We start from the raw sequence: 144,179 nt of genomic DNA on the forward strand, positions 1-144,179 counted from the left end.
AGTCTGAGTATTTTAGGGAAAGCCCCAGGTGCCAAATAATTCCATGAGCATCCTGTACAAAAAAAAACAGACATTTGGAAACATTATGACAAATGTAGATAAAGCCTTGTCCAGTTTAGAGTTAGGAAGCCAAGTAAATGGGCAGACAGGAGAACTTTCATCGTTACTAATTTAACTTTTCTAACTGCAAATACCAAACATTCATTGTGCTGTCTTCACACTACAATCCCTAAAAATATCATAATTGCATAGAATGTCCTATGCAGCCCCATGATCATTAACAGAGTTGCTCTAGGATCACTATGCTGGCATAGACCACCATAGTTCATTAATAGGGTTAATGTAGTACAGGGCCCAATGAAAGGTAGAAAATGAAGGTCCCTCTCACTGTGCAGATTCTAAACTTTAAGGGACACTATAGGCACCCAGGCCACTTCATCTAATTGACGTGGGCTGGATGCAGTGTCCTTGTCCCCTTAACCCTGCAATGTAAAACATAGCAGTTTTAGAGAAACTGCAATGTTTATATTGCAGGGTAAAACTGCCCCTAGTGGCTGTTTTCCAGACATCCCCCCTCCACTCCCACCACTCTACTTTAATACACTGCCTCCCTCCCCCAAAATTTAACACACTGCCCCCACCACTCTAATGCACTGGCCTCCTGCCTCAAATAAATACACTGCCCTCCCTCCCCCAATTTAACACAATGACCCCCTGACTTCCCTAATTTAATACACTGGCCCCTCCCTCCCCAGGTTAATACACTGCCCTTTCCCTCTCTTAAATTAATACACTGCCCCCCCCCCTCCTCCACCCCTCCAACATCCACTATGCACTGCCCTCCCCCCCAATTTAACACACTGACCCCTCCCTTCCTCAAATTAATACAATGGCCCCCTTCCTCCCCCAAAATAATAGTGCCTCCTACCACCCTCAAAGTAATACAGTGACCCTTCCTTCAAATTAATACATTGCCCTCCCTTAAAATAATAGACTGGCCCCCCTACCTCCCTCAAATTAATACTGTGCCACCTCCCTCCCCCAAATTAATACAGTGTCCCTTCCCTCCCTCAAATTAATACATTGGCCCCCTCACTCCCTTAAATTAACACTGTGCCACCTCCCTCTCCCAAATTAATACAGTGTCCCCTCCTTCAAATTAATACACTGGCCCCCTCCCTCCCTCAAATTAATACAGTACCCCACCTCCCCCAGGCCCCTCTTCTGCTACCTTACAATTTGCTATCCGTCCTCCAGTTCCAGTTCCAGCCCTGCTGAAGCAGGCCAGACGCTCATCTGGCACTGCGAGCAGGAGGGAATGGGGAGTGTCTGGTCTGGTCTGCTCAGACACACAGCCACTCTGCCCTCTTGTGGCTGGGGGAGCAAGAATCAGGAAAGATTTTTCCTGTCTTGTTGGTCGCAGCCACAGCTGAAAGCAGCCCCAGGGCAGGTGGGCCACAAATATGTTCATGTTTAACATGCTTGCACTACAGTGTTCCTTTAAAGGGACACTTTAGTCACCAGAACAACTACAGCTTAATGTAGTTGTTGTAGTAAATATAATCATTATATGCAGGCATTTTCATAAGAAAAGGCAGTGTTTACATTGCCCCTAGGGACACCTCCAAGTGGCCACTCCTCAGATGGCCACTGGAGGTGCTTCCTTGCCCAGTGCTGTACAGTTGGCAGCTCCGCCGTTCAGCGTCCCCATGCAGAGAATTTTCCTCATAGAGATGCATTATTCGATGAATCTCTATGAGGAGGTGCTGATTGGCCAAAACTTGCCAATTTCAGCCAATCCAATGCTTTCCCGTGGGCAAAAATCAGTAAATCTTATGATGTCACCAAGGGGGCAGGGCCAGTACTGGTGGACCCGCACAGTGCTGGAAATAGGGTGAGTTTTTTATGCTTTTAAGGGGGCTGGGGGTGGGGGGGGGGGGCAAGCTGCCTCAATGGTGGGTTTTGCACTATAGGGTCAGAATTATATGTTTGTGTTCATGACCCTAAAGTGTTCCTTTGAGGTGTCTGATTGGCTAGCAGGATGTAGGGATTTCCCCATCATATTGTTCAATGTAAGATCCAATACATTCCATGGATGACAGGCAGTTACTTACATTGTTCTAACACGGGGATCTCAAACTCTGGCACCCCATATGTTGGTGGCCTACAACTCCCAGAATTCTTTGAATGTAATTGACGTAGAAGAAGCATGGAATTTGTGATTCAGAGACATATTGGGAGCCAGAGTTCAGATGCCTACCCTAATGGCAAAATATTACCAGTTCACCGTCCTCTTCCTCTCCTTTTGAAAGGTGGTGCTATAGGTCAAGCATTTCTACTATGTATTTTAAGGTTGGCAAGTGCTATTTTATATGCTTAAATTTGGTAAGCTTAGAGAGCAAAGTTGTTGGTATAACTGGCAACTATCAACACAGGTTGTATTTCAGTAATTTGAGGGGGTTCTCATCTTGGTAACAGAGATGCAATACGTATCCTGAGTATACCTTTCATTATCAATGTAACAAAATGGTCAAAACAGGGACGCATGTAATAGCTTACAAACACAACCTGGCAGCACAAGCACTCAAAATCAACCACGATGTTACATTTATCAACTATAAAGCTGTGTGGAAAGTTTAGAAAAAAAAAGCCCAGCTGCTCTAAGTATTTACACACTTTAAATCAATTCTCTCTGTGATTCCATACTGTTTTAATATGTTCATCAATTAGATAGTAGAAAGGTGTTAATTAAAATATGAAGTGAGAAAGGACATAGTTGAAATTAATTTGAAATTGAATACCATAGATTTTCAGTGTACATGGTATATATAGGTTAATGTGCTTCAAAAAAGAAAACATAAATAAGAGTGATGTACTGCAGGTGTGTGTTTTTTGCTGTTTTTTTTTTTTTACTTATTCCAGTGTTGTGTTAGTGGACCAATCTTTAAAATGGGTATGGTCCAACTATTATTGTTAATCGCAGTATGGAACTTGAACGGTAGTTCATTACACTGTTGACAGTCACCATTTCCAGGTCAACAAAGTGTTCTCTTGGTCCTGTTAAAGGTTTTATCAGAACAAGCATAGCGCTGAGTCCACTTGTTTGCTGAAAAAAATGAGAATAATCTATCACATAAATGAGGTCAGACCAACCAGAAAGTAATAAATATGTCAAGAACCATACAGGAAATCTGTTCTTTTATACAAGTAGTTGAGCAAGCTTCAATGACATCTGCTACCATGATACTAGATACTGAAAATGTTACCTTTGACTCCTAACAAAATCAAATGATTAAGCATGTATCTTCCACTACCAGCACCATTACAAAAAAAGGCTAAGTTAAGTTTAACTCACCCTTAAATAGAAATCTCCATTCTCATTTCCAGACTTAATCCTAAATGTGTTGATTGTATTAGCATAGATTATGGTGGCCTGAATTTGAAACACGTCAGAAGGAACTGCTCTGTTGGACCTGATGCTCATATATTTGTAGACGATACTATATGGTTGATCACGACAAAGAGGATTTGTAGAATGGCAGACACAGCGACTGTAAAGAAAAATATTTGGTAATTAACAATAAGTGACAATGTGGATAGCATATGTGGATTTGGTAATGCCTTGAAACAAGAGATAAATTAATTTAATAGACACATTAATAACAATTAAGTAGCTCCAACAAAATAGACAATTATTTATAGTTCACTCTATGACAGTTTCCAGGGGCCACTCAACAGTTAGCTAGATGCATGGATAATATTTTGTACAAGCTATGCCAAAGTTAGGTGGGAAGTAGAAGATTCACAGAGCACATGTATTTCAGGAAGATTTAGGCTTTATCTACAAGTAGTCAAATATGTTAAACTCAGAACAAAGGTGGTGTCTGCATTTCTTAAAAATTGTGCTGCTGTTCTAGGTTAGCATGAGCATATATTTGCTCAGTTATTGCGAATCCACGTATTTAGGCTCCTTAGGATTACAACTATATTTCTGTTTATCCAAAAATTATCTAATTTAGAAAGCTTATCCAATAATATTAAATTGAGTTTTATGTTAGAAAAGAGGTGACAGGCAACTTTAAGGGTTGCAAATTATGCAGTGAGGGTATAGGGCTGCCAAAAGAAAAGAGTTTCAAGCAAATTTAAAGATTGAGGTCATGGGATAGGACTGATGTTTCGAGCCCGGCTGTTCTACAGGAATGGAACTGCCCTTAAAAATTAGCTGTACTGATATGAACAGAGGACAGGAGAATGTTACTGACAGAGAGGGGGACTGAGAACTGGTGTATCTATGAATTAGTGAGAAAGTTACAGTAATCAATGTGGCAAATTATATCTTGGTGAACATGTTTCTTAGAACCATCGTGCATTAGAAAGGAGTGAATGTGGCCAATATTGTTAAAGAACCACTATAGGAACCCACACCACTTCAGCTCAATGAAGTGGTCTGAGCGCCAGTGTCACGGCTCCTGGCATCTCTGCTGGCGTGGCTGCACTCAAACTAAACAGCCAAGCCATTATAGATGACTTACCTTGGGCTCGGCGGTCAGCTACCTGGTCTCCCTCTGTTCCAGTCCTCAGCGGTTGCGAAGTTCTTAGGAACGCCGGCTATTGCGGATCGGGCTTTTTAAAAGAAACGAACCTTCGCCCACATCAAAGATGGCGCCCATGTATGTGCGACGTCACGTCATAGACGCGCAAGTGTGTTTTGGGGTCAGAGACAGCCAATTACAGCCTAAGGAGGGTTATTTAAACCCAAATTACCTTTTTGTCAGTGCCCTGTCATGGTTTCCACTAGCTGGTTATCTGAAAGTGTGTTCCTGATTGCGTTTTTCTTATATTTGACTTTGGCTTTGTTACGACTTTCCTGATTTCTGGTATCCTTGACTTCTGGCTTTCCTCATCGCTGTGTCTCGTTCTATGTCCCTGACCTTGGCAAATATTTTGACTATTCTCTGGTATGTTCCTGCTGTGGAGGAAATCCTGTGGACCCGTTACCACCCAACTACGATCGGCAGGCCTGCCGTACAGGTGGGGGACAGACAACTCCATTATGGTCACGCGGGCTGGCACCACGCTCGTCCTGCACACCATGGACGAAGCCGAACCTTTCCTGCAAAACCTGGGCCTATCCGCCTTACCAGCAGCTCCGGGGCCAACTGCAAGATCTAAGGCCACGGTTACACCCTTCATCCCACGCACCAGAGAAACACCGCCACCGGATCCATAAAGAGCCAAGCTGAGAACACCTTGATAGCGGTGACCCTTCCTCCGGCGAAACAACTGAGACTCTGATAAAGCTATATGAGGCTGGTTCAAACCAATTTTCATTTACGTGTTTTCTATTTTTTCTTTATTTTCTCTCCCTAAAAGCTCTGTCTTGATGTGTTAACACTGACTAACATGAGACCTACATCTAAAGCCGTAACGCAGCCCCCAACCTGACCAACTAACAGGAACCTACAGGCATTGATCTCGCACATAACCAAGAGTGAGACAACATGCAGAATACCCACTCCTCCAGGGGCACACGCAAGGTCACACATGCCAATTGGCGTAATTCCTCCCTCCCCCGCAGCCTCCTTAGGTTAGGGGCCCTACACCCACTCACATCTGCACTCACCGGGTCATCCCAAACTCAGGGCCACAGAGCCACTAATGTCCTGACAATCCGTACCGCTCAACTGACAGACCCCTCCCACGATGCGACTGGACTCTGTAAATGAGCATGAACCCCATACACCCGCATGGATCAATGACCGCTAGACTCACTACTCATCATCTCTATAACCCTCATTACAGGGCTACCACACCAATGACAAATACATGCTAGCGCCAACTGCACTCTAAACTCCACGTCATATGGTTACCCTATGTGGTCAACAACCCTGACGAACAATTTTTTTTTTTAAAGTGCTAAATGTCTGATATGTATAGAATAACTGCATGAATAACGCCCACTTTAACTACTCTCAATCCGTACTACCAAATATGCAATGCCTTTCATGATCACACAAATGTTATTCAATGCTTGATAACCTGATTGCAACTGCTGTTGTGGCGGCGCAATCATGACTTTCTACTGTATGCTAATAAAATAAAGAACTACAAAAAAAAATGATCCCCATAGGAAAGCACTGAACATGCCCATTCGGCTCCACTCGGAAGCTGACGCCAATGGAGGAGGTCACCAGTGCCGAGGGAGCAAATAAATGGTTAACGGGGCCCTAGTCACCTAGGGCTCTATAGCGTTAGGAATACATATTTGTAAATAGTGAAAATAGCAGGATTTTGGTAGGAGACTGAATATGGAATATAAAGGTGAGGCCACAAACAAAGATAATTCAAAGGCAGTGAGCTTGCTAGGATGAAAGCCATGCCATCAGTTTGCATGGAGAGTGACAATGGAGGATTAGTTTTACAAGGAAAGATGATAAGTATCCCAGTTTCAGAAAATGGGAAGACATCCAGTTGGGGATGAGAGAGAGGTTGCCGGTGACTCATTCTAGAAGGCAGTGTGAGAGATCAGGGGAGGAGAAGTATATATGGGCGTCACTAGCATATAATTAAGATATTTATGAGTTTGCTCAGAGAGGCAGTATAGAGAGAAAACGTAAGGGTCCCAAGGATGGAGCCTTGAGGGACTCCAAAAGAGAAAGGCAGAAGGGAGGACATTTTACTGGAAAAGAATACGCTGAATGAAAGTAATGATTTTAAAGTTATTTCATGTTCCACATGTTTCATGTTTACATTATCACATAAAATATACATCGATCACAGCCTGTGTAGGTATTAGATGATATAATAAAAATATAATGGTTACACTGTGAGAATATAAACCTAAATTTGTAACAATGGGTTTGTACACTAAACTACACATTGAGGGATTTCAACATTTATGCCGAATTAGCCAAGCAAGGAAAATATTTTCTAGCTTGTCTATTCTTTGCTAAAACTCACAATTCATTTGAAAATTCTTCAGAATAACCCTGTTTATATGCTATTTAAGTAGTGTGAAGTATAGGATATCTATGAAACTGCTTTCAACTTACTTTTCAGACATTAATTCATAGGGCTCTTGGCAAGGATTTCTTGGGTAACATCTGAATCCGCCATAATAATTCCAGCACATAGTGTCTGACCCGCAATCATGTGTGTTACTTTCACATTCATCTATGTCTGTGTATTTTAAAAATGTAATTTGTATTAATTTTTTATTTATACATTTCATCCAAACATTATAAACGATCAACAGGAATCTTTACTAAATGGCTGCTAAACATTATCTCAGTTTAATCATCGTCTATGTAAATGACTTTGTTAGAAGCAAATATTTATTTAGCAGCCTATGCACTGGAACGTCATATTACAACTTACATTGTGTTTCTTTATATCCTGGTAGACAACAACTGAGCTGTTAAAGCCTGAAACTATTGTTGTATATAACACCACACTCCCCTCTTTGCCATTTTTTCATGCTAGTTACTTGTTATCATCTTCAGTTTCTCCATATAGTCTGGCTTTCCTGTTTAATACACTTAACAATGCATTCAACTTGTATTTTTCTTTTTACCCACATCTTGTTTCTCTTTCTTACTAATTAGATTTTTTTTGGACACATATGAAAAGCACTCAGAAAATCCACATTGATACTGATGTACATAAAGAGAGCTTTAATATTCTCTCATTGGTGCTTTTTACTGGTAAGGATACAATCATGAATGCATTAAGTTCCACCCACGAAATCCACTTGCTGAAAATCGATAATCGTGAGGACGATTGTTACTAAAATCAACAACTGGTCAACTAGCCTTAGCACAAAGGTGCATAAAGATGAACTGCTAAGAAATCGCAAGCGAGTGGCTGAAATCAACAAGTTCATGGATCACTTGCATGACGAGTTGAACAATCTAGAAATTCATGATCAGATATGACCATTAGCACGGTCACCCATTGCCAGTACGTGCTAATTATCCCCGCAGGGCAGGAAGGTGGCTGGTTACAAATGGAAGGGACTTGGAAAACCTCTCAGTAAAAAGAAGGTGGTTTATGGTTTTATAGACTGATGTTGTCTGCTGCGAGAGATCTGCATTAAAAGCTTTTATGCAGGATTATTAATGATCTGTATTCACCATCACATTCTGGAATGGCAAGCAGGATGAAACTCAACTGACAATTTCTATAAAGAGTTTTCTAAAAAAAAAAAAAAAAACATTCTCTCATGGGCTTAACTGGTTGAAATGACAGGGTATGTAATTGCAAGAAGGAACATAACCGCTGCAGGTCTCTGCTATTTAATGTCAATCTATTCCTGATGGTCCCAGGGTTAGGGGAAGAGGCTTTATTTATGTCAGACCTTGCTTAAACTGTTTGATATTAAACTGGGTGACAATGTAAGCTGCAGGGATTATGTTGATTAAATAGCATCTGTAAGCCTTTATCCTTCTGGCTTGTGTCTTTATTAAAGTGACACTGTCACTAATTAACTCCATTGTTTTCTTATAGTTTCCTCTTCTCTTTCTCTCTCAGAATCTGTTCTTCTTTTCTTTATTTCTGATCTAGTTTTCATTAAAACATAAGGCAAAGTAGGGACTACTTTGTCTTATGTATTTTCCCTACGCTTGACCTTCTATGACCAAAGGAGAAGCTTAAGTCAGCTCCATTTCCTGTGTCAGAGAAGGGTGAGTACTGAAATTCCAACCCAGTCAAAAGGTATACAGAGACAAAGTTGGGACTACTTTGTCTCTGTATATTTCCTCTGCTTGACAAAGCTACAATGTCAATCCCAACAGTTGTTACCAGCGATAGCTGCAGGGAATTGGCTGTGTTACTGAAGGTTCCTGTGGTCTCTCGGGATCCCCCATAGACCTCAATGGTGTACTCTTGTGAATGCTCGAGAGTACAGCAGGGACAGGTTCAGGTAAGTACATCTCATCTTTACCTGCTTCCTTGGCCATCGGACCACCAGCAGTGACATCACTGTTGGGGGTCTTTGCAAATGCTGATGGAATTCCAGACGGTGACAGTGCTGCTTTAATTTAGATTACTAAGTTGTTAACGGCCAGGAATTCAAAGTGAATTTGGCACAAATATACTTTTCATGCACTTTACTGAATCGTCTTAAAAGTGCAGTTGATAAATATTCCTAGGTTCCATCTGGTGCGGATAAATGGAATCTCTGCTGATGTTGACAGGATGGACTTCCAGTCATGCTGACTTTGTGACATATACAAGCAAATACTTTGTCATTATGGTTAAATAAAATCATGCCCTAAAACTATAGTCTGTGTGTCACCATCAATCTGATCCTGTGCCTTATCAGAAAGAAAATATTGAATGGTTTATACAAACCTTGACACGATCGAGTTCCCACAAGCTGATATCCTTGAGGGCATAAACAAGCAAATCTTCCTGGTTCATTAACACACTGGTATTGACAAAGGTAGTTTGACGTTCTGCATTCATCAATATCTGTTAAACAAGACACTTAGAAGTAAAACATTGAAAAGAGATGTGCTTTAACATATTTGTTTTACTGCAGGTAATCCGACATGTTCTCTTTCAAAATTAGAAACAAGGCTCTTTGGTTTATTACAGAATTCAATCTCCTGTGTGTTATTCATTAGTTAGAACATCAGACCCGAGGCTGTTGCACAATACTATCAGGAAACACAAATGTAACCACAGACTTTGATTAAGACATAATACTTATCCACTTAATTGCACAACTGCCAAGCGTGGGTGACTGGGAGATTACATATTCTATTAAATAGGAGGAATTAAAATAATTCTTAAATTCTTTAGCTACTAAAAATTAATTCCTTAGAATTAACCACCTTTTTTATATAAATCATTGTTTTTTGGGCATCTGTCTACTAACTGACTTAACTTAACATTTTTAACGCAGTTACTACCCCAACCATGTTTTCGACATGTATGAAAAGTTCAATGTCGTGCTGACATGTAAAAAGCAAAGAAAAAAGTCAAGTTGAGTAACATAAACATTCAGTTTGATATTATTTTATTCAACAAACACTGAATGTGTGGATGCTAGTTTTACATTGAATCTATGAAGAGTGGAGTTCCAGCTTTTTTTTTTTCGACTGTTTTGTTTGTCTTAACAGCAGGATTTCCTTACACTCCAGCACCCAAAACTTAAGATTTTTTTGTTGCTATTTTACTGTATTTTTGTTTAATTCATGTAAAAACAATCTTTTTTTCCTTCTGTACAATGACTTGGTTTATACCAATGGGGTATAATAGAGCATGACTCTTCAGCTCATTAAATAGGCATATTTTGCAAGACCCCAAAAAATACATCCCACTGCGATGTCCGTATATGCACTGACATTTTCTTTTGTTACCTACTGGGGCTTCATCTTCCTGGTATCATGTCAATCAAGATCCTCCATAAAGTTTTGCAACTACCGCACACACATACCCTCCCAGACACACACATTCACACAAGGATGCTCAGGCACATACACATGTACAGAATGCCAGAGACACAGACACACTTAACCCCCCCTATACAGCTCTCACACCTCCTCCACAGACAACACTCAGCCAATGCACACGCACACACTTGCGTGCATACACACACACCCTTCCCCCGGGCTCTAGAAGGGGACCATTAAGTTACTTGTCAGCAAACCACCTGTATTGCTTATATGTGAATATATGCCTTCTTCATCTATATATTGTACTTTTATAGGTTATTTTTGTTCATATTTGTCATACGTGAGTTCAAAAGTAGATTTTCTTCTGGTCTTCAATTCTTTTTAATTCATAACAATTTTGTATTTCAAAATTATCTAATGAACACTTATTTTGATACTATACCTATTAAACAGCTATTTGTACAAGGATGTTAACACTTTCAATATGCAGGAAAAAAAAAAATACTACAAGAAACACATTTCCTGATAGATACCATCAAAATAACAAAAAAGGAATTAGAAACAAACAAACAAATAAAAAATGCATTGTGACATTTATTTTCCAATGATGTCAGATAGATGATTGGAATCTGTATTTGGTTTGCCACTATTATTTTTAGATATTCAAATGTCATGTTTGATATTGTGGGCAATAAGCTAAACACAGAAAATAAATTTGTTTATTGCTAAACCAGTCTTTGTTTATTCCCCACACAGATGCTGTTGTAGCCGAAACGCCTCTGCAGTTCAACATTTGATAAGCATGATTCAACAGCATTTGTTTAAAATGTGAAAATATTTTCACCCCGCTAAATGTGGTCTTTTCATGCACATGAAAAGAGACATTTTCAACAACATGAAAGTAATTGGCAGTCAGTCAATAGTACATAATGTTTACAAGTACTGATTCCATAGCAATTCTCTTAGCAAAATCTATTTTATAGCATTCCTGTTTCACAGTTTTTCAAGCGTTGAATGTTTTATTACAGAAACAACTGCCCAACATTTGGTTTGAGGTGTACATGTCAGAATGATGAAGACTAAGGAGGTATAAAATTATCTACGTCTAATAACGTCTATTGCATATTATACTTATAAAAAACCTAATTAGAACAACAGATAAATAAAAATGCTAATTCCTGTAAAATTACACCATTACAGGTACCACCCCAATGAAACTAGTTTACTTAGATCAGTGGTTCTTAACCTTTTTTGACATGTCCAAGATTACGTAGATAGAATTATTTTGACAATCTATTCTCTTATTGTAAAACTTCCCAAGCAACTATTCTTCACCTGTAAGATAATATATAACAACAATAAGTCTTCAGAACATTTATATTTACATTATCCGTAGGGTCTCCAGGTAATTATACTTTATGGTAGGCAACTGTGTACAGTCTTTGATTTTAGGACCCCTACTATAAGTTAAGAACTGCTGTTCAGATAATATGATGTGAATGCATTTAATTGCACCCATGCAACCTCAAGCAATGCATATCCTCATTTATAATAATAATAATAACAACAGAAAATCGACTGCATTAAGACAGAGAATATGGTAGGTGAAATTTGAAGAGGAAATTTGAAAAATGTTAAAAGTAGAATATATTAATGAAGTGGAAGTATTGAGGTGAAAAACGAAATGGAAAACTACTAGGGGAATTTTGTAATAACGTAAGACGTGTATATGAGCTAAAATGTCATGATGTAGATAAAATAAATTAATGGAGTTATTATTTGACTGAAGAATTTAAGAAGAAAAGAATGTTTATTATGTGAAATCCCAGTAATCGCAGCAATAGGGAATTCTTTGCTATCATCACCTTTTAGAAGATAAGGCAATGCTTCCATTCCATAGTATACCAACTTTCCAACATATTAACTCATAATTACCTTCACAACTGTTTCTGTCCCTGCTCAATTCATATCCCAGACTACATCTGCAGTAATAGGAACCGATCGTATTGTAGCATTCCTGCTCACATGGGCTGTTCGTGTTACATTCATCTACATCTGAAATAAAATATTTAATTAAATTTATAATTTTGGATTTGCAAATTACAAATGATAAATATCTTTGAATGCAGCTTAATTATTACAGGAACATTCTGTCTGTCTACCTGTCTGTTACTAAAAACAATACAGTTAGACATATTTAGCTTTCAAGTATTGCAAAGGACAAAATAAATATCTAATTAGCCATTTATGTGACCCATAAAAAAGTCTGTCATTTAACAGTTTGACATATGGCTTTTCATGTCATCGTGTTAATACCAACAACTTATCTGATTCAAAGGGGGTCAAGCTTAGTGTTCAAACTGCATGTGATTTGGTCATGGAAATGGAATAAAATACTTTAAGGAACACTCCAAACATCATAGCCACAATGGCTTGCTGCACTGGATATGATCCCATATGTGCACTGGCTACCTACCACCCCATTGTAAGTAGTCAAACCATTTTTGAACAGACTGAGGTCTTACCTGGACTCTACCAGATACCGTTCCCCGATTCCACTAGTAAGGACAGAAAGTCAGAAGTTCCTAAGCAGCTCTGCAGTGCAGGGTTTAGTTCATTGGCAGGGTGTCAGCTGATCACTCTCAATGATCGAAATAACTTTTGGCTGTACAGTTTTAGTAGTGGAGGCGGAGTGCAGTGCCTGACGAACCCCAGGAAAAAAGTGAAACCTTTCACAGAGAAGTTTATGAATGCAAACTGGGGGGAAGATTTCCACCTACTTATATTCTCTAGACTTGTTCATGGCAGAACAAATATGGTTCAAATCATTTTGTCTAAAAATAAAATTTAGTTTGGGTAGTCCAATAATCTTCCATGTCTTGGTTTGGTTTGTCCAAATATCGTCCATGCAAAATAGTTAGGGAAAAGATTTGGGCGAATCAAAAAGAATCAGTGGGCCAATTAGTGAACTACATAATATACACATAATATAAATATTATGTATATATTTTGCAGTGCATTGATAGGCACATTTGTCTGCCATATGGTTTACAGGTCAAATGGGGAAAAAGTAATTAATCAAGAGGGAAAAAAGGGGAGATACTGTAAATAATCTATAATTAGATTTTATTTTTAAATCTATACAAAATAAAAAATAAATAAATAAAAAATATATATATTTTTTTTACTGCTTATCGATTTTTTCCCTCTTTTGGTTACTTCTCATTTGATTTGTGAATACATTTAGTGACTGTCCCCTAACCTTTATTCTCATCAATCATCTCTTTTCATGGTGCCACAGATGGAACTCTGAATCATGAACTAAACAAACATGCTCTCATTCATTGTGTGAATTAATTTGTTTTACATTCTTATGGCGCTTCAGAGTTACGGAATTCTTACGACAAGTTGATCAGTGTAAATTCAGATGAATTTCAACTAGGCCAGAAAAGAATGTACAAGTCCATACCTCACAACCATCCTGATTTCAGTGGGACAGTCCTGATTTTTAGACTTTGCTTCACTTTGCTTTCGGGTGTAGCACGAGGGCTTCATTAGAAATGCTCACACATCAAACAGGGCACTGAGATCCTGCAGAGAGTGCTGAGGCAATGCTCCCTGTAAGTTTTGCCCTCAGTGGGCTGGCCTGCTTGATTAACAGGCAACCTGGTATGTATTCATGCCAGGCTGTCCTGCCAGTAATTTGGTGGGTTCACGCATTTGGGCAGAGCCAGTGACATCATCACGTCACTGGTCTGCCACTTTTACCTCCTCCCAATGTTGGGGAGTAGGCAAGTCTACTATATACATTTCAGGACATGGGTGACAGCATTCCACCAGGGAGTGGAGTTTTTCTTCAAGTAAATTATGGTCCTACTCCTTATTGTGCCTATCATATTAATATATTATTATTATTATTATTTTGCCAATTTCCTGTATATTTTCATTTTCTGTGGGAAGTTGAAAGACTAAATTGATCTTGTCAAGAATTTAAAATGCTAGTGACTTGGGGTTTATGCATAATTTGGGTGACCGGTGGCCAATGCAGGGAAAGGTGAGATTTGTTTACCTGAATCTGTTCCTCATGAGTGCCGCCTTCTTGATCTGCTGCATCCTCTTCAGCTTCTGGCTCTTCAGCTGCCAGGAGCCGACGCCAATGGCGTACAGCACTGAGTTCTAGGGAGGATCCAGCCAGACCGGGGATCCTTCATAGACAGAGCTTTTTCCCCCACTGCTGTTACTGATGACTCTACCTTTTTTCAAGCTTTGTTAAAGTGGAGGAATAATACTGAGGCAAACTAGTCCCTAGTTCTCTCAGTATATCTTTTGATTGGGTTGGAATTTGAGTGAAAGACCAACCCAGTCAATGTGAGTATTTCATAAAGATTACATCTTTATAAAATACCCATTTTGGAAGTGGGGGGAGGTAAACAAAGCTGTTTAAACGTGTATATTTCAAACCCTTCGGGATAAAAGCAAGCTGAAAGATTGACTTAAGACGAGACTCAATTCAGAAGACGAATTGTGGGAAAGCTTTCTAGAGATTTGATACCGGTGCTTTGGCACAAATTGATCTGCTTAACACTGAGCATGATATTCACACCATTCTAATAAAATAGACATATAAAATACTAATTAGGTGAAAATGATGCAACTAGGAGAAAAAATATGCACGCCCCAAAAAAACAACAAACAAACGTCCCAACAAACGCCTCAACTACAAAAAAAACCCATGAAAGATTTGCTTTAATTTCCAAGACTAATGATCTCTTATAGCAAAACATGCTGTTCTAGGAATTTGAGTAAACTACTTACATTCTGAATTTTGCTAGAAAAAAAAAATCTGAGTTTTATATAACCCTGAGTGAATAGATCCCTATAGAATTTATTTTACGGACCTTATTAGTTCGCAATTATCACATCATTTCACATCAAAGTATTTAACTAAAAGGATCAATTTAGCTTTTTATTAGTTTCCAAAAACGTCAGGGGATATATATGTCACTAACACAAACAGTATTATATGGGAACACTTTTTATAATATTAAAATTCACGAATGATTACTTGTTATTAGATGCAACATATTTTTCATATTAGTTGAAATATTTTAGTTCACTTACCTACACAGCTGTAGTTGTTAGAGGCAAGTTGAAAGCCATGGTTGCACTGACAATAGTAGGACCCAATTGTATTGACACAGTGATGATGACAAAATGAAGATATTGCACACTCATCTACGTCTGCAGGAGCAAGTGAAAAAAACAGTACAAATTGTTACAGTGTGACACAGCATTTAAGGCAAGGCTCAACAAATCCCAGACGCCAAGGAGTCACCATCGCAAATGGGAATTTTGTCCTGGTGCCTGGGTGTTTGTCAGTTTGTCTTTTATTTTTGTCATTGAAAATAAAGCTTTGTTAGTTGAAGAAAAACCTGGCTCCTAACTTTTTTGGACTGCCCACTAGATTCAAAGTCAAATTGTCAAGCCTTGATTTTAGTGGACACTGAAGAGAGCTAAATCTTTTAATTACTAATGGACCTGTTTCATAAGATTCCAACAAGGCAACAATCTTAAAAAAGGAATATCTATTTGTTATACAATAAGGTTATTAACATTTCATGTAACTTATAAAAGGGCCCCATCATTCTATAAATGTTATTATATTGACGCATGAAGTAGACTGCAGCTGCATTCCTGCACAATTACTTAAAGGATCACTATAGTGTCAGGAAAACAAACTTGTTTTCCTGACACTATACAACCCTTAGGTCCCCCCCACCCTCGAGAACCCCCTCCCTAGACGCTGAAGGGGTTAAAATCCCTTCAGTTGCTTACTTTAATCCAGCAATTGGCTCCCAAGGCGCTGGTGACCTCTCCTCCCCCTCCGACGTCAGCTCCCGAGTGGAGCGGAATGCGCATGCACGCAAGAGCCGCGTGCACATTCAAACAGTCCATTTGAAAGCATTTCTCAATGCTTTCCTATGGACGTCCTGCGCTCTGAATGCGAATTTCATATCCAGCGTCGCAGATGCGCCTCTAGCGGCTGTCAGGAAGAAAGCCACTAGAGTTTGGATTAACCCTGTAATGTAAACATAGGAGTTTCTCTGAAACTGCTATGTTTACATCTGAAGGGTTAAGACCTGGCACTCAGACCACTTCATTGAGCTGAAGTGGTCTGGGTGACTATAGTGTCCCTTTAATTACGTGTTTAAGACTTTTGACTTTTTGGAATCACATGAAGTAAACATAACGATACGCACTTACAAACGATCAAATTCTACTAAATACTAGGCAGACCTTATTTTAGTGTGTGCAAGAAACAATCAGTTTGCTTGATTACTAACTGAGATTTGTGGTAGTTACAATTACAATTTTTCCAGCCTCCATCTGACTCAAATTCATGGGAATCTACAGTATTAAGCAGGTACTCCCTAATCCTAAACCCTCTTAACTCCAGACCTCCAACCCTAAACCCAAATTCCATCTAATTTAAAACACCTTCTACCCCTAACCCTAAACTCCCCTAATTTTACAGATATCTGTCACTTTTACCTATACGCAAACCTAAACTTGCCCTAACCTTCCACCTAACTGTAATGTAACCTTAACCTTCCTCTTCAAGAGTTATACAGTAACCACCATTATCAATTATACCGTAACCCCTCTGTGTAATTATAAACACAGTAACATTACTCCATTCTTTTAAGCACTGTCAACATTTAAAACTTTTCCATGGTGATATTTTAAATGTTTACACATTTTCATTACTTAAAGGGGACTCAAAGGGGTTGTAAAGATGTATTTGGCGTTGTTTCAATATGCCATGCTGCATCTTGCACATATACTGTGTCACACATAGCGAGATTCTAGAACCTTTCATATTGGAGCCAAAAGTACATTTACATGTGCTAGTGGTTACATTTCTAAACAACTCTGATTTCGAAAGAAGAAATTAACACATTAACTAGCAATCAGAGGGATGATACTAAAAAAAAGCTACATTCCCCCCCACCCCTTAGGCCATTTAGGATATGCTAAAATATAAAAATACAATTATTATTTTCTCAATATATTTATTTTTTCTTATTTATTTACAAGGAAATGTATGATTTAGCTGAAGAAAATGACACAAAATATTGCATATTGGAATACTTACCAATACATTGCTCCCCTCGTTTTTGATATCCCCTAGGGCATAAGCAAGTGAAAGAACCTCTGAGATTGGAGCATACTTGATCTGCTCGGCAATTGTGAGTTCCTGTGACACATTCGTCTATATCTGTTAGAAAACAGAAATATTGTTTTGTTTTCATGTCAACTATGTAACCTGTGGAAATCCTTTAACAGAATATGTTTATTCAGAATATGTTGTTGGTATACTTTGAGAATAACATAGGTGCAAATTAATACACGAAAAATATCAGTTCTTCCGGAATTATGTTTTTTCAGGGTCAGTAACATTTCATTTATGTTGCTGTTCAGCTAGGCCGAATTTCTGTATATAAAAAAAAGCCTTTCTAAAAGCCAGAACAGCAGCACAAATGGTGTCTATGACTATGCTACAATATTGCCTCGTCTAATGGCTACGCAATAGCTATTTTTCTAATGCCAATTTGAATTGCCAAAATTAGATAGATTTTTTTAATTCTGAAATTAAAAAAAGTTGGTGACAACTTTCTTTTATAATGATTGATTGTAATCTTTTTTTTTTTATTTTGCTAGATTTATTTCAAGTTCAAAATAGATGTTTTATCCAAAAATAAAAGGAAAAAGCCAGGGGAAAATTGACCACCCAGCTTCTCCCAACTGCAGATGCAGAGGTAACAGGCGTAGTCAACCTGACTGCAAGACTCAGCCAGTCAGGTTGAAACCTCTACAATGAAAGGCATTTGAGAAAGTGGGAGAGCAGCAGAAGAAATTTAATTTTCATTTATTTATGTTTAGGTGGGTGCTCTAAGGCAGCACAAATCCAAAATACACCACTGACTGTGAATCTTTCCCCAAGATTCTGGTACATGGCAGCTCACAAAACGATTGTACTGAATTTAGCCACTTTGCAGGAAACATAACAAATTTCCAAGCCTATTTTAACTTTTTCTTAGATAACAAATGATAGAATATGCAAGTCGACAATGCAGATTTTACAGAAAGCTCCAAAATACAAAATACCACATTTCAGAGACAGAGTCCTTTAACCCCTTAAGAACACATGACATGTGTGACATGTCATGATTCCCTTTTATTCCAGAAGTTTGGTCCTTAAGGGGTTAAAGTGTACAAATATTTAGTAAACATTCACCAATATACAGAATATCGCTAGTAAGAAATACAGATAGATTTTGGAATGGATCCTGTTTTTGATCTCCATGTGTGCTTGACGCAATGCAGCTAACACCCATATTCTAGACTCTGTGAACATATTTTAAGCATTTAAGGGAAAGCAAGAGATAAGATTTGGAATTTGAAACACGTACAAATTTAGAGAGTGATTCTTTGAATACTTGTACATTGCAAGATTTGTAAAGCATTTTCTTGCTTTGATCAGGATATGACTGTTGGTATACATCCAGTCTGTCTTTATGCACTTCTAGACCATTTAAGTATAATCATGATATTGGAAAGAGGACTTTCAGTATTACCTGTCCTATCTGCCAGTTTAACCATACATTTTAGTTAAAATATTACATTTCCTATATTATGGTGTTTTTTCGTACATCCACTACAGTTTATACCTTAAAGGATCACTATAGTGTCAGGAAACAGGAAAACAAAGCGGTTTTCCTGACACTATAGTGCCCTGAGGGTCCCCCCACCCTCAGGGTCCTCCTCCCATTAAAACTCCCTTAGCAGCTTACCTTATTCCAGCGCCAGGCTCCCTCGGCGCTGGTGACCTCTCCTCCCCCGCCGACGTCAGTTCCCCGTCCGACGTCAGCGGAGCCGAATGCACATGTGCGGCAAGTGTTTCTCAAAGCTTTCCTATGGACGCTGTGTACGATGGAGGCATAGCCACTAGAGGCTGGCTTAACCCCAAATGTAAACATAGCAGTTTCACTGAAACTGCTATGTTTGCATCTGAAGGGTTAAAACCTGAGGGGCACTGCACCCAGACCACTTCATTGAGCTGAAGTGGCCTGGATGACTATAGTGTCCCTTTAATATAAAGACCTAGTATAATTATCATAATAAAGTTGTTCACTTGGATATTTCTTAACAATGTAGTTCTGAGAACTCTGACAGAAAATGGGGCAAGATTATACTGTACTCATTTCTCGTACGCACAAACACAGATTATTTTTTTTTCCAAGAAACACCCATCAAGTCCCCTTAATTTTTTGATCAAGTATTTATGAGAATGTCCAGCTTTAAAAAAAATTATGCCCACAAAGACTGTAACAAAATTGTTTAACGTTCAAACTCTTGCCATTATTAAATTAACAAATTGAAGGTTGACAAGGTGTCTTAACACTACAGCTCCACGTCGGCCCTCCTGGAAATATATAAACTATAATAAAACACAAAGATTATTTCTGTACTTGGTGTTTGTAGACAATATCGAGCGAGTCAGATTATGTTAGAGTAATTCATGTGTTTCGGAGCTCCCATGTTACTGAGCCATTAATTAAAACTTGGCTTCAAACCAAAACGTGCTAGTCTGTTCCTGACTAACACACATATTTCATGGCCTGCAGGTCTCTTGCCTCAATACATGAGACACATAGTGATATGACATATTTTATAGGGTCATATTTAGTTTTTACTCCCTGTTTTATATATCTGTAAGGTAGTGTAATTTATATATTTCTGTATTGGCAATGCCAGTAGTCAAAATACTATTCTTTACCTAAATAGCTTATTCCAATGAATACATATGAAAGTAATTCATTTAAATTTAATAATATATATAAAACACCCAAAAAAGTCACCTGTGAGGAAATAAGTGTAAGGATAAAAAAAACATTACCCTTATACACCTTGTAATGCAGATGTATCAAGATTCCACTAAATCTTCACACAAAAAAATAACCACACAAAATATCTATAAATATAAAAAAAAAAGGAAATGGGACAAATGCTTCATTGTGTTTTCTGTGGATAATTAATCTCACAAAAAATATTTGCTAGTAGGCATATAGCCTTCAAGTAAAGTGCATATAATAAACTAGAAAAAAGGCAAACCCAGTGCAAAAATGCCTGATATAAAATACAGTTTAATTATCAAAAGAGTACATATTAGTGCATTTACAATATTACTCTTTCTGCCATTTTTCTTTTCTTATTTGTAGATATTTTGTGTTGTTAGTAATTCATTATAGTCAGTAAACTTTTCCCTTATAAATATACTGGCATGCTGTAATTACCTTTGAATAATATTTTAGAAAGAAAAGAACATCTAGCCACTCTAAATTCTGGGTGGTCGTCCTGAAAATGTGTTCTATTAATACCTTTTTTACGAAATGTTAAATAAATTGGACTTTTTAGAAGAACAAACAAAGTATAGTCAACATGTCTTCTATGTCAGTAATTGTTTGCCAAAAGAATAAAATATTTGAAACATTATGAATCAGTCTAAAAAATATTCTGAGTGTTCTCTTTCCATGACACTTTAAATGTATGTTTTATCATTAAAAGGGGATTCTCAGTACATTTTTAAAAATGATTATAAAATGATTATATTCAAAAATATTAAATTGATTCCATAGCCTACAGAAATCCCATTGAACTGGGACCTTATTTAAAATGTACCAGAACATTGGATACAACATGGGTTATATAATACAAAAATGTAATCCATCCTCTGAAATGTAAAAGGTCGAAAAATTTGAAGGTTTTGTTCTGGAAGAAATAATATTAGGAAAAACTATTTCTAACTTTAGATGTCAATATTTTAGACTTTCTTCGAAAATAGTTCCAAGAGATTCTTGCCCCTTCAAAGCTCAAGATTAGGGTCATTATTATGATTTCCTTTCTTAGTATTGCTTTGGATGATAATATTTTGATAACTTCCCTCTCCCCCCCCTGCCCCCCCCGCCACAAAAAACAGATCCTGTCTATGTTTTAACTTGAATCTCTCCTTAGTCATTAATAGACTAGTCTGGCTTCCATTTGAGCTCACAGATGGTGGGTCTGTCAGACTTATTTTTGTATTTTCTACTCTCTGTTTTATTTTAGAGATGAATTTGAAAATATCTGACTTTTTCCATTTGGCATCCCTATTTCTAGATTAGTGAATCGAGGATAATCCTCTAGATGAGGCCTTCATTCATTCATAAAATGAACTCTTCCTTTTACAGATAACAATGAATTATTTGGAGCCACATTATTTAAAGATTCATCTAGAGGGAAGAAACTTATGTCAGCACTCTTTATCCCTGAAATTTGTACTGTTTTTTATCAGACATATACAGCTATGGAGGATGTATTCTCATTTGCCGGGAGAATGCTGGGTATTTGCTGTCAATAGGCCCATTTAAAATAGAACGATGTAACCAGCTTTACTCCTGATTCTCTCTCTCATCAAGAGGGTTAGATGACATAATGGGCTCAACTGGAAAATATAGAACTACTATGAAGACGAGTTACAAGGCAGCCATTACAAACATTTATTAAGCACTAAGCACATTTACTTGATTTACCAATTCTCATATAACACTTATTCAGAAGGCTTGGCCTGTAATTGTGGGAGGTACATTATTCCCTATTTAAATGCAGTAAGCCCAGCTTACCTGTCGTCGACGTTCCCGGAAGTGCCCCTCCCACCGCACCCTCAATTCATTAACATTTCACCTAGGTGGGCCGTCCTTTACAGGCCTAACCTCACGTCAGTTTCGGCACACCTCAACTGACTGTGCTAGTACTAATACTGCTTCTTTTATTATCATTGCCTTACGTCCTCGTAATGTGCCGTACACAGATATATATATATATATATATATATATATATATGTGCAAGATGGCCTGTGAACATACAACCTAAAAATTCAAGGAAACATAATTTAGAGTTAGAAATATCCATGATGTACTTCACTGTCACATCAGATGGAATGATTCTGCTTTATAACATATTTTTTCTTTGCTAGGAGAATAAATGATGAAATTGAATAGAAACGTACCAGAGATACAGGTCAAGAAACAACAACGAAGATCTGAGAAAAATCATGCTTGAAAGAAACATTTGAACAATGAGAGAAAAGAATAAGTTGAAATCAAGTTTGTGAACACATCAAAAATTGCAGAACCCAACTTCTAACCCCTGAAATAGGCTCTATTTCTCATAATAAAAAATAAGAAAAATGGAACTGTCCACTTTTACCTAGTGAAGGACTACCAGACTTGCACATTCTTCACACATCTAGTTAATTGCCGTTTGCTTGTTTCTATGTTAATTTTATCTGTACCAACCTGTGCAGATCTTACATGCCACAAGTACAGCAAGTAGAATCTTATCTTGGATCTAATGTGTCCTGTATCAAACTGTAAACCACATTTTCCTTTTATGGCTTTTACTATTTCAGCTTCATTTCTTTAATTATGTCTGAAAATAAAATGAAAACTCATGATCCAAAGTGCATGTATTTATCTCCAGTGAACCATAGTTACATAGGCTGATAAAAGACTTGTGTCCATCGAGTCAGCCCTTTTCACATCTGTTTTTGCTGTTGATCCAAAAAAAGACAAAAAAAACCTCAATTTAAATGTCTTTCAAATTTTTAAACAAACTAGGAAAAAATCCTTCTCAACCCCAGATTGGCAGTCAGATCTCTCCTTGTATCAAGAAGCAGTTACCCCACATATTAAAAATTATATCCTGTAATATTACTCATTCATCCAGTCGTAGTTTAAAAATATGTACAGACTCTGATAAAACCACCTCTTCAGACAAAGAATTCCATATCCTTATTGTTCTTACTATAAAGAACCATTTCCTCTACCTTAAACTAAATATCCTTTCTTCAAGTCAAAATGGATGACCTTGTGACCTTTGTATAGTCCTGTTTATTAAAACATTTCCAGACAATGGTTTGTACTGGCACTAAATATATTTGTGTAATGTTATCATATCCCCTCTGATGCACCATTTTTATAAACTAAATCATAATACATTTCATATTCTATTCACTAATCAAGAAATAGGCATGCCAAATGGAAAAAGTCAGATATTTTCAAATTCATCTCTAAAATAAAACAGAGAGTAGAAAATACAAAAATAAGTCTGACAGACCCATTATCTGTGAGCTCAAATGGAAGCCAGACTAGTCTATTAATGACTAAGGAGAGATTCAAGTTAAAACATAGACAGGATCTGTTTTTTTTGTGGGGGGGGGGGGGGGGGGGAGGTGTAAAGGAATACTAAGAAAGGAAATCATAATAATGACCCTAATCTTGAGCTTTGAAGGGGCAAGAATCTCTTGGAAAGAGAAAAAAAAGAGCCACGCTGGATACTGTTTCCAATGTGGATATTCTGGCATTTCCCTAGTTAATTCCTGATGAAAGGTTTAAGATTATAGATTAAACCCTGATTGATTATGTCCATTAAATATATAACTTATTGTACAAGCTATATACATAGAAAGTGTTTGAGAAAAAACAGATTAAGAATAAAAAAATAGAATGGAGATCTTTCAAGACATCAACCCTTGGGAATATGAGAGTAATAGTCTGATTATTAGAAAATCATTCTAATTTTCGAACAGAATTCTAAAAATGATAGTTCTAAATATTTATTGGTCACTAGGTGGCACTGTGTTTAGGTTTTATTGATACAGTGTGAAGGCACGGTTCTCATAACTGGGTATAATCAGAGGAAATATTGAAAATATTACCAAAATGTAAATGGTCTGAGCTTAAGTGTGTGTAACAAAGGGGAGTCTTTATTTAGCTCTACATGATTGCCTAGAGTCACAAGCAAATTAATTCATAAAAATCTAATATTATTGTATCTCCACTACATCCAAAACACTATCAATTTCCCCTATTTGCATTATAGTCACCTTTAGAACATATTGCTTCCACCAAGGTTTCAACAGTTTCTCGAAACATGAGAATATCAAGTCTATATAAAAGACAAATTATTTTGAGCATCTTGCGTTCAGGAGACGTACCAATAGTTTATTGGAGCTTTAGAATACTAAGACAAACAATAAACGCACTGATTTTTAAGTTTCCATATACCAATGTTTTTATTTACTTATTTAATTAATTCATTTTATATTGGTTTTGCAAAACCATTTGTTCTGGTAATTAGCTAACAAACGATATATAGAGAGATAATAATAGTGAATGCTGCCCATTAGTTTTACTGACTGGGATTAGTGTCCAGGAATTCAGTAGGCTGCCGTGGCTGGAAGATGCAATAAATCGCTGTAAATGGATAGCACAGTGAATAACAAAATGGATAGTATAAAGCAAAATCCGACAGTATTTATTGGAGGGTATGTTGAGCAGATACCCAGACGCAGGCTAAAAGTAAATGGTAATCAACGTTCAATTAACATCAACTTAAAAAAAAGGTCGAAGGTGAGACGTCATGTTTTTTTTGGGTTTTTTTAACATTCTTTATTTTTGATGCGCAGTGAAACAGATATGTAGTGACAGTGATACATGGTGCAAAAACAGCACTAGATCCATCTGAGACTAAGATCCATCGCACAAAATATAAGAAGCTGCACCTTTTAATATTTTTTTTGAAAAGCAAAGTTAGAAAAAGCATACATGACAGACATGTTTAAGTGCTAATGAAAAACAAATGGCACAGGTATAATTCTAGACAGGTATGGTAGATCGCATTATTTTTGATAAACAAGCTAGGTTAACATGTATGAATAAGATATCCATTGCGATCAAATACATTACTATAATGCAATTTCATTCTAAAGGAGTTCATATAAGTAAGGCTGATACAGCATGCACTGTAAAGCAGACAGGCTTGCTAGCACAGGGACATTACAGGGGAAGCCCCCATTACTAGTAAGAGGTCAGCCGATGCCTGTTCTGCAGATCCGCTGGAATTGTGCGAGAAAGCCTTCAAAGGTCAGGAACATGGTAGTATCCAGTGTAACGAGCAGAATGATGTCATGCTGGGGTCTTGGCTACATCGGCTCGCTGCCGCTGTCAGGGCAAGTGAGTGAGGAGTTAAGGGCAGTTGTATAGTCCCTGGCTTGGTAGGTTTCTGTAGCCACATTCCACCTTGCTGCAGGAGCCCTCTGCGTGACAGCGTCCACTGCAGTGGGTCTTCTCATTGGGACCAGATTACCTGGTGTGTCCGGTGTTGGCCACAAAGCAGGAACCTTCTTACGATTGATAGCAGGTGTGGATTGTTGGGGGGCCAGGGGAGAGCCCCTCTGTCACTCTTCTATGCAGAGCCAAAAGGCAGCTAAAATGTCATCAAGCCGTTAAGGAATGGAGCATGGCTGTGTTTTCTTGCCGGGTTCTTGAATCATCTCTGCCATTTTAGGGGCAGTGGGCCTCTGTTGATTTCTCTGCCTTGGAGCATGAGGACGTTCTCGCAGTACCAAGATAACACCCACAGGTCCAAATGGTGGAAAGAATGGGGGCCAACAGTTGAGTTCACAGCTTTAGATGGCATCAGGAGAGCGTCTGTCTCCCCCGCTTTGTTTGTAGGCCGCCGGGCATGTTCAGGCAAATCTCTCTGAAAGGTCAGCATATTTGGTACCAGCATGGTCCCTGTATGGTCACCTCTTTCTAGATGGCCCTAACTTGCGTTCACTCAGCTCAGTTGTCCGCCCCCGCCACCGGGAAGTAATGTTTTTGGCCTGGAGGCAAAAAGAACAGGTTCTATGTATAGCAGCTCCCAAGGAGGTAAATACATAATTTATCATAAAGATAAATTGTATATTTATTGGCTTTGGGAGCAGTTATAGTGTTACTTACCCACAGCCAGTTGGTCCAGCACAGAAGAACTGTGGACATTACACAGTAGTAACACTCACACCCTCTACTGTCATCCTGAGTAGACCAGTCCTCTCTACTGATGCTAACATGCCAGCGTTACTGACTCATATTGGTGTCAGACTGTCCTATACTCATGCATGCTGGGGATGAAACACAATGACAGAGCAGAGAATCTCACATGGTTGCATTATCTTGCTCTTACCTGTCCCTTAAACCTCAGCAAGGACCTTGTTTTTGTTAGCATTGCTCCTAACACATTGTATAGCATACATTTAATGATCTTTAATTTAAGCTCAAATTGTGCTGGGCATGACACTTTAACATGGAACAACACATCTAAATGAGATTCCTTACAGTTACAGCTGGTCAGTGATGTTCTAACAGAAAAAAAGAGTAGCTCATAATTGGTTTAGGTTTTCAAGTACTCTCAATAACTAGTTTCCCAAATGTAGTGAGCAAGGAGTCTACAGTGGCTTCACAGAATAATGTAAATAAACCACAGATACGGAATAAATAGTTCACTTATCAAGAGAACCATCTTGGTCATGCTTTGAAAAACATTTTTTAGACTTTAGGTATACATTTTGAATAGTGCCACCCAAATCTTATCTAGTCTCTGCCCAGATAAGGGATCAGAATATAACTGCCAGACAGTCCTCACTTTTGTATTGTTTATAATAAAGAAAAAAAAAAACCTGCTTGTTGATAGTCCTACACAAATTTACACAGGACAGCCAAAGCAGACAGGCATATGCCAATTTTAGTGAACCCATGGTTGTAAGAACTGGAGGGCTTGGAGGGAGTTGATTATCATGTGTTAAACTATTTAAGAATGATAAGAAAAACAAAACCCATTCTAAGAGTTTGTTATTCAATTCTAATAGACTGTAAGCTCGTTTGAGCAGGGCCCTCCTCAACCTATCGTAAGTTTTCTTGTAATTGTCCTATTTATTGTTAAACTCCCCCCCTCTAATAATATTGTAAAGCGCTACGGAATCTGTTGGCGCTATATAAATGTCGATAATAATAATAATAATAATAATAATAATAAAATAACAATAATGTATCTTTTTGCCCAAAAATGTGCATGGTTAAATGTATGCTCCCTAAGTGTGGCTGAAAGTATTATAGAGGTCTGTCCTGCTTTCTAATATCTGTACCCATTGCATTAAAACTCTGCACCTCCATAATGTGTTGTATAATTAACTACAAATATTTGAAGCTCCCTTTTCCCTCTCAATTTTTCAGTGGGCTTGGGGCTAACAAATGACCTGGGCCTTTTCAGAATATAATTTGGGCTTTATCCCAGGTGAGCCCACCCCTATCAATGCCCCTGCTGGAAACACTAAGTTTGATTTGGAATCACTATTTAATTATCTTATGTTTCCAATGGTTACATCTGCCAGTTGTAAATGGATACACATTTTATCTCCTCAGTGATTCTTGTTTTTTTTTTACAACGCAAACAAAAAAGAGAATCTCATGTTCTAGCTTGTATTTACCAAAGTAATGAAAAAAACTGGGAATTGTGCAATGTTGCAACACAAGTCTGACATCTAAGAAATGTCTGAAAACAGCCTCTGGAAATTAAACAGAGGGAGCTTTTACTATGGCCTGAGGGCTACCATTCCCTCCAATTATTTGATTACAGGATATTCTGACAAGGAAGCCAATTTTGTTAAAGCAGCTACTTTGTGATCTTTATGTGAAATATGATAGGAAATGCGAGAACAACCTGTGTAGCGACCACTGATATATCTGAACAAGCAAGTTGAATATCAGCCATTGTATAATGGCCTTAAGAATGATGGGAAACTAAGTTTTGGTCACTTCTTTTATAACTATGTTATTTTTTTGGCACAACCTGAAATTACATACATGGATTTAACGTGGCGACCCTCTCTGAACCATGATTCATCTGTTATGTAATAAAAAACATAATTACCATTAATTCTGCATAAAAAAACAAACAAACTTAGATTCTTCCCAGAATTTATGAGTTCTGCATTGCACTTATAAAGGATGTTCTGCTTCAGTAATTAGTCTACTGGTTGTTATTTGGGGCCTGTTTTAACCATTGGAGACCCTTTGAAATAGCATTGGCACTCAATTTTAAGTTCTAGCCAGGGGGCATGAGAATCACTGTTCTAAAAAATGGAGAACAGAAAATTGTATTAACTGTAGATAAATGGCGAGTAGGTACTACCCTTCTTTTTACATATTAAACTTATTCAATAAATATTGCTGGGAATTCTTCTGGTAATTGCAAATACTTCTATAGCCAGTTAGCCAGTGCACATCTTACACTTGAGAGCTGAGCTCATCTTTTAAAGCAAGTCTGACTCCCAAAAGCAACAGTTTAATTTTAACCAACTTCACATCTTTACCGAAAAAAAATTAAATTCTCTATTTGGTACACCAATGTCAACACAGGAGACGCAATTACATAAAAGCAGCACTGTCACCTGTCACCTAAATGCCATTTCAGCGTTTACTTAGTTGAATAATAGAGTCGAAGTGAGTAAAAAAAAATAACCTACTTAACCCACAGGGGATTGTTTTGGAGTGTCCTCCTTCCCTTGATGCCAAGGGAAGAAATCTGTATTTGCGCATGCGCGGTCAGTATACCACAAGAATTTGCACATTTTTAGCAAACTTGTTGTGCTAAAATCAACCAAGTGATAGTTCCTCCATAAATGTGTCTTTATTTAAAAGGCCTACATTAGTGTAGGGCACTGTTAGTGGGATAACTCTGAATCTAGCTTCGAAAGAGAAAATGCATATTATTGACAGGCCCTGGTGATCTGTATTAGTCAAACTTCAGTTTTTTGGTTCTAGGGAATATCATGGCATAAATATTGCAGTTGGAGAGAAACATCTCCTGATTGACTAACATTTATTGTATATAATTATCTTCCTTCACATCGGTATTTTTCACGAAACACTTCATCTTACGCCAGTTATTTGACAAATTAATTTTAGGTTCCACAGCTATCACATTCTTTTAACAGAGTGCTAAATATTTTTCAGAGAAAATGCAAACTAAAGTATGTGAACCATTTTTTAAAAGCCAAACACTGATAGAAATTCATAGTGCTTACATTATTAGTTTTTTAATAACCTACAATGCTCAGGAAGGAGTGACCAACTGCATCAAAACAGAAGGCCCTTTAGTATTCAGCATGATGTCAGTAAGAATATTATAGGTCCCCCGAGTCAACTATTATTTTTAAAATAGGTCCTACAACATCACGTTGCTCGTAAAAAATAATTTAGTGCCGCAGGAGTGAAAGAAAAATGTTATACATCTGTGGGTAATTACATAAGGGTGCACATCATGTTTTGATTATAGTAAGTGTGACTCTTACTACATGCATACTTGCTCTATGTTCCCATATATGTCTAACACCTTCATGAAATGTGATATCCAAATACAACTCATGAAATGAGAGGTGACGCTGCTGCCACCGTTGCAAAGTATTTTTTTTTGTTTACACACAGCAAATAATAGGTTAGGTTATGTAATTTGTGAAAAGGATTGTGGGTAATTGTGAATTTGTGTTTTAGCAGATTACAGCAATATCAATTTTACACAGTCATATTAAAGGAATATCTCTCATTAAACAGCATTTTGGAACTGATTTGGTGTAAATCTGAGCTACAAAACCTGCTTGGGGGTGTGACAATATACTTCCAAACACTTTCAAATATTTTCTTCAGTGATGCCACAACATTTAGACAAAGCAATGTTCCCATAATTGGGTCAGAGAGTGAAACCTTAACTTAAAGGTTCACTCTAACCTTAAATATATAAATGTAATTTTACCATTAGGTGAGGGAAGCCCTCTTGGCTTCATATATAAATATATGGGGGAGTCCAAGTGTTATGTATTGAGGTTTATGCAGCCCACCTTCCAGTAGATGGCAGCATAGTGAAGTTATGCACTTGTTCTGTTGTGTTTAGTCTCTTTTGTGTTATGTCATTATGTGTGTGTACTGAAGTAAAGAGAAGTTCTATTTTACTACAATGTCTGAGAGCCATTTGTGAATATATAACATGCTAATACACTAAACTGGCGACGAGGATGGGATTTCAATAAATGGACACTGCAGAATATATATAAAGGAAATTAAATCAGCCTGAGTGAGGAAGTAAAACTTTCCTTTTGGAATTCTTTTATCTACAAATATTTCCAGCATGGCTTCTCTGGGACACATGGAGGAATTTGATCTGGCTAATCCAGCCTCATGGGACTCATATGCTGACAGGTTAGTGTTTTTCCTGGAAGCTAACAAGGTGGTTGATGCTATTCAAAAGAGAGCTGTGTTACTGAGTGTTATTGGGTCCAAGACATTTGATATTGTCCGCTCACTGATATCTCCTGCTAAACCACAAGACTACTCATTTGAAGAAATACTGGCACTGTTAAAACATCATTTAGCACCCACCCCATCTGAAACAGTGAGGCGTTTCCATTTCAATAGAAGAAATCAGAAACCAGGTGAAAGCATTGCAGCATACATTGCAGAACTGCGCAGGCTGTCTGAAAATTGCAATTTTGGTACCAGCTTAGAATCCTTGTTAAGGGACAGGCTTGTGTGTGGGGTGCAAGATGAAGCACTGCAGAGGAGACTGCTTGCAAGACAGAATTTAACTTTTATTATTGCACAAGAGGAAGCGCTCGCAAATGAGGCTGCATATGTCCATTCAAAAGAGATACAATCCTCCTCCAGCAAAGAGAACTTCTCTTTACTTCAGTACACACACATAATGACATAACACAAAAGAGACTAAACACAACAGAACAAGTGCATAACTTCACTATGCTGCCATCTACTGGAAGGTGGGCTGCATAAACCTCAATACATAACACTGATTTTGGCCACCCCCTCCAAACCCAGTTGAGCACACGGGACAGCAAAGGATCCTTGGCAGACATACAAGCAATGTCACTTGAATGTAACGGAGGGTTTGGAATGGATTCCAACATGAGGACCTCAGACATAGGAGGAACAAGGAAGTCAGGAGAAGGCAAAGGTAATCGGCTTAATCCATCAGCATGTGTGATATCCTTGCCAGGACGATACTTGAACTCACCTGAAATAAATCTAGTGAAGAAGACTGATGTTAAATCAAAACACTGTTCACCACACACTGATGTCACAGCTCCATTTAAAGGAACTTGTTATAGTTGCGGTGGAAAACACAGGCGTAATACATGTCGTTTTCGAAATGCAGTTTGCCACGCATGTAAACGTACAGGTCACATACAGACAGTTTGCCAAAGTCAAGCCAGCGGAATTCAGACCAAATATAAGAATGTGAATAAAATACAAACCACAGCGCACTCTTTTAATACTCCACAAACCGTTTCAGATAGTAAAATGACTGCAGGTGTTTACTCAAATGACTATGTGAATAAAGTGGAAAATTCACCATCAGGACTGAAGATTTACACTGAAATTGTGCTTCAAGATGTTCCGTGCAAAATGGAAGTAGATTCTGGGTGCGCATATTCTTTGATTTCAGAAGAGACATTTACATTGTTATGGCCTCATAATTCTCCTTCAATAGTACCTTGTGATATTCATCTTGTGGACTACAACAAACAGGCTGTGGATGTTAAAGGGGCTTGTTTTATACCAGTAAAATATGGTAAATTCAGAGGACATTTACGTTTAATAATTACTAAGGGACAAAGAGCAAGTTTGCTAGGTAGAGAGTGGTTTGAACCCTTAGGAATTTCATTAACTGGAGTTAATAATGTATCCACAGATATTCTACAGAATGTGATTGATAAATTTAGTGCAGTTTTTGAAGAAGGTCTTGGCATGTTTAAAGGCCCTCCTGTTTATTTTGTATTAGATTCAAAAGTACCCCCAATTCGTATGAAGCCTCGCAAAATTGCATTAGCTCTCAGACCAAAAATAGATGCTGAGATTACACGTCTTGTGGAACAAGGCATACTTGAACCCATAACACACCCAAAGTGGTGTACACCCATAGTTCCGGTCATGAAACCAAATGGGGATGTCGAATCTGTGCTGACTACAAATGTACAATAAATAAAGCGTTGCAAGAGCACCCCTATCAAATTCCAGCTGTTAATCAAATTCTTACTACTTTGGCAAAAGGAAAAGTATTTGCCAAGTTGGATATGGCTCAAGCCTACCAGCAGTTACCTGTGGATGATGAGGCTGCTGATGCACAAACGATATTAACACACAAAGGAGCTTTCAGAGCAAGACGTTTGCAGTTTGGAGTTTCCATTTCTCCTGGCATATTCCAGAATTTAATGGAGGACCTCTTATCTGGACTTCCAGGTGTAGTGCCTTATTTTGATGACGTTCTTATTGGAGCAGACTCTATACAGTCATTGGCTGCACAGCTACAACTTGTTTTACAACGTTTTCTTGATGCTGGTCTAAAACTTAAAAAAGAAAAGTGTGTTTTTGGTGTAAGCAGCGTGGATTTCCTTGGTTACCGAGTTGATGCACAGGGCATTCATCCAACTGATTCTAAGGTTGAAGCTATCCATAGAGCTCCGGTTCCAACAAACAAACAAGAACTGCAAGCTTTCCTAGGGTTGCTTAATTTTTACCATTCTTTTCTGCCTGATAAAGCCACTGTTGCTGAACCTCTGCATCGTTTACTAGATAAAGATGCTCCATGGAAGTGGACTGACGTTCATACTACCGCTTTCAGCGCTGCTAAAAAACTGTTGTCTTCTGACAGTTTGCTTGTACACTATGATTTGGAGAAACCGCTCAACCTCACCTGCGATGCTTCTCCGTATGGCATTGGGGCTGTATTGAGCCACACTTTGAGAAATGGGGTTGAGGCTCCTATTGCGTTTTATTCACGGACTTTATCTACTACAGAGAGGAATTACGCCCAAATTGACAAGGAGGCTTTAGCTATTGTGTCCGGTGTAAAAAAGTTTCATGACTATTTGTATGGGCAGAGGTTTACTACTATAACAGATCATAAACCTTTACTGGGTCTGTTCACCAGCAATACTCCCACTCCTCAAATAATTTCACCACGCATGCTCAGGTGGTCCCTTCTGCTGAATGCCTATGATTGTGAGTTCAAGTATCGTCCTGGCAAGGATATCACACATGCTGATGGATTAAGCCGATTACCTTTGCCTTCTCCTGACTTCCTTGTTCCTCCTATGTCTGAAGTCCTCATGTTGGAATCCATTCCAAACCCTCCGTTACATGCAAGTGACATTGCTTGTATGTCTGCCAAGGATCCTTTGCTGTCCCGTGTGCTCAACTGGGTTTGGAGGGGGTGGCCAAAATCAAAAGTGGAAGACAAGTTCAAACCATTTGTAGTGCGCCAACATGAACTGTCTGCCTATAAAGGGTGCCTATTATGGGGAAACAGAGTGGTAATTCCAAATGCAGGACAAGCTCGAGTATTGCATGCTCTTCATGAAGGACATCCTGGAATAGTTCGCATGAAAGCTTTAGCCAGAAGTTATGTTTGGTGGCCTAAAATGGATGAAGTTATTGAAAAGTGGGTGAAGAACTGTGTACCATGCCAATCTACTCGTCATGCTCCACCTAAAGCCTCAGTACATCCTTGGGAAGTGACTAGGTCACCTTGGTCCCGTTTACATATAGATTTTGCTGGCCCTTTTCACGGACAGATGTTTTTTTAGTTGTTGACTCCTTTTCAAAATGGTTAGAAGTTGTTCCAGTTACATCTGCTACCTCAGTCACAGTCATAAAGATTCTAAGGAGGCTGTTTGCTACACATGGGTTGCCAGATACAATTGTGTCTGATAATGGAACACAATTTACCTCATCAGAATTCAAAATGTTCATGGCAAGTAATCTTATTCGACATGTTAATGCACCATTTCACCCATCATCAAATGGTCAAGCTGAGCGTATGGTTCAGACTACCAAAGACTCATTAAAGAGAATTATTGAAGGAGATTGGAATCGTAGACTTGCAAATTTCCTTCTGCAACAACATGTGACACCTTGCTCAAGCACCGGTAGTAGTCCAGCAGAGCTCCTTATGAACCGGCGTCTTAAAACTTGTTTGGATCGTTTACATCCTGATTTGACAACTGAGTTACAAGAGAAGCAAGAATTGCAATTCAATAAGAACTATAATGCTTCTACTGTCAGAGTATTTGCACCTGACAGTGATGTCTATGTCAGGAACTATGTTTCTGGGCCTAAATGGATACCTGCAAAAGTACTTATGGCCACAGGACCTTTGTCATACAAAGTACAAATTCCTGATGGTAGAATATTACGAAGGCATGTCGATCAGATTCGGGAACGGAGTGATGAGATTGTGCCTGCTGCCGGTCCCAGTCATACTGGGTTTTCTGTGATACCAGATGATGTGGAACCACTGGATGATACAGGTCTCAGTTCTCCAGGAGTTGTTATTGAAGAACCAGTTCTGTGTGGTCCATCTGACAGAGCACAGGAAGAAGGCATGGGCACAACTGAAGGTTCAGGTGAAGCAGTTCCAAACATGGCTTTGGGGCACCCAAGACGAAATATTAAACCTCCCAGTTATCCCAGTAGATGGCAGCATAGTGAAGTTATACACTTGTTCTGTTGTGTTTAGTCTCTTTTGTGTTATGTCATTATGTGTGTGTACTGAAGTAAAGAGAAGTTCTATTTTACTACAATGTCTGAGAGCCATTTGTGAATTTCCTTGTCGGAGAACACACCGGGAAGGACGATGGATTGCATACCATATGCCACCTGGAAATGACTTAAGCCAGTAGAGTCATGAGAGACAGTGTTCCGTGCTCCTAGCAAACTCAGCTCATGGGAGAGTCTTTGCCCTGAGATATAATGCCATAACTTTTCTCCTGTCTCTTCCCTGTACAAACAATGAACCAGTGGGTATTTCAGGTGGTGTTTGGTTTGGTCTGGAGCATGGCACGGACAGGGCTCAGATGCTAATACACTAAACCAGGCTAACTACCTGGTTTTGCACTCCTCCCTGTCAGAGGTGCCTCATTCCAGGGCCCTATTTAACGTTTCCCTGCAGAGAGTCCCAAGAGGAAGAATTTCCCAAGTAAGTGGATTCATCACGTAAGAGCAGACATTAGGCTGCTAGAGTAGGACCTGCCAAGAATGGGGCACGTTGACATTGTGGCAGATTTCTGCAATGTATGATCATATACTGTAACTAAACCCCCATTATGTTTGCCTAAGTGAGGTGTTTAACCCCTTAACTCCTTAAGGACCAAACTTCTGGAATAAAAGGGAATCATGAGATGTCACACATGTCATGTGTCCTTAAGGGGTTACGGACCAAACTTCTGGAATAAAAGGGAATCATGACATGTCACAAAAAGATTATATTCTGTGAGCCTTGACGTTGCTGTTTAGTGAATGAGTGAGAGCACTGGATCTTGTATGTTGTATAAATTGGCCCCAGCAGCACTCTTATAATGTATGTATAGTCAGGTGAGTCAGGTGAGAGACTGCACATACTTTCTCTTTTCCATAGAACCACTTAAGTAAGTTGTAGTGGTTCTGATGGTTACAAGGTCCCTTTAATACGGCATTAACATGTACTTGTCCATGTCCCAACCCTAACCCTAACCCTACCTCTACATCGAGACTTAAACGGGAACCTCACTTCTCTGTAAATTGCATAATTTAATTAAAAAAATTAATTAACTCAACTATGACTTGTGTTAATCTTTTGTGACACACAAAAAAAGACATCACCTTCCAGTTCAATTTAGGCACAACCAAAGCGGAGGATGAGAGATAGAACCATTGTTTAACTTCTCCCCTCTCTCTCTGTACAAAGGACAGTGCATATAATGATTGACAGTGAGCTAAATTGTAGGTATTTCTACATATAATTTTATTTTCCACAAATACATATTTATTAAATATAAGTAATAAGTAAATATAGTATTAAAAACCCTGGGAAGCGGTTTAAGGCTGTGTGATCTATGTAAGATGTGATTCCAGTGATTGCATTGCCATAGCAGTCAGTTAAGGAATTGCAGTTGCTGTGATTGGCTACCACACAGGTATCACAGCACCTTTGAGCCAGTCGTTGGTCAATCCTGGAGTGTACTGGGTATAGAGACTGTCTCCAACACAGCAGTATGGGCTGAGACATCCAATGACTAAGAGCTTGTCCATATCCCATGTTGCTGGAAAGTCCTCAGGCACCCAGATATTCCCTCAAACATGCTGGCACTAGTGTATTCAGGGAGGAAACAATGCACTAATATTGCCCTATGGAAATTAGTATTTGGTGGTTTAGAGACTGGAATCAATTGGTGATTATTGGTGTAAAAATTCACTTGTAGGGCATTAGGAACAGCTGGGTCTCATTGGATATATATTTGGGAGTCCAGGGCAATTCCCCAGTTTTGCACCCCTCCATGTCACAGGTGACTCATTACAGGACCCTATTTAACCTTGACCTGCAAGGCATTAGGTTGTTAGAGTAGGTCCTGCCAAGGATGGGGTACATTGATGTTGTGGCAGACCTAAGCAATTTATGATCATACACTATAACTAAACCCCTTTTATTTTTGCCTAGGTGAGGTGTTTTTAAAATAACTATTACATTCTGTGATCTTTGATATTGCCGTTTAGTGAATGAGTGAATGCGTTGGATCTTGTATGTTGTAGTTCATAGGGTTATATTCTAAATTGCAGTAATTAAGTCCCCTGCAAGGATTCTAAGAGAGAACTATGACTGTCACATAAAAGCTTTGGTGAATGTTTAGGTTAATGCTTTCACTCTGAAGAATGAAACATGTTTAGAAAGAGATAAAGATGAAACTGGACATATATCAGGGTTACTATGTAGTCTGCAGTGTCCTTTGCAGTACATATGCCTAGTTTTGGACAGACAAACATGTTAATTAAATGTAGACACTATACAGTTTATGTTCTGCATACATTTTGGGTATTTACATTCCCACAAATACCAACAAGTTCTTTACAACCAACTACAAGTAGTGTATCTTAATAATTTTATTTATATTTTAGTGTAATTATCTACTAATTAAGTTTTAAAAATTAATATATATTTTAAATATTATATTCCTCTTGGAATCATTACAACATGCTATTCTAAAATATTGTTACTAGATAATTAATATAATTTTACTTTTTGTAGGTTATAACTGTACAGCAGTCCAATCTCATATATTACAAATATATAACACAGATAAAAAACACCCAAAACCTCAGCAGTAGTATATTGACTACCGTATATACTCGAGTATAAGCCGACCCGAATATAAGCCGAGGCCCCTAATTTTACCCCAAAAAACTGGGAAAACTTATTGACTCGAGTATAAGACTAGGGCGGGAAATGCAGCAGCTACTGGTAAATGTCTAAATAAAATTATATTAATTGAATATTTATTTACAGTGTGTGTATATAATGAATGCAGTGTGTGTGTATGAATGCAGTGTGTGTGTATGAATGCAGTGTGTGTGTATGCAGTGTGTGTGTATGCAGTGTGTGTGTATGCAGTGTGTGTATGAGTGCAGTGTGTGTATGAGTGCAGTGTGTGTATGAGTGCAGTGTGTGTGTGAATGCAGTGTGTGTATGAGTGCAGTGTGTGTATGAGTGCAGTGTGCGTATGAGTGCAGTGTGTGTATGAGTGCAGTGTGTGTATGAGTGCAGTGTGTGTGTGTGAATGCAGTGTGTGTGTGTGAATGCAGTGTGTGTGTGAATGCAGTGTGTGTGTGTGTGAATGCAGTGTGTGTATGAATGCAGTGTGTGTATGAGTGCAGTGTGTGTATGAGTGCAGTGTGTGTGTGAGTGCAGTGTGTGTATATGAATGCAGTGTGAGTGTGTGTGATGCAGAGTGTGTTTGTGTATGTGTTGGTGGGGGGTGGGCATTTTGATTGTTATTTTATTATTATTTTGATCATGTTTTGTTATAATATTATTTATTGTATAGTAATTATTATTTTAATTTTTTTTATATTATTTTTTTTTATTATTATTTTTAATATTGTATTATTATTATTAATTTATTTATTTTTTAGTCCCCCCTCCCTGCTTGATCCATGGCAGGGAGGGGGGCTCTCCTTCCCTGGTGGTCCAGCATTGGTAGTTCAGGGGGGGGGAGAGGGGGGCTGGCAGAGCTGTAACTTACCTGTCCTGCAGCTCCTGTCAGCTCTCTCCTCCTCCGCGCCGTCCGGTCAGCTCTTCTGTCAGCTCCCAGTGTAAGTCTCGCGAGAGCCGCGGGACTTACACTGGGAGCTGACCGAGGTGCTGAACGGACCGGCGCGGAGGAGAAGGGAGCTGACAGGAGCTGCAGGACGGGTAAGTAACGCTCTCTCACAGCCCCCACAGCCCCCACAGCCCCAGTCTGAATTATGACAATGCAAATTGCCATAATACAGACTGTTGACTCGAGTATAAGCCGAGTTGGGGTTTTTCAGCACAAAAAATGTGCTGAAAAACTCGGCTTATACTCGAGTATATACGGTATATCACCATGTCACATTTTCATTTAATGAACATTTAGGGAATTAGCAGCAAAATAGCTTAGAATTGCTATCCAGTTGTGCTCAAAAGTTTGCATACCCTGGCAGAAATTGTGAAATTTTGGCATTGATTTTGAAAATATGACTGATCATGAAAACAAATGTCTTTCATTGAAGGATAGTTATCATACGAAGCCATTTATTATCACATAGTTGTTTGGTTCCTTTTTAAATCATAATTGATAACAGAAATTACCCAAATGGCCCTAATCAAAAGTTTACATACGCTTGAATGTTTGGCCTTGTTATAGACACACACAGGTTAAATGGCAATTCAAGGTTAATTTCCCACACCTGTGGCTTTTAAAATTGCAATTAGTGTCTTTGTATAAATAGTCAATGAGCTTGTTAGCTTTCACGTGGCTGCAATGAGCAGGCTAGATACTGAGCCATGGGGAGCAGAAAAGAACTGTCAAAATACCTGCACAACAAGGTAATGGAGCTTTATAAAGGTGTAAAAGAATATAAAAAAGATATCCAAAGTCTTGAAAATGCCAGTCAGTACTGTTCAATCACTTATTAAGAAGTGCAAAATTCAAGGATCTCTTGATACCAAGCCATGGTCAGGAAGACCAAGAAAGATTTCAGCCACAACTGCCAAAAGAATTGTTCGGGATACAAAGAAAACCCCTCAGGAGAAATACAGGCAGCTCTGACAAAAGATACTTGATCAAAAATGAGTTGCATGGTCGTGTTGCCAGAAAGAAGCATTTAATATGCCAATACCACAAAAATGCCCAGTTACAATATGCCTGACAACACCTTGACATACCTCACAGCTTCAGGAACACTGTAATTTGGTTTGACAAGAACAAAAGGCCTATAGTGTAAAGCAGGGCTGCCCAACAGGTAGATCCCCAGGTGTTGTAGAACTACAACTCCCTTGATGCTTTGCATGCCTTTAGAATGCATTTAGAATGACAAAGCATCATGCGAGTTGTAGTTCTACAACATCTGGCTGTTGGGCAGCCCTGGTGTAAAGAATACCATCCCCACTGTGAAGCATGATGGTGGCTTACTGATGTTTTGGAGGGGGGAGGGTGAGCTCTAAAGGCACGGGGAATCTTGTTAAAATTGATGGCAAGATGAATGCAGCATGTTATCAGAAAATACTGGCAGACAATTTGCATTCTTCTGCACGTAGGATGCGCGTCGGACGCTCTTGGACTTTCCGGCATGACAATGACCCCAAGCATAAGGCCAAGTTGACCATCTAGTAGTTGCAGCAGAAAAAGGTGAAGGTTCTGGAGTGGCCATCGCAGTCTCCTGACCTTAATATCATCGAGCCACTCTGGGGAAGTCTCAAACGTATGGTTCATACAAGACGACCAAAGACTTTGCATGACCCGGAGGCATTTTGCCAAGAAGAATAGGCAGCCATTCCATCTGCAAGAACTAGGGGCTGCATAGACAACTATTACAAAAGACTGCACGCTGTCATTGATGCCAAAGAGGGCAATACACTGTATTAAGAACTAAGGGCATGCAGACTTTTGAACCGGGGTCATTTCATTTTTTTCTTTACTGCCAAATTTTGCTTTATGATTGTGCCATTCTGTTATAACCTACAGTTAAATATGAATCCCATAAGAAATAAAAGAAATGCCTTTTGCTCACTCACTCATGTTTTCTTTAAAAATAGTACCTATATTACCAATTCTCCAACTTTTGAGAGTAACTGTAAAATGTGTAATGTTGAACTAACAGCATTATTTCCAGCAAAAACGTAATCAGATGTTCTTTTTAAAATATATATGTTTACCTTGGCACATATTTTGTACGGTGAGTTCATAGCCAGCTGGGCACTGCATTCGTTGAGTTGGATATTGAACCACAACAGGCTGTTGTACTTCAGGGGTATTAACAACTTCACCAAAGGATGATTGCCCCCCATTTGTTTGTGGCACTGAGGGTTCTGAGACTGAGGAATCATCCTGGCCATTATTAACCACTATCTGTGCTGTTCGTGGCAGACACAGGTACCCTCCATAATGATTGACACATTTCATCCCTCCTTTGCAGGCGTCCAGTACAATTTCACATTCATTAATATCTGTGAATAGGAATAATGTATGTTTAAATGATTCATGACGTGTATTCATAGGAAAATAAACAAAGAATGAATCTTGCCATTACCTACCTTTACATTGTTGTCTAAGTGGATCCCACTCGTATCCATCAGTACATTGCTGTATAGAAACAGAGATTCAATTTACTATGTGGCCTATTAAAACCAGCTGCAAGTAAAACATTTTTTGGAAACAAAATTACTTTACATTGCAATCTATTATGAGTCATGGAACTAGTATTAATTTTCTGTCGAGGGACGATTTATTGATACAACATCTTCAATTTTCATCTTCCATTAGTCAGTTTCTTTAAAATTAGCTTATAATTTTAACATAATTTATACGTATCTGAGTAACATAATCTTGCTGCTTTCTCCTTTTTTTCTTTTCTTATTTTATTTTTAAGGCACATTATTGTATTATATTCCCTTGATGAAATGAAAAAAAAAAATCTAAAAAATGTTCTACCAAATCTGGCACACAGATGTTGGTCACTGTTAGGTTTCAAGGTTCATAGCCCTTAAGGGAGCAATGTGAAGTTCAATGTATCAGCTGTTTTATTTCTGTAAGCTAATGTATATGTTCTCTGGTGTTGGGGATTTCTACAAAAGTATAGCGTGGAAATACTTATAGTAAATATTTTCCCTTCCCCCCCAACAGTTACTTTCATTCAACATTTGATAAAAGGATACTATAAAGATGCCAAAACACAATAAAATATGTTTAATGAAGCCATTCACAGTATCCTTTTATATCCACTATAACACGAGTCAACTAAAGGTTCTGCTCGTTTTAAAATGTATTAATTTTGCAAAGTTTGAGAAAAGACATTATTTGGTGACGTACATTAAAATATGAAACCTTGAAATCACACAGAGATGCTCATTTTTATTTTACTTGGAATTGCATGAGTTAATTTTTTTTTAATACTCATATTGAATTATACCAGTACGGTCAAAAAATAAAAATGGCGTTAAATATCTACATAGCGGTTATGGCCTTTTTAATAGCATTAAAAAGAAAGGTAATTTTCTCAAAAATTAAATAGATTTCATATAAAATGAATACATTTTTTAAAAGCATCATGCAATGCTTAGTCACTGGTTGGGATCTATGACGGAGAGCACGATTAGGTTACAGGTTACATTTTGGTTAAAAGGTTATGATTGAAAATTCGAAGTCAGAGTACGAGGAAGCAGCAATTTTATATAGCATGGGTTCCTCACTCCCTTATGGAAATTACTCTTCACCATGCAACCTATGGGTGCATCATGTTTTCCTCTGACTGGAACATTTGGGAAGAAGAGAATACAGAAATGTGTAATTAAAAGAATACTGTAGAAGTTTGCTGTATGTGTCTGGAGTCTGTCATATTTGAAACAGTTTATAAAAGAGATGATTTCAAGGGAGGTTTTCTTTTGGTTCTGTTAGTTCTGCCGATATAACACAAGTGGCAGGTGCACTGGGCTAGCACGCACCTGCTTTAACCCCTTTTAACCCCATAGTGACCAGACCATTTTTCAATTTTCTTACCGTTAAGTTAAGGAAAGCTGTCATTTTCCTCTTACTCATTTACTCATTTACTATACCCACACATATTACATACCGTTTTTCTCACCATTAAATGGTCTTTCTAAACATACCATTATTTTCATCATATCATATAATCTACTATAAATAAATTATAAAATATGATGATTTTTAAAAAAAATAAATTAAAACACACTTTTTCTAACTTTGACCCCCAAAATCTTTAGCGCATCTACAACCACCAAAAAACACCTGTGGTATTTCCAAACCATTTTTTTTTTCAAAATTAACGCAAGTTACATTGTAACACTGATATCTGTCAGGAATCCCTAAATAACCCTTCACATGTATATATTTTTTAAAAGAAGACAACCTAAGGTAATGAACTTGGGGTATTTTGACTCTTTTCATGCAACCATCTTACCACCAATCTATGCCAAATGTAAAAAATTTTTTAAACATTTTGACACACATAGCTATTTAAGAATACACGTACTGAGACATTTAAAGGTTACTGCCCAAGAACACCCCAATATGTGTTCAGCAATATCTCCTGAGTACAGTGATACCACCCATGTATAGATGTGTCGGGTTACCTTATGTGACCTTATGTGAAGGGTGCGCATTCCAGTTTTCCAACTTGAAATTTTCACAGCTGGTCATCATGCACCCATGTCCCATTTGGGACATTTTTTAATCCAGCCAATGTAATATACCCCCATCAAACCATATATTTTTGAAAAGCGGACACCCTAGGGTATTTCAAATGGTGGTATATTAACACTTTCCATGCACTAATTCTACCACCAGTGTTTGTCAACTTTTGGGTAGTTATTTTGCAATTCTTTCTCTTACATTGTACTTTAGGCATGGATTCTCAGTTCCTGTTATGTGCTACTGACAAAGAACACCCCAATATGTGTTCAGTAACATCTCCTGAGTACAGTTATACCACCTATGCATAGGTTTGTTGGGTTGTTTGGGGGTGCAATGCCAAACTACTGGCATGTGTTTTTCAAATTTGACGTATCTTCTTTGCCTATCATCTTTTTGGGGGCATTTTTACATATCCCAATTTTTTTTCTTGCCATGAACGTAATATGTTTGAAAAGTTGACACCCCAAGGTATTGTATATGGAGTGTTTTGATGCCTTTGATGAAACCGTTTTAGCCCCAAAAAATGGAGAAAATGTGTGATGGTAATTTTTACATTTTCCTTTTTACACACACATTTGTGTGTGATTTAGCAGAGCCTGGTGTTGGTTATTGCAAGAAAACACTCCAGGGTACTTTCTGCAAGGTCTCCTACACTCATGCCCCCATGCATAGGTTGAACTTGATCATTGAAATAGTCTGGTGCAGTAAAAGTAAAAATTATAAACTCAGGAACAGTAAAAGTAACCAAAAAAACGAAACAAAAAACTGAACGGCAAATGTAAAAAATAATCTTAAAAACTGACCAGTGTGAGATATTGCTTGAAGCAGTCCCCAATGCAGAGTCCAGGCTGTCCAGGGCAATCAGCAAAGGAAAATACATTGTCCTTTCTCTGCCCCCTCTTGAAAAAAGACTCTGCATCTTTTTTAAAGATTCTGCTTTGCCGCAGTAGGGGGGCATTTTAAAAATAAAGTGGGTAGCCCCAACTCTGCTCTCTCCAATCACCGCCTGGGGAGCAGATGCATCTTGTTACAAAATCCACTAAATGATCTGGAGCTGAAACTTTAAAAAAGTCAGTTTTCGGGGGCGTGGCCTGACCGTTCAGGAAAATGGACGTGTGAGCGATCGGCTCCGTGAGAGGACCCCAGAATACAGCGACTAACTCAGCGTCAAGAGAGATTTTTCCTATCTACAACAACTGCTTATTGCCAGGACACTATGGCACAACGCCTCACCAAAAAAAACAAAGCGAAAGAAGCACCTACCCTCCAAATCGCGGCTATGCCTTCACCGCCACGCCGAACGCAAGATGGCGCCGACAGGCCTACATCCCCGGGCTCCAGCTCCGGACGGAGCGACATTACCTCTCTCTCCCACAGAGAACTCCCAGCCACGGAATCGGCGATACAGAAAATGCTGAACGGCTTACAAACATCATTACGAGCAGACTTCGCCCAGCTGGCGAAAGAAATAAGAGCAGATGTTAAGGCTCTCGGAGATCGAACCGATTACCTCGAAAGTAAAACTGAAGAAATCATAACAGCACACAATAACGTGGTTGCAGCACATGATAAAATGGAGGCTAAAATTTCCACTATTCTTACCAAATTGGCGGACCACGAGGATAGAGACCGCCGTAATAATGTGCGCATTCGAGGGATACCAGACAACATCAACCCAGGAGAATTGGGCGACTATGTCCGTAATTTATTTAAGATTCTGGCTCCAGACCTTCCGGAATCTGCATTTTTACTGGACAGGACCCACAGGCTGCCTAGGCCTCGGCACCTCCCCACGACTGCACCAAGGGATACTATCACAAGAATCCACTATTATACCACTAAAGAAACCATAATGGCAGCTTCCAGGAAACACCCTGATCTCCCCGCTGAATACAGCAAGATACAACTGTTCACTGATCTTTCGGCATCCACATTAGCTGCAAGAAGAACTTTCATGCCGATTACCAGCGCACTGAGAGCGGTGGACATTCCCTACAAATGGGGCTTTCCTGCACGTCTCATCGTAAAAAGAAATGGCGCGGAGAGGCACATTGCCAACTTGGAAGATGGAAAAAGAGTCTTGATGGAATGGAATGTACCGTGGACAGGGGAAGATGCGACTACTACTGCCACCATCCAATCACCGAAGAAACTCACCCATGAATGGGACTTACATACCGCAGTTAAGTGACTGGCCCTTCTTTGCCTACATGAACAATTGCATTTTGGACATAGTCTAACGATCCCAAGGCAGACGAAACTGATGTTTGAGACCGGTAACCGGCACTTTTTGAAATGTATTCTTTATATGTTATTGTTTAATGGTTATAGGCAGGTTTTATAGAAAATACCACAGATCCAACGATAGGACTAGGGTTAATGTAATCTAAGGTTAAGGGGATTTTGTAAACGCGGTGGAATGGGTAACAATGACTATTTCCCCAAGTGTAAGCTAGGATCAGCCCAGTCACAGTTAATAAGGGTCAGCAGCACTGGGAAATATACTGCTTTCCCAACCAAGATACCAGAGACTAATGATGAACGGGTCACACTTTCACCTCACATGGTTCCACCCCGACCTCTCCACACAACGAGGGTTGCAACTACGAGTTCACACACGTGAACTAGGTGCACAGGTACCACCGGGCTGCTACTTGCTTCCCGAGGGCTCTTACATATGCACATATAACAAGGTGTTATATCTCACAGACGCCCTACGATACACACTTTCTAGCATATACATGGGCACTAATGACCCTCAGATGTTCGATGAGACTATAGAGGGTTTACAAACACACCGCAAATAGCTATAGCATTTATAATCCTATAGCAGTCGACCATCCTATCATGGATAGGGGCCCCCTCGACGACGACACAATACCCTCTCCACCATACAAACATTGTTACTAATGTGCTCTTCTCATTATATGGAGAACCACGTTACATAAGGTTTTTCTTTGTGATGCGAATATAGGTTTACTGTGCTAACCACAGAACAACATGTCACGTGGCAACATAGATTATAATTGATGTTAACTCTACACGAATTTAGAATAACGCCGCAAACGCAGATCCACTCTACGAGGCAACATAGCACTGCCCAAACCCATTACAGTAGTCATAACACTACTGGTGCCCAAAACAAAACAAAAAAAAACAATAAATAAAAAAAAAAAAAAAAAAAAAAAATCACATAATACATGCCTTAAGGATTTATGGAGACCAGCAGGAGAATTGACTATGTGCCATTGACAATCTCTCTCTCTACCAACCAGGGGACTCTCGGCCCCACAAGGGCTTCAGTGCCCAAAACGCTAGGACGACTAGGTCTTATGTTATAGACCTTTTCTTTGTATATAGTTACTTCTGTATTTTTTGTTATCCACCCCTATCAACCTCCCCCCCCCAAGGCGACTTACTATCGACAGAACTGGAGGGTTTCTGCCCCATATAAAAAAGTAATGTTCACACATATATACTACTTAGACGTTCAAAGAGGTGTACCCTGGATCCCCAACAAAACCACTATTAGATCTTGTATTGCGACCAATGTTATACCTAGACACCTAGATGGTAACGAACCGCGCCCGCGGCTCAAGCCTAGAGATCTCTTGCCAAGTCCAAATGACCCTTAACATTCTTTCAATAAACACTAAAGGCCTCAATTCACCCCACAAACGTCGCATGGCCTTGCTGGAAGCTAAAAATCAGAAAGCCCATGTAGCATTTTACCAAGAAACTCATTTCCAAACTTCCAATCAACCTAAATTCTCCTCGAAATATTTCCCTATAGGCTACCATTGTACATACAGAAAGAAAAAAAGAGGCGTTACTACCCTGATTAGCAAAGAAGTCTCATTTCAGATGATAAAAAAACTGAGTGACAAAAAAGGACGGTACCTCTTACTCCAATGCGTAATTAACAATGCTCACTACACCTTGGTTAACGTATACGGACCTCAGAATGACCACCATAACTTTCTAGACCGCATCCTGGCTTTAGCAAATGCCCACAAATTTGGGGACATCATAATTGGTGGAGACACTAATTTCATCCTTGACACAAATCTCGACACCACTTCCTCCTCTAAAATCTCACAAAAAACTGCGAAACAACGGGCTCGTTCCATTTCTCTCATAGAAAACACGCTACATTCGCATGGATACACCGATATCTGGAGAACATTACACCCACTAGATAAGGACTATACGCACCATTCCCTAGTTCATAATTCTTATTCTAGACTTGACCGCTTGATTATACCAGTATCAATCACAGCAAAAATGTCTAGCGCCAATATTGGCACTATCACATGGTCCAACCATGCCCCAATCACATTATCAGTCATACTACAACATCCCACGAGCGGAAACCGCACATGGAGGCTCAATGACACCCTCCTTAACGACCACAAACTTGTACAGCAAATCACAGATGATTTGACAACATACTTCGCCTTAAATGATACAGGAGAAACGGGAATAGAGACTTTATGGCAGGCCCATAAGGCGGTCCTTCGAGGACAATTTATTAAACACGCTAGTTACAACAAGAAACAACGGATGACGATGTACATTGATATACACAAAGAGTTAACTACACTCACCCGTACAAATAAACAATCGCCGTCACATGACATTACAAAACGGATCCTTGAACTACAGTCCAAACTGAAAGATATAGAAACAGCAAAAACGATATACCTATTAATGAAAATGAAACATACATTTTTTAAAGAGGGAAATAGGGCTGGGAAGATTTTGGCAACCCAACTTAAAGCCAGATCTCTGGCATCCAAAATAGCATTCCTAGACAAGGGGCAGGGAGGGAAAATTACTGATCCGCAAGAAATAGTGGAGGAATTTAGTAGCTATTACAGCGACTTATATAATTTAGTAAAGAACCCCGAATGCCATACCCCTACCCAAGCCGACATAGACACATTCCTGAACGATATTCACCCACATACTATTACACCTGAAGAAAGCCGCGAATTAATACAGCCCTTTACGGCGCATGAAATTATAAATGTCCTCAAACAACTACCTAAACACAAATCACCTGGTCCAGACGGGTTTACCAACCTCTACTACTATACCTTTAGAGACATTCTTGCGCCACACTTAACAAAACTGTTCAATCACTGTTTCCAAGGGGGGTCTATGCCCACAGCGATGCTTCAAGCCCACATTACTACCTTACCAAAGCCTGGGAAACCCCCAACCCAGTGCTCCAATTTTCGCCCAATATCCTTACTGAATTGTGACACAAAAATTTATGCTAAACTATTAGCGAATAGAATAAGCCCTATATTGACACGTGTAATACATAACAACCAGTCAGGCTTCATTAAAGGTAGACAAGGCTCTGATAATACTAGGAAAATACTTAATATACTATCACACATTTCAACCGAAAAAACAGAAAGCCTTTTATTGGCACTAGACGCTGAAAAAGCCTTTGATAGGCTGAACTGGACTTATATGACATCAGTTTTACACAAATACAAATTCCCACAAGAGATGACAAGGGGCATAATGGCGCTGTATACCACCCCAACAGCTCAAGTATACAATTCAGGATTCACTTCATCACCATTCAATCTTTCTAACGGTACCAGACAAGGCTGCCTGCTGTCTCCTCTTCTTTTCATCCTTGCACTAGAACCACTAGCGCTCAAGATTAGAAACGACACACACATCTCAGGGATACCCATAGGAAACTCTAACTTTAAAATGTCTATGTTTGCGGACGACATACTACTGACTATTAGCAACCCAGAAACGTCTCTGCCCCGCCTCATGTGCCTCCTACAGGATTATGGGAGGATATCATATTACAAACTCAACAACAATAAAACACAAGCACTTCCACTCCATATACCCACATCACGAGTTGATACCCTACGCCAGGCCCACAAATTTGACTGGAAACAGAACTGCATCACATATCTAGGAGTAAAGCTTGCATTGCACGCACACAACACCATATCACTAAATTATGGACCACTGCTGCGAACATGCACCTCTCTTATCCAAACTTGGAAAAATGTACACCTTTCATGGCTAGGTCGAATTAGTACTGTAAAAATGGTTCTGCTACCCAAAATTCTCTACATCTTTAGAATGTTACATCTCCAGGTACCGCCACACACTCTCAAGACCATACAATCCATATTGTCCAGATTTATCTGGAACAAAACAAAACCACGAATTCCTATTTCCTTGCTCCAACAGACACAATCTAAAGGGGGCCTAGGGGTACCTAAAATAGCCGCTTATTTCGAAGCTGCTGTTCTTGAATCTGCCATAAGGCTCCATGCGCCCAGACACTCATTCCAGTGGGCAGATATGGAATCAGACAAAACTCAACCACATGCTCTGTTACACTTAATGTGGATGCCCAAAACACTTCGCCCACCAAAAATATCCTTGTACCCCACCTCCATATTGATGCTGAAGTTCTGGGACAGGCTGTTGGCCACCGTATCCGAAAAGGGGAAATATTTGTTGCGGTTACCGGCCCGCCGAGCCTCACGGCCGTGCCCGACCGGCACGGCCACGCCGACAACACGAGCTTACCTGCTCGTCGGCGAGCCGGGAACCGCTCCTTCCGTTCTTCCGGGCATCACGCCCGAATCAAACATGGCGCCGACCACGTGGTCGCGCCTAAGAGTAGCTCCGCCCCCGAAAATTATACTAACGTGTGCGTGACGTCACGACGTCAACGCACACGCACGTTTTGGGGTCAGAGGTCGCCCTCTGACCAATCATAGCCTAGAGAGGGGTATTTAAACCCCTAGCTTTCCCCATTACTTTGCCATGTCGTGGTTTCAGTTTCCTGGTTTCCTGAAAGTGCTAATTCTGTGTTTCTGATTTCCTGGTATCCTGATCCTTGGCGTTTCCCTGGTTATTCTGATCTCTGGTTTCCCTGACTTGGCTTGTTTAATCGGTATTGAGTATTTTCTGGCTTCCTTGACCTCGGCTTTCCCTTTGACCATTCTCTGTCTCTAGCGTATTAGTCCGGCCATTCTAAGGTCCGGTTTACGCTCTATCCTATTATTTTCCTTTTCTTACTTATGTATATGTTTACATAGTTTCTGCGTGCTGGACCACATTACTAGTCGTGACAATATTGCGTAGATGCTCCTATAGAAGCATTGGCAGGTCTCACACCATGGCTATCATTAAAAACGTGGACCACATATGGCGTGAGATTCATCAAGGATCTATGTATACAGAATGAAATAAAAACGTTCCCCAACCTACAAATGCAATTTAACATACCCAACTCGTGTATATTCCAATATTTACAACAAAAAAGTATTATAAACACTCAAGTAACGCTTAGACAACAGACCACACCACAAAGCATCACAGACGCACTAGCGGTTATATCTAGCTGTCACTCAGCACCACTGAAATCCAAAACTCTATCATTGTGCTATAAGACTCTATTAGGCCAGAGTACCCCCCATACTTTTAATTATGTTCGACAATGGGAAAAAGAGGGATTACCCAACCTTCCAGACGAAAAATGGCTTAAAGCACTCAACGCCCTTAGAGGCCTCACCTCTTGTTTCTCCCATGTAGAAGCCCATAAGAAGGTGCTCTATAGATGGTACCTTACTCCACAAAGACTACACCAAATATACCCGAATTCAAACCCTGAATGCTGGAGATGCATGACAGAAATAGGTAACATGACACATATATGGTGGGACTGTAGAGGAATTAAACCACTGTGGAACCAAGTCGAGCAACTTCTACAGCGCACCCTTAATGTAACGACACCTTTAACACCTACCATAGCGCTCTTATTGCTCTTCCCTCCGCAATGGCCGAAAACAACTCAAAAGTTAGCCTCCTCGGTAATTTTAGCAGCGCGACGCTTAATAGCCCAACAGTGGAAAAGCACAAGGTGCCCCTCTCGAAAGGAATTACTAGACAGAGTAAATCAATATTACAAATACGAGCTACTTTCATCCGATTCTCATATGAAGAGAAAACAAACAGAACAAACTTGGCTACCATGGTTTGAGGGATTATATAGCGACGCCACACCAAATACTTTATTGGAGGATCAACAACACCCAACACCATAGGGCACCACAAGAAACACTGGGGCTTAGGTATAGTCTGCTAATTGGGCTAGAATTAGGGGCAGAACTACAGACGGTTCGGGTTACTCAGGTGCAAGATACTTAACTATATAAATGTATAAATGTTTCACATATCTACGTATGATGTATGCGTATCCAATGATATAACCTTGTTCTTTGATGCCTCACGATGTTGCACCACATGATGCAAATGGAAACATGCATTACTATGTCGCCAAATTGTACTCCCCCCCCCCCTCTTTTCCTTTCTGTACCCCTCCCACTTATGTTTTGATGTTTTGATTTTTTTTCTGGAAAATAAAAAACTTTAAATTTGAAAAAAAAAAAGTCAGTTTTCTTCCGGGGTTTGCTTGTTTGAACAACAAAAAAGTGTTGTGGGTTGCAATCTGCCAAGACTGCATAAAATTGGAGCACAGTGTTCATCCCATCAATCCTGAGCAGTCAGGCTTCTTCGATTAGCTTGAGGAGTAGATGCATACAATACAGTGTCTATCGTAGAAATCTATGGGAGAATCTTACGGCATATAGAGTTGTATGTCACCCACCTATAGGTCACTGCCAAGATTGCTATCATTTTGGGTAAAAATTCTTCATACTTTTATTTATTTGTTTACTTACTTTTTTATGCAATCATTCCAGCTGTTTATGAAGTGCTTGTTTTTTTTTATTACATAAGCTATATCAGGCTAATTACAGAATAAACCCAGTAAAAATAATGCAATTTTAATGAGTTTTAATGAGTGGCGTATTATGTAACTTGAGCAGAATTAACAAAGATGCTTTTTAAATACTTTCGCTTGAAAAATATCTGCATGAAAACTCTAAATAAACCCTATTTTAACTCTAAATGAAAACTTGTTTTTGTTATTACTTATAGTAAGAACATGTCCCTAGAGGTATACTTATCCAGTCATATGACTGCATGTTTCCGGACAATCTCTGTGAATAAGAACTGGCAAAGCTTTTACTATGCTTGACCTTTCTCATATTCATTGGGTAAACATATGGAAACTAGTTTTAAAAAAAGACAGGGAAAGGAGAAGGAAGGAAGGAGAGAGGAAGGAAAGGAGAAAGGAAAAAAGAGAAGTAAAAGAGGGAAAGGAAGGAAAGAAGAGGAGGAGACAAAATACATTGTATTTTATTCTCCTTTTTTCCTTGTGGGGAATACTTTGCCTGTATGATTGAAAGGAGAAAGTGCAGCCTCTGAATAAGCCACAATTAAATCTGATCCATTTCAAGCTATATGGTTAAATCTATAGTGGAAATAAACCATATTAATAATATGCCCCCTAAAATAAAGTGATCAAACAAGAGAAGGAGAAATTATAATGGCTACAAAAACAGATCCTAAAGCAGGTTCTAAAAAAGAAAAGAAAAATTATAAATCAGACAAAATATTGTCAATTTTTTTCCCCCACAAGCAGATATGCTAGGAAATCTCATATTCCAACTAAATACACAGAATGACCGAATTAAATCCTTAGAAAAAAAAGATGGAAGAGATAGAAGCAAAATCAGTGGAAATGGAGGATAGAGATAGATGCTGTAATATAAGGATTAGAGGCATTCCAGAACATGTGACGCAAAATGATTTGGAAAAATACTTAACAGAATTTCTCACATTCTTAGGATTACCCCCGAACAAAGAAGTTAACTTTTTAGAAAGATTTCATCGTGTTCCCACAGTTGTAAATCAAAATAATAATACTCCAAGAGATGTTCTGATATGCTGCCACGCTTTTAGATACAAAGATCAAATAATGAATGCAATGTTTGAACATTTTTTTAAAAGGATCCCCTTATGAACAATTAAAGGTTTTTCAAGATTTGTCGTTCCATACAAGATTCTTGTATTCATGAACCCCATATTAGTATAAGAAAGCTTTAATACCTCTCTTATAACCCCACGTGCCATTACAAAGGTGGGGATTTATCTACTAAACAGCAGTGGCTGGTTACTATAACTCCAAACCGTAGGGATATTGCCTTCCAAATAATGAGTTACTTGGTCCCAAGGGGTTTGAACATCTTAATATTCCCCCTACTCCTACTTGTGGGAGCTACTTATTAAATGGGGTGACCTAATGGGGTATTAAATTAGTCATTAGGGACCACAGCAAAAATAAATCCAAGTCTGGTAGACCCAGCCCCGACTTGTAGCCACAGGTAGGGACAGACCACCATCTGACTGACCCGACCCCCCCACAGGGAACAGGACAGATAGGACCAGACGCAGGGACACACACTGCTCAGAATGGACGGTACACAACCATGTAAAGGAACACTGTATTGACCAATCGGCCGCCTAAGATTGACGCTTGTGCCACCTCTAGCAAAGCAGCCTTCCCCGACTCCCACCCCACCCTCACCCTTCCCCTGCCCAGCTGCTTAGGCCGCCCCCTCCCTTCCCCAACCCTCCCTGCCCCTGCGGAGCTACGCGCCCTGGCTATGCATGCCTAGAGTTCTGTGACACCCGGCCTGGGAAGGAAAGTAATACCAACTGGGAAACATTAGAGCATAAACACGCCACCAGCCAACCCCAACCAGATGGGGAGGGTAGAGAGAAAACCCTGGCTAGCTGGGGCTGCAAATCCTTCAGCACCCCCAACAGCAGTAGAGGCAATACTATAGTAAAATATATCGTAGGTATATAGATGACCTTATATTTATATGGAAAGGCAGTAAAGATGATTTGGATATGTTTTTACATAGTCTTAACCAAAACAACTGGGGTATCAAACTAACTAGCACATATAGTACTACAAAAATAGAGTATTTGGACTTGGAAATATATATTGAAAATAATGAAATAAAAACAAAAAATGTCTTTAAAAACGTTGATGCAAACAACTATGTGTTATATAATAGCGGACATTATACTCCATGGTTAAACGATATCCCTAAAAGGTCAATTGAATAGGATTAGACGAAACTGCACTGATACAGAAAATTTTAAACAACAGACACAAATTGTAAAGAGACGCTTTTTAGACAAAAGGTATCCGGAAGATTTGGTAAATAGGGCATATGATGAACCAGTTATTTTAGAACAAGATGATTTAATTGAGAGAAAGGAAGTTCAGACAAAAGATGATAAAAATGAACTAAGTAATGTGCCATTAGTGTTTGATTTTAGCATTGCACATAAAGACGTTAAAAAGTTAATTAATAAACATTGGCACCTACTAAAGGAAGATACAGAGTTGGCCAAAATCCTACCGCAAAAACCCTTTATAACGTTTAGAGGTGCCCCTAACTTTAATCTTATTTTAACTCAAAACCAACCTAAGAAAGTTACACAAACATTTGTATGAATGACAAAAAAGGTTTTTATTTTTGTGGTAAATGTACTGGATGTAAATATAGTAAAAATAAATCTTTGAAGGGTATAGGTAAATTTAAAGCCCATATAATGGTAATGAATTTAATATTGATGATTTTATTACTTGTTTAATGAGGAATGTTATTTATCTTTTAATATGTCCGTGTGGACAACAGTATGTGGGACGCACTATACGCCCACTTCACAAGCGAATAGGGGAGCATGTTAACAATATTTTAAGAGGAATTACCCAACACAGTGTCTCAGCACATTTTAAATCAAAACATAATATGGACCCCAGAGGTTTGATGGTTTTAGGAATACAAATAGTAAATAAATCTCATAGAGGGGGAGACCATGTGTCAAAAATAGGCAAAGAGGAAATTACATGGGTACACAGATTAAAAACCTTGGAACCACGTGGTCTGAATAAAGAGTTTAATCTTTTAAATTGTTTCAAATTTTTTCTATATTTTTTTTATGTATGTTTTTAATAATATACTCCTTATTTTAACAAATATATCCCCCCTTTTTAAATCCAAATACCCCTTTGTATATCTAAATATCCTTTTTATATCCAAATATAATTTTCCATGTTTATGAACTATTTTTAACTATTAGTATTTTTATAAACTTTGTTTTAAGTATTATGCAGACTAACTTCTCTTTTATTCCATTTTTTGTCTCCTCTTGAAATATAGGTATATTAGTTTAATAAGGTTTTATGTATATATTTTATATCAAGTGGAAAATGTCTTGTATATCATATCATAGCTGTATTTCTAATCTGGGTTTATGTAAACATGTTTTTATTTTGATTTGTAACTAATAATGGAATTGTAATAGTAATCTTTTAACTTTGCCTTTTTAGTAGTTTAGATGATAATCCCCATTACTTAGACCGCATATGTCTGCACTCATGGAACGCTCGCTCCATTTGTAGTAATATCAAATCTACAGCTATACATGACCTCATCATCTCTAACTCACTCACAATACTGGCACTCACTGAAACCTGGCTGTCCCCATCCAATACCGCTACTCCTGCTTCTTTATGTTTCGGTGGTCTACAGTTCTCCCATACTCCTAGACTCGACTGTAAAGGAGGTGGTGTAGGCATCCTTCTCTCCCCTCAATGTACCTTTCATCCTATCCTCCCTGCCCCTGGCCTATCCTTTACTGCCTTTGAAGTTCACACTGTACGCCTTTTTAAGCCCACTCCTTTAAGAATTGCCATCATCTATCGCCCCCCACGGTCACCCTAAACTATTTATTGAACACTTTTCCTTCAGGTTACCCCACTTTCTTTCCTCTAGCACTCCCTCTCTCATACTTGGGGACTTCAATATCCCTATCAACAAGCTCAACTGCCCTGATGCCTCTAGTCTGCTCTCTGTAACCTCCTCCTTTGGACTCACACAGATTTCTTCCTCAGCAACTCCCACTGCAGGAAACACTCTTGACCTCATCTTCACCAATCTCTGTACCACCTCTGATCTCTCCACTGTTCCATTTCCTTTGTCTAACCACCATTTGCTAACATTTAACATTCAACAGGAGTTTGTTGGTGAACTGGTGGACTGTGGCTGGTATTAGTTAATGCCAAGTGGGGAAAAAAAGCAGGTTTAAATCTTTTGTATATTGTATATTATTTTTATCAACTTTTACCCTTTTTAATTTGTTTTTCTCCCTGCTGTTTTGATTTATTTACATTTTTTTTTAACTTTTTTCCCCTTTTCATATATATATATTTTTTTCTTTGCTGGATATATTTAAACTTTGACCCTTTTTTTATTTTTTTTAATTTTTTTTTCTTCTATATTTTCTCCTAGCTGATTTTATTTAAAAGTTTTCCCTCCTTTTTTTTTTTTTCCCTGTCTTGTTGTTTCTATTCCCCTCCTTGTGGGTGCTGCTGCTGCTGAGCTAATTAGGGGGAGTGCCCCTTAATTTCCAACTGTGTGGGATTTGTATTGCCAATATAAACCCACTACTGACTCACAGAGCTTGCTCACTGGAGTTGCTTGAAAGTAGTCTCTTTTAAGTAGGAGTTAAAACAACAGGAGTTGAAATCAAGAGGGTAAATATTGTTTTTGCTCACTTGTGTTATTTGGTAACTGGGGATGAGTGCTAGCAAGATTACAAGTTTTACTCAGTGTACATCCTGCTGCATGTATGCATGCCTGGATAAATCTGTCCAGGGTCCATTCCTCTGTGGTGGGTGTGAGCGAGTGGCTTTTCTGGAAGCTCAGATTGGAGATCTGGAGAGGTAAATTGCAACACTGAGGGAGATTGATAATCTTGAGAGGAGTCTGCTGCTCACTGAGCAGAGTTTAGTGGGTGCAGGTAGTAGAGTGGGAGGAGATGAGACAGATGGAGAACAGGCACATAGCTGGGTAACAGTGGGGCGAGGAAGCAGAGGGGGAGGGAAGAGGAAAGGTTTAGCTAGTCCTGATCTAGTGCAGCCTAACAGATTTGCCCGTTTGAGTGAAGATGTTGGGTGCATCAGCTCAGGAGTAGCTGTACTGCAGGAAGCTGTTCCTTCTAACAGCCATGGGAACAGCCCCTCTAGTACGGGTGGGGTTGAGAGGGTAATGAAGTCTAGACAGGTTGTGGTGGTAGGGGACTCTATTATTAAGAGAGTAGATAGGGTAATCTGCCACTCTGATCGACTCAACCGGACAGTTTGCTGTCTCCCGGGTGCTCGGGTCCGGCATGTTGCCGACAGAGTGGAGGGATTATTGGGAGGGGCTGGGGATGACCCAGCTGTCATGGTCCATATGGGTACCAATGACAAAGTCAGAGGAAAATGGAAGGTCCTAAAGAGTGAGTTCAGGGATCTAGGAAGTAAGCTTAAGAAAAGGACCTCCAAGGTAATATTTTCAGAAATATTACCTGTGCCACGCGCTACAGCAGAAAGGCAGCGGGAGATTAGAGAGGTCAATGCGTGGCTGAAGTCTTGGTGCAGGAAAGAGGGTTTGGGGTTTTTAGAGCACTGGGCCGATTTTGCGCTTGGGTACAACCTGTATAGTCGTGATGGATTGCACCTAAACGGAAGAGGGTCTACTGTGCTGGGGGATAGGATGGCTAGAAGGTTGGAGGAGATTTTAAACTAGTAGTAGGGGGGGGAGGCTCAAAGCAATCTAGAAAATGGAGATAGGATAGAAATGAGATGGGCCTTAGCTCAGAACAATGGGGGTGGAGATGGGGGGAGGGGGAAGCTCAGAACAGAGGAGGTATGTAATATTGATTCACAAAAAGTACAAATGACTCATGGTAATATTAAATGTATGCTTACGAATGCAAGGAGCCTATATAACAAAATGGGGGAACTAGAGGCAATAGCATACACTAAACAATACGATATAATAGGCATAACAGAAACATGGTGGGATGAGACACATGACTGGGCAGTTAACTTAAATGGGTACACATTATTTAGGAGGGATAGGAAAAACAAGAAGGGTGGTGGGGTATGTTTGTATGTCAGCCATGAGTTCAAGTCAAATCTTAGGCATGTGGAGTGTGACGAGGAAAATGTGGAAGCTTTATGGGTAGATATCTGCTTGGGGCAAACAAAGGGAAATACGTTATTGGTTGGGATATGTTATAAACCACCAAATGTAAATATTAATGAGGAAGAACTGCTGTTAGAGCAAATTGGTGAAGCTGCAAATCGGGGGAACACATTAATTATTGGAGATTTTAATTACCCGGACATAAATTGGGATAGAGGGACTAGTACTTCAGCTAGGGGAATCCGTTTTTTTTGAATGTGTTAAATGACACCTTTATGTCACAACTGGTACAAGGACCAACTAGAAAGGATGCTTGTCTGGATCTTGTTATAACAAACAATGTTAATCTTTTAACCAACATTCAAGTAGGGGAGCATTTTGGAAATAGTGATCACAATATGGTAACTTTTGAAATAAACTCAAAAAAGCAAAAGCATGTGGGGTATATTAAAACGTATAATTTTAAAAAAGCCAATTTTAATAAGATTAGGGCAGCTCTACAACATATCGACTGGCATAAACGCCTTAGTGATAAAAACACTGAGGAAAAATGGAAACTATTCAAACAAATATTAGAAGGGTACATTTCACAGTATGTACCATTGGGTAATAAATATAAAAGTAACAAATTAAAACCAATGTGGCTTAGTAGAGAAGTAAAACAAGAGATTAAAAATAAAAAAAGGGCTTTTAAAGCATTTAAATCAGACCAATCAGATGCATCCTATATAAGATATAAGGAAGCCAATAATACTTGCAAAAAGGCAATTAAAGTGGCTAAACTAGAAAATGAGAAATTGATAGCCAAAGAATGCAAAACCAACCCCAAACATTTTTTCAAGTACATTAATTCTAAAAAAAAAACAAAAAATGAAAGTGTAGGTACACTGAAAACAGAGATGGGTCTGTTAGTCAATGAAGACCAGGAAAACGCAGAAATTTTAAATAGCTATTTTTCTTCGGTATATATTAATGAGGATCCTATGGCAAGAGATATGCATATGATTGCTGCAACAAACTTGCAGATAACTTGTGATTGGATAACTCGAGACAAGGTGCTACAGCTATTAAAGAAAATTAATAAAATTAATGTAAATAAAGCTCCGGGGCCTGACGGTATCCACCCAAGAGTACTTAAGGAGCTAAGTGGGAAAATAAGTGAACCTCTGTATTTAATTTTTCAAGATTCTTTTGTTTCAGGTATTGTACCGGAGGATTGGAGGAAGGCAGATGTTGTTCCTATATTTAAAAAGGGTTCAAAATCCTTGCCTGGAAATTATAGACCTGTGAGCTTAACTTCTGTGACTGGGAAATTATTTGAACGGCTATTAAGGGATAATATTTAGGAATTCATTGGGAAGAACTGTGTTATTAGCAATAATCAGCATGGTTTTATGAAACATAGGTCATGTCAAACTAACCTAATTGCATTCTACGAAGAAGTAAGTAGAAATATAGATCAGGGTGTTGCAGTGGATGTGATCTACTTGGATTTTGCCAAGGCATTTGATACGGTTCCTCACAATAGGTTAGTCTTCAAACTAAAAGAAATTGGTCTAGATGAATATTCTTGTTCTTGGGTAGAACATTGGCTTAAGGATAGAGTACAGCGAGTTGTCATAAATGGTAAATTTTCAAGCTGGACAAAAGTGGTAAGTGGTGTCCCTCAGGGTTCTGTTTTGGGACCGCTTCTATTTAACATATTTATAAATGATCTTGAAATGGGCATTGAAAGCCATGTATCAGTGTTTGCAGATGACACAAAACTTTGTAAAGTAATAAAATGTGAGCAGGATATTGCCTTGCTGCAGAGGGATTTGGATAGATTGGGGGACTGGGCACTAAAATGGCAGATGAAATTTAACGTAGAAAAATGCAAAGTTATGCACTTCGGGGTTAAGAATGTACAAGCAATTTACACCCTAAATGGTAGTGAACTAGTGATAACCACACACGAGAAGGATTTGGGAATTGTTATAGACAACAAATTAGGTAGCAATATGCAATGTCAATCTGCCGTTGCTAAGGCCAGTAAGGTTTTGTCATGTATAAATAGGGGCATAAATTCTCGAGATGAAAATATTATTTTGCCTCTTTATAAATCGCTGGTAAGACCACACCTTGAATTTGCTGTGCAATTTTGTGCACCTGTTCTAAAGAAGGATATCATGGCACTGGAGAGAGTGCAGAGACGAGCTACAAGATTGATAAAAGGAATGGAGCATTTTAGTTATGAAGAAAGGTTAAAAAATGTAAATCTCTTCAGTTTGGAAAAACGGCGCCTTAGAGGGGATATGATAACATTATACAAATATATTCGGGGCCAGTACAAACCATTATCTGGAAATCTATTCATAAACAGGGCTATACATAGGACACGAGGTCACACATTTAGGCTTGAAGAAAGGAGATTTCATCTAAGGCAAAGAAAAGGTTTTTTTTACAGTAAGAGCAATAAGGATATGGAATTCATTGACGGAAGAGGTGGTTTTGTCAGAGTCTATACAGATGTTTAAATTGCAATTGGATAAATACTTGCAAAAACATAACATACAGGGATACAATTTCTAATTAGTGTGGTAATAGCTGCTTGATCCAAGGAGACATCTGACTGCTATTTTGGGGTCAAGAAGGAATTTTTTCCTAGTTTGTTGCAAAATTGGAAGCGCTTCAGACTGGGTTTTTTGCCTTCTTTTGGATCAACAGCAAAAGCATATATGAGGAAGGCTGAACTTGATGGACGCAAGTCTCTTTTCAGCTATGCAACTATGTAACTATGTAACATCTGCATACCCCATACCAAAATTTCACCACCATCAACTCTCCAACCTCACAGAAACCTCAACTCCCTCGATCTCCAGCACTTCTCCACCAAACTCCAAGCACTCCTTTTACCCATCTCAAATCTCAACTGCCCTAACTCTGCAACCTCACTCTACAACTCACTCTCTCCTCTCAACTTGACATCATGGTACCTCCTACAGTTAAACGCAGCAAGCGGTCCCAACTACAACCCTGGCACACTAAGCTGACCCGTTACCTCCAAAAATGCTCCAGAACTGCTTAACGCTGCTGGAGAAAGTCTCACTCTGCATCTGACTTTGTCCACTATAAATTTATGCTGCGCTCCTACAGCATGGCTCTTTCCTCTGCAAAAGTAAACTACTTCAACACCCTCATAAGCACACTGTCCCATCAACCCAAACACTTGTTTCACACGTTTGATGCTCTTCTTCACCCTGTGACTCCCCCTCCTTCCACCACCTTGTCCGCCACAAACTTTGCATCTCATTGCACTGAGAAGATCGCTACAATCTGGAAAGAGATCTCTAATCTCTCTCCTACCCCTATCATTACATCACCCAACCCCACTCCCCCTGCCATCCTATGCACATTTGCACCTGCTACAGCACAAGAGGTTTCTGCTCTGCTCCTGTCCTCCCGCCCCACCACTTGCTCCCTCGATCCTATTCCCTCGCATCTCATCCGCACTTTGTCTCCCTCTCTTGCTCTTCCTCTCGCTAGCATTTTCAATATCTCCCTTTCCTCTGGCACATTTCCCTCACCCTTCAAACATGCAACCGTAACCCCGATTCTGAAAAAGCCCAACCTTCATCCCAACTCCCCATCCAACTACCGCCCTATCTCGCTACTGCCATATGCCTCCAAGATCCTTGAGAGAGTTGTGTACGTCAGATTGATGGACTTTCTCGAATCCAACTCTCTGCTTGACCCCCTTCAGTCTGGATTCTGCGCTGGTCACTCTGTCGAAACTGCTGTGACCAAAGTATCCAACTACTTATTTGCTGCTAAATCTCACGGCCAAATACTCTATCCTAATCCTCCTTGATCTTTCTGCCGCCTTTGACACTGTTGATCATCAACAGCTTCTTCACATTCTTCGTAACTTTGGTCTACGGGATACTTCTCTCTCCTGGTGCTCCTCCTACCTCTCCCAGCGCTCTTCCAGTGTTTATTTCTCTGGTTCTGCCTCTTCTCCCCAACCCCTCTCTGTCGGCGTCCCCCAAGGTTCTGTCCTCGGCCCTCTATTGTTCTCTATCTATACTGCCTCCCTTGGGAAACTCATCAGCTCCTTTGGCTTCCAATATCATTTATATGCAGATGACACACAAATCCCACCTTGACTCGTGTTTCTGACTGCCTCTCTGCTATTTCCAACTGAATGGCTGCTCACTTCCTTAAACTCAACCTGTCCAAAACAGGACTTCTAGTTTTTCCTCCCTCAAGTGCTGCTACTCCTGTGTCTGTCTCCATCCAAGTCAACGGCGCTACTATCACCTCTACCTCACAGGCTCGCTGCCTAGGGGTTCTTTTCGATTCTGACCTCTCTTTTACACCCTTAAGGACCAAACTTTTGGAATAAAAGGGAATCATGACGTGTCACACATGTCATGTGCCCTTAAGGGGTTACTCCCCATGTCCAATCGATAGTCAAATCCTGTCGCTTCCAACTCAAGAACATAGCGCGCATCCGCCCATATCTAACGCCGGACGCGGCTAAGATACTGGTTCATGCTGTTGTTCTCTCTCGCCTCGACTACTGCAATCCCCTTCTCACCGGTCTTACATGTTCCCAGCTTGCAACACTGCAATCTATAAGGAATGTGGCTGCGAGGCTTATTTTCCTGTCCCGTCACACCTCCCACGCCTCCACGCTCTGTCAGTCCCTGCATTGGCTTCCAATTAGATATAGGGCCCAATTCAAAATTCTGGCGCTTGCTTACAAATCCCTACATAATGCTGCTCCAACATACCTATCCTCCCTCATACACAAGTATGTCCCGTCGAGACCGCTGCGCTCAGCCCAAGACCTACGCCTATCCTCTGCCCGGATCCCCACCTCTGACGCTCGCCTTCAAGACTTCTCTAGGGCTGCACCTATTCTGTGGAACTCCCTTCCCTCCTCAATCAGACTTTCACCCAGCCTCCACTCCTTCAAAAAATCTTTGAAAACTCACTTCTTCATTAAAGCGTTTCTTCATTAAATCAATTAATCTGTCAGCAGGCTTCTCATCCCCCACCCCATGACTTCTTTCCTGCAACTGTCAAAAATGACCTACCAAGCACTCAATAAACCCTTCTCTAACAAACTATTTAATTCCCCTACTCTAACCCTTTGTGTCACTATACCCCACTCCCTCTAGCATGTAAGCTCATTGAGCAGGGCCCTCAACTGCCTCTGTTCCTGTACGTCCAGTGGTCTGATCTCAATTATATGTCTGTTAGTCCACCGATTGTACAGCGCTACGGAATTTGTTGGCGCTATATAAATAATAAAATAATAATAATAATAATTATGTATGCAAATCAGATATAAAGTTATAGCCAATTGGAGAGACTCTTTTGGGCGATCACGCCCCTCAATGGGACTTAAATTAAGACTGTGGTGAACTGTGGGCAGATGTGATGAAGCTGACTATATCGGCGAAACGCGTCATCACGTTGTGACGTAATCACGTCGTTACGCTCAACGGCCGCAAGCCCCGCCTCCCGGAAGTGTAGACTGAGAGAGACTATGTTCGGCACTCAGTGTCCTGTAAAACGCCGGCGCAGGACCAGAGGAGCCTAAAAGCTCATTACTACACGGAGGAAGCATTACATCAAGGGAATTTACAGCCTGGAAAGCGTTTTTTATTCTGTGAATACCAATAAAGATTTCTACCGTCACCACAGCTTCCAGTTTGCATATGTTGCACAAGATGCCATCTAAGTTCAGAGCAGACTAAATTGCTCTACCCTTGTGAGTGTTTTTTTTCCCATATTTTATACATTTATTTATCAAACATACTGTCCTATGATTGTGTATTTCGCCTTTTTTAAGATTTAAATTCGAATACTGATATACAAGTTCAAAGGTATATTCCAAAGTGTGGTTTAAAATTCACTATTTTTGCAGAATATTTGCACACATTTTTAAGTGTGATTTTGCACATATGCACTTGATCACTTTCTGTGTTATATAATATTACACATATTATTCTCACTTTATTTCAAGATTTGTTGGTCTTAAAGGCACAGCGCACTTTATGTATTTATTTTTGTATGGTCACATGTGATTGAGCTTGTTCACTGTATATAGTGCTGCTTATTATATATTTATCATTAATTGAACCAGCGCCATAACATTACTTGTGTGTTTTAGTAAACCTATAGTAATGCCCACACTACCCAAGTACCTAGATCTGCTAGCAAACCACGGAGCCTAGAGCTCAAGCAGTATTCCAGATACCTACGTGACCCACACTACTTCCCTGCGGACCTGCGGATCCAACAGCTTAATTGTATATATGTTATGTCATAAGTACCTACGCATACTAACGGAGGTGCTACCAACAATTTGAGGTATTGAGATAATTAAAATATGTATAACGCGAAAATACGGGACCTGCAAGTCCTCAGCTTCTCAGCACATCAAGCATGAATGGCTGAACCAATAAAAATGTTATTTACAAAAAAATAAAAAATCCAAGTGAGACTCTCAAGGGCTTTTCACAGAATAGGCTTCAAAGTGGGAAAAGCCTATATAAAGATTCCCCCACACTTTGAAATCTCAGTAGAGCTCTCTGATTGGTTGCCTCTGAAAGGCAAGTCTTACTTCCATGGGATGGGCCTTGCCATGGGATGGGTCCTTTTTTGTGTTTGGGCAGCAATGGCTTTCCTGTCACTACTTTTTAGTTACAGTAAGCTAGCTGCACACTTCTTAATAGATAACATCCAGCCGATTGGTGAATCTTCGTAATTCCAATAGCATGAATGTGCCTAATTCTAAGAAGTCCTCTAACCCTAACAAGCACCTTAGTCTTAACCTACCACAAATCTCACCATATCTTTAACTCTCCCGTAACCATAACTTTACTCTAACCTTTTTTCATTAGCTGCAACATTCCAAAAGTTGCCATTGTTACCGTTGGTCTAATTCTGCCACATACAGCAACATTCGCAGCATCACTAAAACAATGCTAATAGTACATACTTTTCCACTTATGTTTACCTTAACACTTCATTTGTTTGATTTGTTTTTTAGTTTACTGTAAATCACTTAAAGGACCACTATAGGCACCCAGACCACTTCAGCTTAATGAAGTGGTCTGGGTGCCTGGTCCATCTAGGATTACCCCTTTCTGCTGTAAACATAGCAGTTTCATAGAAACTGCTATGTTTACCTATGGGTTAATCCAGCCTCTAGTGGCTGTCTCATTGACAGCCGCTAGAGGCGCTTCCGCGCTTCTCACTGTGATTTTCACAGTGAGAAGACGCCAGCGTCCATAGGAAAGCATTGAGAATGCTTTCCTATGGACTGACTGAATGCCACGCATGCGCATTCAGCCGATGACGGAAGAAGAGGGAGGAGAGTCCCAGCGCCGAGGGAGCCCGGCGCTGGAAAAGTGGTAAGGAATTAACCCTCTTCCTCCCCCTTCAGCGCATCGGGAGTGGGACCCTGAGGGTGAGGGCACCCTCAGGGCACTATAGTGCCAGGAAAACGAGTATGTTTTCCTAGCACTATAGTGGTCCTTTAATATCTACCAGGTTCCAGATTAAGGAAGATGCTTGGGTATGTAGAAAGGTACTGCACATTATGTTGTCAAGGATAACATTTCTACTTAATTTTTATAAGTAATTGTAAAAGCAAATCTACCTGCCTTATAGTGGAACCTTTACCATTCAGTCATGATTTAAAATGATTTCCAATATTTGTAAAGTCTTCAAAGTCCTGGAATAAAGTATTTTTTACTAAAAAAAAATAGATGGTTTGACAAAAAAAAGGGCTCTCCCAATCACCAAAGACAGCCCCTTCTTCAACTGAATTGCTTATATAAAATGTATCCTTCTGCTTTATCAATTCTATCCTATTTAGACAGCAGTGATGGGCTGAGAGAGCTGTTTTCAAATAATACGAGCTTTTTGACAGAATAAAAGTAATTTAATTGAAGTTGTAATATCAGTTCCATTAGAAATATCAGCACCCTTATATGCTTTTGTTATGATTACCATGAGTTGAAATAAAGCTCCTACTATTTTAGCCTTGGGTTTGACATTTTGATTGCGAACGTATATAATGAATAAGATTATCTGAATATTTTTGCAGCTTTGTATGGCAAAATCCCAACGCTTAACTATGCACCATCTTTCAACAAACATCTTTCCTTATTAGACATACTTTATAGGATCACTGTTGTGTTAGGAATACATATCTTTATTCCTAACAATGCAGTCCTGATGTCCCTAATTAGCTCATGGGCCCCCAGATGTAATGAAAAAAAAAATTACAAAAAAGAAAGAAAGAAAGAAAACAAATGAAGGAATTTTCTCGAGTGTTCTACATCTTCCACCTCGAGTGATGTCATCCTCGATGCGTGCCTCCTGGATGGTCTAATCCAATGCTACTAATCTAGTAGCGATGCTCCTAATATTCTGCCATAGAGAATCATTGATTCTCCAAGGCAGACCTTGATGGCACTGTACATGCGCATGTGCATGAGATGTCACTGTATCTTATGGTATGTGATCAAGGAAGGAGCCTAGCTTCCAAGCCATCTAATTATTCAAATACAAGTTGTTTTTTTGTGGGGTGGGAGGTGGAGGTAGGTCAATGAGTATGACTTAAGGCACTATAAACATTTCAATAAAATGAAATTGCTATAGTGCCTACAGTGTTCCTTTAAAGGACCACTCCACACTTGAAATTTTTTATTTTTTTTAAATCCCCCCCTCATGGTGTCTTATTCCCCTCAGCCCCTCAGCATGTCTCATTCCCTCTCCAGCCCCTCAGTGTTTCATTCCACTGCCAGACCCTCAGCATGTCTCATTCCCCCTCCAGCCCCTCAGTATCTCATTTCCTCTACAGTCCCTCAACGTATCTCATCCCAACCACAGCCCCTAATCATGTCTCATTCCCTCTCCAGTCCTTCAGTGTCTCATTCCACTGCCAGCCCCTCAGCATGTCTCATTCTCTCTCCAGCCCCTCAGTGTCTCATTCCACTGCCAGCCCCTCAGTATGTCTCATTCCCTCTCCAGCCCCTCAGTGTCTCATTCCACTGCCAGCCCCTCAGCATGTCTCATTCCCTCTCCAGCCCCTCAGTGTCTCATTTCCTCTACAGTCCCTCAACGTATCTCATCCCAACCACAGCCCCTAATCATGTATCATTCCCTCTCCAGTCCTTCAGTGTCTCATTCCACTGCCAGCCCCGCAGCATGTCTCATTCCCTCTCCAGCCCCTTAGTGTCTCATTCCACTGCCAGCCCCTCAGTATGTCTCATTCCCTCTCCAGCCCCTCAGTGTCTCATTCCACTGCCAGCCCCTCAGCATGTCTCATTCCCTCTCCAGCCCCTCAGTGTCTCATTTCCTCTACAGTCCCTCAACGTATCTCATCCCAACCACAGCCCCTAATCATGTATCATTCCCTCTCCAGTCCTTCAGTGTCTCATTCCACTGCCAGCCCCTCAGCATGTCTCATTCTCTCTCCAGCCCCTCAGTGTCTCATTCCACTGCCAGCCCCTCAGCATGTCTCATTCCCTCTCCAGCCCCTCAGTGTCTCATTCCACTGCCAGCCCCTCAGTATGTCTCATTCCCTCTCCAGCCCCTCAGCGTCTCATTCCACTGCCAGCCCCTCAGCATGTCTCATTCCCTCTCCAGCTCCTCAGCGTCTCATTCCACTGCCAGCCCCTCAGCATGTCTCATTCCCTCTCCAGCCCCTCAGTGTCTCATTCCACTGCCAGCCCCTCAGCATGTCTCATTCCCTCTCCAGCCCCTCAGTGTCTAATTCCACTGCCAGACCCTCAGCATGTCTCATTCCCTCTCCAGCTCCTCAGCGTCTCATTCCACTGCCAGCCCCTCAGCATGTCTCATTCCCTCTACAGCCCCTCAGCATGTCTCATTCCCTCTCCAGCTCCTCAGCATCTCATTCCACTGCCAGACCCTCAGCATGTCTGATTCCCTCTCAAGCTGCTCATTGTGTCTACGCCCTTTCCCCTCCCTTCCTGTGCCTGGTCCCGAACACTTGCTAATGGACGCGCGCACTCAAACACGCCCTCAAGCTTAAAAATGCACGTGGCTATTTAAACTAAAAAAGCCAAAAAAGGGCATGGAAGCAGGGACTCTATAAGAACGTGCCAGCTACTTCTGTCATTGGAGCTAACAGAAGGAGGAAGTAAATAGGAATTTTTGATTAACAGCTGGGGAGGTGTTTCTATTTTGAAATCTAAAAGAGCTAATTTCACAATGAAATTGGCACTTTTATAAATGGGAATACTCCATAGCCATATAGCAGTTCAGCAGTATGAAGTGCTCTTTGGGTATGGAGTGCTTTTTTAAGTACGCACTCAGTTCAGTCACAGAGATATATGTAAGCTGAACTGATTACATCACTTCACCCCATAGCCAATCACTGCCCTCTTATTATTTGTTACTTTTCCCCTTGTTATTGGATGTAGATCATGTCAGCAGCTCATATTGATCTTTTATTGGCTACAATATTAGATATTCTGTGAATATTCAGTGAAAATGGGAGGCTTAGCAAAGGGGGTGGAAAACTCAGCATTACTATGAGGCCAACACCTATCAAATGCACTTAAGTAATGTTGGTGCTCAGAGTGTCCCTTTTAAAACTAATGTGCAATTTTCTCATACATTAAACTATTCACAAATGTCTCACTAGAGTCTGAATTGTTTTATTCTCTTCTGATATTATAGAGATTTATTTTTAACTGTGTATTCAGCAGGTCCTTTATTTATTATGGCTTAACAATGTATGCTGATTGGCTGCACATTGGCATCATCTTTATCATCTTTGCATGCTTAAATCTTTATAATTTTTGCATAAAATAAATGTTTTGCAGAAATGCTTCACCATAAGCTGGCCTCCTTAGCCACACCCACTCACGCCAATAAAATACTTCCTTTTCAAATGTACGCACAAACCGAGCCGCGGACATTATTGAATGATCTGAACAACAAAGGAGAGGACACCCAGGGAGACATATATTAAGGATGTCACTACCTGTCTATAGTTTTTCTGACTGTCCGCAGCAAGGTTCTAAATTTACAAACAGTTAGCTCAGTGTTGAGGGTGAGATTGTGTGCATATATTTGAAAATTAATTATTTCTGGCACGAGGGGCATGGCTTAAGAGGCATAATTATGGTACAGCATTCGGCAAAACCTGTATTTGTTTGTGAAAAAACTGTAAGGTTTTGAGCATGCAAAAATACAGCATGTTAATGAGGTCTGAATCTATCAAATGCATTAAAGTTGTATTTGATGCCCACCTTGTCCCCATAAATTGGGTCAATATTTCAGGCAATATTTTTTTATCCATACAAATAGCATAGAACTATTAGTGAATACTGTGAGAATATGGTTGTTTAAAACAGGTTGCAAAATCTATTATCATGTAGACTGTACAGGCTTCTTACCGTGAAAGTTATTGAATCGTCAGTGTCTTGAGCGGATAGTTTCTGAATCAAAGTGGCAAAAAAGAGTATCCTCCACATGCTGAAATAAAAAAACAACAACAAAACAAATTAGTTTTTCCTAAGAAAACCCCTTCTGCATGTCTAATGAATGAGAGCAGGGTAAGAAACACAATTAATATAGTTGAGAGATATGCAAGGGGGATTGACTTGGCTGAATACGGGAATTTAATTATGCTGTGGCAGTGTGGCAGAATGGATTTAATGAGGGTGAAATAGAACTCCAGAATACTTAATAGATGATAATGAAAATATTATTCCTTGCAGCGTTCTTCCCAGAGCTCAGACATGGTACGTGGTGCATACCTAAAACTTAATTGTATCTTCCTTGGTAACCTGGTAGATGGGTTGAATTCCGGGACAAACATGAATAAAGATGGGGAAATTGACTTGAAGAGAAGGATACATATAGTGATAGAGCAAAGAGAAAGACATCAAAGGATATGGAAAGGTGTGAAAACAACAGCGGGGGTCGCCGTCTAGGCGGGCTCTTCACAACATACTTAGTTCGGCAGACTGGTCTCGAGAGGACACCTTTCGACAGTATTATTTCAGGCTGGCGGAAAATGCATCTTTTGCTTTTTTGGCTGAGCGTTGAAATAGCAAATATGAAGCCTCCTGTCATGTTATAAAATTATAGATTATACTAGCTTTAGTGTACCTATAATCTTAATTTTATTAATGACAGGAGGTGAATATTTCCCACCTATTTGTCTCCCCTACCCTTGTTTTGGTAATGTTGTCAAGAGTTATTTGGGTATACTAGGTAAGTATACAGCTCTTCAGATGTTTCTTAATTCCGGTCAGTTGTTATCACACTGTTTCTCTTACAGGTTAGGGTTGGGATCTATATATATTAAAGTATTGCCTGATTTTGCACTGGGTGGCTACATGTTTTTTTCTCTGTACATTTCGTGGCTAATCATTTCTTTCGATTCTACTTATCTCGTTTCAGCTTAAAGTTTAGTTTATGGTTCCACGCTTGAAATTTCCTCTTGGCTGAAGGATATTGTTGGGATTAGTTGTTTTTCCCAAGTTATTTTCCATTGTTTTCTGACTGTGTTATGTTAAGTCGCAGCTTGAAAGAGGAAGTAGTTTGTGGAGAATGGAGTTTTATTGTACCTTACTTTTTTCTGATTGGTTGTTTACCCTCTGTGTTAATGTGCTGCGTTGGAGTTCTAGTAAAGAAAGACTTAAGCAAATATTCACCTCCTGTCATTAATAAAATTAAGATTATAGGTACACCAAAGCTAGCATAATCTACAATTATACCCTTATTATATTTACATCCAGTTTTATTGCATACCCCTAGGTGACACTGTTAAAAAAGGGGAGTTGAATCCCCCATCAGAAAATTTTGTGTAGCTTTTTAGATCATATGTTTCACTGCTTAAGTAAAATAATAAAATTAGAGGGGGCGGGGCCGGACCGCCATGCTGAGCGGACGCACCGTGGAATAGCTCCTGAACAGCTACCCAATTTTAGCCCCTAAAAACCGGCAACATCCTTAACCGACAACTGGCAGCTGTGCCCCGGTGCTAGAAGCAGCCCTGGTCCCGAGGAGAGGCTTGCCGCAAGGTTTTAGTCCCTCGGCGGGGCGATCCCCGTCAAGCATGATGGAGACCGCTCGGGCGGTGAGTGGGGTGGACGGCCGCTGCCCAGCTATCCTGACCACCAGCGGTGCGGAAGAACCGAGGGGCTAGGCGGGTCCGGCCCTGTTCCCCCCCTCTGGGCCGGCGGGGGTGATCCCGGCCCCCACCCTGTGACCCATCAGAACGCCAAGAAAATGGCATAAGCCGGCTCTCAAAATGGCGGAGACCACATGGCAGGCAACTCTGGCACGAGAACGGCCGGACACAACCTCCTATCCTGATACCACACAGGCAGATAGCTGACTCAGAATGAGCGGGAACTGGCGATTAAGTGCCGAAGCTTCACAAGTCAGCCAAAATGGGACATGAAACAAGGCCTTGGACTACCCTGCCATGCCACTCAGCCTCCAGCAGGGGAGCGGAAACAAAAGACCTGATGACCTAAAGCCACCATGCTGGGACTCTCCTCTTATCCAAGACAGGCACCAGTCTGGGCAACAAATGCCCCAAGAAGGAAACATCACCTCCCTACACGAACACCCAATGGGACTATCACTATCGCTAGAGTCATCAACCTTTCACCCCATTGTGGCAAGCTGCACTGCAATGCACACTGACGGGCTGCCCAGCATGCCGACGCGGACCATCGCCGAGCAGACATGAGACCAACATGGGGTGGACATTTTAAACAAGCGAAGTATAATCTCAATGCGGACGCTGCTCTTGTGTTGTTTACTTTTGGGTTGGTTTGCATAGCTTGTATATTCTCTGCATGCTTAACTATAACGCTTTGGATTGTTCTCACAATGTATGTTGTAAGCCAATACTGTTTAGATATCAAAAGCATAGCCAATGCATAGATCTAGCCTAAACTCACCATATAGCTACCTACTCAAGCGACTGTTACTACTTATTATTAAAAATGTGCCTGTTCATACTGTGCCCCGCATGTTAAGCGTGGGAAAAAGTTGGAGGACTGCTTTTGGGGCACCTCTAACCTGCCTGTGATAAATATATGCACAACAAAAATAAAGAATAAAAAAAAAAATAATAAAAAAAAAAATAATAATTAAACCATATGTCCAAAGAGACGTTATTTGTTTTCTCATAATAGTAATGGATTCCCTAGTCATGTCATATATTTTTGCCTGTAGAAAACTGCTAAACTTTATAAAAGTGGGGTTGGGAATAGTTGTGTCCACCCTCACACCGAATATCGAGAAGCTTTCTCGAGAGCAACTAGGCATGTCAAATCTGCAGGTTTCTTTAGTACATGTCTAATCTCCTTTTAATAGAAATAGAAACAAGATAGCGAGAAACAGACCAAAGCACTGAATCCTAGAAGGAAAGTGCCGGTCTGTACTCACAGTCCTGTGTACCGCACGGAGACTCTAGGGGTCTCCAGGGGCTTAACCCTTATATTAGTAAAAAATGATAAAGGAGAAAGATGCTATAAAGGTCTCAATATGAAACAAAGTGTGAGACCCTCTGCATCACCTGGATATACATGTAGCCATGTAGGAGTGAAATAAGTATATAGATGTGAACTAAATAAGCCCTAAAGACAAATGAGGTCATAAAGACAAAAAAAAGATAAAGAAATAAAGTATGTACAAATAACTAATACCACTATATCTCCAAGGTAAGGACAAGAAAAAATCACTACTAAATAAGTAAAGGGATATACTATACTGGAATAAAGCTTTATTAAGGAACAGGCTAAAACATGAGTCAATCCCAGCAGTGACCCCTATATATCTAATCAAGCCTTATCCAAGAGACTGGCTAGAACCATAGGGAGTACTGAGACTCCAAGTACAATTATGCAGAGTACAGAGAGACCCACTATGTAGTCCTCCAAATGGGTTAGTAATGAGAGATAGGGTCCCTAAGTGCAGATAGAAAAGGGAAGAGGAGTATATAGTAGAAAAGTCAGTTCAAAATAAACTGATGGTATAAATTATAAAGCCTCTCTCCCTGTAAAACTATCTAGACAGGCATAGTGGTAGAAAAATAGAATAAAAGAAATATATAGTATTTCAAATCATATTTGAGCTAAAGAGTGCTTAGATCAAAAATTGTCCAGTAGCCATATTTGAAAATAGAATAAAAAGAACGCCCATGACGCGCGTTTCGGTGCTTGTATGCTGCACCTTCGTCAGGGGCCAATAGCCCCTGACGAAGGTGCAGCATACAAGCACCGAAACGACGTCATGGGCGTTCTTTTTATTCTATTTTCAAATATGGCTACTGGACAATTTTTATTTAGCAGTGATTTTTTCTTGTCCTTACCTTGGATATATAGTGGTATTAGTTATTTGTACATACTTTATTTATTTGTCTTTTTTTTGTCTTTATGACCGGATTTGTCTTTAGGGCTTATTTAGTTCACATCTATATACTTATTTCACTCCTCTATAATCTCCTTTTAAGAATGGATTTCTGGGGCCTCCCTCTGAGTTGCAATTTGGGGAGCAGAGCCAATTGGCCATGGGTAGAGGGCAGCTATTGACCTCTCTATTCAGGGGCCATCATTGGCTGATAGTACCAGGGGGTGGAGTAACAGTCTGCATGGGGGAGAGAGAAGCAAGCAGCCATTTTGGAAGTAAGACAGAAGCACAGAAAGATCAAATGTAAGTCTATAATATTATCCTTTTCTCTTCCCTAATAGCTTCAGTGTCTACCTGAGGTCTGATTAAGCAAAGGAATTTACAAATATATATATATACATATAAAATGTATATTTTCACCCCTTCTGGGTGGTATATATTCCTCATTCTCGGTTCCTCTACCAGAGGCCTGGGATTCTGAGGGTTCTGCGAGTATCTAAGGTGTTCCTAGAACTGTACTCTTCTGGAGAGCAATATCAGATGTACCACCTCAAATTAATAGGGTGGAGTCTGGTGTCCCACCATCTTACAATTTAACCAGCCATCACTGGCTTCAAGGGACACTATAGTCACCAGAACAACTACAGCATATTGCATTTGTTCTGGTGAGTAGAATCATTACTTTGAGGCTTTTTGCTGTAAACACTGTCTTTTCAGAGAAAATGCAGTGTTTACATTACAGCCTAGTGATAACTTCACTGGCCACTCCTCAGATGGCTGTTCGAGATCCTTCCTGGGTCATGGCTGCCTAAAATGCATCCAAGCATTCAGTATCTCCTCCCTCTGCATGCAGACACTGAACTTTCCTCAGAGAAAATTTCAGCTTTTTGGCATACAGGTTTATTAATTAAACTGTGAATTATTAGGAATTTAAAAGAAATTAAAGCTTTAACCAATGCCCAAGTCAGCTATGTTTTCAGTTTGGCAAAAATGGCCTTACTGAATAACTAATTGAGCTGCATTATGGTCCCTGGGCTGTATGTGTGGTACCACATTAACGACCAATAAGCAGTTCTCACTAGACTTGTGCACAAATTACTTTCAGCTGTATTGAAAGAATCAAATACCTGGTAATCGATAGATGGAAAGATTGATTTGTTTAGAATTTCTTAACTAATTGATTTGTTTGTTTATTGATTAACAGGCATTTGATTTGTTCAACATTGCTGAAAGGAATTTGTGCACAAGTCTACTTCGTACATCAATGTGTAAATATACAAAAGGGCTCTGCGGAAAACAAAAGGCGCTTAGAGTAAAATGTCTCAGTCGGAATGACCGAATGACTGAGAAAGCCCATTAGTTTGGCGAAACACATCTTGTATCTAAAGGAGAGCCTGTGGACACCCTTATTAGGCACTTTTTTGCTTTTAATGTGTGTTTTTTTTTAAATTATTTTTTAATGTAGTAATACATTGTTTTATTTTGATATATAAAGTCCTTTGGCCTCCATATTCATCTGCTTCCAAGATGGGCTGTGCCCTCCTGTTACTGGCACATCAGCTAATACATGGCAGAGCCATGTATCTCAGGCTCTGAACAAGGTGAGTAGTTATCATGGGCGTCCGCAGGGGGGGCACTTGCCCCCCCCTGCATTTTTCAGCCTGTTCTGCTGATTTTCGTGTGAAATTGAAAATACAGTGCAATACCGACGCCGGCCAGTAGGTGGCGCTGTGTATGTCGAGAGACAGGGATAGGAAGCTGCATCTATCCCTGCTTCTCTCTGACTGATTGAAACCGCAGGGGAGCAACACATGACCGCTTCTTGCGGTCACTGCCCGCCTTTCTATTGAAGCCGTCGGATGAGCCGCGCGCGGCTTGTGCAGCAGCAGGACCGCGCGCGGCTCGAAGAGAGGACCTCGGCCGGCCCCTGGATAAGTTAAGTAACGCTACAGTACCTCCCCCCCCCCCAAGGACACGCCCTCCGGGTGGGTAGGACCAGGTCTGGCAGGAAAACGAGAATGGAAAGAACGCACAAGGCGGGGAGCATGAACAGCATCAGCTGAAATCCAACTGCGCTCCTCAGGCCCATAACCCTTCCAATGTACCAAGTACTGAAGTCGACCCCTAAGGAAACGAGAGTCAAGAACAGCAGGCACTTTGAATTCCTCGTGACCCTCCACAGAGACAGGAGGGGGAGGAGGAGTATGCCGGGTATAGCGGTTGCGTACGTAAGGCTTCAACAATGAGGTGTGAAAGACATTAGGAATATGCAGATTCTTAGGCAGACCCAAGGCATACGAAACAGGATTAACCTTATGTAGAATACGATAAGGACCAATGAAGCGGGGAGCCAATTTCATAGAAGGGAGGCACCCGGAGGCGAATATTCCGCGTGGAAAGCAAAACCCTGTCCCCCACAACATAAGAAGGAGCCGCCCTGCGATGCTTGTCAGCCTGAGCCTTCTGGCGAGCAGCGGAATCCACCAAAGAACGCTGAACCTGCTCCCAAGTATTACGCAAACCAGCCAAATGCTCATCCAGAACTGGCATGCCCTGTGAGGAGAATGCAGCCGGAAGAACAACGGGATGCTGGCCATAGACAACGTAAAAAGGGCTTTTGCCGGAAGAATCATGAGTGGCATTATTCCGAGCAAATTCAGCCCAAGGAAGCAGGTCAGACCAATTGTCCTGATGGTGAGACACAAAACAACGAAGGTACTGCTCCAGAGACTGGTTGGCACGTTCAGCAGCTCCATTAGACTGGGGATGGTAAGCGGAAGAAAATGAGAGAGAAATACCCATTTTCGAACAAAAGGCTTTCCAGAACTTGGAAATAAATTGGCTACCCCTATCGGACACAATAGATACGGGAATACCATGTAACCAAAATACTTCTCTAGCGAAGATAAGAGCCAGTTCCCTGGATGTGGGCAACTTGTGAAGAGACATAAAGTGAGCCATTTTGGAAAACCGATCAACTATCATCAGGATGACTGTGTTACCATTCGAAGGGGGTAATTCAACAATAAAATCCATTGACAGGTTAGACCAAGGTCTCTCGGGAACGGGTAATGGATGCAACAGCCCACAAGGAACTCTACGAGACTATTTCATACAGGCACAAGTAGTACAAGCACCTATATAGTCGGTGACATCCTTGCGTAAGGAATCCCACCAAAAATACCGAGAAACGGCTGACACCGTTTTGGAAATACCAGGATGTCCAGCAGTCTTAGTGTCATGATACAATGACAGAATATCCCGTCTCTCGGGAACATCAACGAACAGTTTATCATTAGGCCTCTCGCTAGGTGCCATGCTTTGTTTTGCTTGTATGGCCTGCAAGAGGGACGAGGAAATAGACAAAATAGTAGTAGATATTATTCTGTCTGGGGGAATGACAGGAGTAACATCAATCTCCTGTTTGTCAGCAGTTTCAAACTGTCTGGACAGAGCGTCTGCTTTAGTGTTACGATCACCTGGCCTATAGGTGATAATATAATTGAAATGAGACAAAAACAGTGACCACCTAGCCTGCCTAGAAAACAATCTTTTAGCCTCACTAAGGTAGGATAGGTTCTTGTGATCCGTAAATATGAGGATGGGATCCTTAGTTCCTTCTAACAAATGTCTCCATTCTTTAAGTGCTAAAATAATAGCAAGGAGTTCGCGATTACCCACATCATAATTCTTCTCTGCTTTGGACATTTGTTTAGAAAAGAAGCCACAAGGATGCAATGGCTTTTCAGGCGACTCTCTTTGGGATAAGACAGCCCCTACCCCGATATCGGAAGCATCAACTTCGAGAATATAGGGCAGTGAAGGGACAGGATGCTGTAAAATAGGTGCAGAGGCGAACGTAGTCTTAAGAAATTCAAAAGCCTGAAGTGCCTCGGTAGACCATACATGAGTATTGCCATCCTTTTTTGTCATACGGGTGATAGGTGCTACAATAGAGGAAAAACCTTTAATAAAGCGCCTATAATAGTTAGAGAATCCAAGAAAACGCTGAATGGCTTTCAAACCTTGTGGTAGAGGCCATTCTATGACAGCAGAAAGCTTCTGAGGATCCATACGAAACCTTTAGCAGAAATCAAATACCCCAAAAACTGGACTTCGGATTGGTCAAATAGACATTTTTCCAGTTTACAATAAAGACCATTAGCAAGAAGGGTCCTCAGAACTGTTGTAACATGTCTGTGATGAGTGTGTAAATCAGTAGAGTATATTAATATGTCGTCCAAGTACACAATTACAAATGTGTGAATAAAGTCTCTTAGGACGTCATTAATAAATTCTTGAAATACTGCTGGGGCATTACATAGACCAAATGGCATAACATTATATTCGTAATGGCCGGATCTAGTGTTGAATGCAGTCTTCCATTCGTGACCTTTCTTAATACGTATTAAATTGTATGCACCTCTGAGGTCCAATTTAGTGAATACAGTAGCATGTTTCAGCCTGTCAAACAATTCTGTAATTAAAGGTATAGGGTATGCATTTTTTATAGTGATTTTGTTTAGACCTCTATAATCGATACACAGTCTTAAATCACCCTCTTTCTTTGATACAAAGAAGAACCCCACTCCAGCCAGAGAAGAGGATCTCCTAATAAACCCCTTGTCTAGTGATTCCCTAATATACTTCTCCATGACACGGTTTTCTTGAACAGATAAAGGGTACACCCTGCCCTTTGGAGGTATAGTGCCAGGCAATAAATCGATAGAACAAGGAATATATATAACACACGTGCTCCCCGATAGGTAAAAAATATATAAAATAAGTTTACCAATAGTATGATTGTAAGAAAAACCTTCTGATCTTCTTAATATAAATATAAACAATACAATCTACAAAAGGAAAAAATAGAGCAGCATAGTGTAATAAATTCAAAACACCAAAATTGCGCTACTTTAAATGCACTTACGGGATTAAAGTGCAGAGAAGTAGTTCTATGTATCGCCGAGACGAAAAAGAGGTCTGGAACGCAAATTGAATACAGGTGACAGGATATCACATTGACGCATGACGATTGGCTGTTCAGAAGGCGGGATATTTATCAGTACATTTAAAAAGACGGAAGAAGGAACTTTCACTACTAGACTTTTATTTTCCCCTGAGGAAGTCCGTTTTCGGACGAAACGCGTAGGGCTGAAGGACCACAACAGTACCTTTTGAACTTTTAATTAATTTTATTTCATTTTTGATTTATTTACTTTGTTTGATTTAATTGTTTTATATGGTTTTACCTGGCTGATTTTTCTACACACTCTGAGAGGCAGGATGTCGACACTGCGAATCCTGAAGTGTTAGATATGCTGGATTTCAACCATCATTTTGTGAGTGCAATCTAATAAATTGTATTTTTGTACATTTTATTGGTACACTATGGTGTGTGTTTCTTTCCCTCTGCATAAGGTCTAAAGAATACCTACAGAATCCGTCAAGTCTTCAGAGATTACTAAACGCCTGTTTTGCACTTTAATCCTGTAAGTGCATTTAAAGTAGCGCAATTTTGGTGTTTTGAATTTATTACACTATGCTGCTCTATTTTTTCCTTTTGTAGATTGTATTGTTTATATTAATAAATCGATAGCACAATCATAGGGTCTGTGAGGCGGTAATTTGTCAGCCTCTCTTTTATCGAAGACAGTCTTGAGAAATAAGTACTGAGGGGGTATAACCGTAGACAAAGGAGGAGTGGTAGGAACATTAATAGAATTCAAAGGGGTGACTTCAATAGTGCAAGACTCGTGACAGGCAAAAGGTAAGTGTATGGGGAGTGTGGCATGACAGGGACCAATGGGAGCCTTTTGACAATATAGGCTCCCACTTTCTCTTTAAGAGCGCGCCCGATAACCGCAGCGCGCCCTTAGATTCAGGCGGGACACGTGACCGCTTCTCGCGGTCACTGCCCACCTTCCTATTGAAGCCGTCGGATGAGCCGCGCGCGGCTCGTGCAGCAGCAGGACCGCGCGCGGCTCGAAGAGAGGACTGCGGCCGGCCCCTGGATAAGGTAAGTAACGCTACAGTTAGGCATGGGGGGTAGTCTACAGATTAGGTAAGTGAGGCATGGGGGGCAGCCTAAAGATTAGGTGAGTGAGGCATGGGGGCAGCCTACAGATCAGGTAAGTGTGGCATGGGGGGGGGCAGACCTACAGATTAGGTAAGTGAAGCATGGGGGGCAGCTTACAGATCAGGTAAGTGAGGCATGAGAGGGGCAGTTTACAGATCAGGTAAGTGAGGCATGAGGGGGCAGTTTACAGATTAGGTAAGTGAGGCATGGAGATAAAAGGGAATTGGCTACAGTCACGAAAGGGTTAACTAAGTGCATTACTTCTCCCCACAGTGTATTTGGGACTGCACAAAGCATACACAATACACTGAGAAATAGCAGTATACGCTTTCCTAATGTTCAAATTGTCAGAAACCTGTTGTCTTGCTCCCAGACTGCAGCTGTGAGTCATGAGAAGCCTGTAGTCTTTCTAGCAGGACCTATCAAACTTCTCTCTCTTATCCTAGCCTTTAATAACCTTGTAACCATATCCTAGCCTTTGAAGAATGTCATATTGAACCTATAGCAGGGACTGGATCCTTGGTGTTGCCAATGAATGAGAGAGGGCTGCTTGCTGTGTGTGTTTGTGTATTCAGCAGTGAGTGTATGTATTCAGCAGTCTGTGTGTGTATATCTAGCAGTCTGAGCAGTCTGTGTGTGTGTATTCAGCAGTGAATGTATGTATTCAGCAGTCTGTGTGTGTATTCAGTTTTGAGTGTATGTATTCAGCAGTCTTTGTGTGTATTCAGCAATCTGCGTGTGTATATTTGGCAGTCTGTTTGTGTGTGTGTGTGTGTGTGTATTCAGCAGTCTGTGTACTCAGCAGTTTGTGTGTGCATGTATTCAGCAGTCTGTGTGTATGTATTTAGCAGGTGTGGAGAGCAGAAACACAGGGAATGGAGCAGAAGGCAATGACAAAGAGTGGGGCTGGTGAAAGGGACAATGGCACACACTGAGGGACTGGGAAGGTATAGGAACACACAAAGAGGCTGGGTAAAAGGTCAACGACACACACTGAGGGGCTGGGAAAGGGACAATGACAAAAGCTGAGTGGCTGGGAAGGGTACAGGGACACACAGAGGGGCTGGAGAAGGAGACAATGACACACAGAGGGGATGGGGACAGGGACACTCAGTGGGCCTGAGGAAGGGGACAATGACACACATAGAGGAGCTGGAAAAGGGGACAGTGACACATAGGGGCTAGAAAGAAGATCAAGAGACATACAGAGGAATTGGTGAATGGGACAATGACACACAAAGGGGCTGGGGGAAGTAAGAGACAAAGGGGAGACACACAATGGGGTGTAAGATACAAAGGGGACAAATGGAGGATAAAGTAAACTAAGGGGGGTAGATACACTAAGAGGGGTAAAACATTCTAAAGAAGGGATAACAGATTCTCTAATGGACTCTCTAATGGATGCTGAGATGGCCTAAGTTAGAGGGCCCCCATCCAGGGCTCTTTATTATTATTATTATTATTATTACTGGAATTTATAAGGTGTGGGAAGTGTTGTGGGTGCAATCTGGTACTGTGGACACATTCTGGTGCTGTCAAAAAGGGGCAGAGCATGGATGTCATTACAATTATGCCCCCCCCCCTCCCCCTCCCCACAAATCACATATGTTGCACTTTTCAAAGACATTGACTTTTACATATATTATGTTGTATAGAAATAAAGGCTGTTCATCAGATGGTTGGCTAACTGTATACACAGAATACCCATTGCATATATCATGCAGAAATATTGACGTACTAGCACAGAAATTATAACTGATCTAACATACACTAGAATTGATTCAATATACATCACATACATCAAGTTGTTTAGCTATTGTTGTACAACTACAACTCCTGTGATCCTTTGCATGCTTTTAGAATGCTTTAGAATGACAAAGCATCATGGAAGCTGTAGTTTTAAAACATTCTGAAGATCTACCTTTTCGGCACCCCTGATCTAGTGAATATTAAAAGGAAAGAACTGCTTCATAAAAGGAACCTTGAAAATAACTACAGTTATTGTTTAAACCGACTCAAAAAAGTTAAAGAATAATAGTTCAATGGGACATAGAACTACATATTGCAAAGCTTTGGAATTCACAGAAAATCGCTATATTTTAAAATATGTTTCCACATTAAAGAATATATGCAAGAAAAAAAAAAACTATTTAACCTTGGCAACATTTCAATGGTGGTGCCCTCTGTTAATAGTTAATAAATCAGAAAATTGCAACAATGTACATCAAAAAAATCTGTTGGCAGGAATAGCTTCAAATTCTAAGAAGATGATTAATGAAACACTCTAGGGTGGATTTTCCTCCCTTTCAAGCATTATGGAGAGAATGTATTAAAATGCTTAAAAATACATCTGAATTGCTGTTTGTCTTCACGTGTTCTTAGGGATTAGAGTCTATGGTAAAAGTATGTGTGTGGCAAGGACATCAAATATTGAATAGCTGTGATACTACCAAACACAATGTGGGTTATGTCTAAAAAGTGTCTATTTTGACAGCTGACTGAGGAAGCTCTTTAAGAGTGAAACGCGTTTCGGCTTATCCAGGACTTTTATATATATATAAATTTTATACTATATGTTATATGTTTACATCGTACTAATAAATGTAATTATTTTAAATAGTCCTCTGGAGCCTACCGAATCTACCTATTGTAAGTGCCAACCCCTCAAATATTAGCACATAGCTCCTACTCCTCAGAGCCAGGATAACAGGGCTCTGAAAAAGGTGAGAATTTTACTTTTTTTCACCTTTACACCATTTGAAACAAACTGCACATTTGTTCCCTTTTCTCCATGTTTTCTCTTTGAAATACATCATATTGTTTATTGTAGGTGTGATGCTGCCTTAAAAGCATACACACCTGATTACGGAGCCAGTGTTCATATACAGGCTCCTTTAAATGTGAGCGTTCCACTTCACCACCATTTTATCTGATTCTGATTTTTTTTTTTATTATTTATTTTTTCGTGCATAGATAATACATAACAATAATCCCAGCAATGCCACAACAGCTGTTGTCAGAGTTTTAGGAGACATAGATTGACATATGCATGGCATGAATAACTGTGCACATTTTTATAGTTATAATAAGAAATGATGAACAATAGTGTGTTGAGAGTCAGTGTGCGAGCTAGTGCGGTTGTGGGGCTTATCGTCTGACTATGCTATTGAAGAGGGGTACGTTGCTTAACTAATGCTTCCAGGATTGATCAGCGGGTGCGACTGGGAGAGGTATTTTGCTTTGTCGAACAACTGTATGTGATGCTTGGGGTGTCAGGACCACCGTGTTGTTGTGCTGGATCAGTATATGTACTAGTGTATGGCTACAGCAGGCGCGGTGAGGGTAGTTCCTATAGTGTAGATAGGAATGCTGTGCTGTGTTCTGTGTCTAAGTGCGGTCCTGTATGGACCTAGCTGGTCGTTGGTTGAGTTGCATGCAAAACATATGGGGAAGCAGATCAAAGAGAAACATAAAACAGGCATTCAACTTAATTGGTATGGCTGGGGGAAGACTCATGTGGTGTCTTAGGCTCCGTCAGCCAATGCCCTCTATCGGAGGGTCAGCGACCCGGTGTTGTGCAAGTTCTCCTTGCCCTGTGTATGTCTCGAGTGGTATGTGGGCAGAGATGTCCAGGTGTGTGGCTGTGGTGTCTCGCCAGTTCCGTGCTCCGTACCAGTCCCTGGGTTCTGCCTGGTTGAGCGCCGCCATTCTGTGGGTTGCGGTGTTATTGAGGGTCAAGTCTGTACTGATTTAAGCCTTTTCCAGGCCCCCAGACCGTGAGCCCGGTTTCGTGCGTTTGGGCATCTGATGCCTATGTGCGGGCGGGGAGCCCGGGGATTCTGATTGGGGCGCCTGTGAGTGGGGATCTTTCGTGAGGCTAGATGGTGCTTGGGGTGCCTGGCGATGGGTGGCGCGTGTTGTGTCACACTTACGTTTCGTCCCCAAATGCTTCCAGGGTGCCTCTCCCTTGGATAGTAGGGTATGCGGTTTTGTTGAAGGTGTTTACATCTTTTCTCTGAGCCTGGACCAGAATCAGGCGAAGGTTGCGTTTATGCGCTGCTGTATGTCACTGTATTCCTCCAGCTCGATCTCCGGTGGGCCTCAGGGTTGCAGAGCAGGGTTCCAATGGGTCACACGTTTGTTTTCGGTGTTGGAGGGTTTACCCGGGTGTCCCCGTCTTGCTAGCTCCGCTTCGGTGTGCTTTGTGCCAGTTTTTGGGGGGTTTTCCCCCGATTTATGTAAATTAGAGCAGGGGCTGAAACTTGGCACAACTGCTCAGCTTAGCTGCTAAGCTCCCCCCCCCCCCCCATCTGATTCTATTTTGAAGTACCATCTGCACTATATTGTCTTTTCAATTTTTTGTATCATACCAAGCTTGCTATCAAGTTGTATGGGGTAAGTGTCATTCTTTCAGCATTCCACTTATAGGTGTAGGTTCTTCACTTGTACAGCCTTATAGACTTTGGACTTTTTCAGGTGTGGATAAGAGGGTATTTCCAAACAAGTGTTTTGAGCTGCTGTAATTAATTTATCCTCGATCTTAGCACCTTATTGGACACACATTCCTCCAAAAAGGAGGTACACTTCACTAGATACATTTTCCGATTCAGGAATTTTAGGGTCTGTTTTGCCATTCAGATTTTAATTTGGACCTCAATGAATAATCATTTAAAGGAACACTCTGGACACCATAACAACTTTATCAACACTAAGTTGTTAAGATGCCACTAGGTCCCCGGCACTGGCTCACCTAAAGGGATTAAACGATTCTCGGACGGTTTAACCCCAAAGTCTGTGTTCCAGCAACGAATCTCCGTCCTTCCGGTTTCTCAGAGTGATTAGTAGACTTTCTTAGCCAATCAGTGACTCCTCATTCATAAAACTGGCTTGAAAAAGGTATGTTCAAACACTAGTTAAAGCACTTCAGATTCTACTGCAGATTATTTTGGTGTTTTATTATTTTTTATTGTTGTATGCTGAAAATAAGTTTAATATCAACACTTTTTTTACAAACTCTTGCCAATGATTTTTAAACTCCATAAATCTTCAAAATAGTTGTAAAGAAAGTTATTATGAGGAAAAAATTGCTTTGTCACCAAAGACAATCAAAAGCCTGTTCTTTTATATTGAAAACATATAAATCACCTTGTCTCATTGAATCGGTTAACCATGAAAAAAACCAAAGCTGCAATACAACATTTTGCAATATAACATCTGTATATATTCAAATATATTTTGATGATTTATGTATTTAATCTTTTTGGAAAGTAATGCAATTCTGTATCTAGAAATATCGTCTTTCTTTATTCTGTCAGTCATCGAGCTGTTCTCAATTTAGGAAAAGATGAAAAAAGTTGAACGTTTCTGTAATAGTCGGTTGTGATTGAGCTTAATGATAAAAGTCTGTTTAAACTGATAGCTCATGATACTTTGACCACATCAACATTAACACTTACTAGAAGAGTAAGGGGCTTATTATTATATTTAATTTTCATTCATTGAGATTGATTTGTCGAGATAGTATAGTATAATATCAATAAAAGGCAAGCTGTGTATTAGAAATATAAAAAATTAACATGACATAAGCACAGATTCGCAATTGTATACACCCTTGTCATGGGTGCATAATTCCAATGGGAGGTGGAGGTGATAAGAACAGAAGGTTGGGAGGCTGCATGGAACATAAAGATCATATTGGAAGGTGGGGATTTGTGAAGAGAAGTGTTAGTTACACTGGAACTACACAAGGAACACTATAGTCACCTAAATTACTTTAGCTAAATAAAGTAGTTTTAGGGTATAGATCATTCCCCTGCAATTTCACTGCTCAATTCGCTGTCATTTAGGAGTTAAATCACTTTGTTTCTGTTTATGCAGCCCTAGCCACACCTCCCCTGGCTATGATTGACAGAGCCTGCATGAAAAAAAAAACTGGTTTCACTTTCAAACAGATGTAATTTACCTTAAATAATTGTATCTCAATCTCTAAATTGAACTTTAATCATATACAGGAGGCTCTTGCAGGGTCTAGCAAGCTATTAACATAGCAGGGGATAAGAAAATCTTAATTAAACAGAACTTGCAATAAAGAAAGCCTAAATAGGGCTCTCTTTACAGGAAGTGTTTATGGAAGGCTGTGCAAGTCACATGCAGGGAGGTGTGACTAGGGTTCATAAACAAAGGGATTTAACACCTAAATGGCAGAGGATTGAGCAGTGAGGCTGCAGGGGCATGTTCTATACACCAAAACTGCTTCATTAAGCTAAAGTTGTTAAGGTGACTATAGTGTCCCTTTAATATGAAGGTTAGATGAGAGATTGTACAAATGTGTATTACTGACACTAAGGTGTTAAAAACACTATTTAGCCCCCCTTAAATAGGATAAAAACTCACCCAAATATCAGCACCACGTGGGTCTGCCGGCGCTGGCCAATCAGCATCTCTTCATAGAGATGCATTGAATCAAAATCTCTTTGAGGAATGTTCAGTGTCTCCATGCATAGCGTGGAGATGCTGAACGCCAGTGCTGACTGCCACTTGAGGTGTCCCTAGGGAGCAATGCAAACACTGTGTACATTAAAATGCCTGCAGTGACATACTGTACTCACAAGAACAACAACTAGCTAGGATCTAGCAGAATGCTTGGTTGTATAGGGAAAGGTATTAGCAGTAGAAAGAGGGAAGTGCTCATGCCATTGTACAGAACACTGGTGAGACCTCACTTGGAGTATTGTACGCAGTACTGGAGACCATATCTCCAGAAGGATATTGATACTTTACAGAGAGTTCAGAGAAGGGCTACTAAACTAGTTCATGGATTGCAAGATAAAACTTACCAGGAAAGGTTAAAGGATCTTAACATGTATAGCCAGGGCCGCCATCAGGGCATGACAACCATAACAGTTGTCATGGGCCCGGCGGTCCTGGGGGGCCCCGAGCCCCACATACTGCTTCAGTAAGTAATGGCTGAGCTGGGGAGTTAAACAATCTCCCCAGCCAGCCTGCACTCAGCAAGGGGCCCGCCCAGCCGTCCGCGGGCCCCTGCTGCTACTAATCATCTCCTCCGTGCAGGGCACACTGAGGGACAGCTATAGAGGCCTTCCAAAGACCCCACTAGGCTGCCCCTCAGTGTGCCTGTCTCCAAACACAGCCTCACTGAGCTGCCTGTAACATTGCTCAGCAGCTCCGTGCAGCTTGTTCTGCAGGAAGTGACATCATCAGTCACAGTGCAGAGTGAGCTGTGCGGAGCTGCCCTGAGCAGACTTACAGGCAGCGTGTCAGCATTGTGAGGTTCCTTCAGAAGAGGACCACCAGAGAGGTAAGGTTTGGGAGGGTTTTGGGAGCCCCTACCCCCCCTTGCTCCCACTGCATCCCCTACCCCCCTTGCTCCCACTGCATCCCCTACCCCCCTTGCTCCCACTGCATCCCCTACCCCCCCTTGCTCCCACTGAATCCCCTATCCCCCTTACCCCCCTTGCTCCCACTGCATCCCCTACCCCCCCTTGCTCTCACTGCACCCCCTACCCCCCCTTGCTCCCACTGCACCCCCTATCCCCCTGCTCCCACTGCATCCCCTATGCCCCCTGCTCCCACTGCATCCCCTACCCCCCTGCTCCCACTGCATCCCCTACCCCCCTGCTCCCACTGCATCCCCTACCCCCCTGCTCCCACTGCATCCCCTACCCCCCTGCTCCCACTGCATCCCCTACCCCCCCATGCTCCCACTGCATCCCCTACCCCCTGCTCCCACTGCATCCCCCTACCCCCCTGCTCCCACTGCATCCCCCTACCCCATGCTCCCACTGCATCCCCTACCCCCTTGCTCCCACTGCATCCCCTACCCCCCCTTGCTCCCACTGCATCCCCTACCCCCCTTGCTCCCACTGCATCCCCTATCCCCCTTACCCCCCTTGCTCCCACTGCATCCCCTACCCCCCCTTGCTCCCACTGCACCCCCTACCCCCCCTTGCTCCCACTGCACCCCCTACCCCCCCTTGCTCCCACTGCACCCCCTACCCCCCCTTGCTCCCACTGCATCCCCTATGCCCCCTGCTCCCACTGCATCCCCTACCCCCCTTGCTCCCACTGCATCCCCTACCCCCCCTTGCTCCCACTGCATCCCCTACCCCCCCTTGCTCCCACTGCATCCCCTACCCCCTGCTCCCACTGCATCCCCCTACCCCCCTGCTCCCACTGCATCCCCCTACCCCATGCTCCCACTGCATCCCCTTCCCCCCTGCTCCCACTGCATCCCCTACCCCCTGCTCCCAATGCATCCCCTACCCCCCTGCTCCCACTGCATCCCCTACCCCCTGCACTGTGCGCAATGGTAGGGTTTCGCTTTTGGTAGTGGCTAGTGGGCTACCCAACTGCTCCCACTGCAGCTCCTATTACCCTTTGCACCCACTACAGCCTCTATTCCCCCCTGTACACTCTGCAGCCCCTTCCACTCACACCCTTTACAGCCCCTTCCTTTCGGCACCCTCTGCAGTCCCTACCCCTTTGCACGCACAATCATAAAGGGACACTATAGTTACCAGAACAACTACAGCTTAATTTATATTATACAGCTTAATGTAGTTGTTCTGGTGAGTATAGTCTACCACTGCAGGGTTTTTGCTGCAAAGACTGCCTTTTCAGAGAAAATACCTAGGCGCTTCCTGTGTCAGTGTTGCAAAATGTGCAGCACTGACATTCAACATCTCCATGCTCTGCATGTCGACGCTGAACGCTTGTCATAGAGAAGCACATAAATATATGGCCCCCTGCTACCTGTACGACGAAGTGGGGGCCCAGCAGCAAACTCTGTCCTCCTTTCCAGCTGCTCTCTGTCTAACTTTCCTGCACCCTGCGGCTGCCAGAGCGTTGCCACGGGTTACTGTCTTGTGAGATTTAGTCAGAGAAGAGCTGGAAAGGAAGACAATGTGTGCTGCTGGGCCCCCTCTTCAATGTACCGCGGCTGGCTCCCTCCACCATGCCACTGGATCAACAGGAAATGCGATCTCCCCCCTCCCTGGCACGGTAAGAACCAGGGAGGGGGGAATAAAATTGAAATATACACAAATAAATAAATAAAATAATACTCCCCTCCCCCCTATTTTACACACACACTGAATCCTTACAAGAACACTCTGCACTACACACACACACTACATTCACTCAACACACTCTGCACTACACATACACTAAATTCACTAAAACACTCTGCACTCACTACAAACACTACATTTACTAAACACACTCTGCACTACACACACACACACTACATTCACTAAACACACACTTTGCACTACAGACACACACTCACACACACTACATTCACTATACACATTTTGCACTACACACACACACACTACATTCACTATACACTCTGCACTACATTCACTATACACTCTGCACTACATTCACTATACACTCTGCACTCACTACAAACACTACATTCACTAAACACACTCTGCACTACACACGCACTACATTCACTAAACACACTTTGTACTACACACACACACTACATTCACTATACACACGTTTCACTCACTACAAACACACTACATTCACTACAAACACACTACATCCACTACAAAAACACACACTCTGCATTCACTATACACACACCTGCATTCACTACACACACACTCTGCATCTAATGCATGCATACAAACATTACATACATTACACAAACGTACAATCTGCATCCACTATATACACTGCATCCATGACACACATACTGCATCCACTATACACACTGCATCCATGACACACATACCGCATCCACTATACACATTCTACATCCACTATACACACTGCATCCATGACACACATACCGCATCCACTATACACATTCTACATCCACTATACACACTGCATCCATGACACACATACCGCATCCACTATACACACACACACTTCATCCTTGTGGGCTGACTCGGGGCTGGCCCCGGGGGCCCAGATCTTGAGCTGTGTCAGGGGCCCTAAAATTTCTGATGGCAGCCCTGTGTATAGCTTGCAGAAAAGACGAGACAGGGGGGATATGATAGAAACATTTAAATACATAAAGGGAATCAACACAGTAAAGGAGGAGACTATATTTAAAGAGAAGAAAAACTACCACATCAAGAGGACATAGTCTTAAATTAGAGGGGCAAAGGTTTAAAAATAATATTAGGAAGTATAACTTTACTGAGAGGGTAGTGGATGCATGGAATAGCCTTCCAACTGAAGTAGTAAAGGTTAACACAGTAAAGGAGTTTAAGCATGTGTGGGATAGGTATAAGGCTATCCTAACTATTAGATAAGGCCAGGTACTAATGAAAGAATTTAGAAAATTGGGCAGACTAGATGGGCCGAATGGTTCTTATCTGCCGTCACATTCTATGTTTCTATGTTACAAGGCCCTAGTAAAACAGAATGTCACTGCAGGGGTTAAAAAAAGCAAAACACTTGTGCGTGGGGCCTGACAGCCAAACATGATAGTCGCATGTGGCTGGAGCTCCTTCAAAAATCTAATTATTAAGTCAAATACTTACAGTAGTTACTCAACGCAGTTTGGGCAGAAAACTTGGTTACTTGCTGACACAACACTCAGCTGACTGTTGAGTTTGCTAGTGCCATGTTCCTGCGGGCATAGGCTGTGTTGTACACCTCTGCGACCTGCTTAAATTCTTGAAGCAGAGGAGGCGATTCTCTGAGAATTTGATCGATTGTGTGCGCAGGTCTGGGACATCTTGCACAACCGCATGCTTCCTTGCATCACTATTGACCACGCCAAGACCTCACAGCTCCGGACTACAGATAGATGCCGCAGGGTGAGGCCCTGCCCAGACTTCCCCCGGTGGGTATCATGGGCAGAGGGCATCGTTGCCGCTAAAAGCTGGACGTCAGTCCAGGGAACTAGTGTCCAGACGTGGCCTTATCCCCAGGGAAGGGCCTACCAGAGTGTGAGGGGGGCCCAGGACCAGAAAGGGATCCTGATCACCCAAACTGGACTTCAGTGCTACAGATGTTTAAAATATGTATTTTTCATTTTGGGCTAAAAAAATAGGGGTCGTCTTATACGGTAATTTTGAGGAATGTGAGGTGGGAAATCTTACACATTATAGTGGGGAATATAAGGCAATAAAGTGTTGACACTTTTTAGAAAGCCATTGTATGGGGAATAAGTGTATTTTTATACAGTTTTTTTATGTTGCTACTGGTTTTTTTTTTTTTATCTTGCTACTCCTTTTTTATATTAAAGTACTTTTTTATTTGACCTATTGCTGCTGGATGTTTTGGGCAATATTCTTGGTGGGGATAATACCACCTAAGTGCACTTGATTAAGCAAACCACATTTTGCTCCAGAACATGAGAGTAGTTCTTTTATCTTTTTTATTGTGTTTTGCACTACATATTACGGTGTACACTATTATGGTTTTATTTGTTTCCTCATATATATATATATATCTACGGAAAACTATTTGCACCACATCCTTGAGTGGGGATCATACCATTTCACACGCTATCCTTGGAGCCATAGCTACGGCTCCATAACATGTGAGTGCACATTTTTATCTATACCTACTCTGGCTCCATAGCCCAACATACTACACCATATACATTTCTTTTATCTATTTATTTTTCTGAAGATACCTCCCACAACTACAACAATCCGAAGAATCAACCCTGCAGTTTAGGGGTTGGTCACGTGGCAACATGCATCTTAACGATTTGGGTACCAAGCAGTACATTTTAATATCCATAAGATATTAATTGTGCTGGGTCCCTTGGACTAGAACTGGCATTGTTTGGATACTGACTCCTCTTCATAGACTTGACTTTGGACATCAGAGTCAAACCTGACTTAAATTCATGATAAGTGAAGAGTAGGTGGAATTTGATAATCATCAACTCTTAGAGTACAAAGATCTCAAGACTTTGGAAAATAAAATGGAACCAATAGCCCTTTAGCAACATTTTCTAAATGACAATTAGTGTGTCGGATAATTGTCTGAATTGCTTCTAGCAATTGTGAAATCTGCAGGTAATTATGGAAATTCTAGGAGAAATTAAAACAAAATTTGTAAATTGACTACCAATTGCCTTTTCCCATCAAGAATCTTAGATCGCTGCTTTCTCAATATACAATTGCCACAAACCTCCAATATTTACAATGCCTGTGGAGTGGAGATTGGTAAATATAAATATGTACATCTTAATCGCAAAGGCTATTGTTTTATACACAACAGAATCTTCTGCATACCTACACTTTCTCCCTGTGCCTACTACAGTACATCATGATTGTATCAGACCCTGATTTATACTTGTGGGAATTTGCTTTCAGTTTAACCCCTTAAGGACCCAACTTTTGGAATAAAAGGGAATCATGACATGTCACGTGTCCTTAAAGGAACACTATAGTCACCTAAATTACTTTAGCTAAATAAAGCAGTTTTAGTGTATAGATCATTCCCCTGCAATTTCACTGCTCAATTCACTGTCATTTAGGAGATAAATCAATTTGTTTCTGTTTATGCAGCCCTAGCCACACCTCACCTGGCTATGATTGACAGAGCCTGCATGAAAAAAAAACTGGTTTCACTTTCAAACAGATGTAATTTACCTTAAATAATTGTATCTCAATCTCTAAATTTAACTTTAATCACATACAGGAGGCTCTTGCAGGGTCTAGCAAGCTATTAACATAGCAATGGATAAGAAAATCTTAATTAAACAGAACTTGCAATAAAGAAAGCCTTAATAGGGCTCTCTTTACAGGAAGTGTTTAGGAAGGCTGTGCAAGTCACATGCAGGGAGGTGTGACTAGGGTTCATAAACAAAGGGATTTAACTCCTAAATGGCAGAGGATTGAGCAGTGAGGCTGCAGGGGCATGTTCTATACACCAAAACTGCTTCATTAAGCTAAAGTTGTTCAGGTGACTATAGTGTCCCTTTAAGGGGTTAAGAAGTAGGATGTTTTATGCCCACACATGTTTCCTTTCTGGTAATATGTTGAATCCTATGAAGCCTTAATGTCAGTGTTTCATTTTGCCGTTGCATGCCTTATATATTATGACAAGGTAAGGCACCTCCATGCCACTCTCCTGTACCTAGATTTCATCCTCTGTGTCATTCACGGTTTCAAGTGAGGATGCCAGCCATTGGATGCTTGTAGAATTATCTACACGTTGTAATTCAATTGTAGGAAGTTTAAACTAGTAATACATTGAGGCCAAAATTGTATAATTCAAATTGCTGTGAAATCTGTGTCCTGCCAAGGACACACTCTGGAGTGTACAATATATAGTGTATATAAATACACTTTCTGGGAAATCTGAACACAACCACATGTCTTAAAGGGATACTATAGTCACCTGAACAACTTTAGCTTAATGAAGCAGTTTTGGTGTATAGAACTGGTGTATAGCCAGGGGAGGTGTGGCTAGGGCTGCATAAACAGAAACAAAGTGATTTAACTCCTAAATAACAGTGAATTGAGCAGTGAAATTGCAGGGGAATGATCTATACACTAAAACTGCTTTATTTAGCTAAAGTAATTTAGGTGACTATAGTGTTCCTTTAACCCCTTAAGACCGGAGGGCGTACTATTACGTCCTTTTAAAAGCGTCTCTAAACGCCGCAGGGCGTAATAGTACGCCCTCCGGTTTTTAGTAACTTACCCGGTCGCCGGCGGTCCCACGCCGGCGATCGCGGTTGGGGGGACTCCCAGGGAGCCCCCCCACGGCACATCTTCCTCCTCCGGTCCCTCCCGGTCATGTGAGAGTGAGGTCCTTGCGAGGACCTCACAATCACATGGCCGGTATAGCTGGCTTCTGTATTGCCAGCAGGGGGACCAACTGTAATGACAGTTGGTCCCCCTGCTGGCTGAAAATCAAATAAAAATAATGTTAAAAGTGTAAAAAAAAAAATTTATACTTAGATCATATATATATTTAATATATATATATATGATCTAAGTATATATATATACACATATACACAAACATACATACACTGTCTAGGTGTATTTTAATATTAATATATATATAATTATATATATATATTAATATCAAATTACACGTAGACTGATACTGATTAAATATATATATAATTATTGTTATATATATATATTTATAAATAATATAAAAAAAAAATATGTAAATACGTAAAAAAATAAAATAAAAAAAATAATTAAAAATAAAATATTAAAAAATATATAGATGTGTTTTATTTCGTTCTAACTGTATTGTGATATTAATATATATATATTTATATCAAAATACACGTAGAACGAAATAATATATATATCTATATACATAAATATATACGTATATATCACTATATATATACCTATATATAAATAAAAATATTAAAAAAAATAAATATATATATATATACGTATATATACACATATGTATATATATATATACATATATTAATTCTACACATATATTTATGTAATAATTTTACATAATTAGGTATCCTAATTAATTACAATTAGCGGGACCTGCCTGACCACCCATGCCGAAAGTATAGGGAATTTAATTTGCTAGCACTATATTTAACCCTATAACTTTCCAAGACACCATAAAACCTGTACATGGGGGGTACTGTTTTACTCGGGAGACTTCGCTGAACACAAATATTAGTGTTTCAAAACAGTAAAATGTATTACAACGATGATATCGCCAGTAAAAGTGAAGTTTTTTGCATTTTTCACGCACAAACAGCACTTACAGGGACGATATTATTGCTGCAATACTTTTTACTGTTTTGAAACACAAATATTTGTGTTCAGCGAAGTCTCCTGAGTACAACAGTACCCCTCATGTACAGGTTTTATGGTGTTTTCAAAAATTACATCGTCAAATATAAGGCTTGTGTTTAATTTTTTTCACATTAAAATTCGCCAGATTGCTTACGTTGCCTTTATGACCCTATGGTAGCCCAAGAATGAAAATTACCCCTATGATGGCATACCATTTGCAATAGTAGACAACCAAAGGTATTGCAAATGGGGTATGTCCAGTCTTTTTTAGTAGCCACTTAGTCACAAACACTGGCCAAAATTGGCGTTTTTTGCATTTTTCACACACAAACAAATACGAACGCTAACTTTGGCCAGTGTTTGTGACCAAATGGCTACTAAAAAAGACTGGACATCGCTTATTTGCAATACCTTGGGTCGTCTACTATTGCAAATGGCATGCCATTATGGGTGTAAATTTATTTCCTGGGCTACTATACAGTCTCAAAGGCAACGTAACCAATCTGGCGAATTTCAATTTCAAATGTAACACGCTATATTTGACCCTGTAACTTCCCAAAACACCATAAAACCTGTACATAGGGGGTACTGTTTTACACGTGAGACTTTACTGAATACAAATATGTGTATTTTATTGCAGTAAAAGCAAACAGTATTATGACATTGACAGTTAAAATGTCATGTAGAACGAAAAAAATAAAACAAATCTTATTTTCTCCCATTTTTTTCATATTAAATTATGTTTCATAGCTAAATATTTGATATTAAATGAAAGCCCTGTTTCCCCTGAATAAAATGATATATAATAAGGGGGGGTGCATTTAATATGAAAGAGGTGAATTACGGTTGGACAGACATATAGCGCAAATGCCAGGTTTTGTTTACGTTTTGTTTCGTTCACAACTTGTACATTTGGCTGCGGTGTTAAGGGGTTAATGTATTTCACTTTATAATGTGCTCCTTTTCAGTTATTCCTTTCAGTGCTAGCTGGCTATTCGTCATCTTGAGAAAATATTATGAACAGTAACACCAGTTCTGCCTAAAATACAATGAAAATAAAATAACCACTAAACTATATCACCTCTGTGTCACATCATGTTATTTATGATTCTAAAATTCTCCTGCAGTATATTTAAGAAATATGAATAACTGTGAAACGAGCCTTTCATAGTCAAAATAAACTCGTCTCGTGCCAATTTTTTTCCTTTCTGATGGACACAAACCTCCTATATATATATATATATTATTAACATACAAGGAATGGCAATACCAACTGGCAAACATGTGCATCGAGTGGACTACAGCGAATGGAATGTTGGAGGATGAGGCTAAACCCAAAAATGATCCAAGATGAAAAAAAGCTGAATAATTTAAACAAATGTCAGGGTAATAAAAAGTCACGCCCCATCTAAGAGATCCGTACGATAATCTGGAGGTTCAGTAATGAGCTATTAAACGCAGAGCCTCTGGGGAAAATTCCCAGATAGAATTTCTAGATTGAAAACGTTTCCTAGGTATAAGATATTTTGATAGCCACTTATGTAATGGTTCCTGTGAAATTATGCTTAAAACTCCCAGCTGGAATCAATGATGTTTTATCTGGGAAAAACTTGGCAGAATCTTTGTGAAAGCCGACGATCTCTGCCAAAATTTCTTACGAAGTAGTATGAATTGGTAGCAAAACTTTCTGGACTCATAAACAAACAATTCTGTATGTTAAATGAGTATATATATATATATATATGTTATACGAAACGTATTAAACTAGAAAATGTACATTTAACATTTGCTTATTTTAAAATATATCCTAAGACATTATTGTTATTATTAACAACTAATGATGATCATTGTATTGACCTCATAGGGATTAATGGATGAACTGACACTACCAGGAATTGAACCTGTAGTTACCACAGATATACATCAATTTATATTGGATTCCTATACATATCCCCATGTATTATAACTTATAGTCACTGCCGTTGATGTATTGCGGTCAAGAAACTAAGCAGGTATATTCAGTGTTTATCACATGGGAAATATTATGACATTATATTGCTTAATAGATATTTGAGCATTTCAAAACACTTCAGCGCTGACAGAGTTAAACTTAAATGTGCTTAGCTTGTGGCACACTGAATTATACACACTATGATGCTAAACAAATAGCAAAATTGGATACTTACAGTACAGCGCTATGGAATTTGCTGGCACTATATAAATAATAAAATAATAATATAAAAAAAAAATAATAATATAAAAGTACTTTTTTATGCTTTAAAGTTGGCGTTAAAAGTATAAACACGGGGGCGGGGCCTGACAGCCAAGATGGCCGGACGCACAGTCTCAGAGCTCCAGCAAAACTAACCACAAATCAGCGACAACCGACCGGTCCGTTAACGCTGGCAGCTCCAGGTAACCATAATCCATCTCACGAAACCGAGAGGAACAGAATGATACCAGACTGGCACCAAAGTGAGGCGGAATGGCCCGGGCAGACCATGCGGCCTGTAGTGGAACGGATCCTACGGCCCGAGGGAGACGGCCGATCCCTCGGCAGGGGACCGACACAAAAGCCCAGATACAGCATAGCCCTGCTGCCCCCCCCTCTGGACCGGCGGGGGATATCCCGGTCCTCGATGGGGGCGAACACCCCCGCAATCAACCATGACCATGCAAGGGCACCCAAAGCAAGTCAGGCCTGCCTGGACCCAAACAAGATGGCGTCTCACTCACAGCCGACCCTCACACGTGTGCGCATTAAGCCTCCTGCAGATACATGGAAGTTCCATGACCAGATGCGCGCCGGCCTCTGGGCCAAGCATTATTCCGAGGTTCGGACATACAGATGGGCTATGAGGAAGGTGGAAGCTTGGATCCGCCCAGCAACCCGGAGGCTCCTAAGCGGGAATGCCCCTCGTGCCTCCAAGGTGGCTCCCAGGGGACGACGATGCCGAAGAGCAGCAGCACCAGATACCCGAGGCGCCAACGGGCACGTCCCCACGCCTCAGGGAGCAACATGCCGACTCAACGGCACCCCAGCAACCCTCACCCAGCGAGGCGCAACAAAGCACCTGCAAACTTACGGTGTCGGCCGTAAAGAAGAACAGGGGGCAGCGAGACTTGATGCCGGCGGGAGGCATAGTTGGAGAACCCCTCCGTGGCACACAAGCGGGAGAACACTGGCCCAGGAGGCTCACACACAGCGACCACAGCCCAGCAGAACAGGCGTCGGCTGACTGACCATACAGCCTGCCAAGATCAGATGGCCCTCAAGAGGTGTAGGATAAACGGACAGCACGTAATGTACACCAGCTCTCTGGCAGAAAAACTAACTGTTCCCTAAGAGTCTTTACAGCGCGACCCTAAAGCAAGCTTAATGTACAACACTGCACTGAGCTTAAGTGGACAGTATGCTTTCAATTAATTGTAATTTTGTAATACCTGGCCTTACTGTTTTTATGTCTTGTTTATCTCACTCTCCTGGTATTGCTAGGTCTCAGTCTCAACTACCTAGGCTTACACTCCAGTCAAGCTAAGCTAGCATGTTACCCACATACTCAGTCGCCTTGCAGTTTAAAGCGTGCAATATATAATAATACTCTAGGCTACTGATACGAGTCAGGTTCTTGACATCACTCTTATTTTTTTTTTTTTTCTCGCAATCATTCCCCCATACACTTGAATGTGAGGGATTGATTTCTAGTCCAGCCTAATTGCTACACATTGCTGCACCACGCTACATGTTTTCACTGTCAGTACGAATATTCTGATTATTCAATCTTAGGTTTTACTACTGCCTGACATACTAGTCAATGGGTCGTGATTGCTATAACTCTAATTTTACTGTAAAAATGGTGGATCACATATATATTACTGTAATAGCACTTGCGAGTTAGATAGCACACTTACTCTTAATATAGCATGCCTAATCATACATTCACCTATTTAGCACACCTTTATCCACTCCTATACCCCTAAGGAGCAATGTACGTTTCGTAATTTAAGCCTGAAAACCACGACGAGAACCAGTACAATAGACGCCATTACTCAGCTGGTATTTAGCTTGCCCTATAACTTTGACGCAAACGCTACCAACTGTACTAATATAATCTCAAGTTAAACTGTTCTAGACAGCATGTATAGCCTGACTGTTATTTCTCTGTTATTTTGCCAAGCCTGTCTATGCTTATTAATATTATAAAAATGTGCCTTGATTACGAATGCCATGACATGTAATGCCAATGATTGCCTATTCTATTGGATGCCGCTGTTGTGGCGCATACCAGCTATCTGTTTATTCTGTGCACACCCAAAATAAAGAATTACAAAAGATGAAAAAAAAAAAAAAAAAAAAGTATAAACACAATTAAAATGGAAAGTTCTCGAATTGGATATATGGTATTGGATATTATATAAGCTTAGTAATGTTTTAATCATATCACGTATTCAAAGCATTTCAATTGTATTATTATTTTGTATGTGATACATTTTTTTATTAAGAAATGCAGCCTTTTTAGTCTGAACATGTAATAGATCATTATATATCACTTTCTATTCTAGTCTCACATTTCTTCAAAGAAAACACATACATGTAGAATAATCTAATTATAAAATCGATACATTGTAATACATTGTAATATAAAATGACAATCATTATTACACACTTAAGGGCTTACTCACTAAAATGTGAAATGTAAACGACAACACAGGCTGTCACTATAGTTAAGTTGGAGAATTGTTGAATTGTTGAAGATCAGCTGTTTACATTAATTTAGCAATGTAGACAATTTTCACTACAATTTGGAACAAGGAATAAACCTGTTGGTACATTTATTTGGGTTACAATATAGTATAATTCATACACCTCCATCATTCAAAGTGGTGAAACATGTGTTTTCGACACACAAAGTAATTTTTTCTCCTTTTATAATAACTCGCTGCATTTTATCTAGCTTTGAACAATGGCAAATCCATGTATTTAGCCCCAAGATGTTTAAAAATATTGTAATATTTTCAGCAATTTCTGCAGCACTTCATCTGTTGTAACTACAACTCCCATGATACTTAGTCAATGTTTAACCATAGGGAACAGCAACAATGTTGCTAGAGGTATCCCAGAGTTCACAAGTAGGCACAATTTGGCTCTTCAAATGTTGTGGACTACTTTTTCTCTGTTGCTTTGCCAGCATTGTGGCATTATGGGAGATGCAGTCCACAATATCTGGAGTACTAAAGGTTGCCTACTGCTGCCATAGTGACACTAGAAATCCACGCGGAGGCAGAAGCATGTTGCGGCACTTTTTTCTTAATGTTCTCAAGTCTTCACATGTCTTTATGATCAATCTTATATGATACCCTGAGTAGTTTGGAATATGATAGATACCCTGTGCAATGTGGCCTAGTTATAGAATGCCTCAGGGGTGGTAACTGAAAAAACACAGTATAATATGATGATGCTTATAACATACAATATCAAACACACCATGGGAAAATGTATTGATTTAAAACCCAAGTTATGTAGAAATGAAGCCAAACTGTATGCATAATACATAACTAGATATATACATGCAACAAGCAAAAGTTCATAATCTGACCTAAGGTTAAAAAAAGTAATATAAAATTTAACATTGCTAATATAATCCTTGCATAGCGGGCTAGTTGATGCTAAAGTCATTTACCTTTCTTATTAGTCTGTCTGGATTTGATCCGATTTAAAATCATAAACGTTGTTATTTCTTTTGCAGGTGAGATGATGCAGCCAGGAATGCAATATTTAGTCCTCCGTACAGCTATTTGGGAAAGTGCAGGGTACACAGAACTGAACGCTCTGCTGCTTCAGGCATGTGGATACTGGATAGAAAGGAGGTATTCATTTCAGACTGACTCTTAAGACACTCCTATTTCTCTCCTAATATCCTCCCATTATTTAAGCATATGTGATGTGTTAACTCATCCTGCCAGCACACATGCAAACCCAATATTCCAATTAAAACACTGTCCGCTGTTTTTATAACAAAATGTGTGTACTTTTATCATCTGGGATTTAATGAGCCGCAAAGTGGAGATTTTATAGCCTTTAGTCACACAGCACACTTATCAAACTACTATTTTTTGCTTGCGTTTCCAGAGTTGTTAAATCTTACATTTGGCTAACGAACGTATCACTTTTAATATTTTATTTCCACTGGTTTACAAGTTATTAAGGAGAATGACTAATCTTGCATTAGAGAAAATTAATTTTGTGTTTCATCTTGAGAAAAAAAGACTGTCTTTAACTCTTTCCTTCCTTACAATATTTATATTTTATTTTAGATTTAGAAAACATTGCAAAACAAACTTTAGTTTGAAAGGTCCTCGTTACTATCCCCTTTGCATCACCACTGTGTTTCACTTTGCAGATTAACTGTATATAGCCGACCCCATACCTTTGTATCTATGTGTCACACTCACCCTATAAAATTGTGCATCTTCTGCCTCTCTTAAATATTGTAAAATAACAGATTTTTTATTATTGCTAAAACATTGATTCTAGTAATCTATTTCTGTAAAGGATAGACAAATGAAAAAAAATAAATAAAAGATTTACATTTAATTTCTAAAATGTAAAATTATGTGATTTTTTTTTTTTTTTAGAATTTCCCCCAGTACACCCTGCACATTACTTGGGGCTTCATGATTCATAGTTCAGTAGAACAGGCTTGTGGAATCTTTGCAGATATTAATTTATATCTGCACTACCGAGCTGACCCTTAACCCACTACTTATGCTCTTCCTTGCACCACCATTTACACTTTGAAAATTATCCTTCTTGGAGGCACCCCAAGTGATCCAAAAGTTAGCTTTGTTTGGCACCATTGCTTTGCCTTGATTCTGTTGAAGATGTGGGTGGATTTGCATGGATGGCAGTGTATGCAGTTGCATCTGTAGCCTGTACACTAGCATTTGATTAATTAATTGATGAATGCTTATGGTGGTGGTACTGGTAATGTTGAACGTGGTAATATTGGTTATGGTAATGGTAACAATGACAGTTGCTGAGCTAGCAGGCACCAAGACCATACATTGGGCATGCTATTTTGGTACTCTGCTCTAAATCTTCACAAAAAAAGGGGTTCAGGTGACACCCCCAGAGTAGATTCTGTTGCACTCTCCCTTTTTTTCTTCTTGGGGACACTTCAAAAGCTTGCACTAGCTGTTGAACTGCAAAGCCAGTGGAAGCGGCAACACAACTTATTGCAGCAGGAATAGGATGGGAAAAAATCAATGCCTCCTAAATGTTGAATTGACAGAGAACACATGCTGTTATCTTGAGGCTGAATACTATAAATTGTGGTGGTGGCAGTGGAGGCAGCAGTGACAGAAGTGTCAGCAGTCCTCATGGCCGAGATAGAGGTATTCTGACTTTCAGAAGCCGTGTAACTAGTGCCGATCGTGGATTGGGGAACACGACTCCTTCCCCTAACCTCCTTCATTCACTTCTTTGAATTAGGAGTTAACATTGACAGTGATGGGTTTGTTTTTCTTACTACAATAAATCTGGGATATTAATTATTTTGTATTGTGACTGTAAACTAACTTTATTAAGCAAAAATAGGTGTACTTCTGTAACGTTATTGTGTTTGATTTTAAGAAACTTTACACTGCACACTGCACACAGTGCACTGCACAGTGCTTGTACACCACACACTGGACTGAACCCAGTAAGAGAAAAAAAAAGATTTTCTTCCTTAACAAACAAAAAAACTTTTAAAAACTTTAAACTGGTGGTTCCAAGTTGGTGTGACGTGGCAGTGGATAGCAGAACACACAGCTCTAACTGTAACCACCAGTCTCACACTAGGATGAATGAAGCAGGCTATCTACCACTCAACATTTGTGTGAGTGCTTCTGTGCAGTAGTTGAGTCTTTATCTCAAACAATAGCTGCGTACTGATCTGAAACAAAAAAAAGAAAAAGGACATTAATAACCCCTGTGAAACTATGTCCCTAACTATTGCTGAATATTCAATGTCTTCATAATTCTCCTAAAGTTTGAAGGAGACATGGATCGCCTGGAGAGAACAAAGATCTTGCCAGCCAGAATGGAACATTTCAGTTTTAGTTTATAGTGCCTATTCAATGGCCTGCACCAGAGAAACCTGATGGCCATCAATGTGTCAATGTGTCAATTCACTCTTTAGAATGGCTGAGGAGGTTGCAGTGTGGTTGGTTCATGATAGATAAAAAGCAGAGTAAAACTCCTTCCTCTCAGCCCAGTTATGGGGAAGCACTGGGGAGAGGCTAGTAAGGGGACATACGGGAGTTGAGACTTGTGTTGGGGATGAACAATGGCAGATGTTGATGTGTGTATGAAATTGTAGGGAAATGATAGATGATGAAACAGTGGTTGAAGACCTGTGAGGAGAGGGATAGGTGAGCGAAGCAGGTGGGCAGGTGGGACAGAAATAAATAAGGAGCAAGATTTAGTGAGAGATAACTGGGGAGTAATGGTAAAGAGCTATGTGGAGAGAAATAATGAAATGCAAGTGGAGAGACAAGAGCCAAAGATATAGAACTGAAGGTAATAGGAAAACCAAGAATTTAAAAAAAAATAAAATCAGTTCAAAACTGTAATGCGCATATGTGTGTGTGTGTGGGAGTACTAATCTGTGTGTATGACAGTAATACAGTGTGGTATAGGGCATGGTTTGGAGTGGAGTTCGGAGGGCTTGAATTAACATAGATGAGAGTGACAGTACATCTAACCCTGGAATTGCAGACACTGGTCTTTTTGCCACCTAGCAATGGGTCATTTTACAAGATACAACAACATATGAGTCATTATTCTGGATTTTGTGGAGCAAGCGTGGGTTGATATTTGTAAAGAATTGGAAATTTTATAAAAGGAACCTTAGTATGAGTGGCTCTCAATTTGTCCGCACAAAACATCACTGGAGGCTGGCTGCAGCCAGCATGAGCAAGTAATGTATGAGTCAAGGCAGAATTGGCTGGAGGTCTGCCATGTCTCAATTCTAATAATTGTCAAACTTTACCATTTACCCACATATCAAAACTGCCCAGCTCTGATCAATTTGGTAAGTTATATAAAAGAATAATAATATGAATAATAATTAAAACTTTTTTTTTCACATGGTCCACTTGGAGGGGGTATGTTCTTAGTCAGGCCATAGTGGTTAACTTCACTTCGAGAACAATAGTCTGTGTGCTGCCTGTGTTAAACTTGTGCCGTTACCAAAAAATGAGTGATGTTTTTAATTTCTCTTTATGTACCGTATTTATTGCCATTTTTGGATCAGTGGCATTACTGTGAACTTACTTCTCATTTGAGACTTTAATACTAAAACGCTGTGTTATTCTGTTGCTATCACGCTGTGTAAACTAGCCTTACTGTGACCTGCTTTGCCCAATACGTTGCTAATCTTTAATAAAAATAATAACCAGAGCTCCTCTTTGTTCTAATGTTGTTTATCCATGTACTCTCTGAATCCACTTACTGACAGCCCTAACACCTCTACTGTTATTGGTGCATTTATTTTGATGATGCATAAATGTGTTTTCTCTTTTAGTTTAATACTTTAAACTAACATGACTGTTAAACCCATATAAATTTTAATATGACCCACCCAGTAATGACACACTATTTTAAGTTGAACGGGTTAGTGTTTAACCCGTTTAACACAACCCACAATTAAAAAAAAAAAACAACTTAATAGAAATCTGTTAAATGCTCCAAATTTAGTAGTAATAATAGAAGGAGATAGCACCAACACATACCAAATAATTTAGATAGGGGGAATATAACTAATACCGCTAAAAATAAATATGCAGTTGAAAGTTCCAGCATATTGTTATCAACTTCATTGTTCTTTGTTGCTTTCTGTCAGGGGTGGTGGTCCGGTGACCGGGACCCAGTATGCCTGATCTTAATAGTAGGAGTCACTGTGTGGAAATGGATTATCAGGGCCTGGTGCAGGGTAACCACACGCCCCCTGGTGTTGAGCACCAGCATTTGTGCGGCCACATACCAGGGCCCTGATGCAGCTTCTGCGGATCCCAGGTGCCAGATGACAATATGCAGACCTCCACGGATCTGAATAGGGAAGCTCTGCAGCAGATATGTATCCAGTACAGAAATAAGGTAAGACTAGAATAGACACCAAACAAGAAAACAAGACAAAACTAGGAGAACCCAGAACCAGAGCAGGACAGAAAGCAGAACCCAGAACATGTACACAAGACATGAGGGAAACATGAACAGGGCAGGACAGGACTGTACATGAACTGGGAATACAAGACAACATAAAACAAGACAAGATATACAAGGCAAAACAAGAGGAAACATAACTAAGTACAGTGAGACCTCGGTTTACAAAGGCCTCTGTTAACATAATTTTCGGTTTACAAATGAAAATCCATTGAAAATAATGCCTCTGTTTACAATTTTTTTTCGCAATACAAAGCAAGTTTCCCCAGGATGCATTGCACCTGGGAGGTTTATAGCACCGCCCCCTGCATGCTGGAGGCTGTGGGTAGCACGTGGCTTTGAGTGTGGAGGTGTTGGAGCGACTTTTGCATCGAGTTTTGGAGCCATTCTGGAAATTTGTTTGCAGTTGTTTTGGGACTTTTTGGTGCATTTCTCAAGCGGTGGAAAGGTAGGGAGCTGAGCTTCGTTGTTTGCATGCCTTTTATTGTGTGTTCTGCATTGTGGGTTAGTTTCCATGCCAGCTCATTTTGACTTTTTTCTGACCTCCAGAACGGATTAATTGGTTTTCAATGCATTCCTATGGGAAACCGCGTTTCGGTTTACAAATTGTTTGCAATAGGAAACGTCACGGAGAACGCATTAAATTCGTAAACCGAGGTCCCACTGTACTATATATATGTAAAACCAAGCCAAGGTCAGACATCTCCGCAGAATAGAGCAGGATGTGACACTTTCCTTGGTAATCAAGATCTTAATCCTCACTCAGGTCTTTAGCATCATAGTCTACTTGTAGTTTGATAAAATTAATCCTTTGGTTTAACCACTGTTTCTCGAAGTGTGACTTGCACTTGTTGTTCCAAACCTATATTAGGCATAATATATAATAGACTTGTGCATGGTGGAAAAATGCAGGTCAGCCAAATAATTTTTTTCAAAATTGAAAAACTTTTTGGGCAAGCTGAAGTTCAGCCATGCTTTGGTACATTTCGCCTGAACATCGTTTGCATAATTGTGTTTCAAATTAATTTCAGGCGAATCGACTTAAAATGTGATGAAAATGGTGTGGATAAACAGATGTTTTTTAACCCCTTAAAACCGGAGGGCGTACTATTACGCCCTATTCTAAGCGGCTCTAAACGCTGCAGGGCGTAATAGTACGCCCTCCGTTTTTTTGTTACTTACCCGGTCGCTGGCAACGCCGGCGATTGCGCTTGGGGAGACTCACCTGGGATCCTAGGGAGCCCCCCACGGCGGATCCTGCCTCGTCCGTCCCCCCCGGCAATGTAAGAGTGAGGTCCTTGTGAGGACCTCACAATCACATGGCCGGGTTAGCTGACTGCAGCAATGCCAGCAGGGGGACTAACTGTAATGACAGTTAGTCCCCCAGCTGGCTGGAAATCAAATTAAAATAACTTAAAATAAGTGTAAAATATATATATATATATACTTAGATCATATATATCACTATATATATGATCTAAGTATATATATATACACATATACACACACACATACACTGTCTAGGTGTATTTTAATATTAATATATATATATAATTATATATATATATATTAATATCAAATTACACGTAGACTGATACTGATTAAATATATATATAATTATTGTTATATATATATATTTATATATAATATAAAAAAATAATGTAAATACGTAAAAAAAAAAATAAAAAAAATAATTGAAAATAAAATATTAAAAAATATATAGATGTGTTTTATTTCGTTCTAACTGTATTGTGATATTAATATCAAAATACACGTAGAACGAAATAATATATATATATCTATATACATAAATATATACGTACAGGGAGTGCAGAATTATTAGGCAAGTTGTATTTTTGCGGATTAATTTTATTATTGAACAACAACCATGTTCTCAATGAACCCAAAAAACTAATTAATATCAAAGCTGAATATTTTTGGAAGTAGTTTTTAGTTTGTTTTTAGTTTTAGCTATTTTAGGGGGATATCTGTGTGTGCAGGTGACTATTACTGTGCATAATTATTAGGCAACTTAACAAAAAACAAATATATACCCATTTCAATTATTTATTTTTACCAGTGAAACCAATATAACATCTCAACATTCACAAATATACATTTCTGACATTCAAAAACAAAACAAAAACAAATCAGTGACCAATATAGCCACCTTTCTTTGCAAGGACACTCAAAAGCCTGCCATCCATGGATTCTGTCAGTGTTTTGATCTGTTCACCATCAACATTGCGTGCAGCAGCAACCACAGCCTCCCAGACACTGTTCAGAGAGGTGTACTGTTTTCCCTCCTTGTAAATCTCACATTTGATGATGGACCACAGGTTCTCAATGGGGTTCAGATCAGGTGAACAAGGAGGCCATGTCATTAGATTTTCTTCTTTTATACCCTTTCTTGCCAGCCACGCTGTGGAGTACTTGGACGCGTGTGATGGAGCATTGTCCTGCATGAAAATCATGTTTTTCTTGAAGGATGCAGACTTCTTCCTGTACCACTGCTTGAAGAAGGTGTCTTCCAGAAACTGGCGGTAGGACTGGGAGTTGAGCTTGACTCCATCCTCAACCCGAAAAGGCCCCACAAGCTCATCTTTGATGATACCAGCCCAAACCAGTACTCCACCTCCACCTTGCTGGCGTCTGAGTCGGACTGGAACTCTCTGCCCTTTACCAATCCAGCCACGGGCCCATCCATCTGGCCCATCAAGACTCACTCTCATTTTATCAGTCCATAAATCCTTAGAAAAATCAGTCTTGAGATATTTCTTGGCCCAGTCTTGACGTTTCAGCTTGTGTGTCTTGTTCAGTGGTGGTCGTCTTTCAGCCTTTCTTACCTTGGCCATGTCTCTGAGTATTGCACACCTTGTGCTTTTGGGCACTCCAGTGATGTTGCAGATCTGAAATATGGCCAAACTGGTGGCAAGTGGCATCTTGGCAGCTGCACGCTTGACTTTTCTCAGTTCATGGGCAGTTATTTTGCGCCTTGGTTTTTCCACACGCTTCATGCGACCCTGTTGACTATTTTGAATGAAACGCTTGATTGTTCGATGATCACGCTTCAGAAGCTTTGCAATTTTAAGAGTGCTGCATCCCTCTGCAAGATATCTCACTATTTTTTACTTTTCTGAGCCTGTCAAGTCCTTCTTTTGACCCATTTTGCCAAAGGAAAGGAAGTTGCATAATAATTATGCACACCTGATATAGGGTGTTGATGTCATTAGACCACACCCCTTCTCATTACAGAGACGCACATCACCTAATATGTTTAATTGGTAGTAGGCTTTCGAGCCTATACAGCTTGGAGTAAGACAACATGCATAAAGAGGATGATGTGGTCAAAATACTCATTTGCCTAATAATTCTGCACTCCCTGTATATATCACTATATATATACCTATATATAAATAAAAATATTTTTAAAAAATTATATATATATATATATACGTATATATACACATATGTATATATATACATATATTAATTCTACACATATATTTATGTAATAATTTTACATAATTAGGTATCCTAATGAATTACAATTAGCGGGACCTGCCTGACAACCCATGCCGAAAGTATAGGGAATTTAATTTGCTAGCACTATATTTAACCCTATAACTTTCCAAGACACCATAAAACCTGTACATGGAGGGTACTGTTTTACTCGGGAGACTTCGCTGAACACAAATATTAGTGTTTCAAAACAGTCAAATGTATTACAACGATGATATCGCCAGTAAAAGTGACGTTTTTTCCATTTTTCACGCACAAACACCACTTACACGGACGATATTATTGCTGCAATACTTTTTACTGTTTTGAAACACAAATATTTGTGTTCAGCGAAGTCTCCCAAGTACAACAGTACCCCTCATGTACAGGTTTTATGGTGTTTTCAAAAGTTGCAGCGTCAAATATAAGGCTTGTGTTTCATTTTTTTCACATTCAAATTCGCCAGATTGCTTACGTTGCCTTTATGACTCCATGGTAGCCCAAGAATGAAAATTACCCCTATGATGGCATACTATTTGCAATAGTAGACAACCCAAGGTATTGCAAATGGGGTATGTCCAGTCTTTTTTAGTAGCCACTTAGTCACAAACACTGGCCAAAATTGGCGTTTTTTGCATTTTTCACACACAAACAAATACTAACGCTAACTTTGGCCAGTGTTTGTGACCAAATGGCTACTAAAAAAGACTGGACATACCCCATTTGCAATACCTTGGGTCAAATGGTATGCAATTATGGGTGTAAATTTATTTCCTGGGCTACTATACAGTCTCAAAGGCAACGTAACCAATCTGGCGAATTTTAATTTCAAATGTAACACGCTATATTTGACCCTGTAACTTCCCAAAACACCATAAAACCTGTACATAGGGGGTACTGTTTTACACGTGAGACTTTGCTGAATACAAATATGTGTATTTTATTGCAGTAAAAGCAAACAGTATTATGACATTGACAGTTAAAATGTCATGTAGAACTAAAAAAATAAAAATAAATCTTATTTTCTCCCATTTTTTTCATATTAAATTATGTTTCATAGCTAAATATTTGATATTAAATAAAAGCCCTGTTTCCCCTGAATAAAATTATATATAATAAGGGGGGGGTGCATTTAATATGAAAGAGGTGAATTACGGTTGGACAGACATATAGCGCAAATGCCAGGTTTTGTTTACATTTTGTTTTGTTCACAACTTGTACATTTGGCTGTGGTCTTAAGGGGTTAAAATAAAAAAAATATTAATAATATATATATCAAAAATAATAATAATAATTAAAAAAAATTATAAAAATGCCCACCCCCCCACCAAGGCTCTGCATCACATACACACGCTGCACTCATACACACACACACACACTGCACTCAAACACACACACTGCACTCATACACACACTGCACTCAAATACACACACACACACTGCACTCATACACACACACACACTGCACTCATACACACACACACTGTATTCATACACACACACACTGTATTCATACACACACTGCATTCATACAAATACACTGCATTATATACACACATACACTGCATTCATTATATACACACACTGTAAATAAATATTCAATTAATATAATTTTTTGGGGATCTAATTTTATTTAGAAATTTACCAGTAGCTGCTGCATTTCCCACCCTAGTCTTATACTCGAGTCAATAAGTTTTGGGGGGTAAAATTAGGGGTCTCGACTTATATTCGGGTCGACTTATACTCGAGTATATACGGTAATCTATAATCTACAATTAAATCCAAACTGTAAAAAGGAAAAAAAATGCATACAAACGATTTGAAATCATGCTTTAAATGTGCATTAATCGTCAAAAAAGTGGCATGCTGCTTTTGAAACATCTGTAAACTGCCGTAAACTCATAATACTTTAATCATTTTAATCTATATAAGTACTCAAAGGGTGAAATTATTTGATGCTTGCGTGAAGGACTTCTCTTCTAAAATTCTAGCCTGTCTTGAAAAAGGATTCAAGAAAAGGAAAGTAACCTAGAGAACAAACGTCAGAGTTTTAAATGTTTATGCTGAATCAATTTGTTTGATTAACTTAAGTTAATGTACTTTTCTGTACCATCTAAACCACAATAATCTTTATCAAACGTACAGATCTTCACCTCTAGAAAAATATACAGAATGTACAGATTTAGTTGTTTCTCTCCTATTGTATGATATATCATATTGTTACACTTCATGAAGCAAATGTTCTGCCTTCACACAATTATCTAAATGTATGTATATATCTGTGTCTGTTCTGCTTTCTGACATTCTGGCAAAAGAGCCTTAAAGAACCACTATAGTGCCAGGAAAACAAACTCGTTTTCCTGGCACTATGTAGTCCTTAGGTCCCCCCCACCCTCATGGCCCCCCTCCCGCTGGGATGAAGGAGTTAAAACCCCTTCAGCCACTTACCTTCTCCCTCCTCCCCCTCTGACGTTGGCTCCCGAGTGGAGCCAAAATGTGCATGCACGGCCAGAGCCGTGCGCGCATTAAAAACACCCATAGGAAAGCATTACTCAATGCTTTCCTATGGACGTCAGCGTCTTCTCACTGTGATTTTCCACTAGAGGCTGGATTAACCCTGCAGTGTAAACATAGGGGTTTCTCTGAAACTGCTATGTTTTCAGCTGCAGGGTTAAAACAAGAGGGATCTGGCACCAAGGCCACTTAATTGAGCTGAAGTGGTCTGGGTGCCTATAGTGGTCCTTTAAGTCAGCCAACATTTACACCCCTGTCCTGTATTTCTTGACTTTCATTATTACAAATGTGACTATATTTTGACTGCACACTCAATATGTAAAATAATTAAGAGGATTTAAAACAAGCTAATTTTTATTACAAATTTTATGCAGAGTTTGGATTTTCCAAACAGTAATTACAGTAATTACCATCTCTTAAAAAATTTAATATTTTCTTTGTCCAGTACAATTTTAATATCATCTTCCCATTTATTTTACTGTTAACTACCTTCGAATATTAAAAACATTTATCGAAAGCTAAACAGAAAGCGGAAAAAATAATCTAAATAAATAAGTGCAGTAAATATATATATATATAAAACTGTAGAGCTGCTAAAACAAGAAAAATCACGTCCCTATGAATGCTAAAACACAATGCATTCTTATAAAATAAGGAAAGCTGTTGTTTTTATATGTAGAATTATGATTTGAAAGTATGCTTAATAAGTCAGACAGTTTGTATAGAATTAGTAGTTATAAATGCTATAATAATTCATATGGTTCACAATATATTCTTTATACACATAGTTATTCACTAGAACGTGAATTCTTATGATATATCCAATGAATTTCAAATGAAAGACCAAAATAAATAAACTGAAAAATGATCCAACTTTCTTTTGTTTGAGCTCAGCTACTTTGGCCTAAAATGTAAATTCCCCCAGTTAATTCCATGCAATCCAAGTTAGTAAATAACTCAGTCAAGTTTATTAATTCTAATGAAATTAAATTTGAACTGCAAAATTCAATGTTTTCAAAACATTTTCATGCCTCATTAAATGGACACTTTAGGCACCCAGAACACTTCAGCTCATTAAAGTGGTCTGGTTGCAGTATGCAAAGTCCCTTAACCCTGCAGTGGTAATTATTGCAGTTTTTAATAAACTCTGATAATTAGCTCTGTGGGTCTACCAGTCAACCACCAGGGGGACTTGCGGGTCGTTAGGGGACATTTGGTCGCTTAACTGACGCTGGATGTCCTCACGCAATGCATGAGGACATCCAGCATCACACGAAACCCCATAAGGAAGCAATTGTATACTTCTTTCCTATGGGGAAGTCCTAATGCGAATGTGGCCATCACCGTGCATGCGCATTAGATCTCCCCTGCCGGCTGACGTTGGCGGAAGAGGTGCGGATGCAGAGCCAAAACATTGCACCTTTTAGGTAGTATTTTCCCCAATTAGCTTTCACACATAGTTTAAAAAACACGTACTGTCCTCCCCAAAAAACAGGACTGATGGCAACTATGTAACACTGAAACATTTCAGCATTACCGGTATTTGGCTTGTTTGACTCACATGCTCAAATCAACATAACATCTAGTCTGAACAAATATATCTGGTCTTGTAAAAGGCTAAAATATTGCGGTTCAAAGCTCTTTCTACTATACATTTCAGTCTTTCAAAGCAGTACTTTGAAATCTGTGTAAAAAGATTCTCAGGGAATCGCTACATTTGCAGATACTCTATTACTTTTAAGAGGTTTCACTACTAATTTGACTATAAGTGTTTAAATGTTACCCAATAGTAGGATTATTCTTATGTAATGCTGGCCAATCAACATACACATATCATATGAATTGGAGTGTATTTTGTAAATATCCCTAGTTTCTCCCTTTTTTCTTTTCCTTATTTTCCTTATTTTCTTATTATTTTTTTCCTTTTTTGATCATACATTTTTGTATACCTTTTGAATAGAATTTTGACTAAATGCTATGTTTTATCAATCATATTAATGTGTATGCTTAAACCTCATAAGAAACCTATTTGGATAGGGCATTTTGTTCTAATTTCTCTAAATGTATCCATTTCCATTGTGTAAATAGAGACACATTCTGGTGGTCGAAAAAAACTCTTTCAGATCATCATACCTACTTTTTTTATAGTTTTTTTTTTTTCTCAGAACGTATCACATTAATTGAAAATTCTAGTAGAAAACGTGTGACAAATCATGAAATGTTTTTTAATCGCAATCAAACAAGGACTGGTAGAACATCAGGCAACATGTCTGTGAGGAACTCTGAGAGTATTTAATGAAATACTGGAGTTCCGCAAGATCCATGTGGGCACTTGTTTGTTACCCTCCACATGGGGTGCTGAACCTAAGAAGTGTATCCGTCTACTCTCTTAAAGTGCCCTTAAACTTGGAGAGAACTATTATACCTAATATAAGTCAATTGCCTATATTTCTAACCTTACGCAAACATTTTATATTTTTATTATTATTATTATTTATATAGTGCAGGTGTTTTGTGGGGAATAAAATATATATATATATATATATATATATATATATATATATATATATATATATATATATATATATATAAAACTGAAAACAAAATTCTGATGTGAATTGATTAAATCAATGCCCTTGATATCCTGAGAGCCAAGTCATATGTCATGAAGGAGTTAGAAAGCTATTATTTACTGACTAACGTTATTTCATACAATCAGTTGTGTATTATTTTGTGAATAGAAACTTGGTTGTTAGTTGAGGGTGTTTTTTGTTTTTGACTATTTTGAAGTAATAGGTTTTGGAACTCGTGCCAAAAATTTGTTCAGTATTTTACTTAACACTGATTAAACATGCCATAATCTGACTTACGATCTGATGATCTAAGAACTGCAGAGTGTAAGATATTGCCATAAGCTTCTAATTAAAATGGTCAGTGTGTTTAGTATTAACGATAATTGTGATGGGGAGATCCTACATACGGCATTCATAAAGACTTGTATATTTAATAAATGTCTTTAAGGACCATTTGAAATATTAGTCATTGCAAGGCATCAGTATTAAATGACAATATAGTGAGTTTGCTATTTTTAGAATGGTTAAATAACAGGCAAGATTACTTTGTATCTTACAAAAACTCCCAGAAAGAGTAATAAGTACAGCCTGTTCTGCTGTATTCACAACATACTGAGATATCTATGCAATTCCATTCGCTGTGACCATCAATTGCACATAGTAAAGAGAACATTAAGCTCTGGTAACACAGGTATTTGCAGGATGGAATAGGGCCTTGGATGTAGGAGTCCTTGCAGCTTTTTAGTCAATGGCTCTCTAGTGTAATTGCAATTAATATAATGTTTAAATATGTGCCACGATCATATATCTGCTTGGTACAGTGGGCCCGGTTCTTAAAAAAAATAATTTGAGTCAATAATTCTACAGAATCCACCTTACTTCAGGGGCATGAGAAGCCTTGAAACCTCAACAATCATTCAAAATCCAGGACATATGGGAGTTCTCCTTCAGTATTGATTCTTAGCCGTGTGTCCCAAGTGGACTTTACTGAAATTAGATCCACATCAAAACCTTTAACCCAGTTAAAAAATCAGAACACACTGTAATGATCCAACCTTGTGAATCCTGCTAGAGGTTCCATGCCCATAACAGTCTTATCCAGATACTCTGATTACCTTGGTCCTAGCAAACCAACTGTACAACCAGTATACAAATATTAAGGTCTGTGTTGGTGAAGTACTGAGGCAAATGAGGACTTACCTTCGACTTGCCAGCTTTCCTTCCCCTATACATTAATGTTAATTAGGGGAACATTATATGCAATGCTACATACTATCTGGGGTATGAAATGGAATTCAGTCTAGTGGCTTTACAGTCTTAAGCCTGGTTCCATAAGTGAAATTTACCTTCTATCTGAGCAGATAGAATAGAATTCAAATCTATGGTTTTGGGTTTTTTTCCAATCTTTATTGAGCATTGACATATATTACATACAGTCTTAATGTAAAATATAGTGGTATTTCAGATTCTGCGACAAGCAAGTAAGTGGCGATCAGTCGTAACAAAGAATCAGTGAGCAGAGAAGGGTAGGAAATTCAATTTGAAACATGTATATTGCATATTTTCCTCATCAATAAAGGTGTACTGAGGCTAAATGAGCTGACATCTTGAATTGTCTCTTCATCAAGGCTCTCGGACGTCCCAGATGTGGTCCATGTTGAGAAATGGAGTACATACATCAAATATTGCAAAACTTGTGTAGATAAACAAGATATGCCAATAACCAAGAAAAACAAAGTACTGATATTTATGAAACAAAAAACCAGAGAGACCTATGACATTGTAGTTATAATGGTATGAAAGGTTCCATCTACGAGAGAGGTCTTGGTCTACAGTGGTGCAGCCTCCCGTGTGCTGGTAAGGGTCAGGCCAGAATGGAAATAAAATTAATATGTAGCTTAATATGACATGGATTGGTAAAAGTAGGTGAATAGGGTTTCCAATCTGTTAGGGAGGCTGTGCTCATACCCCAGGGTTGTCTTATTCAATATGTATGGTGGTGTAGAAGAGAGGAAGGTTAGATATCTAGAAGAACACTATTGGGGCTTTTTTTTCAATAGTGTTTTTTCATGAATTTCAGCCAATAATCATGTAATGAACATGTAATGAACATATTAATTTGGTAAGAAATAATTAACTTCTTCCAGTAAGTGAATGGACTCAACTTTGTGGAACCGTTCTCTAAGGGAGGGGGCTTTGTTACTTCTCCAGTTAACTAGGATGGGTAGATTGGCCATGGTAAGTAGATGATTCATTAGTGATAACTTTACCCTGGAGAGTGAAGAGGGGTAAAGGAGGAAAAGAAGAGCTTTGGGTGTTTCAGGCAAAGGTGTCTCAGTCACCAGTTGTGTTTTTGCTATTATACTTGTCCAATAACCTTGTATTACAGGACAGGACTACCAAATATGTCTGGGTGTTCCTTTGGAGTATGAGCAGCTCCAGCATGTCTCTGGTGCTTTGAGAAAGAAATGGTGGATTCAGGTTGGGGTAAAGTGCCATCTGGATAATGTTTTATAATTACCCTCCTGAGTCTGGGTGCTAATGCATGTTTTGCGCATATTTAGGAATAAGCGTTTCCAGTCTGTGTCTGATATGGAGAGATTAAGATCCTCTTCCCAGGATAGAGTGAATTTGGGTTGAATTGTTCTGTTGAAGTATCTTATGGAGAAGTGAAAGATGTTTAGTTGTGACATTACTAGTTGTACAGTGATTTTCAAACTCTGTGGGTGATCTATTACCTTTAAGAATGTCTGGGGTAAGATATATTAAATGAGTGATTTGCGAGAGCCTAAACTGCTGTATGGCAGTGGGTTGACTATTTGGTAGTATATCAGTGATTGGTTTAATACAAGATGTGTCTAATAGAGGGCCCAGTGAAAGGTAAGTAGAATTAGAAAACTCTTCAAATGGTTTAAGTGTAAGACCTGGTAGAAATAGTGGGTTGTACGGTTATACGGGAGAGAGGTATGGGGAGATACTAGGTTGAATTGTTATTTGGGACCACACTCGAAGTGACCACTGAGTGTGTTGAGTGAGAAGGTATCAGATATGTATGCCAAGTTCTGTGCCAAGGAATAGTGTGGAGCATAAATTTAAATTAAGCCATCTCCAGTAGAACACAGTGTTTATGATTTTGCAAATGTGTCCATTCATAATTCCAGTGAGCATAACTGCTTTATAGTAGGTTTTTATATTAGGAAGTCCCAGCACACCCTGGAGTTTGTGACACTTTAATATTAATATTTAAATGGCAGTCTCGAGTATTTATAGGACCAAAAAAGCGGCTGAATTTTTTCTTAATTTCAGAAAGAAGAATTTGGGCATGATGATGGGAAGGGTTTCCAGTAGAGTATTTTACGTAGGGAGTTTATTTTTATAATATGTGTGGTGGACATGCCCACTGCTTGTGTTTTCCCTTTGTATTCTGTGTTTTCCCCTTGTATCTGTATGTATTTTGTGTGTTTTGCCTGTTCCCTGTTCGGGAGAGCTCATATGGACAACCCTGATATCCCATTTAGAATGCTTGTTAGAACGTTCTGAAACCACAAGGGAAATTATTAACAAATACTCACCTGGGTGGCCGCCGGTTTGCATGGCCAAACGCCAACCAGGGGAAGCATTTGTATCCCGAACAGGTCCCAGTGTCGGGGCTCACCCTACCTGCTCCTAATGGAGCTATAGTCACTGGCCTCCCAACCCAAGAGCTACAAGGCCAGGCTCGTAGCTTCCCAGAGAGAACTCCCCCCAGGGCTACCTAAGTGGAGGTAGCCACCGGAGAGAGGCACAAGCCCCAGTGGGATCCACAGAGGTCCCGCTGGCAGTCACAGAGTTCCTGCTAGCCGCCTGGAAGTCCGTGTCTACCAATAGGAGTAGGAGCTCCAATTTAAACTGGGTTCACGCCTTTGTCCACGAATGAGCGCTAATTGGTCGCTGAAGGGCGCAGGTGACCAATCAGAGAAGAAGTGCCCATTCAAACAGGGTTTCAAGCCCTTTCTCCTGATTGGGTGGTGAAACCCCTCTGCTCCGCGAGCGCTGATTGGTGCACATGGAGGTCGAACCCTCTCTAGTGATTGGGCAGCGAAACCCCTCTCCTCCCTGAGCGCTGATTGGTGCAAACTGGTTTCGCATCTTTCAGCTGATGGGCTGTTGCTTGGTTTGGGCACGAAGTTTGAATTCACCGAACCAAACCAAGCCAAGATGTGGAACTGATTTTGGGGATGTAAAGAGCCTCGAGCGCCACACTTTACACAATGGATTCTAGGGCTCTGTACATCCGATAGCCCCGCTATTTGCAGGGATCCTAGCTGGGACCCGGGGATATACAAGGATTTATGTTTCATGTTTGTATCCCATTCCCTTGCCAGGGTGCGGAGCCTCTAAGTGTTCCCCCATATATGTAATGTGTTTTACTGTTTGCAATACGTTTTAATGTATGGAACTGTGCCCAGTTGGTATCTCCCAGAGCGGGATATGTTTATCTGGAACCCATCCCCCTTCTCCTGCCTGGGACAAAGGATTGTGTTAAACTGATTAGAGACCCCCTGTGGGGATCTGTGCTTAAAAGCTGTGTGTACCAATAAAGTGTTGTCAGTGTTTTTACCTCCAGAACTGTGTGTCGTCCAGTTACTGGGGGGGGGGGGGCTTGTTGTAAAGGATCCTGAATGGCTGAAGGCAGGGAATTAGCGGAGGTAACTGGTCGGGTTACATGTGGTCCGCTACAATATGTATCCTATATAACCAGTTGAATTGTGGTTTGTACCAATTAGTGAGATCCCTGGATATGGCTTGTAGAAGAATTCGGTCCATAGAGTTTGACTAGTTTGTTCAGAAGGTATTTAAGTGCTGATTGTGCCCACAGAAAGGGAAACAAGTTTAGTAAATACATTTTGGTCTAGTTATCAATGTGTAAATGAAGACTTTTGCTCTTGGTGAAGTTGATGGGTGGTAAAAGGAAATCCATTCAATAAGGTAGAGTATGTAAGTTAGTGGCTGGTAAGTTAGTGGCTGTGTAATAATGAAAAGCAGGTCATCAGCAAATGCTGCTATCTTGTAATAGTGGTTGTGTATCGTGATGCCTTGAATGTTTGTGTTGTTTCTGATGCCTTGCTCATCAGTATACAAACAGCACTTCAATGTCTACATTTTTGAATGCTAGTTAGTTAAAAAGATTATGTGTACTGCTGAGTTTTTATTTACAAGATTCTACTTTATGTAGATTTTTTTGGTTGTTAATGAAACACATATCTGTTTTTTTTTTACTAGCGTATGTCTTTTTTTAAGAAAAATATTTATATTTTGGCATGCAGATTAAATTGGCCACAAAGCAGATTAGTCATTATTTATAAGATTGAAAGTAGAGAGATACATCCATTTTGTGAATTACCCTATTGTCATTATGTAATACAAACATGTCCCTCGCTCCTTGGGTGTGTGAGTGTTCCCGATGACTTTGCAGTGAAGTATGGCCCCTGTTATACATTTTATTTCCATTAATGATTCCAGACCGATCTTGTAACTAATCCAAAATATGGAACGAGGTGTCACTGACAATGACTTGTCCATGATGAATGGGTAATTGTGATTTCCCATGATAACTGTAATTGGATGTTGAATAGATGTTAAACCAACATTACTAAACAGTTTGTGTTTCTCATCTTTAATATAAGGCTATATCTGCAATATCATTAACTTGACATAATGAAAAATATAGTATAATATCATAGTCTGTTTAGAGGCAATAAAACAACTATGGCTTAATTAAGCAGTTATAGTGTATATATAATGCCCCTGTAGTCTCAGTGCTCAATCCTCTGCCATTTAGGAGTTAAATCCCTTTGTTTATAACCCTAGCTACATGTCTCTGAATATGACTTACACTGCCTTCCTAAACGCTTCCTGTAAAGAGAGAGCTAATGTTTAAACTTCCTTTACTGTGCAGTCTGTTTCGTTTAGTATGTATTATCTCCTGCTTTGTTAAGAGTGTGCTGGACCCTGCAGAAGCCAGCTACAGTGAGGGGAAAAAAGTATTTGATCCCCTGCTGATTTTAAACATTTGTCCACTGACAAAGAAATCATCAGTCTATAATTTTAATGGTAGGTGTATTTTAACAGTGAGAGACACAATAACAAAAAATAAATAAATTTGCATGTCAAAAAAGTTCTAAATTGATTTGCATGTCAATGAGTGAAATGCATATTTGATCGCCTATCAATCAGCAAGATTTCTGGCACCCAGGTGTCTTTTATACTGGTAACGAGCTGAGATTAGGAGCACTCTCTTAAAGGGAGTGCTCCTAATTTCAACTCGTTACCAGTATAAAAGACTCCTGTCCACAGAAGCATTCAATTAGATTCCAAATTCCCCACCATGACCAAGATGAAAGAGCTGTCAAAGGATGCCAGGGACAAGATTGTAGACCTACACAAGGTTGGAATGGATGGGCTACAAGACCATCGCCAAGCAGCTTGGTGAGAAGGTGACAACAGTTGGTGTGATTATTCGCAAATGGGAGAAACACAAAATAACTGTCAGTCTCCCTTGGTCTAGTGCTCCATGCAAGCTTTCACCTCGTGGAGTTTCAATGATCATGAGAACAGTGAGGAATCAGCCCAGAACTACACAGGAGGATCTTGTTAATGATCTCAAGGCAGCTGGGATCATAGTCACCAAGAAAACAATTGGTAACACACTACGTGGTGAAGGACTGAAATCCTGCAGCGCCCGCAAGGTCCACCTGCTCAAGAAAGCACATGTACAGGCCCGTCTGAAGTTTGCCAATGAATATCTTAATGATTTAGAGGAGAACTGGGTGAAAGTGTTGTGGTCAGATAAGACCAAATCAAACTCTTTGGCATCAACTCAACTCGCCGTGTTTGGAGGAGGAGGAATGCTGCCTATGACCCCAAGAACAGCATCCCCACCGTCAAACATGGAAGTGGAAACATTATGCTTTGGGGATGTTTTTCTGCTAAGGGGACAGGACAACTGCACTGCATCAAAGGGACAATGGACAGGGCCATGTACCGTCAAATCTTGGGTGAAAACCTCCTTCCCTCAGCCAGGGCATGGAAAATGGGCCGTGGATGGGTATTCCAGCATGACAATGACCCAAAACAAACAGCTAAGGCAACAAAGGAGAGGCTTAAGAAGAAGCACATTATGGCCCTGGAGTGGCCTAGCCAGTCCCCAGACCTTAATCCCATAGAAAATGTGTGGAGGGAGCTGAAGGTTTGAGTTGCCAAACGTCAGCCTCGAAACCTTAATGATTTGGAAAGCATCTGCAATGAGGAGTGGGACAAAATCCCTCCTGAGATGTGTGCAAGCCTGGTGGCCAACTACAAGTGACGTCTGACGTCTGTGATTGCCAACAAGAGTTTTGCCACCAAGAACTAAGTTGGTAGGGCCAAATACTTATTTCACTCATTGACAGCAAATCAATGTATAACTTTTTTGACATGTGTTTTTTTTTTTTTTTTGTTATTCTGTCTCTCACTGTTAAAATACACCTACCATTAAAATTATAGACTGATCATTTGTTTGTCAGTGGGCAAACGTTCAAAATCAGCAGGGGATCAAAAACTTTTTGCCCTCACTGTATGTGTGATTCAAGTTCAATTTACAGAGCGGGGTAAAAAACTTCTAAAGTAAGTTATCATCTTATTGAAAGGAAAGTTTTTTTGTTATGCAGGTGGTGTGGCTATGGCAGTATGGGCAGAAACACAAGAGATTTAACTCCTAAATGGCAGAGAACTAAGCAGTGTGACTGCACAGCAATCATCTATACAATGAAAGTGATTCATTAAGCTATCCATTTTAAATTACATTACATCTCACCTCTCTCACCCTGCCTCCTTTATATAAATATATATATATATATATTTTTTTTTAAAGATGGAGAGCCAGAGTGCGTGATAGGGTTCATAGTCATATCAGTTAAGTTCCACTACAATATATCATTCTGCTTGAAATATTGATTGTAAATTATATTATGCAATACAGCCTGAAGGCATTGGCAAGAAGTAGTGGAAGACTCTTTATAGAGGAAGCTTAATATAGCAATCCTTGTACGTAATGACATATTTCTCTGCCATATATCTTGCACTCAATGAACTAATCACAATGTAAATGTTTATAAAAAGAAAAATGGAAAAAATGATGAAGGTATGAGATTATTCAGGCCAGCCCTTGGGATCACCCACTGATATGCAATTAATCACAGGGAGCTTGTAAATGACACTCAGTGTATGATAGAAAAGGTCAGAGTGCAACAGCAAAACAGATGGATATTAAAAACGATGAAGCGTTAGTGAAGTGTGAAGTTGTAACAGAGAGCTTGAAAAGGACAAGTTAATCACTAGCTGGAAAATTCAATATAGACTTATGGAGCTAGAACTAGTTAAGATAATTAACCAAACCACAGAAGGCAAATAGGAAATAAAAGAATATATACATATTAATGGTTTATATAGCAGGAGCCCATTGGAACCTGGGTCATATCCACTGATCAATAAATATTTTCAACCCACAAATTACTGGGGGACTGATCCAGATGACCTAATGGGGAGGACTAAGAGCAAGCATCTTCCCAGACAATGAACTGCCACACAGAAAATGAGGGTGTCCGCTGGGTCGTGACATTCTGCACATGCATTTACCTACACACTAAGGAGTGTTCAGGTTCAAAAAAGCCTTCATGCCCCACGTAGAAGTGACTGAAAATAAGTGACTAAGTTCTACGAGTTGTGATGTCTTTTGTTATATCACTGGGTCTAAGAAAATATGGGAAGGGAATATTACTGTATTATCGCAACTGTTGGGCTGTGCAAGATGGAAAATAATAGTATTGCCCTAGAAATGATCAAAATCATTCAGTACTGCCCACTCATACATATAGACTAGGGACATTTTAGTGTATGTTTTTTATTCCACATCTATCTTCTATACCAGGGGTCAGCAACCTGCCTGCATGGCAATCAATGTGTTTTTGCACAACGCTCAAAGCTGCCAGAGACAAACAGGCTCTGACCTATCTGGAGTCCCCATTATCCCACAACAATGATATCACCAAAAAGTGCAGTTTTTGTTTAAAAAATGCAAAAAAACTAATAAAAACGCTACCTTTGGCCAGTGTTTGTGATTAAGTGGCTACTACAAAAGACTGGAAATACCCCATTTTGAATACTCTGGGTTGTCTACATTTGAAAATGGTATGCCATAATGAGATTAATTCACATTCCTGGTCTACCATATGGTCTCAAATGCAACATAGACCCAGCAAACCAATCTGGCAAATTTCAATGTGCAAATATGGAAAAGGGGAAAGCCCTACATTTGACCCCTGTACGTTTGCAAAAACCCATAAACCTGTACACTGGGGCTACTGTTGTACTCAGGAGATGCTGCTGAACACATATTGGGGTGTTCTTTGTCAGTAACACATAAACAGAAGTAATAATCCATGCCTATAGTACAATGTGAGAATAAAATAACACACAAAAATGACTACCCAAAAGTTGGACAAAGACTGGTGGTAGAATTAGTGCATGAAAAGTGTTAAAATATCACCATTTGAAATGCCCTAGGGTGTCTACTTTAAAAAAAGATATGGTTTGATAGGGGTAAATTACATTAGCCTGCTTAAAAAATGTCCCAAATAGGACACGGGTGCATGATGACCAGCTGTGAAAATTCCAAGTTGGAAAAATGTAATGTGCACCCTCCAAATAAGGTATTTTAGCCCCCAGAGAACCCGACACACCTATACATGGGGGGTATCGCTGTACTCAGGAGATGTTGCTGAAAACATATTAAGGTGTTCTTTGGCAGTGACCCTTAACGTTCTCAGTACATGTATTCCTAAATTGCTACGTGTGTCAAAAAAAATCACCATTTATTATTACTTTTTAAAATGGTGGTAAAATGGTTGCATGAAAAGAGTCAAAATACCCCAAGTTTTTTGGGGCGGGCCCGACAGCCGAGCTAGCCAGACACACATGCAGAGAGCTCTGATACAAATAAACCTAATATTGGCTATTATTGGCCAAATTCTCGAATATAGCAGTCTTACTCACTGATAACTGCTTTCTGAATCGTGTAGGGGTGAGTGGACACCCGATTTACAAACTTTTGCTGAGAAAAACCACACTCCACAAATGCGGCCTAGCGAAGAAAGCGGCCTAGTGGTAGAGAGAGGCGGCCGATCTCCCGCCCTGGGGACCACTATAAGCAGCAGCTCTCCTGACGTCCCGCATCCCCCCCCCCCCCTCTGGACCGGTGGGGGTCATCCCGGTCCCCGCTGGGGAAACTTACAAATCTGACCCGCCGTAGTGGGGACCTCAGTTTGGGCCAAACATGGCCGCCAAGCAGCAACCCCTGCAGCCAAGATCAAGCCCTGAGACCCAGACCTGGAGAGAGCACTTTGAGGCTCGATTTGATCGAGTCTGCCAGGAATTCTTTAAGCGCATGGAAAAAAGCCGCTCGCACTGATCTATTTACTATGAAGGGGAAAGAGGCTGAACCGGCAACTTACCGATCCAGCGCCCACACAGGAACACACCCCTCATGCAAACGGGACCGCCAGCAGGCCCTCCGGGCAACGAACCGCAAGGCAGCACGCCATCACCGACCACTCATCCTACCATCTCGCAGCAGCTTCTCAGCACAACGCTCCAAACCACTCCACCGCAGGGCCCACATAAGGCAGCGCAGATCAAGAGCACAGAGAAAGCCCAGAGACCAAGATCCAGCTACAGGACTCGATGGACTGTCGATTGCCGCAGAACAGGAGCACACAGGCATCTGGGACCGGAGGGGCTCTCACCTGCAGAACGATGGACTCGGGTCCCCCGAGGCTAGCAGTCTACCATCAGCAGGCATTGGTTAAGCACTCACTGGCAGAGGCATACAGGCCCTTTAATGCAAAGCTTTAATGCAAGGCTATGTTGTTGTTCCTTTGTTTTTTTCTTTGTGTTCTTTGCAGTATTTCTCTAAGGCAAAGCAGATGCACAACCAGTGGAAACTGTACTTTAATTTTATTTGCTTTCCATATTAGTTTTACGGTTTCAATGGTTTTATTACTTTGATCCAGCCTTAGTCTTCGCCAATATGTTTCTCTGTCACTTATGATAATTTAGCATGTTACCTACTGTTCATAACAAGCAAATACCATGCCTAGGAATTATTCATGTATACAAATAAGCTATTTCTACATTCTATAAACGTAAATACCCAGTGGTTACTACAAAGCTAATCATAGATAAGCACGTTACATAATTTTCCTTTCCTTGATGCAGTTAATGTCAGCCTACACTACACTCAAGCACGCTTACTGCCTTTCCATCCTCTGACACAACTTGTATTATTAACCTGTTAGTTACATAAAAATGTGCAGTTCCCTTATATGTCACAGTATAACGCCTTGTGAAATGTCTATAATTGCTACCGTGACAAAATATGCATGTCTGTCAAATTTTTTGCACAACAAAAATAAAGAATATATAAAAAAAAAAAAAAAAATACCCCAAGTTTAATACCTTAGGTTGTCTTTTAAAAATATATATATATATACATGTGAAGAGTTATTCAGGGATTCCTGACGATATCAGTGTTACAATGTAACTTTTGTTAATTTTGAAGAAAAAAAAAAAGGGTTTGGAAATAGCAAAGTGCTGCTTGTACTTATTGCCCTATAACTTGAAAAACTCAGGACAAAATTTAGAAACTATTTAGCATGGGTATTTTTTTGCAGTTGTAGATGCATAAAAGATTTTGAGGGTCAAAGTTAGAAAAAGTTTTTTTTTTTTTTTTTAATCTATGATTATATTTATACATATATATGTTAATTATATGATATAATAAAAATAATGGTATCTTCAGAAAGATCATTTAATAGCGAGAAAAACGGTATATAGAATGTGTGGGTACAGTAAATGAGTAAGAGGAAAATTACAGCTAAGCACAAACAGCAGAAACGTAAAAACAGCCCTGGTCCTTTACGGTAAAAAAATTGAAAAGCAGGGTTAAAATCAACAATGATTGTCAGGGAGCTACGATGGAGGCGCCCAGTTTTAGAATAAACGTGCACATTTCTACCTTTAATTTTATTTTTCACAAACTCACAAATAGCTATTTGTTCAATATAGGGTATTAGTAATCATTCTATTAAAAATAAAGGCCCCAGGGAGAGTGCGCAGCTTAGCGGACAGGGGCACATGTATGAGTGTGGGATGGATAAAGCATGATTGGCTATATGCTACATGTGGGAGTGTGAGATGTGAGGAAGTGGGTGGTGACAGATTAGACTGACCTCAGTGCCACTTAGGAGCCGGGCCAGCAACAAGTTTCCCGCCCACCCTCCCTTTGCTGTATTGGGCCCGGGGGGTTGTCACAGCGAGGCGGGGGTGTGTCCTTGCCAAATAAGGGATGGTTTGGTAGATTAGATGAAAAAGGGGGATAATGGCCGGGTCTCATCCTCCCCCTGTCTCTTATGGTGAACCTGGAGGAGGTACCAGGTTGGAAGTGTCCCCCCTGGGTTGTTAGTCGACCAGTGGGGAGCATTATGGTTGGGCCCCACCAAGTGGGTGGGGAGCCCTGAAAAGGAAGATGTTTTGTTATGCCGAGGGGGGGAGGTGAGAGCCTTGGGGAAGTTAGATTGGCAAGGACGGTTTCTTTGGTTACTGTATGACTATATGCAAATTGTTTATGTTAATGTATGATAATTTATGATAATTATTATTTCGTTATATGTTAAAAGGAGTTATACAGTATTTGGTTGTGTTAATAAATGCTGTGGCCTGTTTTCTCCAAGAAGTTGTCTGTCGTTATTTGAAGGGGTAAGTTATGGTTTTATGGGGGATGAAGGGAATGCTATCCAATTCCCACTACGTACATACAAGGGAAATTACATTTTAAATTCAAAGCAGCAAAATCATAAAATATGCAAATTTACCTGGTCTAGTGTCTAGTGGACACTTTTTCATTTCCTGTACTACACAGGAACTCCACATTTATTTATAATTGGAGGCTCCATATAACTCCACATTGCCAACATTTTGATAAGACCAGCGATGTATTTTAAAAAGTAATAACTTGGAAAGAGAAAAAAAAAAAAAACTAGAATATCCTCAAAAAGGTCATCTGACTGAATGTGATCAAGTTGAGGTTCAGCGTTACTTCCCTTGTCCTACATAGAATGTGACCTGGGGGACTACTTCACCCCGAAGATATTCCTTTGAATCCAGAGAAGTGATGTCATATAGAGATGTAGAGTAGTGCAGCCATTATAAATGTCAAACACTGCATCTAGAACAGTCAATTAAACATTACAGAGGTTAAAATATGTCAGGCCGCACAAAACGTGAGGAAGCACTACATAGCAATATCTTCAGGTCAATAAGCTGTAGGTAGCTAATTCTTTAGTCTCTGCGGTAAAAGCAGCTGGGAATTGGGGATATTAAAACCTCTGCAATAAATCAAGCACATTATGCTGTATGCGGACATGTATGCAGACTTATCACTTTCTTCCTTCGATAGTTGTAAACACAGGGGAAACACAATGTACCTTTGTGTTACATGTTGAAAAGTGAATGGATTCAACACAATTATGAATATTATTCAAGATGAATCATATGTGGGAAGGACTAAGGTATTTAATACTAATAAATACAAACAGAACAGTTTGTGAGGTTTTTTTAAGTACAATTTTTTTGAACAGAACAGCTCACTGTTTCTAAATAATAGATTTTTATTACTGGAACCTTAACTCAACGAGTCTAGCACTAACACATTTTGCAATGTAAAATTGGTGGAACCAAATAGTAAATACTTTTGACTTCGCATCATGATGACCATTGTGGCCGTTGCAGAAACTGGGTAGCATTTCATTTTGGTAGCTTCTCTCTATCGTGGTGGAATGTGGGAGAAATAGAACTTCGGTGCTAATATAAATGATAGTGTGCAGCTATTACTAAAGTTTACACATCCACACAGTGCCATCAAATGGAATGGAGTTATCTGTATTTGTTTTTCAAGTATGTCTTCTCTAACAAGACTTCACAACCTTAAACCAAGGCTATATGAACAACTAAAGTATAACTATAAGAATTATGAAGCAATGTATTGATAAGGTTTATACTATGCTCACTAAAACATATAGGCCATATGGAATGCCCATACTACCCTCTAGTGGCTGGAGTAATTCAGCACACTCTTTGTCTTCCTGGTGCAATGTCATTGTTCCAAGCAGCCTAACACTGTGTTTTAGATTACTGTTTAATATTTCTGGTTTTGACCCTTAGCTTGTTCTTTATGTCACTGTTTTTTGCACTTAATATCCTTGACCTGTTTCATTTTTTTTTTTTTTAACAGTGCAAATGACTCTTTATTTAGGCAAAAAAGGCAAATCAAGAATATATTCAAACATTTTTCAAAAGGCACATTAAAGATATAAATTTAGTTTTAAAATATTTTATGTAAAGTCTGCAGATTTATTTTAGTCTATATTTGACCCAAAATATTTGTCTTTCCAAAGTTTCAATAGTACAGTACAAAGTATTAAAATGACAAATGTAACCAAAATACAAGAAGAATCGGAAAAAACAAACATTCCACAGGACCAATCCAGATCTTTGCTAGAATTAATCTTTTTAAATACAACAAAGTGAAAAAGTGAACTTTTATTAGCTTAATTCCGAAACCAAACAAAACACTCACCGACCCAGGCCACTACAGGCCGATCTCCCTCCTCAACGTGGACTTTAAAATCTTCACGAAACTCCTGGCGAACCGCATCCAACACTCCCTACCCAAATTAATCCACCCCGATCAAGTGGGATTTATCCCATCAAGACAGGCCCATGATAACACCAGACGCACTCTAGATCTCATATGGGTAGCGACACACCGGAAGATCCCGACCCTCCTCCTGTCCATGGACGCCGAGAAGGCATTTGACCACCTCCTCTGGCCTTTCCTTTTCGCCACCCTCAAAAAATTTGGCTTCCCCGATCCCCTGATTGAGACCCTGACCTCCCTCTATAATAACCCATTGGCCACCCTCCTCATACCCAACTCTAGCCCAACATCGATTACGATTAAAAATGGAACCAGACAGGGATGCCCCCTCTCCCCGCTCCTCTTCGCCCTCTCCCTTGAACCCTTCCTACAAAAAATACGCGACTCCCCATTAATCACCGGCATTACGGTGCGACAAAACGAATACAAAATATCAGCCTATGCTGACGATATCCTCCTCACACTTACAAACCCACTCCAATCCATACCCCCCCTACTGGCACTACTGGACGAGTACGCAGCAGTCTCGGGGTACAAATTAAACCTAGACAAAACCGAATCACTCCCAATCGGGATCCCAGAGAATGACCTGAAAGACCTACGACGCTCACACCCCTTTAAGTACAACGACATCAGCATCCCGTACCTCGGCATACTCCTACCGGCCAACCCCGAATCTACGTATGAATTAAACTACCCCCCCTTAATCCACAAAGCCTACACAGACCTCCAGACCTGGAACACCATGCCTATCTCATGGATGGGGAGGATAGCCTCCATTAAAATGAACTTACTCCCCAGATTCCTGTACCTATTTCAAACCCTACCCATCCCTATCTCCCGAAAGGACTTCAAAGCACTCCAAACAAAAATCGACAACTTCATTTGGTCTAACAAAAAACCCAGAATACGGAGATCCACAATGTACAAAACCACGAAAACAGGGGGGCTGGGACTCCCCAACTTCCTACACTACTTTCAAGCAGCCCAACTGACACAAATACAACACCTACATGCCCCCCCAGGTCTAAAATTATGGGTAGACCTCGAGCACGATCTGATGGGTAGAGACCACCCCTCACTGCTCCTCTGGGTCCCCAAACAGTCCAGACCCACCACCCCACAAACGTCCCCAGCCCACAACACCTCTTTTCAGGTATGGGATAAGACCACACCGAAAATCCGACTTATCAACTCCCCCTCACCCCTAACCCCAATCCTACGAAACAAACAATTTCCCCCCGGGATGAATCCCCGAGACTTCGCACATTTCGAGGACAACGGTCTCTTCCGTTTCTACCACTTCTTTCAATCCAACCAGCTGCTCCAATTCCCAGATCTGCCCCGGCACACGCCGCTCACTACTTTTGACTACTTTCGGTACCTCCAGATCCGCAGTTTCCTACAACACCCCCTCCACTCCTCCACGGCCACCGCTACCCTGACCCAATTCGAACGAGACTGCTTGCATTCTCCGATACGCAGAGGCCAAATCTCCTTCATTTACCTACAACTAAACTCTTCCTCCCCGACAGAAGCACTCGCATACACCAAGGCGTGGGAAAGGGATATTGGCCCCCCCACTGACCCGTCAGACTGGTCGGCAATATGGGAGGCAACTGCTTCCCTTACTATATGTGTAAACCATAGGGAACAGGCCTATAAAACGCTCCTCAGATGGTACCTGACGCCCCTAAGGTTGAAACAGATGAAATGCTCGACCACTGACGAATGCTGGAAGGGCTGCGGGTCTCAGGGTACCTATATTCACGCCTGGTGGCATTGCCCACACATAACACAACTCTGGACAAAAGAGACAGACCTTACATCAGCTCTCCTACACACTAAGATTCCACTAGACCCATGGATCTGGCTACTATCCAAACCCCACACCCCCCTATTCAGGGCACAAAACAAACTACTCGCCAAGATCGCCTTAGCCACGCGTCGCACAATCGCCGAACAATGGGGCAACAAACACATTCCCACCCTGGACACAACCATCAGGAAAATAGAGGAAGCCAGGGAGATGGACAATCTATCGGCCCTACTCCACGACACAACCCACCACCACAACAAAATATGGGACCCCTGGGTCATTTATAGACTGACCCACCCTTAAAAATTCTCCCAACTCCGGAAGACAATCGCCCCAATCCCCTCCCCCACAAACCCTCCAAGATACCACTGCCCAGACCTTCCCTAACCCCCACACGCCTTCACCAGACCACTGGTAAACGTACCATCAATAGTAGCCCCACTCCATACTAACACCTCAACCCCCCCCTCACACAGCTACCGACTCTCAATCGGAATCAACGGCAATACGTCCCCCCCCTCAACACCGACCCCTCACCACCCGAAACCCACAAAGGGCGAACACCCCCACCCCCCTCCCTCCCAAACTCTCACCACGAAACCCTCACCCCCCCAAGCAAGCTCCCGACCCGAAGCGCCCATCACAGAGCACTGACTTAGACAGATCAAGGCCTATCCACTGAACCAACTCCGCACCATGACGTGAGGAACGGGCCTCATGGAGACCATAGAGACCTACGAACGTAAGCGCAACCCCCCCACCTTCCCACCACCCTACCTGTCCCTGTAATCCCCCCTAGACGTACAAGGTACTAGCCCATATACACGCCCACTGACTTACAGCCCACCTCCTGAACATTCCGGAGAACAGCAGCCAACGTTTCCGCGGAAGACTATCGCTAATGACACCCGATACACCAACCACAACTATCTCAGTCTCCTTATCCCCAATCCGGAAATGCCAAACCGTAACTCACCCGGATATAAGGACAGTACTTGTACCCCTCCCCTCCCTTATACTGTATCCTGCAATAACAGTTGAAAACTTTGAAAATAAGAATTGTACTTGTACCCCCCCCCTTTTTTTTTTTTTTTTTATTCTGTATCCTTCATTAACAGCTGAAAACTTTGAAAATAAGGATTGTACTTGTACCCCCCCCCCCTTTTTTTTCATTCTGTACCCTGCATTAACAGTTGAAAACTTTGAAAATAAAGAATTTTGAAAAAAAAAAGTGAACTTTTAATTGCATTAATCAGTGGTTCCACACTCAGTACTCAAAGCTCACTAACAGTTCACAGGTTTTGTCAGTATCTCGTAGAAACAGAATTGGTAAAAGACTGTGTCTATTGGCGTCCCTTGAGCAATGGGTTGGATACCATTGTTATACATTATCTTGTTAGACATACCCGGGGATGATCTCTATAGCATATAACATTGAAGTGCCATTTTTTGGGTCATTCAAGATTGCTTGGTTTTAGCTATATGGCTCTTTGAAAGACAGAACCCCCCCCCCCCCCCACCCACAAAATGTGCGATTTTATTGCATGAACGTCTTGAATGTTTTTGATATTTTTAGCAAATGTGAAAGCTCATGGAACATAAATCCATAGCAGTTTTCAACCAAGCTCTAAGGTTCGATAGTCCAGGTTTTATCTTTATCTCCATTCTAACATAATTGGGCTAAAACAAAATCCTACACAGTCTGGTTTGTGAAGGAATGCTAGAGTTTCATAAAACATGGAATGATATTATCCATATCCAGCATGGCTTGACACAGTACTAAGGTGGAAATGGCAAAACAATATAGGCCTCAATTTAATACTTTTGGATAAACAAGATTTTACTTTGTTAATTATATTACTTATAATAAGGTGTCCGCACCCCTCCCCCCCCCCAATTTCTATATTTTGAAGAAAACAAAAATAATTTAATAAGTTTAGCCAAAAACATTAATCCATTTGAAGAGCTTATCCATAAACATTAAAAATGCGGCCATAATCTGTCAGTGCTGGGGGATTAACAATTTACTTGACCTGTGATACTCCATTGGGGTGTAGAATATAAAGACAAAGGGGGAATGGGGTGATCAGTGCATTACAAATGCTTTTTGATTTCTCCAAGTTCCACATCTGATTTTGTAACAAAGTGACTGCATCAAAGCAGAAAGAGGTCAAAGCAGTCTATAACCATAACAGACAGCGCTGGATTCCCTTCACTGTGAACTACATTACCCATGATGCTTAAATAACCGAAGCGCCAAGGTTAGCCGGTACTAATCTATACTGTACCCATATAATTGTGACAAGATACCCAACATAATATAATGTAACTTTTTCCCCACTTTAACTAATAGACAACAAACTGTTCTCAATATTACACGTTGCAACAGGCCAAAAAAAAAATGTGCAAAAAGAAAATGACATAAAATTGTATACTGCAGCATCAGCAATTATAAAGAATACAGATCGCTTGTCACGTTGTTACAGGTTAACAAATCAACTGCATTAGTACTGATGCAATCATTAGGAATTACAAGTAAAAAATAAAAAAAATAAAAAAATACTTCAGTTTATAAAACCAGCTGTATCAGGTGGGGGTTTAGAAAAAAACAAGACAAATAATAGATGTATTCAAGAAATATGTCAAACATTTTTTTTTTTAAATTCTTTATTTTTGTGGTGCAAATAGTTAACACAAGCTCTTGCCATGCCTCAACAGCAGGTACACGATAGGTAAAGTACACAGATAAACACGTTTAAGGCATAGAGGGTCACTGCACACATTTTTTGAAGTTAGGTAGCTAGGTCACAGAGGAGTCAAACAAGTCTAGAGAGTATATAACATAACATAATATGTGATCTTTAGAAGTCGCGTAGATGTGAGTGTGAGACAGAGTGCTGTATAAGCTTATAAAAACATAAAAGTACAATATAAGATAATCAAGCTGGATCTCGGTAAGTAGCTTTGAAGAAGAGAAACCTCCAACACATTATCAACATATAGGTACATGAGAGATCTAGCATATTTTTATATTGTAAGACATTTTAAGTGATAAACGGTAGTGTGTCTAACATTTGGGTCTGTCTAAGCGTCATGAAGCAGAATTTGGTTTGTGTAACATAGGCTTAATCTAACGTTTATGCAAGAGTGAGTTACCAATGAGTGGCATAGGTGGGTGTACAGTTGACGTTTAAAGGAGAGAGGGAAAGAAAAAGTAAAGGTTGCAGTCGCATGCAGGAACAAAGCAAAGCAATAAGCACAGGCTATTGTGAGTCTCGTTGCAGTGTTGGGGTTCTGGGAGATAGTCACAACAAGCAAGGTTTAACTCGTTAAACTAGGACATGAAGTCTTCGAGTATGGTATATTAGTCTATGTTGTAGGTTCATGCTAGGTCAGGTTTGCCTTCCCATTCGGCTTCCCCTATTTCTTCGGTAATAGGAGCGTGGGGTGGCATATTGGTCGGCAGTGGCGGGCAGCGCGGGAAGGCAGAGGGTCCGTTCTGGGAACGGTTCAGATGTCGTGAGGTAAGGAGAGTCCCGGCTTAGGGGTAGCGATAGTGTGCCTTCACCGGTGGTTGTTTGTCCCTAGCCTCCTGCCCCATGTCATGGTGAGTCCTCTTTAGCCTATGCCTGCAGGGGTGGCACCCAAGTTTTGTGCACTGTTTAGAGGCTCACCGAGCCCCTCCGCCCGGTCTGAGTGTCTCAGGTACCGCCGTGATCTTTTGCTTCTGTGTGGGCAAACCACCATCTCTCCTGAAACTCTTACCCGTGCTGCCAGGACCCCTGGTGGGCAGGCTGGTCGGGCACTCCGTCGGGCTGCATGCTCAAACTCGAGGTCGTTCGTACTCTCTTCCGAGGTGCCCTGCGCTGTCTTCTGCCATACTGCTTCTCGGTTGCGTCTCTGTGGGGAGGCCATGTTAGAGCCAAAGGGGGGTTCCACTGCAGGCTATGGCGTGTCGCCGGGCGGATCCACGCCGCTATTGCTTTTGCCGCCAGTCTAAAGCATTGCCTCCTGGCCTTAAGCTTCACCCACAGGTATGTACAAATACTGTTGAAAAACTCTGTAGTGTGCTTGGGTGGTTTGGGTGGTGAGTGCTTCGTCCTGCCCTGCGTCTGTGCCGCCATCTTAGCTGGGCCCCGACACCTTTGTTTGGGTTCGGACTTTGTCGCTTGGGTAGGTAGGAGTGCGGGGGTAATCGTCCCCAGCGAGGACCGGGATATCCCCCGCCGGTCCATAGGGGGGGTAGCAGGGCTGATATGTGCTCTCGTTTGGGAGCTCGTCCCATGCCAGAGGATCGGCCGCCTCCCCCGGACCCTAGGCTTTGCTCTTGTGTAGGCCGCTTTGCCGGTGCAGGTTTTTCCGCGGCGCACCGGTGCCGGGCTTGGATACATCGATTGCTCTTGTCGTACTGTGCTCTTATTCGGACACCTATTGCAACTTGCGCTTTTGGGTCGCTTTGAATCAGCTCTCTTTTGCCCGTCATTGTGGGAGATCTTTGAGTGTGCGTCCGGCCATCTTGGCTCTCAGGCCCCGCCCCATACGTCAAACATTTTGACCCATATATTTGTGCCTTTGGTTATACGAAATGTGCATTATTCTTTTTGTTTTTTGTTAATTTACTAAATACACAAGTGACAACTTTTTAACCAAAAAAATCTCAGCTTAAATCATTTCCAAAAAACACGGTGAATATGTGTGCAACATTATTTGCAGTTTAACAGAATGTGTAGCTACTTAACCGTCTACATCATCCAAGACATGTCCTGGATGATGTAGTGGGCAAATATACGAATATCAAAGCTAAGAGATTTATTGTTAATTTAGGGAATTTCATACTTATTTTAGATACACATGGTTATTTGCTAAACTCTGAGTGGCTTAAATTATGCGAAGATAGCTTAGCGGTGACTATAGCAGTGTTTGAGAAGTTCTCTAAATCAACAAACTCTACCTATATTTGCAGCTCAGATTTTTGATTCTCAATAGGTTTATATGGATAAACCAGACAGTATTGACAAGATAACAAATCTGATAGTTTTACTGGCTGCAGGGGAAAATTGATGTGAACAATTAAAAAAAAAATACAAAATATACTTTCTCCACCAAGAAAGTAAGTTACTGCAGACACAGCAGCCTCAGAGCTGTATATTCTATGATTGTCATCTCATATGGAGAGTCAACACTAATTTTTAATAAGAATGCTACAAAATAGGAGTTCTTTTTCAGGTGCGGATGTTTCTTGAAGTAAAAAACCCAAATCCTTTAAGAAGTGTAATTTCCTTAATATAACGATAAGAATGATTTTGTTTCATAGCACTAAACATAACAGTCATTTCTTTTACATATGATATTAATACACAATATTAACATATTATTGCTCAAAACTGATATTTGTAATTTCAAAAAGAAAAAAGGAATGCTATATATGTAGAGAAGGATGCACACTAACATCGGAATGTAAGCCTGGCTCATTCACCTTTACATACATTGTATATAGTCAAACACCCCCCTCCCCCCCCCCAAAAAAAAAAAAAATGTATATTTGCTGATATAATGATAGCAGAAGAAAAAAAATAAAATAATTGCAATGCATACACTAAAGTTTGTATTTTTTCATTTTTATTTTTTTTTACTGCAAAATCCGCAATGTGTGCTACTTTATTCTGATAGTGTTTAGTACATGAAGGGGGAATCTGAATTGAAAACACAGAAACATATTCCTTATATTCTTCAATAAGTAAAAATATTTTAAAAAACATTTAGCATCCAAATCACATATCAGCGATTGAGCAATCAGCTTACAATACTCCATCTAGGTAATGGATTGCCTGTAATAGAACTTTATATTTTCCATCTGCCAACACCTGTTTCTGTTCAGTGGTAAATGATAGACAATCTCAGCTCCGGATCACCTGCGGGTGAGTCACGTCCTGGATCTAGGGGGCATTGTTCTGTTTCAGCCAACTCCCAGGCTCGGGAACTCGTTGTTGTCGCTGGAAGACAGTTCATGGAAGGAGTGAAATGTGGCAGCCCTCCAGCCCCGGGTTGTGGGGATAGCCTGCATCGGTAACCCATGGACTCGGGTACTCACGGCTGAGTCCAAGTCTTTCCTTGGCCTGATGCGGCATGGTCGCTGGAATGTTCGTCACCTGCGGCGTCGGATCTTCTGCCTCCGTGGGTGATGCATAGGGGAAATAACCCTGGTGGCCCTCAGCCCAGGTGGGCTTAGCGCTGGATTCTTGACAGCTTGGTAGGGTTTTGTGCCCGAGGGTGGATCACGGACCCCTTCTCCGCCCCTCTTCCATCCGCATTCCTGGCCTTGTCTTGCTGCCAGGCTTCGGCCCTCCAGTTGCGCCCAGAAACGGGCGAAGATTGCATCTAGTCGCGGTAGCATTTGATCAAGTGCTGAGCATCCAGCTGGCACTTCTTGCTGCTCCCGGAGCTCAAGATTAGGAGGCCTGTCCGCCATTTTGAAGGGAGCTTCGTGGCCTGTTCCCCAGTGGAGGCTGTTGTGTGGGATTAACGGGATGCGTGGGGCCGATCAGCAGGGACCGGGATAACCCCCACCGGTCCAAAGGGGGGGAGGGAGGGGGAGGTGCTGGTTGACTGTCTCTGCTGCGGGTAAGGAACCAGGTGAGCGGCCGTCTCACTCGGTTCGTTCAGGCTTAGGCTGCAAGCCTCCGACTCGACCTGTTTCAGTTTTATACACATATCCATGTTCCTTACTTTGATGGATGGACAGCCATCTTTTTAGCATAGTATTTATGAAGATTATACTCAACACTCAGCAAGCATGCTAATACAGAAGTTTTTGGAGAATATTATCTTAAGCTTACCTAGCCATACAGTTCTGTTGCCTCGTTGCTAAGATGCAGTTTGACAAGATCAATTCAAATTCAAGTTTTCGTAGTAAACATAGCCAGATCTACACAGAGGCTACTGGAGTGACACATCGAGGACATTGTTTTAAAACAGGCCCAGAGCAGCCACAAACCACATCATATTTTTTCTTCCCATTTTCTTCCATTATCATGTTGTATGCAACCTCAACGGTGTGCAGCCAAATATGTGAATTACAATCCAACAGAATAAAATTGAAATTAACATTCTTATATTAGATCCATCACTTTTTTCATCTCTAGGCCCATGTAGTCCGAAATCCAGCCCGATAGTAACTAGCATTCCAAATTGTTTTATTTTTGGCATATAACTCTATTACTGCAATAAAATGCAAAATGATTTTGCTATCCTGTTGACTATCATGTTGATTATACTCTAGAAAAGAAGCAACTACTTATGGACAATGGGTGAAATATGCCACCGATAATGGAGAACGTCCAGTAAACAAGGAAGTCAGGGTTGGGTAAAATAATTTTTTATTTCTGATAAACACATTTAACATTTATCAATACAATGTGCATTCATTTTTTAATATAAGTTGTCGGCATTACATTTTTGATGAAAGAACCACTTTAATATTGTGTTTTGGAAATGTATTGTTTATATTAAAGCATTTTGTTATAATTTTGTTTCATAGGCATATATACCAGAATGAGGCATTTTCCAATGTATCCGGAGAAAAACCCATAAAATCTAAAAAATATTTTAAAGAGTAGATAGCAAATTCACCTCTTACCATTGCTCTAAGCTAATCACACTCGCAACATAATACGACATAAAACAGGTAAGGGATGGATATCAAAAAAGGAGGTTCAACATGTCAGTAAAGAATAATTAAAAACAGATGAACTGTCAGCCATATACTTATTTCCCCCGCATTACCACGTTGCACTTTCTCGGAAACCTCTGGGCTAGCAGTCAGAATTTTATCATGTTCATCATATATGTCATTATGGATTTAATTATTATTTATTATATACAGGTGTATATCAAATGTATTTGGATCTTTATCTGTTTTGATCTTCATCAATAGTTACTCAACAAGCTTTAACTGACCATTTTCTCCAATCATTTTTGATGAATCTTATTTTCTTTTTCATCATTCATTCCTACCTTAAGATTTTATCATCTTTATTCGTGATATCTCTGTGTTTCTCTATCTGCTCCCAATTGCACTTACTCTTACAACAGGTGTTTTAACTTTTGCAGGTTCTGTTATTATGGTATTTTTAAGCTGGCTTTGATTTCTGCAATCCCATTGGACTCTCTAGTATATCATTCATGTAAAAATCAAGTTTAGTTGACATTTTTCCCATTTCTTAATGCAAGGTCCATCATACCAGGGTTTCTAATGTTGTGTTCAACAAAGATATGTGGATGCACTGATTGTGGATTAGGGTATGTGTGGTGGTGTGTTGGTTGTATGTGCCCTGAGGTGTTTCAATGTATATATTTTTAAGGTGTCAGTTTATGGACTTGACCCAATGTTTATCTGTCGGTGGGGTCAGTGACTGTTTTTAAGGTGCAGTATATGTAATTTTGCCATGGCTTATTGTCAGCTTATTGGTACCTTGCCTGCAGCTTTGTTAACGTTAACACTGGAATATAGGCAGAACACAATTTAAGCATAATTACAACAATAATTAATGTTCTATATGAAATATGTCTAAAGGAACCTGGAATTACATATACTTCAGAGAAGGACCGATGGATCTATACAATTGTTTTACAAAATGTCTCCAAGGGATAACATTGATTTATATTGTCCTGTTAGGGTTTTTATTGTGATGTACAACTTTGCTAAAGTCAATATAAAAAAAAAACAAAAAAGAAACATTATTGGGTACTCATTCCAAGCAGTTCTACAAAGGCTCAGTGTAAACACAGCAATGTTAGCTGATAAACTCCTTTGTGACAATTGATGTACAGTGTACATTGCCACAACTTATACATCTCCTGATGATGGATGTACCACGAATGCCAATTATCATCAGGTTGTAGTGAGGCTTCCCTTTAATGTTCTGATGTCATTTCTCTGGCATCTACCTTGTCCATTATCCATTACATGCTATTTAAGTCCACATCATGAACTGCTCATTGCCCTTAAAATGATCTGTTGTTACCTGGGAGTGTGTTATTAATAGTGTTGCTCTTTTGGTTTTTGACTTTGTCCTGGATCTAGACTTCTCTGTTCTCCATTTTACGACTTGTTACTCATTATGTTGACCTTGTGTACTCCTATGACTTTGGCCTGTCCTTGTTTATGTTCTGCCTGTTTGTCTGCTGTTTCATCATATATGTACCATATTAAATCCAGCCATTCTAAGGACAAGTAATACATGTCTGTCCTGCCTTTTCTTTCTATGGGGTATATCTGGTTAAGACTAGAGTCATTAGAATTCCTGGCATTGTCTCTCTCTCCCTATATATCTATAAACGTATCAACAACAGGAACAGAGCAAGCCCTCTTTCTATCTTTCTATCTCCACCGTCCTTGAACATCATTTATTTATGCAGGAATTAAGAAAGAATTGTCAAAATGATCCAATAGTATGGGGCGGGATAGCTTCCAGAGATGGTAGTGAAAAAGAGGTGGATAAAAAGTAATAAACCCTGATCTAACTGAATCCTACATTTCTGTTCCAATCCAGTTTCAATTGCTTGCTGTGAAATCATATTCCATCTAAATACAAAAATAAAACATGTTGCAAGCAAGATGAGAGTAAAATAAAATGGGGCATGATTCGATGCTGAAGGCAATGCATTAGGAACTGATGGCGACTCATTTGATCCAATCAGTTCCTGATGCAGTATCTACAACAGCAAAATTGTAATTTTCCTGAACACACATCCTGAATGATAGAAACACAGTTCTTACAGATTCAATAAAAGTGTTATTATTTCACACATATTGTTTACAGATAATGTATGATCTGCATCTACAAATCATTACAGATATTACAGATATTTATTTTCTGCATTCTGTTTAGTTAATACAAGCTGCACGTACTGACATTTAGGTGAGTGTGCAGAATTATTGATCCATAAAAGCAAGTGAATCGCAGTGTTTAGCATAATCCCAGAGACCACTGTGAGATAATTTATTAACGGCTCACAGTTGCCAGCTGAGATTAAGCCAATTCACAGCCAGTTAGGTTAGTCCTGCAAGTGAATTCTTGTCAGTTGCGTTCCTTTTCAAAATTCTTTCTTCAGTAGGAATGGTTCCATTCTACTCATAAAAAAAACAACACCTGGCAACTGCAATTTACGAACCTTTTAAATTCTTATTATTGATGCATTTCATTTTAGAGAAGAAACAAAGTATTCACTCCACTAACAGCATTTAATTTAAAGTACAAACCGTTCTAGTTTAAAACAAATAGATAAACGCTGCTGTTTACCTTTTAAATAAGATGTAGAGTCTGTCTGTTATGTACACACAGAATATAAATCAACTTGTTAAACAAAAATGCTTGGATGGAGATATTACATTGGTTGAGGGTGAGTTAGCAGAAAAAATTCTGGTTCCTCGTGATGCAAAAGAGTCGTGTTTAGTCACTGCTTCCTCCCCTCCCACGAAATGAGACATTTCTGATCATAAGAGGACTCAAGGGCTTTGCATAGACTTTAGGGAAGGAACTTGTCCTATTCTACATAGAAATATAATTATAGATACATCTGCACAACTGACTGTGAGTAACCTGGTGCCTTTAACATTTTACAATTAAAGAGTTACTCCAAGCAGGGTTACAGCCCGCTGTAATGGTTATGATGCCAGGTGTCTTTGGCCCAGTTCCCTGGTAATGTGGCAAACATTTTAGGAATGGTTTGCCCCCTTACCTTGGTCCCTGCTGGGCTCCTGTGCTCCATGGTGGTCAAGTGATGCTTTGCTGGAAGCCATAGCCGCTGCACAGAATAGGCTGATGACACCGCAGTGACATTGCTGAAGGTGGAGTTACACCTCCAGAAGCAGAGGGGTTAAACTCTGTATGTTCAGAATTTGTAAAACAAAACACTGCACTTACAGAGTCTAGGCACTATGACCACAATAAATCAGTGAAGTGGTCATGATACTTGGATTAACCCTTTAATAGCTTTAGTCCCTTATGTCCTTGTACCCAATACACACTTCATGCCACTATCATTTAAAATTCACAAAAGTTAGAACAGCTGTGAATTCAAAGTGAATTCAAAGGAAATCTCAAATGTATAATCAAAATAGCAAAAATTTTAACAAAATAGATTTTTTTTTTCTTCCAAATATGGCTATTTTGGCTTAACATTTGAATTCACTCTGAATTCACGCCTTGGATTTACAGCAACTCTCACTTTATTGAATAACCCTGTAGGTGTTAAAAAGGTGAGAGACCTTGACTCACACACTTACTCTTGGTTATTCAAATGTGATTTATTTTGTCTTATATGTCCAAATAACATGTTGCAGCATTTAGAATGCTTTAATGTCTTGATTTTTTCACTTAAGTTACCATTTTTATATGAGGAGTTCCCCCCAATGTGTAAATACATATTTATTTTCACTTATGTATACCTATTTATTTATTTATTGCAGAAATTGTCCTCTATTATAATTGACGTATATTCACCAGAAACTCATGCATGTAAACTGAAAATTTTAATTATGTTGAGCTTGTTATTTTAGGGATAACATTGTTTGAGCTCATACTTTAAATTCTTCACAAATCTGTGATGAAAGTTTTAAGACTTGCCGTAACAAGTTCAAACACAGATTAGTTTATAAATCAGGCATCTATTAAATTACAACGTCCACGTTATAAAATTGCTTGATTTGATTGGAAATGAATTGGACTGCAAAATCAAATTAAAACATGCAATCCCATCTGTCATACAATTTAAGATAATGTTAGTCATGGTGTATATGGAGGTTTGTAGCTAAAGGTGTTGTGGAATAATTACTAGAAGTGATAAATAGAGTGAAAAAGTATGTGAGATATCCTACCCGTTTTAGAAGAGATTTTATAAATTGAAAATTAGGATTAATTTGTAGCAATTCTAGCCCAATCACAGACAAAATTCTATTTTTGTTTAAAATTTAGAACTTGACTTAAATGATTACTTTTGTGTCAGGAACACAAAGGTATTCCTAACCCTATAGGGTTAAACTAACTATTAAGCTCTCCTCCCCCCTCAGATTGCTTTCAATAGGTTTTAAACGTATCTTTTCTCCCACGCTGTGTTGTTCTTGCCGTGGCTTGCCCCGCCTGGTCCTGCTTTGTTGCTAAGATCAGTGGCGGAACTACCGCGGTTGCAGGGGTCGCAGCTGTGACTGGGCCCATCACTCCAGGGAGCCCGGCTGCCCTGACGATCCCTGTGACCGGAGCAACTGCCAGGGCAGCAATGAAGGGATCCATTGGGTAGCCCATGCTCTTGCAGCCACCAGATGGCAATGGATTTCCTTTGGCCAGTCTGTGCTACGGCACTTTAAGAGTGCGACCGGGCCCCATTGATGACCTCAGAGCGCCCACTGAGAGGAAGCTGTCATTTCCTCCCAGCATACACAGAGCCCTGTGGGAGGAAGAGAGGAGGGAGTCAGAGTGGGAGCTCTGACTCTTATCAGCATTAGGCAGCCACTGGACCCCAAGGAAGTCACCCACCTGCACCTAATGGTAGGAAACAGGAGGGTGACTACAATTTTTAATAGTTTGTGTGTGTGAATGTCTGTGTCTGTGTTTTAATGTCTATGTGTTTCTGTATGTGTGTGTCTGCATGTGTGTGTCTGTATCTGTATATTTGTGTGTGTGTGTATGCGTGTGTGTAAAATATAAAAAATGTAGCAATTTAAGCTTCTGGAATTGACAAATTAATGTGAAAATGTTGGAGGAGACTGTGTTCTGTTTGTAGATATAAGTTTGTGAGTTTATGAGAGCGTGCAAGTAGGGAAATGTGGCTGTAGGGAGATTTGCTGTTGCTGTTGGGGAGATATATCAGGGTAGGGATAGGCAACGTTCAGCACTCCAGATATTGTGGACTACATCTACCATAATGTTCTTATAGTGAGAATACTGGCAAAGCATCAGGGGAGATGTAGTCGACATCTGGAGTGCCAAAGGTTGCCTTCTCCTGTTATGGGATGTGGCTATGCGAAGGTTAGCTGTAGGGATATGACTTTGTGAAGATGCACAGTCAAATAATTTGGCTCTAGGGAAGACTTTGCAGAACATATATACATTGTTGCCAATTACAATGTATACACTAGTGGTGTGTGACCTACCAAAATATTAAATCAATGCTCTGAATTGTGGTGGATGGATACCATAGCGGGAAGAGAGGACACTCAAATCCTCTCTCCCTTTTGTAAAGAATATGTAATTAATTTTGCAATTTTACGTTGTTTATTTTATTTAAAAGAACACTTGTAGCAAAGCAATCTGCTGCCTTTGTAAGCCTTCCCCTTCTAACCCTGATAAGACTTTCTGTAGCTGCCAGGCCCGGACAGGCCATCGGGCATACCGGGCAAATGCCCGGTGGGCCGCGATGGCCGTGGGGCCGAGGCCGGCAGGGGAGATCACAGGATCTCCCAGGCCGGCCCCTGCAGGGCCAGCGCTACCCTAGCGCCAGCCCCGCTGTGTGCCTCCATGGGCCGGTGGGGAGATCAAAGATCTCCCTCACCGGCCCAGAGACACTGTTAAAGGCGGCCGCCGGCTGGGGTGTGAGGGAGGCAGGAGAGAGGACCGGCGGAGCTCTAGCCAGCAGCTCCACCGGGTCCTCTCGTGGGATTCTGAGCGTTGCCGCGGTTACCACGGCACCGCTCAGATCTCGCAAGAGTGAACTCTAGCCTGCAGGGGCTAGAGTTCACTCTAGCCTGCAGGGGCTAGAGTTCACTCTCACCACTGGACCACCAGGGATTAGGCAGAACGGCCCTCCTCATGGCAGCACGGCTCCCCACTCCCCTCCCAGGCTTAAGGTAAGAAGAGGGGGGGCGGGATATAACCTTTTTTCATTATTATTATTAATAAAAATAAAAAAATTAAATAAAAAAATCACACTCACACTAACAGCCCCCTCACACACACATCACCCCCAGACACACACAGCACCCCCGACACACACACACAGCACCCAGACACACACAGCACCCCCAGACACACACAGCACACACAGCACCCCCAGACACACACAACACCCAGACACACACAGCACCCCCAGACACACACAGCACCCAGACATACACAGCACCCCCAGACACACACACCACTCAGACACACACAGCACCCTCAGACACACACAGCACCCAAACACACACAGCACCCAAACACACACAGCACCCTCACTCACACGCAGCACCCTCAGTCAGACAGCACCCTCAGACAGACAGCACCCTCGCTCACACACACACACACACATATATATATATATACACACACAATCTTCTATACACACTCTGGGTCCTTTACACACTAGATCTCCTACACACACACACTGCACCACCTACACACACACTACATTCCTTGTCAGCAAACACATACAACATTCTCTAAACACACCCTCTCTACAACCCCTACACACACTACGTCACCTATACACACACACTACAGCCCGTATGCA

At 40.2% G+C, this 144,179-nt stretch overlaps 1 protein-coding gene across 1 annotated transcript; it reads right to left on the reverse strand.

The window, feature by feature from the left end:
• Nucleotides 1-2,366: 2,366 nt before the first annotated feature.
• EFEMP1 (EGF containing fibulin extracellular matrix protein 1) lies at nt 2,367-100,134 on the reverse strand. Its single transcript, XM_063443732.1, has 11 exons — nt 99,972-100,134; nt 69,489-69,567; nt 40,981-41,029; nt 40,603-40,893; nt 17,557-17,679; nt 15,522-15,641; nt 12,336-12,455; nt 9,352-9,471; nt 7,053-7,179; nt 3,356-3,551; nt 2,367-3,106 (listed from the first exon to the last, which is right to left on the reverse strand). Exons 2-11 carry the CDS (start codon nt 69,564-69,566, stop codon nt 2,945-2,947), a joined length of 1,386 nt encoding a protein of 461 aa, XP_063299802.1. The 5' UTR covers nt 69,567; nt 99,972-100,134; the 3' UTR covers nt 2,367-2,944.
• Nucleotides 100,135-144,179: the final 44,045 nt, after the last annotated feature.

The sequence above is a fragment of the Pelobates fuscus genome, chromosome 2 (genome assembly GCF_036172605.1).
Source record: "Pelobates fuscus isolate aPelFus1 chromosome 2, aPelFus1.pri, whole genome shotgun sequence".
In the NCBI taxonomy this organism is placed as follows: Eukaryota; Metazoa; Chordata; class Amphibia; order Anura; family Pelobatidae; genus Pelobates; species Pelobates fuscus.

Excerpts from the sequence above, each read along its gene's own strand:
- EFEMP1 (XM_063443732.1), bottom strand. The coding sequence starts at position 69,566 with ATGTGGAGGATACTCTTTTTTGCCACTTTGATTCAGAAACTATCCGCT. Across the intron at positions 40,894-40,980 it reads ACTTAGACAACAATGTAAAG|ATATTAATGAATGTGAAATT; the intron begins GTAGGTAATGGC and ends TCCTATTCACAG. Across the intron at positions 12,456-15,521 it reads TAACAACTACAGCTGTGTAG|ATGTAGATGAATGTAACACG; the intron begins GTAAGTGAACTA and ends ATTTTATTTCAG.